The 141,886-nt window shown below is 40.8% G+C and overlaps 12 protein-coding genes across 26 annotated transcripts in view; 7 read left to right on the forward strand and 5 right to left on the reverse strand.

Moving 5' to 3' along the window:
- The first annotated feature begins 1,797 nt into the window (after positions 1–1,797).
- On the forward strand, positions 1,798–20,669 carry LOC117433963 (alpha-1,3-mannosyl-glycoprotein 2-beta-N-acetylglucosaminyltransferase). 2 transcript variants are annotated; one of them, XM_034056429.3, is made up of 3 exons: positions 1,798–2,154; positions 14,390–15,177; positions 16,510–20,669. In XM_034056429.3, the coding sequence occupies exons 2-3, from the start codon at positions 14,470–14,472 to the stop codon at positions 17,206–17,208; spliced, it is 1,407 nt and encodes a 468-aa protein (XP_033912320.2). In that variant the 5' UTR covers positions 1,798–2,154; positions 14,390–14,469; the 3' UTR covers positions 17,209–20,669. The 2 variants fall into 2 exon arrangements, with proteins under 2 accessions (XP_033912320.2, XP_033912321.2); XM_034056430.3 differs by lacking the exon at positions 1,798–2,154 and adding an exon at positions 9,511–10,090.
- Positions 20,670–23,590: 2,921 nt separating this feature from the next.
- LOC131696851 (valine--tRNA ligase, mitochondrial-like) lies at positions 23,591–44,895 on the reverse strand. Of its 6 annotated transcripts, none has more exons than XM_059010898.1 (31): positions 44,652–44,895; positions 43,881–43,980; positions 42,824–43,051; positions 42,217–42,298; positions 41,761–41,861; positions 41,276–41,397; positions 40,537–40,603; positions 39,862–39,959; positions 39,187–39,268; positions 38,422–38,541; positions 38,165–38,273; positions 34,958–35,046; positions 34,009–34,099; positions 32,961–33,088; positions 32,539–32,642; positions 31,627–31,708; positions 31,166–31,242; positions 30,420–30,507; positions 29,992–30,100; positions 29,679–29,749; positions 29,410–29,535; positions 29,117–29,221; positions 28,812–28,880; positions 27,719–27,797; positions 26,780–26,907; positions 26,116–26,268; positions 25,046–25,261; positions 24,717–24,828; positions 24,456–24,631; positions 24,141–24,290; positions 23,591–23,999 (listed from the first exon to the last, which is right to left on the reverse strand). In XM_059010898.1, the coding sequence occupies exons 3-31, from the start codon at positions 43,040–43,042 to the stop codon at positions 23,919–23,921; spliced, it is 3,234 nt and encodes a 1,077-aa protein (XP_058866881.1). In that variant the 5' UTR covers positions 43,043–43,051; positions 43,881–43,980; positions 44,652–44,895; the 3' UTR covers positions 23,591–23,918. The 6 variants fall into 6 exon arrangements, with proteins under 6 accessions (XP_058866881.1, XP_058866880.1, XP_058866877.1 ...); XM_059010897.1 differs by having other exon boundaries at positions 43,848–43,980; XM_059010894.1 differs by having other exon boundaries at positions 43,848–43,980; positions 44,647–44,895.
- A 615-nt stretch (positions 44,896–45,510) lies between these two features.
- On the forward strand, positions 45,511–52,613 carry LOC117433966 (gastrula zinc finger protein XlCGF8.2DB-like). Of its 7 annotated transcripts, none has more exons than XM_059010916.1 (3): positions 45,511–45,745; positions 46,203–46,540; positions 47,177–48,623. In XM_059010916.1, exons 2-3 carry the CDS (start codon positions 46,276–46,278, stop codon positions 48,244–48,246), a joined length of 1,335 nt encoding a protein of 444 aa, XP_058866899.1. In that variant the 5' UTR covers positions 45,511–45,745; positions 46,203–46,275; the 3' UTR covers positions 48,247–48,623. The 7 variants fall into 7 exon arrangements, with proteins under 7 accessions (XP_058866899.1, XP_058866900.1, XP_058866898.1 ...); XM_059010917.1 differs by having other exon boundaries at positions 46,238–46,540; XM_059010915.1 differs by having other exon boundaries at positions 45,512–45,750.
- A 4,529-nt stretch (positions 52,614–57,142) lies between these two features.
- On the forward strand, positions 57,143–61,363 carry LOC131709083 (zinc finger protein 501-like). Of its 2 annotated transcripts, none has more exons than XM_059010924.1 (2): positions 57,143–57,267; positions 58,575–61,363. In XM_059010924.1, exon 2 carries the CDS (start codon positions 58,620–58,622, stop codon positions 59,778–59,780), a length of 1,161 nt encoding a protein of 386 aa, XP_058866907.1. In that variant the 5' UTR covers positions 57,143–57,267; positions 58,575–58,619; the 3' UTR covers positions 59,781–61,363. The 2 variants fall into 2 exon arrangements, with proteins under 2 accessions (XP_058866907.1, XP_058866906.1); XM_059010923.1 differs by having other exon boundaries at positions 57,147–57,408.
- Positions 61,364–63,452: 2,089 nt separating this feature from the next.
- On the reverse strand, positions 63,453–65,971 carry LOC117964864 (carcinoembryonic antigen-related cell adhesion molecule 21-like). Its single transcript, XM_059010628.1, has 3 exons — positions 65,810–65,971; positions 65,299–65,628; positions 63,453–63,778 (listed from the first exon to the last, which is right to left on the reverse strand). Exons 1-3 carry the CDS (start codon positions 65,853–65,855, stop codon positions 63,453–63,455), a joined length of 702 nt encoding a protein of 233 aa, XP_058866611.1. The 5' UTR covers positions 65,856–65,971.
- A 1,448-nt stretch (positions 65,972–67,419) lies between these two features.
- LOC131709025 (carcinoembryonic antigen-related cell adhesion molecule 20-like) lies at positions 67,420–74,744 on the forward strand. The gene is made up of 10 exons (XM_059010629.1): positions 67,420–67,474; positions 67,911–68,078; positions 68,580–68,900; positions 71,384–71,665; positions 71,771–72,031; positions 72,874–72,985; positions 73,170–73,210; positions 73,481–73,548; positions 73,857–73,889; positions 73,987–74,744. Exons 1-10 carry the CDS (start codon positions 67,420–67,422, stop codon positions 74,032–74,034), a joined length of 1,389 nt encoding a protein of 462 aa, XP_058866612.1. The 3' UTR covers positions 74,035–74,744.
- A 584-nt stretch (positions 74,745–75,328) lies between these two features.
- LOC117433989 (E3 ubiquitin-protein ligase PPP1R11) lies at positions 75,329–79,349 on the reverse strand. Of its 2 annotated transcripts, none has more exons than XM_034056472.3 (3): positions 79,071–79,349; positions 77,686–77,794; positions 75,329–76,763 (listed from the first exon to the last, which is right to left on the reverse strand). In XM_034056472.3, exons 1-3 carry the CDS (start codon positions 79,149–79,151, stop codon positions 76,558–76,560), a joined length of 396 nt encoding a protein of 131 aa, XP_033912363.3. In that variant the 5' UTR covers positions 79,152–79,349; the 3' UTR covers positions 75,329–76,557. The 2 variants fall into 2 exon arrangements, with proteins under 2 accessions (XP_033912363.3, XP_058866920.1); XM_059010937.1 differs by lacking the exon at positions 79,071–79,349 and adding an exon at positions 78,486–78,659.
- Positions 79,350–80,631: 1,282 nt separating this feature from the next.
- Positions 80,632–83,496, reverse strand: LOC131709087 (DNA-directed RNA polymerase I subunit RPA12-like). Its single transcript, XM_059010938.1, has 5 exons — positions 83,325–83,496; positions 82,589–82,726; positions 82,342–82,442; positions 81,722–81,831; positions 80,632–81,458 (listed from the first exon to the last, which is right to left on the reverse strand). The coding sequence occupies exons 2-5, from the start codon at positions 82,713–82,715 to the stop codon at positions 81,434–81,436; spliced, it is 363 nt and encodes a 120-aa protein (XP_058866921.1). The 5' UTR covers positions 82,716–82,726; positions 83,325–83,496; the 3' UTR covers positions 80,632–81,433.
- A 580-nt stretch (positions 83,497–84,076) lies between these two features.
- LOC131709082 (spliceosome RNA helicase DDX39B) lies at positions 84,077–95,080 on the forward strand. The gene is made up of 11 exons (XM_059010921.1): positions 84,077–84,200; positions 85,321–85,543; positions 86,074–86,201; positions 87,039–87,131; positions 87,242–87,425; positions 87,993–88,111; positions 92,591–92,722; positions 93,322–93,431; positions 93,829–93,973; positions 94,234–94,381; positions 94,771–95,080. The coding sequence occupies exons 2-11, from the start codon at positions 85,333–85,335 to the stop codon at positions 94,785–94,787; spliced, it is 1,287 nt and encodes a 428-aa protein (XP_058866904.1). The 5' UTR covers positions 84,077–84,200; positions 85,321–85,332; the 3' UTR covers positions 94,788–95,080.
- A 9,903-nt stretch (positions 95,081–104,983) lies between these two features.
- On the reverse strand, positions 104,984–110,364 carry LOC131696768 (uncharacterized). Its single transcript, XM_059010925.1, has 2 exons — positions 108,804–110,364; positions 104,984–107,063 (listed from the first exon to the last, which is right to left on the reverse strand). Exons 1-2 carry the CDS (start codon positions 109,722–109,724, stop codon positions 106,863–106,865), a joined length of 1,122 nt encoding a protein of 373 aa, XP_058866908.1. The 5' UTR covers positions 109,725–110,364; the 3' UTR covers positions 104,984–106,862.
- Positions 110,365–127,264: 16,900 nt separating this feature from the next.
- LOC131709026 (uncharacterized) lies at positions 127,265–132,342 on the forward strand. The gene is made up of 10 exons (XM_059010630.1): positions 127,265–127,333; positions 127,506–127,880; positions 129,111–129,470; positions 129,738–129,863; positions 130,127–130,237; positions 130,476–130,649; positions 131,108–131,149; positions 131,261–131,302; positions 131,926–132,014; positions 132,190–132,342. The coding sequence occupies exons 1-10, from the start codon at positions 127,303–127,305 to the stop codon at positions 132,331–132,333; spliced, it is 1,494 nt and encodes a 497-aa protein (XP_058866613.1). The 5' UTR covers positions 127,265–127,302; the 3' UTR covers positions 132,334–132,342.
- A 9,173-nt stretch (positions 132,343–141,515) lies between these two features.
- Positions 141,516–141,886, forward strand: part of LOC117964994 (major histocompatibility complex class I-related gene protein-like) — a 3,777-nt gene continuing 3,406 nt past the window's right edge. The window contains exon 1 of the mRNA XM_059010927.1: positions 141,516–141,781. Within this exon, the coding sequence (XP_058866910.1) occupies positions 141,595–141,781 (187 nt within the window). The 5' untranslated portion in view covers positions 141,516–141,594. The remainder of the gene's footprint in view (positions 141,782–141,886) is intronic.

Here is a 141,886-nt window from a genome sequence, read left to right on the forward strand (position 1 = left end):
TGGTCTATAGCTACTTTAAAAAGCATTGGACATAAAACTTAGATTTTCCCATAGGACCAAGGCCAGATTGCCTTGCCAAATGTAATGCTAATGAAAATATCTGATGGCACGGATTAAATATATGTTTTGCCTCTGCTCTAACTGCCTGTATCTCTGATATTAAAAATTGGATGTCGCAAATTTTTTTACATCTTAATTGTGACAAGACTGAGGTAATGCTGTTAGGTACTCCCCACCAGCTAGGTAAAACCAATGCTTTAAATCTGTTGATGAAACCATGCTTGAGTTCAGATCTAAGATGAAAAATTTGAGTGTGATTTTCGATCCTGGGTTAACGTTTGAATCGCATGTGCTGAATACTGTCAAGGTTTCTTTTTTTCACCTGAGAAATATTGCCAGACTGTGTCCCATGCTTTCTCTACCTGCAGCTGAAAAACTGGTTCATGCTTTTGTTTTCTCCAGGATTGATTACTGTAACAGCCTGCTCGCTGGGGTGTCTAACAGCATCCTCACTAAAATTCAAATTGTACTCCTGTCTTGGAGGCCTTGCACTGGCATGCCTATCAGGTTTAGAATTGATTTTTGAATGCTGACATACAAGGCTCTTCATGGGCTAGCTCCGACTTATCTGTCAGGTCTTTTATCTTTTTACACTCCTACTCGCAACCTCCGCTCTGCTGATCTCAGACTGCTGTGTGTCCCGCCTGCTCACCTGCGCTCTATGGGCGACAGGGCCTTCTGTTGCTATGCCCCCAAATTATGGAACTCTATTCCACTAGAGATCAGGGACTCCGCTTCTCTGAGTGTTTTTAAAGCTAATTTAAAGACTTACTTTTTTAGAAAGGTGTTTTTTATGATTTTTATGATTTTATTTCCTTATGCTTTTTTTATGTATAATCTGTTTATTTATTGCTGTACTATTAATTGTGAAGCACTCTGAGATGATTGCTTTTAAGGGCGCTATACAAAATAAAGTTTATTATTATTATTATTATTATTATTATTATTATTATTATTATTATTATTATTATTATTATTATTATTATTATTTTAAATGAAAGACACCTTGGCAACTATTGTTAGAAAATGTGAAAGTAATAATGTGATAATATGTATATTACATTTTCAAGAAATGACAAACTAAATGTTCAAAATAATGTATTTGTATGATTTCCCCTAATATGTTGATAAATGTTCTCCAGTATGTTAACAAAATAACGAATAGTTTTCTAAAAGTGACTCCTTTTTTTGCTGTCTCTTTCATTTCATTAAAAAAGGGGAGAAATCCACTAGGTGGCACTGCTAACTTAAATTTCAGGGCACACGCCTGCATGTTTGACGAGCTGGTATTTTCCTGAAACTTGGCAACCATACTTAAACAGAGGGATGCTTTTAAGTAAATTAATCAACATGTTTATACCAGACCCATGAACAGAGATATCTCAGCAGCTGTTGCTATGAGTCCAAACCCATCTTAAAATCCTCCTGACAGATGTATGTAATGGTATGTTATTTAAAGATGCATATTCCCTATATTCTTATGATGGTTTTTTTTAATTGTATTAGGGAGGGCGAGAGAAACACTGCCAGGAAAAGGGGTGGGTCTTCCAACTTAAACAGTTGTTTCTTTCGCCCACCTTTAGAAAGGGTGATTACTGCGGTTATGCATCGTCTCTCTCGAATAGAAGGGTTAGGGTATTAACAAAATATCAATATTAACCAAAATATGCCCCCACCACGCCCTCCCTTTAATTTGATCTAGGTAAAACGTCGAGAGCGGTTGCTATGGAGCTTTGAATCACCCAGGAAGCGCCGCCTTGTGGTTGTCATGCAAAAGGGCGGGACTTCCGGAAGAGGAAATCCGGGAGTTGTGTCGGTTCAGGTTCCATCCAAGCTGTCTGGAGCGAAAAAAAAAACCCAAACAGGCGCCTTAATCTTTTCGGAGGAAAAAACCCGCAAAAAATGGGCGAAAGTAGCCCTAAAACTGGCCTTTTATGAGATAACCATGGACAAAAAATAGACAGCAGTAATACAAAGACTAAACTATGGAGTTTGGAACGAGGAAAAGATAAGATAGCAGAAAAACATTCAAGGAAGAGGGGAAAAAAATTCACTCCACGATTCCTTTAGACACTGGGAGAGGCGTCTTCACAGGTTGGAAAATAAACTATTTTTGTATGTTTAATTACCGGTTTGTAATGACCGTTAGTAGCTGCAGTTTTACATGGTTGCAATGGAATACATAGTCTAATAACTTTGTTTACAACAACCTGGTGCTCTGCTAATCGAAAAAAAAAAAAAAAAAACTGTATGAAGACAGTGTTGTTATATTAATTCATAGGTTGTCGAGGTGTTTAAAATGTGAAGCTCACTTACATTTTGTGTTGGAAAAAAATATTATTATAATAATCACGAAGTACTGTATGCAAAATATAACCGTACTGGTCTATATATTATTAATACAGAGCAGGAATATATTCTGATGAAGATGAACCCTATTCAAAACACGTTTGCATAGTACTACACTTAATAACGCCTTTTCTTTTAAATTGTGTAGTTGTAGTGTAGTGTAGTGTTTTATTTTTTATTTTTAATATATTAGTATACTTCCAATGCAAATTAAAATACTTAAACTTACTTATGTAGCTTTATAGTAGACTTGCTTTAATATAACACTTGTACAAATAAGCTTTTTGTAGCATTGACAGATAATGAAGTTCGACTCAGAAGTCTTAAAATACCAGATTGCTAGGGACACAAGGCGTGCTGTGACCGTTTTTATTATGTTTGTAATTTAGATACTAATGTAAGCTAAACACTAGCTGTCAAATTAGTGGACCCTTCAGTAGGACCACGTCGTTAGTCATCATTAGAGATCTGTACCCGATAACCAGACATGAAATACCCTTTCATTAAAACATCTTCAACAGGTTGTGCCAGTATGTTCAAGTAAATTACAGGAGCAGCAGCCACCAGCATGTAACTGGTCAACGCAACTTACACGGGCAGCAGTCTGGCAAGGAAATAACATCTGAGTTTTTGGAAGACATACATCAATCAATCAGTCAATGTTTATTTTATATAGCGCCTTTCATAGTGGACCACCATCACAAAGCACTTTACAAGATCGTGAGGAACAATGCATAATACATTAAATACAGGCATAATACATTAAATACAGGCATAATACATTTGATACAAGGCTGCATTTAATGAATTCATTTCTCATTCCGTTTATTAACCTTTCTTTATAACCACAGAGGCCTGCTGTTATGTTAGCAAATCGCTCAATAGATATGACTGTCTCTCTTTTTTACGATGTTCTGTATTCAATTCTGAGTGGAACTTATTGTAGTCACTGAATTAATGTGTGTGTTTTTTTTTTTTTTAATAGGGTTTTATCATCATGCTCTTCTGTTCTAGTTGCCTGCCATAGATAACCTGGTGTAGATCAGCCAGCTTGTCTTTATAGAGCCCCTGCTTTGTTACCTTTTGTATCTCTGGCAGTACACAATTGAATTCTCTAGAGCAGGGCTTCCCAACTCTGGTCCTGGGGAACCCATGTGTTTTGTTTTTCATTCCAACTGAGCTCTCAAATTACTTAACCCTTAATGTAACAAATCATTTGCTAATTAGACCTTTTTACTCTTAAAAAGTAACTTTTTAGCAGGTCTAAATTATTAGTTCAATTAAGGATTAAAGTAATTGAGCTCAGTTGGATTGAAAACCAGAAGACAAGTGGGGGTCCCCAGGATCAGGGTTGGGAATCCCTGCTCTAGATGGTGCTGGCACTTGCACTCATCAGAGATGCTTTCAGAATATGTTACATATGTCTGTGTCAGGCAACTAGAATTGAAGAGCAGCTCCTGAAATCCTAGTCCGAGCACTTCAACACAGACTTAGATAGAACAAACAGAATATTTGAGCTGTTGCAGTAAGATCTACTCTGAATGCAAACGTCATAAAGTAAAAAGGAAAGTGACATTTGAAGCAACATGCACTTTAAATTTACACTAAACTATAATTCTTTGATGACTGTTTACTAAATTCCAGTCAACCCCACTTACTATCACCCTTGGTATTGTCCCCCTCTACTTATTATCATCACATTGAAATGTCCTGGTCAGAAAGTAATGGGATTCAGTAGGGACAAGCTCACTTTGCTCTAAAGCATTGACATTTGACATAAAGTAGCATTTGGCATAAAGAACGCTGCAATGTGTAACTGCCATCAACACCATTTAAATTTTAATCAATGCAGTATCTTGCACTTTCAATTTCCAACGCAAGCATATTTGTCAAATCGGCGCTTATGCTTTTGCCAGGTTATAGGGGAACTCTTGATAAATAAGCTTCACTTATTGTTACCATTTTTGCTCGGTTCCTTTCTGATGTGAACAGGGTTTGACTAGCTTTCTGTACACTCATGTCAGAAAGCAAGCAAGCTGACCTTATTGACCGGTTTAGTTAAATACTACCAGCCTCCTCCTCTCATGAAACCTTCTAGCTACAACACATAGGCCTATAGCACTCAGTAAGCCTATACAAGTAGAATACAACAGGCATGGCAAAACTTGGCAAAACAGAAACTAAAAAAGGCCTATATTTAGGTATTTATGTTCAACTGATAGTATTTAACAGGAAACATCTGTGTGGATCTGATATGCATTGGGCTTGGGTTACAGATTGGGCTGTCTGATTACACCCTGCTGGGGATGAAGTCCTCTAGGCAGGGCTGGAGTGGAGGCGGTCGTATCTACGCTTGTCATGCTTCATAGATTTCTCCATATATCTGGGGAACCGCTAACCAGCTGTCATGAAACTTGGTATTCACATTATTTAGCAGAAGCTATTGAGAGGATCAGATTCTGGAGATACATCTGTCCATCTGTAAATTACTTCTCATATTGTTATGAAACTTGGTCATTCTTGTTCTTTGCATGTGGTTGCTATGTCATCAGTCATGCTGATGGCTCTCATTTTGAATGTATAGGCATGGCAGGAGGTGTACTGACGTGCTTGTTGTGAGAGGCATTTGAAGCATGCTACGTATAGTTCATCACACTCCTTGCACAAGTTGAATGAGGAAGTAGTTCACAGTGTGCAGCGTTGTAACCTGTGCATCAATAATTACACCCAACACTAACATTTCACTGTTTCACGTGTGACAATAGCTGAAAGGCTCCTGTTTGCAGATGGAAACATATAGACACCAGGCTTTACCCTGATCTGCTGCCTTGTTTATCTCGTTTCTGTGATCTGATCAGATCACAATCCAAGAAAGAAGACCTTTTGTCAAGGCCTGGCCCTGATACGTAGCTCAGTTTATCTTTCTGAGATCTGACCAATTGACAATCCCAGAAGAAATACTGACCAGGCTTGACCGTGCTGCTGCTTAGTTTATCTTGTTTGAGATCGGAGCAGGCAACATTCCAAGAATAGGACGTCATTTTACACATAGGGGCCCTGAATATAGGATTTTAAAATTAGGGTTAAATGTGACGTAATAAATCCCGGATACATTCATACTCCAGTAATCAGGATTTATACCTGCCAAAATTGCAGTTTTTTCACCTGTTTTTTTAATCATTTGCAGACTAATGGTTTCTTGTAAGATCTTTTTGTTTAAATTATAGTTAATATTTTTTTAAACTGATAGTTAAGCATATTGCATTGTAGATTTATTTTGAGTGATCTGACTGTGGCTCAGTGGCTGTACACAGTGCAGCTAGTTAACTAGAATCAAGGAGATTCCATTGCCATGACGGAGCTCAGTTCATACTGTCATGTTTTTCATATCTCATGGTAAGTAAATCATGTACAGGGAAGGTGGTGCTACAGGATTTCGGGTTTCAGTAATGCCTTTCATAGCCTCGTTCAATAAATATCCACTTGCATGTGAGTTTGTTTGGCTAACAGGACACAGCCGAGTGGAAAGGTCAAGTGTTATTTGCAGTGCCGATACTGAGCGAGCAAAGAGCAATCTGCCAACTGCACAAAGTACTGGCATCCATGCCTTTAAACTGTGCTCAGTAGTGGTACATTATGTGTAACTTTGTTTAAATACTGAAAAAAAAGACTTGCAGTAATATATGCAAGTTTCTAGTTTTACTATGTAAAGCTGGCATGTAAAATAATGCTTGTTTATTCAAATCAAATACTTGTGTATTTGGAAAACATTCTCTTTTTTGACTTGGCGTTTACACTACAGTTTTCATGGGGGAAGAAAAATGTAGTTGCCTTTCCCCATTAACATAATTTCTTTTGTTACAGATTTCCATTACATGAGAGTAGATGTTAAAACTTCATGCTGATTTGAACTCGGCCCTCGCCAAGATAAGCACCAACTAAGACGTAGCTTTACAGTAAACTAATGTGATCCATCTGCATCTCCATCCATTTGCGTTTCCTTCCATATGATGATGTAGATATGCTGGCTTCAGGGATCAGCTTATTGCCTCCCTGGCACATCAGCACACACAACGACTGTGTTGCTGGCTCCGGGGATCAACCACAGTGCGGTCTCTCCAGCGCATCAGCATGACAACCGTCTGGATTGAGCTAATTAGGTTACATCTCTGGGGTCTTCAAGTGGGCACCTTCCGTCCTCTGTGTTTCGTCGACTAGCCCACGACACCTCAAGAGGGCTTGATGGTGATTCTGGCGTCCCAGCATCACCCCCCTCTGTAACCCATTCAACTCAACCCAGCTTACTTACCCGTACATCAACATTTCTTTCTTTCTATTGTGCTTGAGATCCCCAACCAGAATCTTTCTGTCTCCAGTTGCTGCTCCTCTCTGCTGCTTCAGATAAGTTCTTCACTGTGCGAAGCAACTCTTGGCCACTGAATACGACGTCTCTGACATCTTTTGTTACAGGAAATAGAGCTCAGAACTAAGTATTGCAGTAAGAAACACTTGGATTGATTTCGAATATCATAAAGTAACAGTAAAATAGGATAGGGGAGCATATGTGTTTGTATTACTAACTAGAAATCACTTAGACCTACATCATTCAATAACTATTTTTGTGGTTTGACTACAACAAGTAGTTCCTTCTACAGCTTCAAGGAGAGCAGAAGCTTGTCTGCCTTATTTAAAGCTTCTTTCACCTGGTTTCCAGTTTGCCGAGCCAGTTTAGCAGTTTCCAAAATAAAAATCCGACCTTGCCTGCGAGTTCGTGTTGCTATTTCTGCATCTTGTCGTGAATCGGAGCAGGTTGATAGAATTTCCTTGACTGTCATTCAGGGTGCTTGGAAAATCACTGTCCTCGGACACTTTCCAAAGCTGCTACATTCACCAGGGAACAAAACCAAGGGGTCGCTGGACTACAGAGAGGTCCCCGGTGATTCCCTAGTGAAAGCACTGCTACCTGGAGTGCAGGGCGAGACTCACAGACGTGGTTTAAATCTCATTTACACTGAGTTGCCTGTCTTTTTTAAATCTCATTTACACTGAGTTGCCTGTCTTGGTTCACAAAGGGGTGTTTGTTTCCGTTTTAAGCGTTTAGTGTGAAACACATTTAACATATCGGGAGAAATGTTTTGGAACTTCTCAGAAAAGCCATCATAGGACGCCTTCCGTCACTTGGTTCTAATTTACTGCAACATGTGTTTGAGTACAAGACTGTGTATACAGCATTTTACTGTATGGAAGAGTCTGGAGATTGCTTAAAGGGATAAAGGGATCCTCAATATGGTGTTTGGAAGGTGTTTGTCCTTTCAGTTAATATTTCACACAATTGATGCAGAAGGGTAGGTGGATCAAATCCATCCTTTAACTTCATCCCAGACATGCTAATGGGATTGTGGTGGAAAAAGTCTCTGCCATGCTCCTCAAACCGTTTGCGCACAGTTCTGGCAAGGTGGATGGATGAAAACTTTTGGCCACAGCTGTGGGTGACATAAAGACATAAAACTTTAGATTTTCAGTTGAACCACAAACCTCACAAGCCACGTCAGCTTGTCTTTTCCACTCGGTCTCGCTTTGAGCAAATACTGTCAGCTTCAACTGAAAAGTTCTGAGTAACTGCAAGCACAAACCAAACATTGCACTAAGAGCTGAAGTTAAGTAAGGGGAAGCGTTTGACAGATTCACAATCTGAGGAAGTTTTGCTTGTCCTGATTTAAAAAAAAAAAAAAATCCACAAATTAGGTGGCTGTCTTGCATATTAATCTTTTTTTGTCTATTTTTGAGATTGTTTATATATGGATATCAAGATATTTAGTAAGCAAGTGAGTGTAATGTAAGGTTTAGAAACGCACACTAGTCCTGCACCCGGTCCTGGGTTTTACACATCCCCAGTTGTTCTATATTATTGAAATGACAAGAAGATGGGTATTTGAGTAATCGGGCCCCTGCTGAATCTGTTCTGCAATGATCACACAGCGTGACTAAGTCTCAAACCAGTCTTTAGTTCACTCGTGGGAAGTTCCTGCTGTTCTAGGGGAGGGACTGCATTTAACAGGGGCCTGATTCCTCAAATTCTGTCGTGCTGTCATTGGATTTGAAAGAAAGCAAGGTAGACCCCATTCACGCTTTCAATTTAAGGCGGCCCAGGGCCACCTTTTCTCATATGTGAACGCTCCAAAAAAGAAAAGGCAGCCCAGGGCTGGCTTAGATTTAGGCTGACGTTGCGATTTGGCCCAGGGCCTGCAATCTGGGACCAGGGCCGGGCTTTGCATATGTATGAACACAAAGCAGACTTAGTATGACATGACCAATTAGATTTTCTGTGATAACACGGAAAAAAACGCAGATTTTCTATGATGTTGGAGATTTTTTTGTTTTACATTTGGGGAGGGGCAAAAAAACATGCAAGGCTTTTTTTTGTTTGTATGTTTGCTAATAACCAAATCAATACCATATATAAACATTAACACAGGCAACTTTGCTTTTAAATTTACATAAACATACCTGTCTAATAAAACTGCTTCCGGTATTCAAGTTCAGTGTTGAATGAGGCTTCAGTTTACTTCAGTCAGTATCCAGAGCTGTTCAGAAATTTCAGTCACATATGTGAATGCGCAAAGGCGCCTTAAACCCTGAGGCGCACAGTAGTGTAAACGGGGTCATAGATTCTTAAATGAGATCCGATAAAAACAAGATTCACCAAATATGAAAAAGTTATTTCATGATTGTTGTATAATTAGTTAATAAAATAAACTTTTAAAATTCAAGGACACATGCTAGTCTGTTTGATTAGAGATTTAAAAAATGTTCAATTTTTTAGAGTTTCTTTTAATATTGCTGGTGGGTGTTGGGGGGGGGGGGGGCTGAGGAACCAGCTGGTTTAAAAAAAAAAAAATAACTACTGATCTGTCTACAGCAGGTTTTTTTTTTACTGCCTTTTTCTTTACAGTGTTTTTGCAAAGGTGAGCAAAACCAGATGGCAGGCGAGCAGTTAATTGTCAGTTGCAGGCACTCCCCCAATGCAAAACCTTTGAACTCATTTCCGCAGTGTAGTTTCCAGACTCGGTGTAGCGACACGTTTCCTAGAGTGTAAGAGACAGAGAGGACATGATCCTTTGTACTTGCTGTGTTTTTCACGGTGTTCTCGTTTTGTGTTTGAACAGTCCTGTTTGTGCCTTTGTAAAATTTCAACTTGAGAAGAGTCAAGGGGCGGAGAGGAAGGGGGAGAGAGAAACGATAAGCGAGTGAATCATTGTTTTATTTCATGTACTGAATTTGCCAATAGTTGCGAAACTTGTTATGCCAGTTTTTTTAAGTTTCTTGTTGGAGAATTGAATTGAAACAGGAGGAGAGGGGGTGAAAGAGGAGTAAAGAAAAGAGATGTTGAAGTAGGAAGAAAGAGTGAGAGGAGAAGAGTGGGAGAGTCTCTGTATTTGAGAGTGTTAGTTAAACAGGAGAGCTTCTCAGTCCACCAGCAAGCTAGTGAACTTAAGAGCAGTCAGAGTGCTTTCCCAGCTGTCTCGAGTTACAGGATGAAGCTATGAGTGGTTAGGATCTGGGAGGGAGGGACGGAGGGTGTATGTATGAGGTTAGGGTCAGTTTCACATTTCCTAGATCTACACAAATCGACACAGAGGAAAGACAAGCTGTCGCGAAAGATTTCCCTGCATAATTACAGGTACTGTACTCCACTTGTTGTATTAGATAGCTGAGATTGTATTGTTCTTTCTTTAGGTTAGGCTGTTTTATCAGATTCCTTAACATTCTTTCTTTATCTTTCGTTCTCTTTCTTTTCTCCATTCCTTTCTTTCTTTACTATAGGGTTACTGTCTATACACTGTTACATCTGGGTTTTTTAAAATTAAGATGACCAATTTTCGCTTGCTAGCCATGCAAAAATTTTATTTTTTGAACTAATGTGAACAAAAGTAGGCTATATCTTTCTTTTCTGAATATTTTTATTTTATTTTCAGTTGCATTTTAAATATGAAAGCAGTTTTTCTTTTTGTTTGCAATGAAATGTTAAGTACTGGGAAGTATTTCAAGGGAAACAAGGGGCTTTAAACAGACCCTGAGACACAATGTCATTCTTTCTCATAGAGAGTAAAGCTATGGTGTGTTTTATTCTGTGTTCTTGCAATGTGTTCAGATTGACAAAGGGGATTTCTGAGAAACAAGTGACATCATATAGAATTGTTTTTTCCCACTGGTTTGTGTAAGATACTGAACTGGCCACTTTTTTTTTCTGTGTGCTTAAGAGACAGAGCGAGAGAGCAAGCTTTTGATTTATGAGTTCTGTGTACAGTATTTTAAGTATTTCTTCAGATGGGCTATGTGTTTCACTGTAGTTTGGCCACATAGGAAGCAGCCAATTTCATTTAGTTAACTGTGTGTGGTTCTGTGGCTCTGTGTGTGTGTGTATGTGGCTGAGTGTCTATGTGTGGGGGTTATTGCTTGTCTACACTTGTGACCTACTGTGAAAACCTCAACTGACACCTTCACTCGTTTAGGTCATACTTTTGTGACTTTAAAAGTTTATAAAATCGTTTTTTTTTTTGTAAGTACAGTATGCTAGTCACACCCCAGCTTCTTTTTCAGGCAGTATGGGGTTAAGAGATTAGGTTACATAACTAAGTATTGAAAGCACATTTACCAGACACGTGTAAATGGGAGGAGCAGATAGCTTTTGTAAAGGCATTTGTGGAGAAATAACTAAATATATTAAAATTGTAGAAACTTTGCAGTAGCTTGGGTGTTTTTTTTAGGTCCAGATAATAATCGTTAGCCACCAAATTAGGGAATGTCCAACATGAATGGGCTTACATTGCAGATTAGGTATTATACTGGTATTCTCTGGTAGGGTGTTTGCTCTGACAATGATTTATTATTAGATCCAGTAGAGAAGTTCAGCTATTAAAGGCCCTGCTAATAAATTGAATGACAAGCGTTTTGTCAAAGTTTTTTTTTAGTGTCTTCAAGAAACCTGTTTTAAAAGTTTCTTTTAGCATTACTTTTACATTGGGTTCAGGTAAGATTTGTGCTAGTTCCCGGATCCAACTTGATGACAAAACGTTTGTCATTCATTTTGTATTTCTGAGCACAGCACTGTTGAGTAGGGGTGTAACAGTACACTAATGTCACTATACGATTTGTATCACAGTGTGCAAGTCACAATATTATATTGCAATATCTGATGGGCTTAATAAGCATAATAAAATCAAATGGTCATTTTAATGAAGGTAAAAATGAACACCATTTAATTGAAAAGGGAGAGTATATATTCATACCAACTATAAAACAGTTATTCTTCATTCAGGAACCATTTGGTGAACTACAACAGTCTGTACTTGAATCACAGTACAGATGACCCATGCGTGTATTATGATACAGTGTGTCATGTAATGTAAGTATTGCGATTCATCGATACACAATGAATCGTTGCTCTTGAGTTATTGGAATATAAAACATGCATTTGTAAATGCGTAAATCGGTGGATTTATCAAGATTACTGTTATCGATAACAGAAAATGTCCTTCACACACAGCACTGGCTTGTTTGTAGCTGCCGCTGGTTTATTATCAAATTTTTCTCCCATCTCTGCTGGGATTAATGCAATGGGAAGCTGTTGTTGCATCACTGGGCTGCATCTGCTGTAATCAGAACACAAACCCAATGCAATATACAACACTCCATATGGCAAAAAAAGTGAAATAAAAATTACACAACAGTTTTGCACACTCTGACCTGATTTTGTCCAAGGGTCGCTGCACAGTTCTCTGAGACCAATCCAGTGGCCTGGATGGAAAAAACATGCTCTGTAATAAATATTTTATTCCTATGGTGAGTAGCTACTGATAAAACTTTGGTAGGAAACCCAGTATTCATCAAACATTTACAGCCTGGATTTATCCAAACGCGTTTAATCAGCAGGTCTAAAATTCACTTTAATGTAGTAAACAGGCACCAATGACTTTTATATATCGCAGTAAGAAAATCTAAGAACCAAAGTTTGGGAACGAGAAGAGTCCAATTGGCCCATCAAGGCTCATCCCTTGTTAGCACACCATCCGTCAAATTTAGTTTGTTTGTTTTAATGTTTCTGGTGTTTTACATTCTACTCTTTCACATGGTAAGCTATCCCATGCATTTATAATGTGTGTAAAAAATAAAAATAAAAAAAGAATTCCTACCTTGTGTTCTGAACTATATTTGTGTCCTGAGCCATTCTAAAAAAAAAAAAAAAAAAAAAAAAAAAGCATAATACCACAGTAGTGACATCAAAAAGTGATCATTCCTCTAGAGGAAAATATACTTGAACTTTGACCCATTTGACTCCTCGAGACCATTACTTTCAATTCAAATACAAAATGTCTCGTTTTCAATCACTCGACAACACCCACAGTACAGAAATGTTCTAACGATCAACAAAATGAGAATACGTTAAAAAAAAAAAAAAAAAATGTAAAGCTGGTACATTCATATCTCGGAGAAACGGATAACGACATAGAACGTCTGTACAGCACTGAAACACTACATTTAAAAAAAAAAACAGAACTGTACATCTCAACCTTTAATATTTGCATCACAAGGGTATTATAAAAAAATAGATGGGCCTCTTCAGTGAGTTAGAGGAAAGCAATCCCATCTCGGGTTCCTGTGACAGTTTATAAATTTGGTCTCGTAATTTATCACGTCACAGAAACCCTCGATGAAATTATTTTTCTGTAACTCATTGAAGTCCATCTATTATTCTATATGTATGCCCTGCTGTTCTACCCTGTGCTAAATTTTGTGATAAACTAGAACAGAAGAGAACTCTGCAGTAAAAGGACATTGAATGGTGTTGTAGTTTTAAAGTAAGTGTCTGCTGAGGCCTGCGCTGTGCTAATTGGATTGATCTAGTTGTTGAATGCAAGGTCAGTTTGAGCTATGCAGGGTCACACAGCAGTCCCTGACTTTTGATAATGAAGTGCAGGCGTGTTCCTTGGCTAGAGAGATCAGCTAGCTGTGCGTCTAGTATGAGAGTATTTCTTTCAAGCATGTGTTTTAGATTAGTAGCAGGAGCAGCCTGCTTGTCTCTCAGCTCAAAATGTAATAATCACCCCTCGAGGGGTATTCCTAGCCGTGGGTGTGTTGTTGAGGTGCCTGTCTGTCTGTTCGTATGTCATGTTCAACACTTTTCCCCCTCTGAACACATTCTCAAATTAGTGCAGTTTGTACTAACAGCTTCTAAATGGGAACTGAAAATGCAGTGTAAATTGTAGAACACTGCATCTACAGCTTTAGTCGTGGTTTGGGGAGGAAATAGTAAAAGCGACATCACAAATGTTGGCAATTTTTTCATTTCCTGCTAGCAGAAACAGATAGTCAGAATCCTAATTGCTTGAGCACACAAACCGAACACACAAACTGTGGAAAGAATTGGTAAATATATGCGAAGGGCAAATACTTGCTTTCAAACAGAAACCAACGATTCATCTTCGAGAAATTGGTTTCGATCTCAGAGCTGCTTTGTCATGTCATACGTTCGTTGTGGTGGTGCTACAGATACAGTTACAGTCACAGTGGTCAGGGATGGCTTGGGGGTATAGTCACACAAGCTGTGGTTTATGTAGCCAACAGGCAATAAAGTGATGAAATAAAGTCTATGTGGTCAAATTGTATTTCTTACCTGAACATGCAGGGTACCTGCAGCACAGCAGTTGGAACATGCATATAGTTAAAGGCATTTTGTATGTTTTATTTGCAGTTGGAAATGGATCTGTTGTACAATTATTGAGATTACCAGGCCACAGTGAGACTTTCCCTTTAACTACGAGAAGCTATAGAGCTGTGTGTTCAGGCTTCGGCCCATTCAGCATAGCATAAATACATATTTTTGTGTTATCTGTTTCTCTTGGTTGAACATGACACTATCTGGAACTTAGGTAAAATACCAAATTCTTAGTCTTACTAAAAAAAATGTTTCCTCTTCCAGATTGATGGCAGTGGATTAAACCCCCACAGACTCTGACCCCTGACCCATCTCTCTCTCGCGCGTCTCTCTATTGGAGGAGAATGGTCCGCAGAGCCAGCCTCATTCTCTGCGGAGTCACGCTATTCATCGCCTGGAACGCCCTGCTCCTCCTCTTCCTGTGGTGGCGGCCTCCCATTGGCAGCCCTGGGACCGGGGGTGGGGCCGAGCCAGGAGAGGGCAGGGAATGGGGCGGGGACCTGACGCGAAACGTGGTGCAATTGGCCGAAGAAGTAGAGGCGGAGCTGGAGAAACAGAAACTGCTCTTGCAGCAGATTCAAAGCCACCGCGCTCTGTGGGAGAAGAAGAAAAACAACAATCAGATAAAGGAAAAACAACCTGTCGAAGTAAACAATGACGACGACGCTGGCGCGAGGGAACTGGAGAGCGAGGTATTGCAGAAAATCCCTGACGTGAAAGATATCGTCATTCCTGTGTTAGTGATCGCCTGCGACCGCCCCACAGTCCGCCGGAGCTTGGATAAGCTGCTGTACTACCGCCCTTCCAAGGAGCTCTTCCCCGTTATCGTGAGCCAGGACTGCGGGCACGAGGAGACGGCCAGGGTGATCGGCTCGTACGGGGACCAGGTGATGCACATCCGACAGCCTGACCTCAGCGATATCCGGGTCCGGGCCGACCACAGGAAGTTCCAGGGCTATTACAAGATCTCCCGGCATTACCGCTGGGCTCTGAATCAGGTCTTCCACACCTTCAAATACCAGGTGGCTGTCATTGTGGAGGATGACCTGGAGGTAATACATGAGTACAGTGTATGTGTTTGTGGTTTATGATAAGTGAATATATATATTAAAAAGTATCATCACGCTTAACAAGTTCATATATATATATATACATGAACTTGTTAAGCGTGTTGATACTTTTTAATCATACCATAGTACTACAGTGGCTGCCTTCTCACTGCTGAATCATATTCTGTACACGGCTGATTTATGATTACTGTCTGAAGTTACGACCCTGAACGTCTGTCTCCTGCATGTTCAATACCATCTTGTAAAAGTCTGGTCACATTCAGGCTAAACTCTAATTAAGGACATTTGCGCTAATCTTCTTTCTGTTTGTGGTGGCACATCCGGGGATAATCCAGGGTTTGGAGAGTCAGCGATGTGCTAAAGTGACCCAGCTCAGAATCCAGTGTCTGGTTTAAATTCTTAACTCATTAGATCAACAACGTTCTCACATGCTTCACTGACATTGCTCTGGTGCTTTCTCTCTTTCTCACTGGCGATTCAATTCAGCAGCACATGCTGACAAAGAGAGAGAGTATACAGTATCTTTCTTACTCTGAGGAAGGCATCCACAGAAACATTGGTGTGCTTCACTGATCCCGGTTAGGACAGCAGAGTATAGTACTGGTAAAATTGACCTACATAATCTTGAATTAACATAAGTGGAAATTATTAGGAAGCCCTGTACTTTGTAGTTGATATTTTTAGATTGTTTCCTAAATGTTCTCAGATATAGGTGTGAGCCTTTGTGTTTATGCAACAACAGTATAGCGTATGCTAATTTATCTCATATTCAATATTTATTCACATTACCATGCATGTATAAATGTTGCACACATGGAGGCCTCTATTGATTTTCTTCTTACAATTAATGATTCAAGTCTAGTGTAAAGAATAAACGGCTACATTTTCATAATTGATAAAGACCTAGGCAATGTAGGCTAGGTCAGCTAAAGTGTTTTTATATTAAGAGACTGATCCATGTGGTTATTTTAGCCAATAATGCAAAAAGGAAACTTTATCCACAGCAGCTGTCCACAAAAGGTCTGGTTCTTACTACTATACAGGTGTTTTGCCTGATCTAGCCCTTGTAACTTGTCTATGAACTAGAACGGCTTCTAAACACAGAGTATAGGTAAAAGTATCTATTAAAAAAAAACAAAAAAAACAGCATTTGGCTATTTTCAATAAGAACCACTCGGAATGATTGCTAACATCATAAAAGAAAAGGGGACAAAAATACAAACATACAATTTGAAGTTCCTGTTAAGTAGATATGTTGCTGTTTAAATCCCTGGTTGTAATTAAACATGTTTTATTTGCACCTTTCCCCCCCAGGTCGCCCCTGATTTCTTTGAGTATTTCCGCTCACTCTTCCCCCTTCTCCTGGAGGACAAAACCCTCTGGTGTGTGTCAGCCTGGAACGACAATGGCAGGGAGCAGATGATCGACCCCAAAGCCCCAGAGCTGCTCTACCGGACAGACTTCTTCCCCGGCCTGGGCTGGATGCTGCTCAAGGACCTCTGGGAGGAGCTGGAGCCCAAGTGGCCAGCCTCCTTCTGGGACGACTGGATAAGGCAGCCTGGGCAGCGCAGGGAGAGAGCGTGCGTGAGGCCTGAGATCTCCCGCACCATGACGTTCGGCCGCAAGGGAGTCAGCATGGGCCAGTTCTATGACCAGTACCTCCGCTTCATCAAACTCAACGACCAGTTTGTGCCTTTCACTCAGCGCGACCTGGCTTTCCTCAAGAAGGAGGCCTACGATCGGACGTTTGCAGAAAGCGTGTACACTGCCCCCGCAGTCCGGGTGGAGGAACTGCACGGAAACAAAGTGACGGTCCCAGGGCCGGTTAGAGTGCAGTATTCCAACAAGGATACTTTCAAAGCTTTCGCCAAAGCCCTGGGCGTCATGGATGATCTGAAATCTGGGGTGCCTCGAGCCGGCTATCGAGGCGTGGTCAGTTTCATGTTTAGGGGTCGGAGGGTGTTTTTGGCACCCCCACCTGGGTGGAAAGGGTACGACACCACCTGGAGTTAACCCCGCTTCCCTTTACAGATTGACACTTTTTAATCATACCGTAGTACCACAGTGGCTGCCACCAATGTTGAATGTTGAATATTGGATATTGTATATTGAATATTTCATCGTCTTACTTTCTTCATGGTGTAATGATAAGGATATACAGAAATGTCAACAAGTCAGGTCCGATTTAGCTTAAGGGAGCTTAATAAAATGTCCACGTTTTTCATTTTGTGAGTTTGATAACAATCCAACAGCAGATACGTTTTTGAACAGCAGGATCCCACTTCACAAGAAAATCAAGAATGCCTCAAGCAAGGAAACTTGTCTAACGTGATTCTGTACCAGTTTAAAAAAAAAAAAAACGAACGATGTCCGTCATCACCTTTTTTCTCTTTCTTTTGAAATACATATTTATACTTTTTGCAACGATTCCTTCATATAATATGGTGCGTATTTTTTAATGTTTTTAAATCAATTATTCACCTTTATTTATTGTTCCAATTTGACTAAATAAAAATGATTCTCTAAAATATTGTGAAAGCACCTTGATTAATCTCAAAATGCTTTTTACTGAATTTGGGAACTGTTGTGGTGTTTTACATTTTAATTTGAATATTTTAAAAGATCTCAGTTTGCGGGGTGTTTCACTGCCTGGTCTTTATACGATGTGATTGGTTCGATGGATTCTTCTTATATTCTGGTTAAATCGCGTTTGAAACAAAGTCTACTTTACAGACCATTGCAAAACCATTTCCTTGCCTTACATTTCTTTATTTTCACTTCCAACACTGTACAGCTCTGGCTAAAAGTTTTGCATTGCCTTGAATCTTAGGATTGAGATATCATTTAAAATAACTATATGAACATAATTTCGATATTTTATTTATCATGTAATCAAAGAAACTACAAAATGATAACGCAAGTGTCTACCGGAAGCCATAATAGTAGTATGATAGTATTTAATGTTAGATTTTGAAATGTTTCTCGGCAAGTGTATGGGGGAAAACTACAAAGCGGTATGTAATTGAATACGTTAACGTAACATTATTGAATAGGTTTCATTCAACTTTATGAAGCAAAATGTGTTAATTCTATAGGGTGATGCAAAACTGTCCATAGCTGTAGATTCAGTTCCTGTGCAGCAGGGGTTAGGATCCCACCTGCAGCAAAGTGAGTGAGGGTCCTAATACCTGCTGCACACCGTGAAAATAGTGTTGTGTCAGAAACAGATTGAGTGGACTACCATAGACAAAGTGAAAATCAATGCATGTAGGAAATGTGTTCATCTATAATAGAGGACCGAAAAGTTTCTTGGCATCACTTTTACATCGGGTCCCGAACACCACTGTAATAACACAGTCATCACAATCATAGCTGTGCACTTGCAATTACAACATGTTACATTACAAGATGAAATATGTTGGCAGTTGCTAGAGCACAAGGTTTGTGAATTTGCTATGTAATTACCATGTAATCACGCATGCAATTACTGTGTAGTAGTGTTACTGTTTTTTAAGCCTTTGCTATTACCCCTTTCATTTGTATTATAAACACTGTTTTCAAGTGCAATGTCTATGGTGAGCCTACTGAAATTGATCAAATTAGAACCTGTTTTAAATTTGAGTTGATTCCGTTATTACAAAACATTAAGTTCTTACATTTTAGGACCATGTTATAACCTATGAACTTACACACTTACTGCCACTTGAAATGACATTACTTGCCGCCACTATTAATGAATGAGTGACTGTAAATTGTAAGAGGATGCGATATTCAAGTCCACCATGTTATGGATTTTTTTTTCTAGGTATTTCAATTTTTTCTTCTTTATTATTATTCTTATTATTATTAAAATTATTATATATTTAAAAAAAAAAATCTGGGTGCATTTTATTTCTCTAATCCAAAGAGATGCTGAAGAGTAGAGTGACAATGGGTTTCCTTAGTCCTGCTTTGTGTAAAACGAGCCCTAGCCACAGTAGAGTGAGGCTGTGCCCAGCACACAGCAGGCAGTGCCAGTGCAAGACATTAGACCCCAATTGCTCTGTGCATAGTACAGCGGGCAATGCCAGTAACAGACACTAGATTAGAACTGTATCCACTGGGTTTCAGTCGTTATACTTTTTTAGCTCCAAGAATTGCCCTTTGTACAGGAAAACACACTGAGGCTCTGCCCAGCACACAACAGGCGATGCCAGCGTAACACACAAGATTAGACGTATTGCTTTAGTTCTACTGTGTTTACAGTACGATGCAGCGGGCAGATTAAGACTTACTCCATTGTCCTCCTGGACTGTGGTCTGCTGGTACTGTGTGTGTGTGTGTGTGTGTGTGTGATTGTTGAAGGCAGTCACGCTAGATTCCAATCATAAAGAGACAATATCAAAGCCAAAAAATATATCTGACTAATATCTAGAACACAGTTTTTTTTTTTTTTTTTTTTTTTTTTTATTATTCTAGAGCATGCAACGATGGTGGGGGAGATTGCCTTGCCTGTTTTGTAATTCTTTACATTTTATTTATATTCGTGGTGTTTTTTTAATGTCACTTGTTGGAGAAAAGACCCTTTAATTCTTACGGGTTTAATATCTTGTTCTACGCCATCATTAGCCTTCTCTTTTGTCTGGGCATTAACAGCCAGGCTTCCATCAAAAATTGCTTCTGGAAAAAAACCCCTTCAGAGCACAAGGATTTACAGAAGGGCTTCAGTGAAAAGTGCGACGCTTATATGCTTCCCCAGCTCACTTAAAATCCATCAAGCCTTTTCAGAAACAGTTATTAAGCATGGAAAATAATAAGCAGAAACAATGGAGAACATTGACATTATTAAACACAACTGAATATCGATCGCAGAAGGCAACGAGGCTAACAGAACCACTCCGGTATATCTTAACTACTGTGTATTGCCAACACTCCATAGATCTCTTGTATAAAAGACGCACGCATTATGGTAATACTGTTTTGTTTGGTTTTTCTTTTAACAAGGAAAGTATGTGGTTCTGGTAGTCTACCTCGTGTGGCTCCATATAGAGGACCAGGGCGATTTGATGATCAGTTATTGAACAGTGAATGTTCAGACGAGGCTTGCAAATGTCATGGCCAGCAGTAATCAACACAGTGTTGCTTCTGTACTTCTTTCATATAGGAAAATGTGAGACCTACTGTAGGTAATGATTCATATGAGGTAAGATTTACTGGAATTGTCAAAAGAATCCATTTCAGGGGTAATCAGAACCTCTCACTGGACTGTGTATGATATGATTGTTAAAGATGATAGGCCTTTTAATGCATTGAATCTTTACTGTAGAAATTAAAACTTTGCTGATTTAAAAACAAAAAATATATAATTAATTCATGAATTAATCAATTAAATACGGACCACAGTGTGGGTGTAAAGAAATTTGCCAAAACACCATTCCCAAAATGTATGTATGTAATGAATGAAAAAAAGGCAGAATAAATGACCTTTTTTCAAACATTATTTTAATAATTGGTGCTGGGAGAAGAGAGGAAGTATTGAAAAATCATGTGATATTGTGACCTTTCACCTCAGTTGGCTCCAGCTTCTGCACTACAGCACAAAGCAGGTGGAGCCAACAGTTGAGAAGTCTGAAGAACCAGGAACCTTATGAGACATACAGCTAAACATAATGTGCTTGCAAGACGTCAGCTTAAAAATCTTAAAGAAGAAGAGCAACAGAACCGTTTAGAATGGAATATTAAACATTCATGGGGTACGGTTGTTTTTCCATTATAGAAGATGGCTGAATTATTCACAAGCCCCCAAAGGGGGCTACTTACAGCCATCCTCGTGATCACATACCCATGGTGTAGCTTCTATTTTTATAGTTCATATTTCATTCTAAGTTAAGCAACTGAATTTGGAGGATAAGATCGCGCTCCGCAATGTGGAACAGTGTGATTAACCGTTCCGTCTTTGGATTTGAATACAGATGAGATATCGTGAAAAAAAAATCAAATATATTTACTCAGAAGCATGGAATATGAAATAAATTATTCTATGCTGGCTCTCTCAGCATTTGTTTTGTAGACTCTACGTAGTGGCCATTTTTAGCTGTATGTCCTCTAAGTTAAAGTTATTTATTTTCACACAGATGATAATAATAGTAAAATGACTGCATTACACTTCAGCACTGCCCAGGCCCAGTGCTGTGCGAATCAGAACCTCATCGATTTTTATGTTGGTGATTCTCTCTTTTTAGGCTTGCAATTGTGTAGACAGCACTATTTGTTTGTTTCTGTCTGTCTGTCCGTCTGTGTGCTGATTTGACCTGAACGGGGGTAGACTACTGTGTGTGTATGCAGGTGGGGAGGGGGTAAAGGGGTGGACATTTGAATGAATTTGATATTTTCTTGGCCAAAAAATTAAAAATCCAAAAAGAAAAAAAAAAAAATGAAGATGCAATTTGACCCTTATGTGAGTCTGGTTTGTTTATGTGTAGTTAGATTTTTTTTATTTTTTCTTTCAGCGAAAGTGTTTATTTTAATAAGCATTGGCGGTATCTAGTGGTCGTTTTCTTTTGTATTGCAGGTAAGTAGGTGTTCACTAGATGGCGCTGGCACGTTGCCTTTTTTGGTCTGTGTTACATGAGTCTGTGGCTGGCAGCTGGAATGAAAGAGCAGCTCCTGAAGGTAGACATATCAAAAAATCCCCAAAACACAGTTTGTTAGTAATTGTAATAAGAATCACTCAGACTTAACAGCAAACATCATATCACGTCATTACATTACTTATGTATAATGTATTAAATGTTCCTTTTTTGTCTGAAATAATAATTCGTAGTCCCCTGAAAGAGTTAACTTTTTGAGCGCAGGGCTGGAGTGACTGTGTGAAACACTGGTTTTAGAACAGGTGTTATTAATTAGTACCATCTCAGCTGTGCTTTATTTACCATTCTGTTATCGAGTAACAACCAAACAGCTGACCTCCATAGAAAACAGGAGAGATGTGTCCAGATGCAATTCATTCACAGAGTGTTGCTATATCTCTGTTACTTAAAAATAACAAAACAATGACATCCACTTGGATTTCTTACCTCCCAAACAACATGACTTTACCTAATTACTCCCTATCAACTTCAAACACAGCATATAGCATTATAGGCAACTGGAAAAAGGTCCATAGGAAAACAACACTATCATACATTTTAATACTGTCTTGGACAGCATAGAGTTAATAAAAGATGCTACAGTCAGCACTGTGCTATCCCGGATTGTTCTAAAATCACACTGAAGGGGAGGAGGGTCAGGAACACTTAACCAAACTCCCCACTCCTTTTCCTGTTTTCTTCCTCCCTCTGTTCTTCCACTTCCTGTGAGGATGTGAGCTCAAGTGACCTAGTAACCCATGGCAACCATAAACCCCACCTGACAGTTGACAAGACAGATTCACACAGCCACCAGTATCACGAGGAGGCAATAAGGAAATTCACCCTCCACACTACGTACATGGAAAAATCTAAGTGTGACATATCATTCTGACCACCTCAATAACTTGTACTAAAGAATGTCCAAACCAAGTTTCAATTTTGAATGTCATCCCAGGTTTTTAACTGCTACTGGTAAAGAGGCAACTCCACAAAAAAACTGATCAGTGTGTTTACAGAATGCATGCTAAAATCAGACTATTCACAGTGCTGTGTACACAGCTATTTTAAAAAAAAGAAATTAAGTTCCATGTTTTTGTTACTTAATCGAAATCCTTTACAAAACTAAAATGTTGCGCTTGGAATATACACAATATACAACACAGAACACAATGCACTCAGCTGTATGGCCATTAAACTTCCCTGAACCTTTTCATTGCCTTTCATTCACTTTTCCAGTACATCATGAGATTATCACAGTGCGACGGTTAAAAACACAGACGCAGGAATGTAGCTGCCTCGTACGAGAATCCTTTTTCAGTTTCAGAAAACACTGATTCTATTGCTCCAATACTGATTTAATATTATTGTTTAAATCTGCCATTGTGCTGCTTTGAGGTTGTCTGGAGAATCCTAGGTGCCAGGATTGAACAGCCTTCCTCGTTCCATTCAAATCATGTGAAAATGTGACCTTTCAACTCTGTCACCCCCACCTAAACATTAAAAATTACCAGAACTATGTATGTGAAACACAGATGTTGGCTTTAGAGTTTATACTGTAGTAGCTGTACAGTATTTATGCAGTCAATTCCATTTACCCATCAGCGCACCTGCCACCCCCAGAATGTAGTAAACATGAACCCATGAATCGTGTTTCATTGTGCACATGATACTGAACACTGCAGCTTTAAACGATACTGGAATACAAGTTAAAGTTGCCAGCTTCACTGTGGCACAGTTGGAGAGGTCGCGCTCTATTGAGCTTGGGAGAGAAAGGGTTGCTTTTCGTATTGAACACATTGTTTTGCTTTTATTGATTTATACAACCTAACATCCAGAATACGAGACGTTTTCTCAGTCATTATATGAAAACGGGACTTTGGGAAGCAAAGACATGTTAAAATCCTGTTCCTTAAAGTTTGGCTATCCAATACTTCCTCTGTGGGAATGACATGATGTTTTGTACAGGTTGGTTTTGCATTTCAGTTTGTAAGTGGCGCAGCCCCTTCTCAGTCTCTCTGAGTGCCTGGTACTGCAGCAGCCGCCCCTCTACAGACTCAGTGTATCCACTGTGTGGTAGAATGTGGTACTACACACTGTCTACTGATTCAGTGTCACTCAGTCTCGCTCAGGTAACATGCTCCTGAAGTTCTCGATCATCTGCTGGGTTCTCTCCAGCTCCGTCTTTGTGGAAGAGATCTGAAATTAATGGAGGACATAATACCGTGACTCAAAATAATACTCAACCACTGGTGGGGCATCGGCATTGTTAAAGACTGGTTTGCTGTCAGTACTGTCTACCTTTCAGCTGCGTGTTTAAAGCCATGGTTATATTCTCACCCTTTGTGTGTTTTCCTCCCGGATGTGCTGAGGCACTCTCTCCTCATACTGTTGAACCCAGGTCCTGGCCACAGCCTGGTCCAGCTGGGCCTGTAGCCTCTCCATGCGCCCACCCAGCTTAGCGAGCTCCTTCTGAAGATCAACCAGACCCTGAAACACACAGCAACAAGATCGAAACCCAATCAAATACTGCACGCCCTGACACAATCGAATACATACACACTGGTGAATTATCATTTAGCAGACGCTTTTATCCGACTTAATATTGAGCTATTACCATTTTTCTCGTGATTTCCAAGCCACTCTGTCTCATACCTGTATCTTCAGGTAGACCTGGCAGGAGTCATTGACAATGCCAACTGCACAGCCACTGGGAGCGCCCTCTAGAGTTGATAAAAGGAATAGCGCCCCCGACCGACACAGAGCCTGAACAGGAGTGCTGAAGGATTCTAATATTTCTCTGAAGCGCAGCTCACTGCACTGGATATACACTGAGAGACAGGGAGAGAGAGGTGGGAGTCAGTTAGTAATGTGTGGCACAGAGCCACTGTCTTTCTCACACTGTGTCACACTTACACTCTGGTCGGGCTTTGGTCAGCTGGTACTCTGCCCGCAGTGACCTCACTACTCTAACTACTTCCTGGACAAACAGGAAGTTGGCCTCTTCTTCAGGAGAGTTCCAGTGAGCCTAGGGGGGGAGGGAGGGAGAGAGAGAGAGAGAGGACATTATCAAATTCAAAATGCATGTTATTTTTTTCTCCTGAGTAAAATGATGCTGTTTTAATAAATATGTGCAAAATGTAATTGGCTTTTTAAGGTCCAGCGCTTTATTAGCACAGATTTACTCAAAGTTACCAAGCTTTGACACCAACCCCCAGACGCACATTCACAGTCTCAGCTCTTACCAGCTGGCTGGGCGCTGGGTACGGTGCCACGCTGATGCTGTGGTAGCTGGGTTCCTGTCCAGCTGGCTTCGGCAGTCTCTGCCACAGCTCCTCGGAGAGGTACGGCATGAAGGGAGCCAGCAGGGAGAGGGCCTGTCCCACACACAGGAGAAGCACCTGTCTGGCACTGTCTGCCTGCTCCGTGGAGCCTGTCTGCAACACCGGCTTCACACTCTCCTGCAAGACAACACACACACACGCACGCACACACACACACACACACACGCTGAGTCAACGCCAAGCTGCAGTGAACTGAATGCAAATCGAGTCTGTCTGTGTGCGTTCCAAATTCCATCCCCCCGTGTGTCTCCCTTACTTTTTTTGCATATGGAAAACCATTTATCCAGTTGTGATGAAACTGCTTTGCTTTCGCAGGTTATTGTGAGTATCAGATTGTGGGGGTGTATGGAGATGCCTCTGTCTAGACATCCGTCTATCTGTATGTTACATTTTTACATGCAGCTTAAGAAAATGAGAAGCTATTTCACATCCTGTAAATCAGTCATTTCAAAATATTTTACCACGATGCTAAATTTGCAATTAATATACAGCCTGTCTGTGAATTAGTCAAATTTGTGAAATATCAAATTGAAACATGAGGGAATTCTATAACTCTGTTACACACTGCGTTATTGTAAATACTCAAATTTAAAATAAAAACATCCATTTGTTTTTCATTCTAGACCTAGCTTTATTTTGTGTGGTTTTTATTGAAAAAGAGGAAAAAGGCTGACGAAGGGACTACTGTTAAGTTGCTGAGATTCATGGCCAATCGTGAATCGACATTGCAGTTTAAGGAATTTCAGGTGCCTCAGGTATTTTTTTCTAAAGCAGGCAACGTCAGCCGTACCAATATTGAGAATAAAGCACGGTCAGAACTCAATACGGTACGGCTGACGTCATGAATGAATTTGTGATGCGCTGTGGAATACAGTGGGCGCTCTGATTGGCTGAAAGATCCTCTGCAGTCTATAATAACACAGTTTATTAAATCACCCTGGGTATCTTCCAAAGGCCGCGTTGCTTCTTACCAGGTAGACATCACAGAAGCTGTGGAGCCAGAAGCTGTGAACGGCTACAGTGACTGCATGAAAGTCGTAGTGCTCAAACCCACGCTCACACTCCACAGCAGCGTGATACAGTCTGCTCAACACCCAGCGATCCATAGCACTGGCAGGGCTCACCTGAAACACACGTGACAAGGGCTGGCAACTCTTTCATCCTCATCCATTTTCATCATCTTTACACTCATTCTACCCCATTTGATTGTTGCCTCACACAGTTCTCAGTGCTCAGTGCTTGTAGCATTGTTGGGAGGGCTTGATCTGCAAAGATGCCTAAATAAACTACAGCAGCTTTATCACAGGCATCACATGTCACACTTCATTTGTATTTCTAAATCAGGGCAATGCCAAATCCAAGCTCTTTGGCCATGCAATGCATATGTACTGGGGAGCTTGTGGGAAGTCTGAAGAGCAGAGGGGCCCTTATAAAAGTTTACCACAGTATTTTTGCAGTTTTGCCATGGTTACACTGGGCATGTAGACCATATACCTTGGTTTGCCATGTTTAAGAAGCTTTACTATACCTCACTATTCTTTACAATGCTTACCCATGCTTTCACTATGTTTCATTCCACTTTGCTATGCTGCTCCTATGGTAAACTAAGGGGAGAGAGAGAGAGAGAGAGCTCACCTCCTGGAGGGGCAGTGGTTCGAACTGGTCTCCCAGTGCTCCCAGTGCGAACTTGACGGCATTCCAGATCTTATTGCAGAAGTGCCGAGCGGTCACAACCTGGCCAACGTCCAGATTGATGTCATCTCCTGCCGCAACAAATGAGTCACTGGAGCGCACAATCCAACTGATTCAGCAACTCGTACCACAGTGTTCCTGCTCCACTGCTGTACATACACAATCTGACAGCAGAGTTAGAACAAAGGGACCGGCCATATAGAGGATACGCCAGGAGCGGTCATGAAGTACTGTAGTTACTCAATGAACGAGGATAGCTGAATAAGCAACAGGTATAACGTATGGAAGTATTGTTAAACTTTCAAACAGACTACATCATTAACATATTCTCACCATGTAACCTTGTATTGCCATGTAACACCTGCAAGTCGCCTTGGATAAAGGCGTCTGGCAAATAAACTCTTAATAATTTCCTAATTGAATAGCAGCTAATTAAATTGACACTAAACAATACATTGAGTGAGAAAAAAATGTGTAGTCTCTTCAAAAAAGGCTTTGAATACTGAAAGCATGCATGTGCTAATTACTATAAGGAGTAAGGTTCGAAATAGGAAATCCAGGATTAATCAATCAGTGAATGTTATCTTGAGGCTGGCAAAATAAAAGCCATGGAGATCAATAAACCATGAATGGATTTTGCATCTGTACAAGTACAGGCATAGGGACATCTGCCCCCTTCTAGCCTCTAGTTTCTGACACTCGCAATAACTTGTGCTAAAAAATGTCCTTACCAAATTCCTCATAGCTAGATAAGCAGCTCTCTTTATATAATTTATATATACATGTAAGTGTGACCTACAGTCAGACAGACAAAGCCTGAAAGAGTTTCTAAGCAGGTTTCATCACAATGTGGTAAGTCATGGCTCTCTAGCTCTCTCTCACCTTGAGAGCGATAGGAACACAGTGCAAACCTCAAGGCGTCCGTCCCACACTCCGGAATCCCTCTGGGGAAATCACGCTTCTGCAAACCAGGAGAAGCAGAGGAAACAGAGACATCACATACTGGAGATAACAGATACTGGAGGTGCACAGCTATGGCCAACAGTTTTTCATCACCTTGAATTTTTAGGATTAAGACATAATAAAAAATTGTATAAACAAAATGTAGATATTTTATTTAACATCAGGTATTCAAAGAAAATGCAAATTGATCATCGCAAAAGTCTACCAGAAGCCATAATAGTTGTACACTTATTTCATGTTGGATTTCAAAATGTCACATTTTTCAATTTGTCAGTATTTCATTAAGGATATGGAAAACTACAAAGCGGTGTGGAATTCAATATGTTAACATAACATTATTCAGCGGGTTTCATTCAACTTTATGAAGCAAACGCAGCTAATTCTATAGGGTGATGCAACGCTTGTGGCTACAGATGCCGCGGGAAACCCAACTGGTTGGAGGCATTAAGTTAATAATATATTGGAATGGAGTAACCATTTCCAGTGTTTATTGGCTATACACAGATTATTATTTTTTGTATCGGGAGGGTGTTTTATTGTTTATCAGTTAAAACCAAAAATCAGAAGCCCTACTTACAAACCACTACAGCGCCACCTTGAGTGATTTTCAATGCCACCAAAAACCTGAGCTGGAATGACAGCCCCATATGTACAGTAGGGAGGGGGGACTTTATTTGCTATAATATGTTATAAATGATCTGATGAATTCTCACATTCATATCAAAAAGGTCTTTTCATTGCTGAAAAGTTTTCTTGAAGAGGACTAGCGCCTGCATTCTCCTTCCTTCTCAGAAATCACGATCATTTGAAACTGGCACGTCTTTTTGATCTGCTAATTTTGAAGGTTGCTTTGTAAAGCTGTTCGGAGGTCAGTGAAGGGGCTTGTGTTTATTACCTGCAGGAGGCACACGCAGGGCTTCACTAAATAATTCCTGCAGGTTTTTTTTATGTAATTAGTACTAAATGCTTCTGGCAACAGGTGAAAGGAGGTTCAGGTTATTCTTGGGCTCACCTGTCCCTCCAGTGCAATTGAAATCTCTCTGGGATCCAGGTTCCCTTCTTGTACTTTCTCATGCAACCGCTGGGAAAAAAAATAAAACACCTTCAAATCCAAGTCCAATATCTCTATTTTGCAGAAAATAAAAGGTTTTAATAGTAGAATATTGCTCTTATTATAGACAGAATAATGTACTGGTAATAGGTTGTAGTAGAAACACATATCTTTGGTATTAGGATGCTAGTGGTCCATGAAGAAAAGTCCTTTGCCGTGTCAAAGACGGGTGCGTAAAATTAGGGACCGTCTGCAAAGTATTGTACCTGCAGAGACACGCCCGAGATGACGTCTAAGGGGTCGATGACATTTCCCAGAGATTTGCTCATTTTCCTGCCGTGGGAGTCTCGGATCATTGAATGCAGAAATACCTGAAGAGAGGAAAAATAATCTGTTCAATTAAGTAAGGGATTCAGTTAAACACTAATGGATAATGGTTTCCAGTTTTCAGTTGAATTGGAAATAAAAAAGGTAAAAGGGTGACACAAATGTTTTATGGCTACACACACACACATGCTTAGACAGACAGGTTTCAACTTGGTAGAAGTAACTGGCTCACCTGGCTAAAAGGCAGTTGACCGGTCAATTCCTGTCCTAGCATCACCATACGCGCTACCCAAAAAAAGATGAGGTCACTTCCTGTCTCCAGCAGGCTGTTTGGGTAGAACTCATGCAGATCTGGGGTCTGGAAACAGGAAGTGATGTCAGTCTGGACTCAAGCATTGCATACACATTGAAAGTGTTCCAATCGATACAGGGCTGGTCCTAACAATGTAAATGAGGGTTCAAACACAAAATGGAAAATTTATTGACAGCTGCAGTCCCTACCTGTTCCGGCCAGCCCAGCATGGCGAATGGAAAGAGCCCAGAGGAGAACCAGGTGTCCAGAACATCAGTGTCTGAAACGAGACCTTGATTATAATGCAACAGACTCAACACAGGGTTAGATCAATGCTAGCGGGCTCGGACTCTCTCCTGCCTTTCACCCCTGGAGGCCTGGGTTCCAGTCAGCGGGGGCTAGGTACCGCAGACAGAGAGCCAGCTAATTCAATAGCTTCGTCTGCATTTCACCTCCGCAGGATTGGTTTCAATCTGGCTGGGTGGCATTGATGTCATTTCCAATTGGGGGAGGGGACTTTACCTTGTGTCACTGTGATTAGATTTTCAGGAATCCCAAATTTTTTAGCAGCAGACCTTTTGACCTCTTTCTGGTTCCGCCCACATACCCAGAGTGCATCACTGTCATCCTGCTTGAAAAGAAGGACCAGGGTGAAATGTTAAAACTGCAGACAGACAGACAGACAGTGAGACAGACAAGACAGTGCCACATAATCATGTTCAGTTTCACCACTTCAATAATCTTTGTTGTTCGTTTACTACATTCTTCCATTGTGTTTCATTTGAGCTTCATTAACACGAGTCATGACTCCACAGCAATGAGGGGCGCTGTGAAAATGCCAATGAAGCCAATAATTGGGTTTTAAAATATCAACAGGTGCAGCATGTTATGGCTTAACTCACCAATAAAACTGAATTCTAACAATGCAAAATGCAAAAAATACACCTTACCTCTTGTTTATCACATGACCCAGGGAAGGAAACGCGATAGGCTGGAATCTGGTGGCCCCACCACAGCTGTCGTGAGATGCACCAATCACTGGAGAGGGAATGATGCAAAGGCAGTTAGTGATTGGCTAAATTCCATTAAGGCCAAGGCAAGACAATTACAGAAGATTTCAAAGTGAGAGGAAACTTATCCGCCTTCCAACCTGCAGCTAAATCTGTCTTATAGACAAACTGGTAAGACAACAACATCTGCACAGAAGGCTCTGGAAGAATGTAATAAAGAAGCATTGATCCGGAAATCCTTGTTCAGTGTCAGATTACTGAGCGTGACTGTGTGACCTACAGCTTCTTTCCCTAATGACTTTGAGCCAGTAACAGGCTTTCACCCCAAAAACACTGCTAGGGTGAAATGACCTAGGAAGAAAAGCAATAAGAGACTTCCTGGCAGGCAACACAAGCAAACTGAGGACTTTCTGTAACCTGGTGTAGTAACAGATGTTACATGTTTGCTGTAACGTGTTTCTTTCAAAACTGCACATTTGAGGCTCATGTAGCGAATGCAGGAACAAAATGGGAATACAACCTCTAATTGTAAATGTTTAGCCCTAGTGTTTAAACGTTTACAGCTGGCCTCATATAACCTGATTGCAATGCTGCCTTAGTTAAGGCAATACAAGATTCATGCTAACTGGGGTGAAACACAGGCTGATAAACTCTCAGGTTTCCAGCATTCTTTCCAGTTCTGGTACCTGATGTTCGAGAGCCAATTTTTCCAGGTCTTCTTGTGGAAGCTGGGAATGATGTCCAGTTGGCCGTCATCCACCGCCTTTGGAACAGAGCACAAAACATTCCGGAATCCCAGAATTAGGACTTTCACAACCGTTTATATTATATTTAAATGTGTATGCCAACTGCACTGTTGCAATAACTGCAACAAGGCCATTCAAATTGAAAACCAGAGTTAAAAACTAGGCGATCTTGATTACTTTAATCCGATAAATCGATAATATCATTAACTGAAAGGTTTGACACCCTGAGTTGGGACCTTTGAACTCTGTGGGCTCTGTTTTGTGATAAGCAGGTTGATTAAAATCTCAATATTAGAGTAAAGATACAAAAAATCACTAAAATATCAGATAAGAGAAGGGTACAAATATCTTTGACTGGCATTTGTAGCTGTATATCCACCAAATAGATGTCTTTCTCTTACCTCCATTGCCCTGCGTGCCATCTGATCACAGCGCAGAAACCACTGGCTCTTTAGCAAGGGCTCCACAACATCCCCTGAGCGACTACACACAGAGACAGAGACACAGCCTGAGTGCTCAGAGCATTGCAGCTACTCCACGAATAAGGACCGCTGAATAACCCAGAAGCCCACATGTGAAATAATCAAACTGCATTTGTTTGATTAACAGAATACCTCATTAATGTTCATGTATTCTGTTGACAAAACAAATGGAACTTAGGGAAAAGACTGTGTGTTAAAACACATATCAAGCAGCTGCATTCAGAGAATTACTGTCCTTGGGTCTTCTTAGCAACTTTTATCAATGGGATTGGTCCATTCTTTGTTGGATTTGAATGAATGCGAGATTCCAAAATGAGATCTACTTCTATAGGACATTCTCACAAGATTTCAGCTATCCCATCAAGACCAAAACAAGACCCCAAATGGCCAGATAGAGGCAGCGTGTTTTTGTATCTTGCACACTGTTCAGATCTTTATATTTAACCTCTCAAAAGCATTGAAATAGTTCAAAGAAACATTTTTAGATTGCCTGCAGGCCAACATGCTTAAATCAACCTTCCCTCTCTTGCAACAGTCTTCCCTTACTGAAGAAATCCCTTAAGAAATCCATCAGTAAGAAATACCACAGAGAACACATGTGGTAATCCTTACATCCTTTAGAGTCAGAGTGTTGCAGGGGGGACAGCTTTACTTAGAGAGGAGACATGCTTGAGAGACATTATGAGGCCATCGGGCCATTTGAAACTTTTCAAAGTTTTTTTTTTTTCTAAACAAGAAGCGTGCATTATTTAATCTAACTGTGATATTTCACACCAATGCCACGTTGCTCTAGGACATGTGGATTCTGCCGTGTAGACTAGCTCTCGTTACCTGCACAGAGGTAGCAGCATGGCATGTTCCTGGGTGCTCCTGTACAGCCCTCTCTCCTTCAAGGCATCCAGGACTCTCTGCCTCGCCTCGAATCGCTTCACCCCCTGACTCGGAAAAAGAGAACACTTTTGGTTTGCTGTAACGGCTAAAGTTGGGTGCTTAAAACGCCACCTTCCCCTAAAAGAGCCTTTAAATGATAGGGAGGTGGGGTGTTTGTCTGCTTTTTCCATCAGTGTTGTATCCTTGGAGGTACACACAATGCAGTCCCACTACTATCCTTAAACCGAGGAAGGTATTGAAGACCTGACCACAGAACCCCACTTTCTGCAGGAGACTTCTTTAACTCTCATTACAGTCTGCAAGTTAAAAAATGAATAGATTTGCTTCTTTCTTTCGTTCTTGTCCGGTCTGCACGTTTGTACCTGCAGCCAGTCTCCACAGAGCTCCGTCATGGTGCCTTCTCCTCCAATCACAGAGAGGCGTGGGAGGGCGTGGCGCAGCGACACCTCGAAGTCCCGCGGGTCGTGGGCAGGGGTGCACTTCACAGCTCCTGGGGAGAATGTAGGATTGAGGAGAGAGAATACAAACTAACTGGCCTGTAAATAGGCCATTCCCCACATAAAGAATTCCTATGTGTTATGTTAAGGGCTTTCCTTGGAAGACAGCTGCATATCCCAGTGGCAAGTCATTTGATACAGACGATCCTGTACTGTCTAATATGGGGGAGTGGATTCTAATGACTTCTATTTTAGCAAAAACTTCCTCTGTTTTCTATTTATAATAGAAATAAAGAAAACATGTATAAAGTTATTGCAGAAATCCAGCATGAGGTTTCAAAAACATGGTTTCAAGTTAAGATGGTTTTCAAGTTAGGGCAGCAGTGTGGAGTAGTGGTTAGGACTCTGGACTCTTGACCGGAGGGTCATGGGTTCAATCCCAGGTGGGGGACACTGCTGCTGTACCCTTGAGCAAGGTACTTTACCTAGATTGCGCCAGTAAAAACCCAACTGTATAAATGGGTAACTGTATGTAAAAATAATGTGATATCTTGTAACCATTGTAAGTCGCCCTGGATAAGGGCGTCTGCTAAGAAATAAATAAACAATAATAATAAGATTTGGTACCGTTAATTTTGCTTCATAAAGTCGAATGAAACCTGCTGAATAATGTTACGCTAACAGATTGAATTACAAACCGCTTTGTAGTTTACTTAACGAATAACATTTGAAAAAACGTGACATTTCAAAATCTAACATGAAATACTGTTCTACTAGTATGTTTTCCAGTAGACTTTTGCGATATCATTTTGTAGTTTCTTTGATTACATGATGTTAAAGAAAATATGTAAATCATGTCGCAATCCTAAAATTCTAGGTGATGCAAAACTTTTGGCCATAGCTGATCGAGTGTTTAAAGGAGCAGATGCACTGCCCAGGGTGGGAGACGCTACAGTGAGATCAATCTGGTTACCTGTGCCCAGGTGGGGGTCCACCAGTGGGTCAGTGAGAATGGGAAGCAGTCTCCCAGTAAAGGGGTGATGGGCGTGACGGCCATGGAGATTCTGAAGAAGAAATCAAAAAACCTTACATAGAGATCACAGACACACAGGGAGCAGCCTTGATGGGGCTGAAGGGACTTGACATTTTTCAAACCCAAATAGCATATTTTGACCGAAATGACCATGCAGATCTTGTTTTCTTTGTTTTGTTGAGTGCAACTTGGATTCAGTATTCGAATCGATTTGTGCTGGCATATACACTGAGGATGGTGCGACAGGATAACTGTGCATCCTGCATTATGTAAGGAATTGGCAACTACTCATTTTGCGTTAAACATTCACATGCATTTGCAGAGGCTTGCTCTCAGACGCATGCATGAATGTGCATTGGTTTTGCTTGTCTCCATTGGCATGTTAATAATGTAAAGGGAAAATGGATTAAGTGGAGGGGGCTTTAAATGAACTGGGGTATATTTCAACAGAAAGATCCAGTCCGAGGGACTGCACAGAATGATGTGGATTGCACTTGAGCTGTCCGTGTGGGCACTTCTGTATATGAAAGAGATTACTTTCGCTGTTTTCAAAAGCATTTCCCAGAATAACCCCCTGAATGTAGCTCCGTACTATAGCTTCCATCGCTGGTACCAGACGGCGCTTAAAAGGGGCTTGTTCAGATCATAATGTTCTGCCGACAACAATAAGTGTGCCTGCAGCTGAGATTTTACTGAATTTACTGGCTTTCTGATCCCGATTACAGATGGTGAAAAAAACTCATCGAAGCAGATACATCAAAAGGATGACAGAGAACACACGGTTTTTAAACAGGTAAAAAGGAGGTGATGCAAATTATCCTTAAATATCACCTCAATTGTTATTGTTCCAAATACTGAGCTGTGCTCCAGCCTAGCTCATGTCACTTACAGTGTATCTGGGATCCTCTGGATGAACAATTATAGCAACGTCTCCTAGCATTGTCTCTGGGCGTGTGGTGGCCACACTGATCTCCCCCTCTGCAACACAGAAAGACACAAAAATGAACAGCCTCGTTTAAAACAACCCATTCATCTTCTTGAGTGCATCACTATATCATTTTGAGTGAATGGCCACCGTATTGTTTTTTGATCGACAGAATCGTGTTGTGACATTCTTAGAATGTTCTACTTGTCTGCTGCATTCCGTTCTAGTTCTAGTTCAAGTTCTAGTTCTTAAAAGTGGAATTAGCTAATGACATAATTCCATCCACCCTACCTGTTGGGGCTCTCATTTTCTATGTTGGCCTGTAGCAGGGCGAGTGCCCTGCACGTGTGTATTTAGTGTTGGTTATATAATTTGTATGTGGAATGGGTTTATTTTGTGTCATTTTGGGAGCTGATTTGTTTAATTGAATTATTGTTTACAGACGGGCGCTCGATTGAGACTTGCTGCCTGCTAGGCTTGGTTGAGGGGAAGGGCAGCAGGTGATTGGCTGGGCTGGACCTCAATCAGCAGGTGGGCGGGTCTTGATCGAGTGTCCGTCAGGTTAAAAACATCCGCGGGAGATGGCTCAGGGCTGCTGCAAGGCCTGCCGTTTTCACGGCACCTTTGATTTATAGTTTATGGTATTGTGTTTTATTTTGCACTTTTTGTACAGCTTGATGTACTAGTCCTCTGTGCGTTACCATCGCTGGTAACGTCACATGACCATCTTTATTTTACTTTCGTTTTGTGTTTGTTTATTTGTGAATGAAACCTGTGCGCCTCTGCCGGCGTTTTCAACACCACCACCTCTGTCTCTCTGTATGCTTGAACAGCGGCTACCCACACGCGTGACACGAGGAAGACCCTGTCACATATGGTGTCAGAAGTGGGATTCCGCTGCATCCTGCCGAAGCAAGGCTAGATGGCTACGGAGAGACAGGAGGAGCAAACCCCTGAAATTTTTTGGGGGGGACAAGGGCAGACCGCAGGTAACCCCGAGGGGCTGCTGAAGGAGATGGATGGAGCCGCTGTCCTTAATGGAGCCGAGAGATCCCGAACGCCAGAGAGGCCAAGGAGGGTCCGTCCCCGAGAGCTGCAGAAGGAGGAGTTCCGGTCCTGGAAGCTGGCGAGGGAGGAGCTGGAGAGACTGCCTGCCCGGGAAGCCAGCGGGAGGAACTGCCTGCCGAGCGTCAGCAAAGGAGGACCTGTCGTTCGTGGGAGATCGTCTCAGAAGGAGGCGGGGCAATCCTTCGAAGTGGAGCCCCGTGAAGGGACACTGGGTTTAGGGGGTAAGCGGGGTTGAATGGGCGCCCCCGCATAGAAGCCCAGGGGTGAGAATAAGTGTTGGTGAATAGTTATAAATGTTAGTTGATTATTGTTAAATGATTTATTGGATAAATGATAGTTAGTTATTGATAATGTGAGATGATTATTGTAGTGATGTTAGTAATGGTAATTATAGGAATGATAAATGAAGGTTAAATGATGATAGTTAAATAGTGATAATAATGATGATCAATTATAATGATAATAGTAAACTAGTGATGTGTATGGTGAAGGTAATAGTAATAAGGATTATGGTTAAATTGATAGTAATACTTGTGGTGATGGGAATATTGATAAGTGATTAATGATGGTAAATAATAGTGAATGATAGTGTAGCTATAATTGTGGGGATTTAACATTGGAGCCAGTTAGCTGTCTGGTGGTTGGTTGAGGCTGACTGGGCTCTAATGTTCCCTCCCACCCGCCCATATGTGTTAGAATAGGATTTAAAGAAAAAAAAAAAAAAAAAAAAAAAATTGGGGGGATGGGGAGTAGATATAAAAAGTTTTTTTTTTTTTTTGTTTTTGTTTAGACTGCGTGGGTTTTGTAAGATGTCGGTTAGTGTAAATTTGTAATGTGATGATCGTAATATTAAATAATGGTGTTGTCGGATGAACCCTTAGGGTTCATCCTAAGGAGGGAGGTATGTAGCAGGGCGAGTGCCCTGCACGTGTGTATTTAGTGTTGGTTATATAATTTGTATGTGGAATGGGTTTATTTTGTGTCATTTTGGGAGCTGATTTGTTTAATTGAATTATTGTTTACAGACGGGCGCTCGATTGAGACTTGCTGCCTGCTAGGCTTGGTTGAGGGGAAGGGCAGCAGGTGATTGGCTGGGCTGGACCTCAATCAGCAGGTGGGCGGGTCTTGATCGAGTGTCCGTCAGGTTAAAAACATCCGCGGGAGATGGCTCAGGGCTGCTGCAAGGCCTGCCGTTTTCACGGCACCTTTGATTTATAGTTTATGGTATTGTGTTTTATTTTGCACTTTTTGTACAGCTTGATGTACTAGTCCTCTGTGCGTTACCATCGCTGGTAACGTCACATGACCATCTTTATTTTACTTTCGTTTTGTGTTTGTTTATTTGTGAATAAAACCTGTGCGCCTCTGCCAGCGTTTTCAACACCACCACCTCTGTCTCTCTGTATGCTTGAACAGCGGCTACCCACACGCGTGACACGAGGAAGACCCTGTCACATGGCCTAACAAACATTTTCAAAAAAGGTTAAATATTAGTATAACTGTGATAGTCCAAACTCATACCAAGTTTCTCTTTAAAGTAGCTTCAATATATAAATAATAATTTGTTTGTACTGTCCCCTTACCTTGTTATGATGTTTGCAATCATCTGTAGTGGTTATCTTTGACATTACTCAAATGTTGTATTTTGTTACGTTTTTTAAGGTGCTTTGACTATAAGTTTGAGAGTTGCTCTTCAGTTTTAGTTGTCGGCCACAAGATAGATGTAACAAAGGATTTATCAGCATGTCTTTAAAAAAGTAAACGCCAGCGCCATCTAGTGATCTGCAACTTTGGAAACAAGTTTCCAACAGTTTTCCAATAGTTTTCCTGACAACATACTGCTGTGCACTAGATGGCACTGGTACCAACATGAAGGCATTACATCAATGCCAGGTAACTAGAATCAAATCTGAACTCCTGAACTCATTGTCTCAAACATATAAAAAAAATAAAAATTAAACAGAGTATTTGAGAACCACTCAGACAGATTGCATTATAAAAAGCAAAGATTTGTCAAAAAAATAAAAAAACTAATCAAATGTAAGTGAATCTTTGAATGGTGTTAGATATACAATGATGTATATCTCTATGCATTCTTATTACCTTCCCCTTCCAATGGATATGCGAAGGTGACCATCGTTCCAAAGGGGATTTTCTCCTGGTAGCCTGGGACAGACAGCAACGTCCGTCCAGTCAGCTGGACACTGTCCACCTGCGTGAGAGAAAGCGCTGACCATGAGGAACCAGAAACTAGCTTCCTAACATTACAGTTCTGCTTTTCCTTTCCCAAAAATACAAAAACCTCTCTTTGGTGTGAAGACCTTGATAAACAGGCTCTAGATTTGTACCAAGCCACTGACCTCGATATCAGAAATGGCTGAATTGAGGGCGCAGGACCAGTTGACCAATCGGTGACCGCGGTAGATAAGCCCCGCCTCCTGGAGACGCACAAAGGCTTCCGTCACCGCCGATGAGAATTTCTGGAGAAAAAATAATAATTAGCAACACAAATTCAGTATTGGCTATAGGGTTTACGGATCGCAATCAGCCAAACTAAGAGTTTGTTTAAATTAATTCTAAGCAATCCACTTTCTTTCCTCTGATAAGCTTTATTTAGGGTTATGACAGGTCCCCCTCTTTTGCTTCTCTTGTTTTATCCAAATGAATTAAGGTTAGGCCCACATTTAAAATACGCTGCAGACAAACTGTTGCATCCTGGTACCTTTGCTGTAGATCACATGGTCTAACTGCAGCAAGGCAATAGAGGGACCAAGAACTACAAGTTTTCATCTACACAACTTTTGCATAACCCAAATAGCACTTAAAGAGAAAGCAGCTTTAATTGTCATTTTAATAGCTTTTTTTCATTACTATGTTATGGTGTTAGCAATACTTCAGATTGGTTCTGGGTTCTTTTGCTGCAATATTGAGTTATTTGTACTGAAAATATTATTATTATTTAACTAAAATTTGCTTGAATGCAACTCTTAGCTCAGTTGACATGGTAAGCACAGCTTGAACCAAGTTACAACAACTTTGGGTCAGTCCCTTCAAACTTACAAACGTAAGCTGAAGCTGAAATAGCTAATTTTCTGATAATGAACATGAGTCTCAGCCCAGCTTACCCTGTCCATAGTAAAGCATGCTCGCTCCCAGTCCAGCGAAGCTCCCAGCTTCCTTAACTGGTGGTAGATCTCATCTCCTTTCCTTGAAAAGTGTGAACGCAATGCAAGTCCCATTATCAAATACAGCACTCCAAATAGGACTGGAGGGAGTCACTTTCAAGTTTCAATTTGACTAAACAGGCATTCGAGTATTTAAAGGGCCGGTACCTACAGCTATGGCCAAAGGTTTTGCCTCACCTAGAATTTTAGGATTGAGACATAAAAAAAAAAAATACACTAACATAATTTAGAGCTTTTATTTAACATTATGAAATCAAAGAAACTACAAAATGATACAGCAAAGCTGGAAGCCATAATAGTAGTACAGTATTTCATGCTACATTTTGAAATGTCACATTTTTTAATTTGTCAGTTAAGTATATGGAAAACTAAAAAGCGGTATGCAATTCCGTTAACTTAACATTTTTCAGCAGGTTTCATTCGACTTTATGAAGCTAAATTAGTTAATTCTATAGGGTGATGCAAAACTTTTGGCCATACCTGTACACAACACTAACTACTGTAGGCTATAGTACTGGTACCATATCTTAACTTGAACCCATATAAACGATCATGATGCCATTAAAAATATTTTAAGTTCAGTTTTAAAAGCCTGCATGTATTCTGCCGACTCACTGTTCCTTCCATCTCCAGACCTCGTGCTGAAATTCCTCCCTGCTCAGATCCTGTCTTCGAACCCTCTTCTCTCGATACAGCCTTTTCTCTACCACTGCCTGCGAGGGACAAACAAAGAGAGTCAGTAACATGCAGGTAATTACCAAAATGAGAAATGGTGACCCTCACGTTTTTCAACACCTACAAATACAATGAAACTTTAAAATGTTTTAAAGCAGTGACAAAAAAAACAATTTTCTTTCCTCTTAGTTTTATTACCATGTCCTTCCCTTTTATTGTGCTGAGAATATTTTAGTTCTTCCCTTTTTTTTTTGTTTACATCAGTTAATATGAAATATTTCTAATACAACACTATAAATGAACTGCTGTTTCCTAGTACCTTTGCTGTGACTTGGTCTGCTTGAGGCGAGACCACTGAGCTGAGTTTGAACTACAAAAATCGATGAACTGATGAGCTACCAGAAAACAGAAACGACTTCATATAAGCATAATAGTCTTTTTAACAAGTATAAAATACAAGCCAAGAACTAAACAATCTTCCATGGTATAATGTTGCTAGTGCAAATACAAAGGTAAGCACATGGATTTTCTATTGATTGTTTTACTGTGTTGTAATTAGCGATTACCCTTGAAGTGTAGTCTGTAGGTAGAACGGGGTGGATAATTGGGACTAACCTGTGTTGCAATACCTGCATGGTCGCATCCTGGCACCCACACCACCTTGCAGCCTTGCATACGTCGCCTGCATGACATTTGAATGTTATTTGAATTTAAAATGTTTCTTACATGTTTATGGTGTTTGCGATCACTCTGAGTGGATTTGTGTTCTGCTGCTTCAATGTTTTTATCATTGTTCTCTAAATCTGCATTTACTGCCCCACCTATAAATGTATAGTATAGACAGAGAGTCGGTGGGGCCCGCAGAGGTGGTCACATTGCTACAGGATTTGAATGGAACGAGGAAGGCTGTTCAGTCCCGTCACCTAGGATTCTCCAGACAAGCTCACAGCCTAGTGAATCCATAATCCAAAACCACTGAGAATGATCGAAAACCCCATAACATATTCTGAAATCTGATTATTATTATTATTATTATTATTATTATTATTATTATTAATTATTTCTTAGCAGACGTCCTTATCCAGGGTGACTTACAATTGTTACAAGATATCACATTATTTTTACATACAATTACCCATTTATACAGTTGGGTAAAGTACCTTGCTCAAGGGTACAGCAGCAGTGTCCCCCACCTGGGATTGAACCCATAACCCTCCGGTCAAGAGTCCAGAGCCCTAACCACTACTCCACACTGCTGCCCTGATAGCTGTTGCTGCTAATGACTTGATGTCATATAGCAGGTGGGTGCAAAAAGAAGCCAAAAACAAATGTCCCATAATGCCTCTGGACTCACCAGCGTGCCAGGGAATCCTCTATGGCGACTGTGAGGGCGTGGCCTAAGTGGAGCGATCCAGTCACATTGGGCGGAGGGATACACAGGGAATAAGTGCGTTCCACGGCATGAGGTATGCGGCTCTAGTTTCGGAAATAACAAAGAACGGATCAATTACTTTGAATGAACATTTTTTTTCAAATGATGTTAGTCCTTCTGAAATACGCTGGAGTCTCACAAAGCTAGCTACCCAGAAACGCATGATTTTCTTGCACATTGCTAGACTAGAGCTCTTTTGCAATGAGAAATGGCAAAATATATTGAAAAAAAATCTTCTTCCTTTATATTAATAAAGGCTTATCAATGCATAATTATATTACTATGCATAACAACACATTTATTTAGCTTCTTTCTTAATGAATGCCAAAGAGTTCTCAATGCATCGATTGCTGTCTGATAACCGATTAGGAAATCGGGTGCTGATCGCTCCTCTAAAAGTAACTCACGTGATATTCTGGCTGAAAGAAGCCTTGTTTCTCCCACCAAGCATACCAGCAGGCTTCGACATACTGTGGGCTGTAACCAGCAGGCAATGGCACTGACGTGTCTGCACAGAAATACACAGACAAAGTAAAACACTGAGAAAGGCAGCGTATTCTTTCACAGTGTACTTCAAAATGTATGATTCAGGTAGGGATTGCATTGTGTTAAATGATGGACGTTCTCATATCAGCTTTAAAAAAGTACCAAATAATAAACCTTTGCAAAAACTGGATCACAAGGTCTGCAGCACGCTAATCTTGGGGATAAGTGCATCAACTGGACTGTCATCACGGTCTGCTGCTTTCTAAGCTAAATGTGCTTATTGTGGAATGTGTATAAACCAGGCAGTCGTCAAAGTCTTCTGCTTTCTCATAAGGTTGGGTTCATGGAATAAAATGAACAGATTCAATGACTGTTACCTTTTTTCTCTCCAGGCTTGGTTGGGATGCTGTAAACTATCGTCTCTTTTTCTGTCCATTTCATCTGCCTCTCCTCACAAGCCTGCAAGTGCCCAAGGGATTTCTAGTCATTTCAGCAAATATATATATATCTAGATATTTCAGCAAAAAATGTCCTCTTTCAAGACACTTCTAAAAAGCTGCGCAGTGAGTTGCTTTGAAAAAATGTCTGCCCGTGGATGCGCAGCTGTAATTTCTATCCCCACTGCAAGGATGATTTTGTATATAGAGATTTAACTCAAAGTGGCCACAGTTTCAGAGGGGGCAGAATCTATAGCTGCGCGGCCCTAGTGATCATTTCTGAACCTTCCTTCAAAAATGTAACTTTGAGGAGTGGTTAAGAGGGAATGTTTTGGAACAGTCAGTCTGGTAAACAGGCACAAACAGAATTAGAGAATGATAAAGCACATGAAACAATATTACACATTAAACAGGTAATATTAAAAATGTAGATGTACACAGTATGACATTCAACCCTTAATTAGAAGACTTTAGCAGCTTGAAATGTCATTTTAATTACTTTTTTTAATGCTCATCAACGCTTCTGTCTTATTGTATCATGACTCACGGTTCCTCGTGCATTCTCTGCATGGATGGCTGCCAGCCTCTCTCTCTGCCTCCTCTCCTTCTCGCTCTTGTCTCTCAGCAGTCGGCTGGGGTTCGAATCCGGATGGGTGGGGCCAGCCTCTCTGCTGCTGTAGCTCCGCCCCAGCCAGCCTCCTCTAGTCCCTCCCCCACAACGCAGTCGGAGAGCCACTGAGCTGCCATATCTACACAAACAGGCCATCAACCAGGCCTGTAATACCAGCACAAACACACAGGTTTACATATACACATTGAACACTGAAGTTCAGGGCACAGTCTCCCTATTGGGTAAGCCATTTCAGAATGTACTGTTAATATAACACACACCACCTGGCCACTTTATTAAGACTACTCAATTAGATTTCACCCTGAAATAAAGAAGCACATTTGGTTTGTGATATGATGTGTGCCCTCTACAGCACCTTAAAGCTGTCCTAGTTTATTTGATCATCAGCGTGGATCAAGTCTGTCCAACAATGCTGCACTTGTATCCGGATATCTACTTTCAGGTCCTAATAAAGAGGTAAGGCAGTGTAAGGCACTACATTGTGTCTCTTTTGTAGAACAGATACAGATCTCCTGCAGTCAAGGCACAAGGACAACACAGGTGAAAATCAGAGACACCCGACACACAACGTTTTAAGTTATTATAAAATCACAAAAAGACTGTACTCAGGAATTACTATTAAACATATAAAAGTTACTTTAGAATTGTGCTGTACGGTCTTAGCACATCTGTACATAAGATAAACTGGAATTCTGAGTCCTTAACAGTGATTTCTTACACATCACTTATAATAGTGCAAACAGGTGCATTCACTCATGTACTTCAGAATGGAGGGTGCACTTACACACCACATAAGCACATTATTATTATTATTATTTATTTCTTAGCAGACGCCCTTATCCAGGGCGACTTACAATTGTTTCAAGATATCACATTATTTTTACATACAATTGCACATTTATAGAGTTGGGTTTTTACTGGAGCAATCTAGGTAAAGTACCTTGCTCAAGGGTACAGCAGCAGTATCCCCCACCTGGGATTGAACCCACAACCCTCCGGTCAAGAGTCCAGAGCCCTAACCACTACTCCACACTGCTGCACATTTGCTTGCGAGAGGGACTGTTAGAAAACAGCTGAAGAGAAAACTAAAAGTGAAAATCTGTATTTTAAATGTAATTTACTCACATTTTTCAAAAGTTGAAAATAATCACATTTTTGAGTTACACAATAAAAAAATGAACATGTTACAGACTCTACTTTAAAGTGCCTGATGTGTTGAATTCTAGTGTTTTTTTAATTAATTTATTTATTTTTGCTTTAAACCATATCAACTTCAATGTCCATTATAATTGATATATTTATTCAAAATTACTAAGGGCTTTTAGTTGCAATTTTTTGAATAGGTGGGTCTAATTCAGCTCGCAAATAAAACTATATCATAAAAAAATCGTGTTGTATTTCCTGAGCTGTGATACAGTCATGTATAAACTCGTACACAACTTTGTCTAGCAGTGAGTGTCTATTTAATTCAAGCTTGTGTCTCTACAGCTGAAACTACCATCGGCGGCGCATACAAACGATTAAAAGCAGACCTTGTTGATAAGGATAGTATACATTTTTTGGAAGGATTGTGAAAACTGTAGAAAATAATACAGTATGGAATTTAATGGAAATAATACGACTTAATAAAACAAAATATGAACAAACTTTGCTGTGTGTACGTTTTAAACATATACATTACAATACCCAAATAAAACAATACATTATTATAATATAATAATAAAAGTAAGTGTTCTTACTTCACCTTGTTGTTTTCTTTTCTCAATAATTCTCGTTTTTTAAATCATGTTCAGTTTTGACGGCGCTTATTAAACTGCCCTATTGTTCTAAGATCAGGAAACAGTACATATTCTGAATTGCATATTGCAGTGTGTCTCTTTTAATTGCATTTCAGTAAAAAATATACTCTCTGTCAGTGACACTCCTCCGCGCTGGGCGACACCATCTTGTTGGCCTTTCACCCCACCGTGCTCAGAGCCTTCCTCCTGGTTTCCATGACGACTGGTACACAAACTTTTCTATGAAACGCTTACATTGGCCCTAGTTTAAAAAACAAATACGTGCCGGTGTTTTGTGTTTAATATTGCATTAAGTGCAGCGTGTTTTAAACATAAAATAACAAACTGCATTCATGTATTTTTTTCGATTCAGCAGCCACTGTTCTACGAATATATGAAAGGGATAAATGTATTGTTGTTTCACTGTGTTATTTTTTTTTTTAATTGAGGCCTTTGGTCAGTCGAATATAAATATTTAAAGATGTTTGCGTCTGTTGAAGAAAGTAGTTTATTAAAATGTAAAAGTTACAAAACAAAAAGTTGGTCTGTTTTAATTCTAGTAGTATTTTAATTTGAGTGCATTTTGTGATGTTAATGAATGGGTCAATAAAAAACACCAGCAATAGTTATATACCTCTAATGGAAAGTGACATTTTTTTTAAGTTGAAATTAAACCAGGTTACTGGGACTAGAAAACTCAGAAATGTGTTTCTGTTAACGTCACGTTGGCTCTGGTAGCAAAATGCGACAGTTTCGTCCTTTTATACTCTCTCTCATTGTTCGCTTCTGATTGGTTTACAGGGATCAGACCGACGGGGAGTGCAGGCCAATGAACACTTACACCAGCCAGCGCCGACTCAACCCTCACCCATTGAGGAGCGAGAGTGGGCGGGCTTAATGAGGCGCATTGTGTGTTTTCAGCCTGGAGAAAAGAACAACAACGGAGAAACTGTGTTGTCTGGTTAAGAAATTATTTTATTAAATGCAACTAAAAACTGTTTATATCTCGCATGCTGCTCTGTGACTGAACAGATTCACTGACCGAGGCGCTACATAAGTAGTACGGTAATGTATTTACTGTTGTCTGTATGTAGTGTTGTTGTATCTGATAAATACAAACCTACAAGCACTGTACTGAATTCACGTTGAACTTTGTTAGTCAAAATACATAAACTAGAACCTAAAAAATGTTTATTATCGGTTTTACTTATTGATATGTATCTATTCGCTACTAACGCTAGAACACGACGTACTAATTCACTTTCGAAGCGACGAATATGACATTGAAATGTTTTTTATAACAGAAATCAAGCCTCCAAAATAGTTGTTAGTAGCTTTGCAATGTGTATTACATGAAACAACGACTTATATAGATTAATATTGACTTTAAATTGTGCTTATTTTCTTCCTACCTCGCTAAACCCCTCAAACTGCGCTGTTTATTACGTGTTATTAACTACCGGTCCCCCCAGTGTGGTGTAATGGCTGTAACATGGACTTCTTTCTTTCAAACTCAGGAAGCTTCAGTTGCTCACTGTTTTGTCCACTGCAGAGGCATCGACTCTCCTGTCTACAAAGCCAGATTTGAATATGCAACCTGCTCCTGTCAAAGAGGGGAGTCTAGGGTGGGGTTGTTTCCATACGTCTGTTGAAGAGAGCGAGGAGGTCTCTGATCATTACCCAGAGCCGGTCCACATTAAAGAGGAGGTCATTGACCCTGAACTGGAGCCTGGCCGGATTGCACAAGACGTGAGTGAGCTGGGAGCGATCCGCGTTGTAGAGGACACCACTGAACTGCAATCACCTTCAGAGATACACTGCAAGAGGAAAATGCCTGAAGCTCAAAGACTAACATGTAGGTATTAAAAATAAAGAAATAAATTATATATGTCTGTAGTTGCGATCTAGAGACATAGTAGACTAGCTTTTGGAAACTACATATGCTTTAATTTGCTTGCGTTATTTTTATTTTTTTTGTATTTATTTGACAGGGACAATATACAATTTTTTTTTACCTTTATGTCATAAGATGCATTGCACCCAGATTTAGCTATGAGCTCATTTTCATTGGCAGTCCCTGGACTTACTAATGTTGCTGGTGCTGATAAGACAGGAAAATTGATTGGTTATCACAGCATTAACTGAGGCCAGTTATAATGTTTGAGCTAACAAGAGGGGAGAAAATACATTGTAAAACCTTGGTCAGTACTCCGGTAAAGGGAACCAGTGAGAATATGGGGTAATAAAATGGATTTTAATGCTCAGATAGAGCGTAAGGAAGGCATCACAGGCAACATCAGTACCAATTAGGATGCTTAATTGGGCAGCCACACCTCATTGACATGCATCAGAAAGATCTAAATGTGTTCCTCTTTGCTTAGACACTTCACAACTGAAAGATAACGAATGTGAACCATTTTGCCTGTGATGCCTGACTCGTGGGTGCTGAAAGCTTACTCGGTCTTTTCTCCTCACACGCATGCTTTCAAAGTGACTGTGAACGAAGACGAAACTCATTCCAAACCCTGCCCTCACTGCAAGCTGCCTTTCACTGGAGACCTCAAAAAACACATCCGAGACACGCACCCGGGCCAACCCCCCCCGCGCCCCCACAGCTGTCCTGACTGCGGGAGAGCTTTCCGCTTCTCGGGGGACCTTAAAAAACACGGGCGAATCCACACAGGGGAGACGCCCTATCACTGCTCTGAATGCAGCAAGAGCTTCAGGTACTCCAACGCCCTCAAAAGACACCAGCGCATTCACTCAGGAGAAGCCCCTTACCGGTGCCCCGCATGTGGGGAGCGATTCAGACAACCGGGGGATCTTAAATCTCACCAGCGGATTCACACAGGAGAGAGGCCGTATCACTGCAGTGAATGCGATAAGAGTTTCAAACAGCCGGGACACCTTCAACAACACCGGAGACTTCACAGAGACGCGACCCCCTTTCGGTGCCCCGACTGTGGGAAGAGTTTTAAGCAGCCCGGCGCTTTGCAATCTCACCTGGTCGTTCACACAGGGGGAAAACCGTATCGCTGCTCTGAATGCGGGAAGAGTTTTCGAAGATCTGCGGCCCTGAAGTTCCACCAAAGACTTCACAAGGGAGATTCCATTCACACCTGCCCTGAGTGTGGGAAGAGTTTCAAGCAGGCGGAGTATTTAGTCAAGCACCGTCGAATCCACACTGCCGACACCTTGTATCAATGTCCTGAATGCCAGAGAGGCTTCGTTCGGCTGGATCACCTCAGAAGCCACCAGCGAATTCACACAGGAGAGACTCCGTATCACTGCGCGGATTGTGGCAAGAGTTTCAAGCAGTCTGGGGACCTGAAAAAACACTGTCGCGTTCACACAGGAGAGAAACCGTATCAGTGCAATGAATGTGGCAAGAGTTTCAAGCAGTCGGGGGCTCTGAAATTACACCGGCGGATTCATGAAGAAGAGGCCTCGTATATTTGTAGTCAATGCGGGAAATGTTTCAAGCAAGTGGAGTATCTTAAGAGACACTGGAGGCTTCATACTGCACCAAAAGACAGCCCTGGAGATGCAACAGGAAGTTAAGGAAGAGTGCTGAAAAAGATCTCCTGTCATGGTTTAATAAAACTTTAAAAATCAAGTTTTTTTATGTTAACATTTTAAATAGGTGCCAATTGGCAACCAATTTCCTATATGAATAGCAGGCAATTGAGAGCAATGTATTAAAAAAAACTAAAAAATGTGAGTCTTGTGTACTGTGTGTACACGGGCGCTGGAACTAGGGGTGCTGGGGGTGCGCTACCATGGTTTTGCATGGCTTCTATCATATACAGGGGTTACAGTTTTGTTCAATGGCTTTCAGCACTCCCACTATAAAAATGGTTCCAGCGCCACTGCAATAAAGAAAGTCACCGCCTGTCCAGCGAGTCAGAAAATACCAGTGCAGTTGGACCAGTGGCTCCCTAGATACATTGGAATTATAGACCCATTGTGATATAAATTACCTGTGTTTCCTTCGAAAGATAAGTGATTCTTTAGATATATATGTAAAACTCGAAATAGGACACAACTACTGTGGTGCGTGTCCTATTTAAGAAAGTGAGCGGTCTATTTCATAAACAGATTCAGTGCTTGAATGAAGGCCTTGTGGCTGTGTACTGTATGCTGGGCCTCAGGACTGGATATGTACATGCTGTGTGAGGAGAATTCAAATACATTTGCTGTACTGTGTAATATTTTGCTTCATGGTATTGTATGTGTGTCCAGATATGGCATGTTAAGATCATGCATTTTTAAGGTCAGGGTTTTGTCTTGCTGTTTGGGATGGATCTATAGTCTTCTCCATTACCTGTGTTGTCCAGCCAACCTCTTCACTGCCACACAAAGGTTATTATTATTATTTGTTTATTTAGCAGACGCCTTTATCCAAGGCGACTTACAGAGACTAGGGTGTGTGAACTATGCATCAGCTGCAGAGTCACTTACAATTACGTCTCACCCGAAAGACGGAGCACAGGGCAGGAAACAATGACTGCATCTGAACTCTCTAAAATCACAACATTTGATTAATTACAATAACAGTCACTTTGAGTGATTGTAGGTATCATAAAAAGGAACAGTACAAAAAAAATACTTAATGCCAAGGTGTTTTTTGCGATACCTTTCTCTTCTTCAGGTAAGAATTGGTACTGGAGGTAAATATACTGTCAATTCAGCCTCAAATTACAAACTCAGACGGTTGTCACCGTTACCTGCTACACGTGCAGTAGTCTGACATGCGCTAGATGGCGAGAATAATCTACTGTTACTGTAAAGACTTGAGATCGCCATTTTAAAACCAAGATTGATTGATACCGAGATGCAGAAGGGGCGGGTTTAAAAAACACACATTGTTCCGGAAGGAGAGAGAGGACAGCAGCTAAACAAAGTGGTGCTACACGTTTTGTTTCGAAATCTCCAAATGATGAGATTTAATGTTATTAAACTCAGTAGTGTATATACATTAGTGTAGGAAGCCTGGAGTGCAGGATACACGGAATACACAAAGGCTCTCTGCTGAAACGCGTATACAAGGAATCTTGCAGCGGTGCGAAGGTAATGCCGTGCATTAGCCATGTTTTATTATTGAGTATAAATCGTTAACATTCTGTCAATACATTTATATGACATACTGTTTACAGCAAAATGCTTTGTTGTAGTTTGAACTAGAATATAAATAGGTCGCTAATTTTTTTTGTTTTTGTTTACACAAACCAAACGAACTCTTATCAAAAAGGCGAATGCAGTCAGGTCCGCACTTTATTGTGAAGATTACATCGTCGCTTAGGGATATATATATATATATATATATATATATATATATATAATATATAAAATATTACTTTCCTGTTCATTTTATGTTGTTTGCAATTAGTTTGTTTTGCTTCTGATTGCAATGACAGTACTCAAATAGTTTTTTTTATTATTATTTTTTGCAATTACTCAAATATTGTGCTTTCTTTTATTTGATAGCAGATAAGACAAGTTTCACTTATTTGGAATGAGACGCACATATTTTTTTTATTAACTCTGCTGTCTCAATGTTAGCATTCTCGCTGCAGAATGAAAGGACATGATCGTGTATTGTAACGGCGTTTCACAAATCCGACTCCTGATTGCCTCAGATTATTGCCGGCGAAACAAAAATAAATTCACTTAATAAATCATGCAATCAAGCAGATGAAATGACATCTCTTTACATGAGGGTTAGTCTTCCACGAGTCCTGCACCCAGTCCAGGGTTTCACAACTCCCCTTGTTTCGGTGGGTTATTGAAATCAGCAGGTGCCAGGAGTTTGAACAGCCAGCCCCTCCTGCTAAATCTGCTCTGAACCGATCACACTTGAATAAGTCTCACCTGTGAGTCTGTAGGTTGACTGTTAGGAGTTGTTCATGAAGCTATGCTGGACTGGGTGCAGGGCTAGCATGAGTTTCTAACTCTACATATTATGAAAATATGTCACAAATTCATTGGAAGATTTGTGCAATGCAACAAATAAATTCAGCTTAAAGGGTACATGAGGGCCTTTTTATTTTATTGTGTTACATGTACCCATGTGTTGCTACAGCTGTTTATGTAAGATGTGTGTATTGTTTAAAAAAAAAAAATTGTTAACATTTTGCCCACTTTTTTAAACTTTTAAATTGCATTCCCTGCCTCAGGATGGCTTCCCTTGTACCGGCATGGACACATCAGAACTACATTTCCCATCATCCTCCTGCTCATGTACCCGCATGGACACCCCAGAACTACATTTCCCATCATCCTCCTGCTCGATGAGCAAGAGGATGGTGGGAAATGTAGTTCTGAGCGGTTCATGCGGGTACATGGGAAGCCATCTTGAGGCAGGGAATGCAATTTAAAAGTTTAAAAAAGTGGGCAAAATAAAAAAAAAATGCACACACCTTACGTAAACAGTTGCAGCAACACATGGGAACATGTAACACAATAAAATAAAAAGGTCCTTATGTACCCTTTTAATAACGCTCTTGTTTTCTGACAGGCGCTGTAAAGGTACAAAGGATGGAGCCTGACCAGATTGCTGAAGATGTCAGTGAGCGAGGATCTGCCCAGAGGGTAGAAAAGTGTGCAGAACTGGGATCTAACCACAGTACAGAGGACTCTGACAAGGGTGCAAAGGACACTGCTGAGCACAACGAACAGAAAAGCAACGACCAGCAAGCTGTCCGTTTTAAAGAAGAAGTCATTGACCAGGAACTGGAGCCTGCTAAAATAAAAGAGACAAAAAACACCAACAAAAAGGCATCCAAAGAAAGCCCCTCGAGCGACACCCTGTACATCTGCACTGAATGTGGGAAGAGTTTCAACCAGCTGCAGACCCTGAAAAGACACATCCGCACCCACGCTGCCCACACGTCCTATCAGTGCTCAGAGTGCGACCAGAGCTTCAGCCAGCTGGTGAAGTTCAATGCCCACATGCGCTCTCACACGGGAGAACTGCCCTATTACTGCGGAGACTGTGGGAAGGGGTTCAAAAACTTGGGGAACCTGAAATCCCACCAGCGCACGCACACGGGCGAGATGCCCTATCACTGCACGGAATGCGGGAAGAGGTTCAAAAACACAGGCAACCTGCGCTCCCACCTGCGAATCCACACCGGAGAGAAACCGTACCACTGCTCCGAGTGCGGCAAGAACTTCAAAAACCTGGGGAACTTTAAGACCCACCAGTACATTCACACAGGAGAGTCTCCTTTCCACTGCTCCGACTGCGGGAAGAGTTTCAAACACCTGGGCAATCTGAAAACGCACCAGCGCGTTCACACAGGAGAGAAGCCGTATCACTGCACGGAGTGCGACAGGAGCTTCAAGCAGTCCGGAGACCTCAAGGCTCACGTGCGCATTCACACGGGGGAGACCCCCTTCAGCTGCAGCGAGTGCGGGAAGAGTTTCAATCGGGTGGTGACCCTCAAAGCCCACCAGAGGATTCACACCGGAGAGAGGCCATATCTGTGCTCCGAATGTGGGAAGAGTTTCAAAGAGTCGGGGGCTCTGACCAAACACCAGCGCATTCACAGATGAGGTGTTCACTGTGTCGAATGTGGACGTTGCTGTGGCTCAAAATAAGTTTTGAACTGGCCTTTGCTGGTGGGCATTTGTTACCTGTGTTTCAAACTTGCTTACTACTGTGCAGCTATGGCCAAAAGTTTGGCATCACCCTATAGAATTAACTAACGTTGCTTCATAAAGTTGAATGAAACCTGCTGAATAATGTTACTTTAACAGATTGAATTACGTACAGCTTTGTAGTTTTCCATATACTTAGCAAAATTGAAAAATGTGACATCGAAATCTAACATGAAATACTGTACTACTATTATGGCTTCCGGTAGATTTTTGTGATTCTTTTTTGTTTCTTTGCTTACATTTTGTTAAATAAAATATATAAATTATGTTCATATAGGTTTTTTTTATTATTATTATTATTATTATTATTTAATTCTCTCTTAATCCTAAAATTCTAGATGATGCACACTGTTTGGCCATAGCTATACATGTTATCCCTGATTATAACTAGGGCTTGAATTTGTGAACATTTTCAGGAGTGCCCAAAATACCATGATAATTCACTCTGCTATTTAGGGATAACAAAATATTTTGTAAGTAAGCCAAGGGCCTGCCCACAAGCACCAGGAAGCAGCAGAATACTTATTCTGGGTCACTGTAGAACTGAAGTGAAAAATGACATGTGCCAATCCCGATGTGAACAGAATATATACTGTATAACAATTGCAGGAAGGTTTACCAAAAGTGACAAAACAAGAACTAGGTAACAAAATGCTTTTAAATCCTGATTGAAACTGTTGGCAGTGTCACACTAGACATAGTTGTATATGCAGATTGCTCAACAGATAATTGCACTCAGAACAAATGTACTAACTTCTTATTGAGAAATGTAAAGGTTGACCCTACAGTACAGATAGTAGAATGTCTTTGTAGATACTCTAGTACTACATCATTTTTCCAGTATTTCTAATTGGCACAATTTTACAATAGAAGACCACTGCATTAAAACAGTTGTCTAGTTCCCTTAAGAGGAAATGACCTTTGTGTCATCTGTTTTGTCAAAAGTCCCTTTATTAAAAGCATCTGAATTGTTTCATAATCATTTGAAACCGCAAGATCCTTTCTTCTGATAGGAAGTAGCTATAATCTCATTGTAATTTTTGACAGTTTTTAAAAAAACATGCTAAATAAATACACACAAAGGGGGTGATTTAAGGTAAAACGCAAGTAGACTAATGTTTCAGCTGGTGCCTTGTTCAGTGTGCAACTGCAGCTCGGATTTTAGATCATTTTTCATCACTGGTTAATTCCCCTGGATTGCATCAACCTCTTATCCTGGAGTTAAGTGGTTCCCTTGTATTGTAAAATCCTCTAAAAAAAATGTCCAATTAATCCCAAATCAACGCCTAAGCTTTCAATATCCACCTACTTGAGGTTTGTAGTTTCAGAACCTCGTTCTTGTGTTGCCTCCCGTGTAATCCACACTGCATGTGCAATGTGTAACTGGTTTTCAGACGTGTTTATGTATGTAGTGGAATAACAGATGTAGTACAGGTGTTTATAACATAGAAATATGGCCTTCGTGCAACTTCTACTGAGTTTAACTGGATATTCTTTGTTCGGGGTGCATACAGTTTTTAAAATATGTTTTTACATAGTGTCACGACCTCGAGAGGTGGCGGGAATCTCGGAGGACCCCGGTGATGGACAGGTGGTGAGGACGCTGATTGGGCGAGGGGAAAGGCTGCCAAGAGATCTCCTCCAACCGGATCTGAGAAACGAGTGGGGGCGGGCCAGCATATAAGAGTGGCGGGAATGCCGCGAGGAAGGGGGAGAGGGAGACGACAAGCGAACGGACGAGTAAGAATAGAGAGGAAGAGAGAGAACCACCACTATCCACGGTTAATACGGCCAGCCAAGTGATGGCCCTGACCGCTGTTGTGCCATTACCCCACTTGGGAACCTGATGGAAGGAAGGAAGAGGGGGCGAGCCACAGGAGCGACTGTGAGAAGGAGAAGGGAAGCCTAGTGATGAGCCGGAGGAGCTGCATCAAGAGACCAGTGTGTGTGTGTGTGTTCAACCCCTCCCCCCATACTTCTGCCTATCCTGTGCTCTTTCACCCCTCTGTCCTTTATTCTAAATATATACTGGCTGACCTCACCCGTTCATTACAATCACTGCCTCCGCCTGAGTGCATAAGGCCGGAACCCGAAAACGTTACAATATTTAAGATGTTGTTACCACCTCACAAGCCCAACTTTAAAATATGTGATAGAAGGTAGAGTATGCAAAAACGAAATGATCGGTGTATGTTAATCATTAAAGAATACAGAGCTTATAATGTGTGATTTCTTTTTTCCCTTAAAGTGATTGAAGCTAACAAAATAATTAAATAACTCTTACATGTTGTGTTCGTTATAAAAGTCTCCAATGTTCAGTTTTGGAAGGAACATGTTCTAGTAAACCTGATGACACGCAGTACTACACTTTGGAGAAATCTCTGTTTGCAAACCGTGCTTTCAGGTAGTGTTGCACTTCCTTGGTCACGTCTTTCCCCTGTGTTGAGGAGCTGCTCCTCAGTAATATAAAGACATGCTGGCTGATCTAGACTACAATGCGTATCTCTATGACAGGAAAAACAGAAGAGCAGCACAAGAAGTCTTACAGCTGGTTTCAATGATCCCGATTAGTACAAATCTGAGATTACCTTAACATGAGGGAGTCCAAGATATTAGTGCTAATATACAGCCAGGAGTTTAGCATCATCACCCTATAGGAGTAACTGATTTTGCTTCATAAAGGCGAATGAAAGGTTCAGGTTAAGGCAGGTTACTGGATGAAAGCAGCTGGTCGGTTGATGACAGGAAGGAACGCGGGTCTGTGTGACAGGGCATGCCGTGGCTCTGGTTCCTCCTCGCATGCATAAATAAACTGCAGCTACATGTTTTACACGACTCCCAAGAAATATCAGCCGACATTTCATTAAAGGAGCAATGCGACGGAACCAGAAGCCACACTGGGAACTATTGTATCCGACACCGTCAGAGAGAGAAGCAACCCTTTGAGCTCAGGAGAGCGAAACTAACAATAAACAGTAATCATCTGAGGACCTGGTGATTTATGCAAACAGTCACCATGCGGTGTGCCAGTGATTCAGTCACATCAAGAGGACTAAATCCTGCAAATCTGTACTTACTTAATCCTGATTGCATCGTACCAAACAGATGATCCCAGTAATTGGTTTAACTGATCGGAACAAATAATTAGACCGATAATGGGTGCTAACCTACAGCGATGGACGAACGTTTTGCATTACCCTGTAGAATTAACATTTCATATAGTGAAATGAAACCTGCTGAATAATGTTACTTTACTATATTAAATTATGTACCGCTTTGTAGTTTTCCATAACAAAAATGTGACATTTCGAAATCTAACTTGATACAATTATGGCTTCCGGTAGACTTTTGTGATATCATGTTGTAGTTTCTTTGATTACATGATGTTAAATAAAAGATCTACATTTTTTTTTTTTTTTTTTTTTTGTAAATACAGATGAGGACATCCTCATGAACAAACTACACCTAGCGACAAGAGTTATGACTTCCTTTTTGGGGAAACACAGATTTAGATGTTTCACATGAACATGCTAGAACTGGGAAAAGTCATTAACATTGCAAAAGATAAGGATCTCATGACCGGAATGATTACATTTATATGGACAGAGCAACACGGAATTCTGCTTGAAAAGTTCCAAATTCAGCTAGAAAGTAACACGTTGTTCTCAAACTCCAAATGCCCAAGGGTGCCGCTGCAGATGATATAGGGGGAAAAAGTGGACAGCCTGAGAGACTAAGGACCTTGGGGAGAGACAGGCCATCTGATTAGAATCAGTCCATTCAATGAGACGTTATCAAGCCAAACCATCAGTTAGAAATGGGACAGTAGCTACCTGCTAGGCTCCTAACCCTAAATCTACCCTCTGCCCCTAAACCTAATGTCTACAACAAACCTAATATCTACTCCTTAAACTAACTGTGTCACTATTTAAAGTAACTGTTACTATTATTTCAACACCGCATGTTTAGCGCCCTCTAGCGGCTACTACATCCGACGTCTATTAAAGCGCTTGATCCGGACCCACTCTACCTGTGTGAATCCACTTACAATCTCCCACTCGTGAGCAATTTAACACAAGGAAGGTAACCCCTGACAATGTTTAGTATAAACTTCTTCCATACATTGCAATTGTTATATACAGAATACTGCTAAGGGGAAACATTTGCGACCTCAGTTTGTTTTTGTTTCTGTTTTGACCAATCATATGATCGGGGACGGTTTTTCAAAACGGTGGTAATCGGATTTTCGCGTTTGATCTGGATTATATTGTGCAATTGGGTTTTTCAAAACATCAAAAAATGCGATGGGGATTACTGTGATCAGGATTTAGTTTTAGTAATCCGATCGCACTTTTAATCACAATTAAATGTTGCAATTGGGTTTTTCAGAATTTAAACAGGAGATCTGGATTATTTAACCGGCCCCTGGTGAAAATGCATTAACCAGTTTTTCCTCTCCTTGTGCTACGTCTTTGGGGTGAATGTTGTAAGTGTCTCTGCAGCTGATGCATAGTTCACACACCCTAGTCTCTGTAAATCGCCTTGGATAAAGGTATATGCTAAATAAATAAATAAATAATAATAAAGCTACTTGACCATTGCCCAACACAAAGTTATATATATATATATATATATATATATATATAGTTTACACAATTAAATACAAATCGTTTGATGATATATTTAAAGAACACAGTAATGAAAGTGCGTTTCTGAATATGCAGTTCAATACGCGATCGTGAATGTGTGTGTGTGTGTGTCCGATTGGTTTGACTGACGCCAATCTAGTCAAATCAACACCGTGATCCTTCCAGCCCGAACGGTATCCCTCAGCGAATGAGACACAGCGGGGGGCGGGTTTGCTCGGGTCACGTGGATATGCTGCATTGTTGCAAGTCAGAAGAAAGCGCATTAAATTATGTGAGATTACATACTGTGAATTCGGAATTGAGCTGTTTATCTAAGAAAATACAAAATAACTACCCAACACCTGGAAACAAAAGTTTTCCGCAGATTTACTGAGCACGCCTTAGCTCTGCTGCGGTTATATTAAGGCATAAGGTAAGCTGCATATATATAGTGTTTATAAAATAAAATACTTTGTAACCCGGTTTTGTACAAACGAAAATATTTGTGCCTAAAGCATCTGTTCATAATGTTGTAGTATCGATCAGAGAGTGCATATCTATTGTTAAACTTTATGGATAACATATATTTTTGGTTTTTTCGAAATCCGCTTTGCTTTTCTCTAGCAATTATCTGGAGCTAAATTATTTGTAATAAACTAAACGGTAACATTTCTTGTCAAAGTAAGAAGCACTATATTATTTAAAAAAAAAATTACAGCTCAAAATGTATGTGTTTATGTAGCGCTCACATTGACAACCTATATACCCATATAACAGTTTTTACCAAACATTTAAACCGGGGTACTTTATTACACGTATTAATAAAATACATGCACACTTTGTAACCCATTCCGGTCGTGTGGTACTGTGACCTTCACGTCTAGAAATACTAAAATAAACGGAGTAAATTCAGTGACAAACCTTTACACTGGAATCTGTTTCAATGGCCTACTCTGTGACCTTTCAGCTATAGTTGAAAGGTCATAGTGTCACGTGGTTTGAATTGAATGTTCAGTCCCAGCATTTAAGATTCTCCAGACAAGTTAAAGAAGACAGCTTTTTTAAAATAAATTAATTATAACTATTATTTCAATATTGGAGTAGAATTATTACACTATTAAATACAAAGGGACATGTTTTAAAGCAATTAAATTTGACACTACTTGCTTAGAACCTAATGCAATCCCACATACAGGCAGCAATGTGGAGTAGTGGTTAGGGCTCTGGACTCTTGACCAGAGGGTCGTGTGTTCAATCCCAGGTTTAGGGACACTGCTGCTGTACCCTTGAGCAAGGTACTTTACCTAGATTGCTCCAGTAAAAACCAAACTGTATAAATGGGTAATTGTATGTAAAAATAATCTGTAAAAAATAATGTAATTGTATGTAAAAATAATGTGATATCTTGTAACAATTGTAAGTTGCCCTGGATAAGGGTGTCTGCTAAGAAATTAATAATATAGTATAGCATTTCACATCAAAAATGTGTTTCTTACAAAACATTTGTGACTAATATAATGAGTAGCAGGTAAGATGTATAAATTTGTTAGCTATAATCAAGTAAAAAAGAGCAATTCACTAGTGTGTGTGTTTTTGTAGTGACCCAGGCCCTGAAGAGACACCAGCCCTCCAGTAATTGAGAAGATGGAGCCGGCCTGTCTCGCCATACTGCACCCTGACCAGGTTGCAGGGGATATCGGTGAACTGGGGCCTGTGAAGGTGATAGAGAAGCAAGCTGATGCAGGATCGAAATCTGACCCCATTGATGAAGACGATGAACCAGGATCTGTCTGCACTAAAGAACACAGCGATACGGAATCTGTCCACATCAAAAAAGAGGTCATTGACCCAGAACTGGAATCCAACAAAGACATAAAAAAACATGAAGAAACAAGTCTTTCAACAGACACCCTGTACATCTGCCCCGAATGTGGCAAGAGTTTCGCTCAGCTGCAGACTCTGAGAAGACACTTGCGTACCCACGTGTCGGAGACCTCTTTACAGTGCTCCCAATGTGGGAAGAAATTCAACCAGCTTTCCAAATTCAAAGCCCACCAGCGTTTTCACACCGGGAAGAGCCACGATTGCTCGGATTGTGGGAAGAGCTTCCGGCAGTTGGGAGACCTCAAATCCCACCAGCGCATCCACACTGGAGAGACGCCGTATCGCTGCCCGGAATGCGACAAGAGCTTCAAGAACTTAGGGAACCTCAAGGCGCATCGACGCATCCATTCCGGGGAAACGCCTTTCCCCTGTCCGGAATGCGGGAAGAGCTTCCGGCAGCTGCAGACTTTGAAAAGGCACGTGCGCATTCACACCGGTGAGACTCCGTATCACTGCTCCGACTGCGGGAAAAGCTTCAAGCAGTCCGGGGAGCTGAAAGCCCACCAGCGCAATCACACGGGAGACATGCCCTACCGCTGCTCCGACTGCGGGAAGAGTTTCAAACACCTGGGCAATCTGAAAACGCACCAGCGCGTTCACACAGGAGAGAAGCCGTATCGCTGCACGGAGTGCGACAGGAGCTTCAAGCAGTCCGGAGACCTCAAGGCTCACGTGCGCATTCACACGGGGGAGACCCCCTTCGGCTGCAGCGAGTGCGGGAAGAGTTTCAAGAGGGTGGTGACCCTCAAAGCCCACCAGAGGGTTCACACCGGAGAGAGGCCGTATCTGTGCTCCGAATGTGGGAAGAGTTTCAAAGAGTCCGGGGCTCTGACCAAACACCAGCGCATTCACACAGCCGCCCCCCCTCCATCGCTTCTCTACCTGAGAAGCGAATCAAGCAATCAGGAGACCACCAGCTGAATCAGGCCAGGGAAAGCCTTGGGTGAAGCACGTGAAGTTTGAAAAATGTTTTTATTTAACAAATGAACGTTTTCCAAAAACTACAAAGTAACCAGGTCTCTGAAGCGCTCACAAAATCCAGTTTGGTATCCTTGGCTCCCAGATCCCCAAGTTATAAATGGATTATTTAAAGAAAGTTTCATTCAGGTGGATTAAATAACGTTTAATGTTTTAGAATGCATTGTGAAGTTTAAAAACTCAGCAGTTCAAGGGCCATAATGCAATTCGAGTTTAAACAAAACAAAAAAAAATTATTCTACAAATCCCATCACGCCAACTGGTGTTTTATATCTGCTTTTTTGTGTTCCTGCTACCTGATCCTCATACCTGGCACAGGCACCCTTGTCAATTCATTCATTCTTAATATAAACCCCTCGCTCCTGTGCAGACAGAATTGCATTTCTACAAGGCAGTGGTGATACTTCAGGGATAAGTGGTTATTGAAACATCTTCCACGCATAACTCTCATTTATAAAAGTGTGCTGTTTATTTTGTATAGAATTGAACCCAATTTAACTCAAACCCACTTCCCCCCTGTTGAGAAATTAAGCTTTTTACAATAAAAGCTTTTTAAAGAAGGCAAATTGATACAAAATGCGCATCTGTTGTACAGGTTCTATATCTCTCTGAAAGGTTTAGCGATCCAATTTCAGTATTTATTTTCACAATAAAATGCTTTGACCTTGAGACAGTTTCGAAACATCTACAGGAGTAAAATAAATAAATACACTTCTGTGCTGCAAACAAGGTCAACGAAAGAACAGAGTCAAGCTGAGGCAACATGTTCTAAAGGGAGCTGCAGCAATTCAGGCTGTAGACTGTCATTACATTGCAAAAACCATAAACACATTCTTACATGATTCCAGTTTAATTCATTATTATTATTATTGTATTTAAATTTAAAACAGATACTATAGCAATACAATAATGAATGCATCGCAACTAGACTAGCCAGCAAGCTTAAACAGAAGAAAAAGATGAAGAACAAACACACTTCATTTTGAATTGCTATTAGAACAATGGGTCTCGCTGTCCTCAGATCAATGTGCCTCTCAAGTAATGATAATGAAGGGCATGCCCGCTGCTCCTCAGTGTAATCCAGTTACAGGCCCACCATGCCAGTTCTACATGCTGGATTAGATGCCATAAAATAGAAGCTAAAAGTAACGCTTTATTCTGTGTGGCAAAGTTACTTAATAAACAGATGACAGGTGTGCTCATATCCCAAATGCTATATGTTAGTATGTTTATTAAGATTTCTATTGGTAGTTTGCTGGTCCAACTTAATAAACCATTGTTTTACAGAATTGTAGAAGTTTTTGAATAATCATGCAATCCTGTAATTTTCATATGTTTGTGTTTCTCTGTTGCATGTGTATTGAATGTTTATTAACATGTAATTGAAAGTTAATAAAAGGGTAATGGCATGTTAATGAAATACTTGTGCCACGCAGAATAAAGCATTACCCAAAACCCTTTAGGTGACAAGTAGCAAAATATTTTTCTTTATACAGTAAAGTATTGGCAAGGCACATAATTGGTAATTATGTTTCCATCATTTTATTTCTTTTTCGTAATCTAGTACCTAACAAAAATAGAGCTTTTAAACCTGCATATTACATATAGTATAATATATATATATATATATATATATATATATATATATATATATATATATATATATATATATATGATATATAGATAGATAGATAGATAAATTACACACAAGTTTAAGTTTAGTCATAACAACAAAAATATATATATATAATTATGTCTCTGAAATATTGATTTTAAATGATTAACTAAACATGCACATGCTTTGAAATATTTTCAATAGCAGTCATGTTATACCAGTCATTTATTTAACAATGGTGTAATCAAAAGTCTTATTTGCAAGGGGGGCGGAAAATGCAGCCTGATGTAGATAGAAAGTTGAAAGCATTTATTGTATATATTGCTTTTAAGGTATTTCTGCTGCATTAACCGAGATACAACAGCTTGTTCACTGTGTGTGTGTTAGGGGTGTGGGGCTAAAGACTTGTTAATAATCCATGTAACCAGGCCATCGACCTGCACGGGACTGAATACTGCCTCCCCCTAATCTGAAACAGGAACTGTTCTTCAGCATATTTTTCCTGAACAAACAAACACAGTTCTTGAATTCACCCCCTTGTGAAGGTTAGGAGATAAGCTAATCAAAATCTGCCTTCTGTACTGTAGATTGTATGGAATGTTACTAAGGTTATATGATAAGCTTTGAGATCACAAACCACCTAATTTAAAAATTAACCCTTCACCCATTAGAAAGTAAATGATTGCTGATGTGGAGTTGGATGTGGGGGTGGGATTGGCAGACTTGCTAATGCAACACCCCCTCCCCTTACTCAAATTACAGGGAACATGAATTTGAGTTTTTAATTGAGAATGGTTTCTGTTTTAATTTTCTAAAGTGGTTTCCCCTTTATAAGGAGCAGCCCGAGGATTACATTGCAATCATGCTTCTGATGTCCTTGCAGCAGCTTTTAAAAAGTACAAAATAACAAAACAAACAACTTTGATGCCCACAGTTATCTTAGTTTTGTTGTTTAGTCATTTTTTAAAGCAGCTTAGTCCTCGTGCAAAGGGATTGGTGACGTCATTTATAATGACTTGCAAAGAGACTCCCAGGGAATGGATGAGATGTTGGATTGCTTATCCCTGGTACGCAGTAGGCTCTATCTGAATGATCTAAACTGCAGGGGTACAGGATTTAGATCTGCCGCAGTGCAAGTGAGTTGAATAGACCCCAGGATGCGCATGGGGTCCAGGTGGAAATGCTCATCTTCGGCAGGGGCTGGAGTTCACCTCTTCACACCTGGCCTGGCTCTACTACACTGCTGGTCTGTTCGTTCTCATCACTGTGGATTCAGTGTTTGTTTGTAATGGGGGAAGCTTCTGGTTTGCAGCGGACCGGTCTGGGACTTGGGCCTATTCACTAGTGGTCTCTTTGTTGTTTTGGGTCAGTGTATTGAATGTTGTGCGCCGCTATACAAAAAAAGAAAAATTAGTCTTCAGTGCAGCATGGCATGTTTATGCAGTATTCTCAGTATTAGTTTAAAATATGTAACCTATTGAAAAAGATTATAAAAATATATGTGAAGTACAGAAACCCAAGCCATGATGACAGTGCCCTCATGCAATGAAATGTTTGAAATATTAACACTATCAAAAACTGAAGACCAACCTTAAATCAATCATTGACCAACAAAACTCTTTAGGATTCCCAACACTAACTATAGAAAGTATTCCCCTACAAATCCAATAAACTCACCAGTCACAGTAAATTCCTTTACTGCAGAAGTGTTTCTTCCAGTCAATGAGTTCCAGGCTACACAGGTGTAACTTCCCCTATCAGCATTGCTTACAGAAGCTATCTTGTATTGCGAGCCCTGGGCAGTCTCTGTCTCATTGAAATACCAGGTATAATTACAAGGGGGCATAGACTGAGCTGAACATGTGAATGTTATGGATGAGCCTTCAGCTGCTGAGTCTGGTGCTGTAATAGATACCTGCTCTGGTCCATCTGCAATACACACAAGATACCTGTGAAGAGCCTTAAACATTCACACCCCAGTGGAGCAGGCAGAATGACTCTCAATTCAGCATGCACAGAGAAAAGAGAATCTTTGGATACTTACAATAGACCTCCAATCTGTATCTAGGGCTCGTCTCTTCACTTAAAGGGTTACTAGCTTTACACTGATATTCTCCATTATCAGACTGCAGCACTGGGTTGAAGGAGACTACACTGCTGTCCACAGACAATGTTATCCTGTCACTAGTGGACAAGGGCTGACCGTCCTTCAGCCAGAGCCTTGAGGAAACAGTCTGTGATCCAAGCACCTCGCAGGTCAGCTTTAGAGCCTGGTTTGCTATTGGCTGTGCAAGGCTGGGTTTCACATTTACATTAGCTATCGGCTCTGTAAATAGAAGGGACAGAGATAGGCACTCTAGCAATAAAATATGTTGCTTTGTACAGTAAAATGAAATGTTATGAGAATTCAGGGGTATACAGTATATTTAAGGAGGTTCATTAAAAAAATTACTCAAAGTAACAGAAAATAATTTCACAAAATCATACCCGATATGAATTGCCATAACTTTGTAGGTTTCAGATACACGTGAATCGTAAGAAAAAGTGGATCAAAGAAATGATGGTAGTTCATATTTGGTAAGATTTACTGGAATACATTTACTAGCTCTATGTCCTTTATGACTTGTTTATCTGAGGCCCATCTGTTCACAGTGCATTAGGCACTGCAGCCCACTGTTAGCTTTTTGTTTTATATTTATATTTATATATATATATATATATATATATATATATATATATATATATATATAAAACAATACATAGAATGCTCTTCAGAGAACACTGTGTGATTGAGCAGCATTGGCTACAGCTGAAGAGGTGTTTAATCAGGACCGCTGTGCCTCTCTAATGTGTTAGAAAGCAGATGAGCTCCAGAGAGTGATCACAGGGTAGGGTGGGAGTCCCATAGATCAGGGCAGGGGGTTACATCAATACCATCTAGCAGGAGATAAATGCTGAAGCACAGAACTGCAGAGCCAAGTCTTGATGTGTGAAACAACAGCACTCAAACTACACATGTAGCTCACTCCAAACAAGGACATGTAATTCAGGTTTGATTTTAGTATAGTTATAATTTGAATAAGCTTACCAAACTGAAGTAACTTACTCCACTTTTTCGTAACGCCGGTACCAAAATGCAATTTAGTAAGCACTCCTATTTGGTGGAAAAGCTATGTCTAGTATGTTTTGTTGTTAGCAAAAATGTACGAATGCAAGTAGAGATTACATAATACTAAAAAAAGGGCTTCCGAGACACAAGAAAGTGACCAAAAATCATAACCAGTCTGTCTATAGAAATACCAAACCTGGCAGAATAGTGATTTTCTGTGTATATTGGATGTTCATCACACAGTAAAAAATAAATAAATAAATAAGTGTCTTGATTCAAATAGACCTGAAACATATTGGGGGGGGGGGGGTTACATTTTAAAAAGATAGCCTCTATATTCAATGAAATTGTGATGCATTCAATACATGTGTATGTACAGCTCCACTAGCACCCAAAGAGGGCGATGGTGTGAGTAGAGTAACACAGCAGAGCCCCCTCTGTTCTGCATGCCCCTCAGATGTCCCAATACTTTGCTAAGGCAGATTTATAATCAAACCATCAGGTATCCCTCTACTTTATTATTTAGTAGATGCTTTTATGCAATACAGACTAGGGGATCCACTGCTGCTACTACAGGACCTGAAGGTCAGACCACAAGGAGGTTGTTACTTCCTCAAGGTCACACACTTCAAGTTACTGAGCTGGGATTGAACCTGGAACCTCCTGGTATCAAGCCCTTTTCTTTAATCACTTGACCAGCAAACCTTCTATTTAACTCATTTGGATAAATAACTTACCATAAACTTCCAAGGTAACTTTTCCATTGATGTGTTCTGCATTTCCTGATAGCTCGATAAGGCCCTGAAATGCATACACTCCAGCGTCGCTGAGGCACACAGATCTGAGCTCCACTGATCCCGTAGCTGTGTTCAGGGTGACTCTGTTCACATATTCAGGAGTTATGACTGGGTTGAATCCGACCCATGACACCACAAGGATATTTGCAGGGCTGAAAGACCATATCACTGCAGCTAGAACTCCAGGGGGTTTAATCTGCAGCTGTACGCTGTCTCCAACCTTGCTGATTACAGGGTCAGTGACAGGTTTTACTTCCAAAGCTAAACAACCTTAAAAAAAAAAAAATCTATAGATTTAAAAATCCTCACATGATGTTAAACTGTACAGGTGTGCTATTGCGCTTGAATGAATTTATTAACAGCTTGACCTTAGAATTCTGAAATGCTTAACAAATATATAAAACACTGTATTCTGTTTATATATATATATATATATATATTTTTTTTTTACCTGCACATAACGATATGATAATCCAGTTCATTAAGTGCGCTTCCATACTGAGATCTGCCTACCAGCGCTGCTGTGCTGTTTCAGTGCAGTGATCATCAGCACTTTCCTTCTCCAGGAACCAGAAGATAAGCTGATTCACTGGGGGAGGGAGCATGGCACATACATGCTGCAAACCAGGAAAACATTGTAATTATTCTAGTAACCTTTGACACTATCGGTAATGACATTTAAAGTTGCAGGCGATCCATTTGTTATTATGAGTCTGAGACTGTAAAGAGCCTGTATAGTGCACAATGTTCACCGATTTGCCACGTATCAAGATGTTGGTTTCCCAAAGGCATTGTAGCAGGACAGCCTGTGGCTCCAGATGTTACTGTCAGGAAGGGAGACTCAGAGAGGGAAGCTGCAGTGAAGCGCTAATGCACATGTTTATTCATCTCAAAGGGGAACAAAAGAACAATAAACAAACACATAGGTCACAAGGGTCAAAACAGATTTCAAACAAAAACACAACAAGGATGCAATACTTACCTAGATCAGGCTGGGCATTCCCCTTCACTCACCTATCCTCCTTATTACCACCAAACAAAGGGGTTTTCTTCCCTTTAAATGCATGCAGCCTTCCCCCAGCTGGCACTCAATGACCTAATTAGGGAATGGCCACATCCCACCTGTGATTGTTGGCAAGGATGGATTTAACCCCATCCCAGCCAAACTTACATTCACAAAAACCACGATTTACACATAGGGCTTACACCCTGCCACAGGCATAAACAACATGTTATTACATCATGTAATAAACATACATCAATATATGCAGTACAGCTTACATTAACACACTTAGTTGTTTATTTGTGGTTTTTAATATATTTCTTTTTATTTCATTGAAAAGACGTTTGCACTAGAGAAAAAACCAAGGCGTAAGTTTTATTTTATTATTGGGGTTCCTATCTCTATAGTCTTGATCATTAATACAGATCATATTGGACTAGCCAAACACTGCGCTGTATACTGACTGTATTATCTGCTACAGCCACAGTATCTACAATGTCAGTGTTATTTTTAAAGACAGACAGTTTCTTATCCCCCAGAATGCAATACTCTGAATAACTTCTGCTATAGAATGTCCTTACCAAGTTTCGTCAGAATTGGATTAGTGATTCGTTAGATACAGTATATGAAAAACAGTGGATAATACAGACAGCAATATTCAGAAAGATTCAACCATTCAAAATATCATTTTGAAAAATATGTATTTTGTATCTACCAGAAGATTTAGTTCTACATGAATAAAAAGTATTTTAATTGAAAATAAGACATTTATGAAGTAAGTGGAGGACTCTTGATTATTATTATTATTATTATTATTATTATTATTATTATTATTATTATTATTAATCATTTAGCAGACACTTATATCCAAAGTACAGATAAAATAATTATCACATTCACATGAAACGCACTGCCGCACATGCTCCATGGAAAATACGACATCAATAAATCATGTTAGACTCCAGTAAATCTGTTTATGAAATGTACAGAAACGGATTGATTTATAGGGAGCCTCTTATATGAAATGATACAAACAAGGAAGTCTCTTTCACACCGCAATGGAGAACTCACAAGCAGCACTTCTGATGTTGGCATTCCTGCTGTTTCTAAAAGGTAAACATGTTGCATCTTTAAACTGATGGGACACTTACACATCTAATGCCTTCAGCTAAACATAATATTTGTATACAGTACTATATTTTTAAGGCGTTACATGTGTAAGCATCTGCAAATATCCAGTTTCATTGATCAGGTAGTTTAACAGTTCATCTGAGTATTTACCAGTTGTTGTGATATTACATCTTCTACTGCTGCTAATAATGTTAAGGATAGTAATAACAGACATCACTTACAGTTTGACAGAATTACAATGCTGTTTTTTTTTTTTTAGGGTCGTCAACACTGGCAGTAAAACCTGTCACAGACCCTGTGATCGGTGAGGTTGGAGACACTGTAACACTGGAGATTAAACCCCCTGGGGCTCTAGCTGCAATATCTTGGGTTAGCCCTACAAGTATCACTGTGGTGTCGCTTACCGGTTCCACCCCAGTCATAGGCCCTGGATATGAGAACAGAGTCACCCTGGACACATCTACAGGATCAGTGGAGCTCAGATCTGTGAACCACAAAGACGCTGGCATGTATGTTTTTGATGGCATTACCATTGTATCAGGAATCAGAGAATCATTCAAGGGAAACATTACCTTGAACGTCAGTGGTAAGTTATTTATCCGAATTTGCCTTCCAAATAGAAATATACCTGATGGTTCATTTATAAATCTTAGCAAAGTATTGAGACAGCAGTTGGACGAAAATGTCTTTGTATCAGGAAACAGAAACATTCAAGGGAAAGTTGACCTTGTATGTTTATGGCTAGTCAATTAAGAACAAATATCGCCTGTTTTCTTTGCAACGTGTGGGTCAGGGGAGGCACACTAACATGCTGTGCCTGCTCACTCTTCAAAAGAGGTCTAGTGTAAACTGTGATGGTCTGTCCTTGGAGGGAGGGGATCCAACTTTTGAAGAAATCTATAAAAATATGGAATACATAGTGTCATGTGACCTGGTATTGGGCTTGGTTATTGTTTGATGGGTATTTAACTGTATGCTGTGTTTTCAATGTGTTTAAAATGTATTTGACTATTTAGTCTAATATGTATAATAAAAATAGCACTTTTGTTTCTTCTTTTTTTGTTGGTTTTGTTTTTACGATATTCAGCTCTGGTATTAAAACCTGTCACAGACCCTGTGATCAGCAAGGATGGGGACAATGTAACTCTGGAGATTCGACCCCCTGGAGCTCTAACTGCAATGACATGGACTTTCAGTCCTACGGGTATCACTGTGGTGTCATGGTCCAGATCAGCCCCAGTCATAGGCACTGGATATGTTAACAGAGTCACCCTGAACACAACTACAGGATCACTGGGGCTCAGCTCTGTGAATGGCAGTGACTCTGGGGTGTATCTGTTTCGGGGCAAAACCGCTGTATCAGGAAATCCAGAAGACATCGATGGAAATGTCACCTTGGAAGTGTACGGTAAGTCAATGAAGAATGCATCAATTAACAATGTGTGGGTGGGGGAGGCAGACCAGTATACTCTACCGCCTCACTCATCAAAAGAGAGTTGATTGGCTCACTGCTGTCTTATTTTGTGGATCAACCAAGAATGATTCGCAATACAACACGGTTAATATTTTACTGAACATCAAAATCAGCATGCAATACAAAAAAGGCCCTTTATGTGCATAATGTTTCAGAGACAACAGCGTGTGCTGTCTTCATTCCTCTCGTCCAACAAAAGATTTCTGCACAATCCTTTCTATACCTATCCTGTGGTGACATCATTCTTTTAAAATTCTCTCTTTCGTAACTGTTTTCCTGTGCAGCTCGGTAGCCTCTCGGTTCTTCTAATAAACACGCTCACAATTCATTTATTTGACACACACACCCTGCTAATAAAATATATTACTACACGAGATTACAACAGAAGAGTACAAGACAGCCTTTATGTATCATACCCAGATAAGCAATGTGTCCCTATCAGTAATTGTCCGCAAGCTTGCCTTGTAAACAAGTAGCAGTGTGGAGTAGTGGTTAGGACTCTGGACTCTTGACTGGAGGGTTGTTGGTTCAATCCCAGGTGGGGGACACTGCTGTTGTACCCTTGAGCAAGGTACTTTACCTAGATTGCTCCAGTAAAAGCCCAAGTGTATAAATGGGTAATTGTATGTAAAAATAATATGATATCTTGTAACCATTGTAAGTTGCCCTGGATAACATTAAAAAAAACACACTCTTTCTCTTAACAGAAGGAACAACATTATAAGTATATGATTTGGGGTATTGCTGGTAGTTTCATTGCACTGCTAAGTTTGGAGAAACAGCACAACGCGGTCACATGCTGAGGAACAAACTTTTCCTCACTACCCCCTAGTATATATTAGTACTTTTCATGTCAGATTTGCATTTAAAAATCATGGATTGAATGAGACGTTCCAGAGGCATAGTTCTATAAAACCTTTTGTCCTCTGAAGTTATAAGAACACACTCATCAAGGGTGATTTGGTCATGCATCTGAAGCCACATGTGTCCTAGTTAAGGCCTGATGACCTCATAAAGACCAATATAACGAATAGGGCTGTTTTCTGCCTACGCCTGAACTGAATGAAACCTATCTAGTATCATGAGGCTTGTTTCAAAAAGAAAAGCAGCTTCAGTGAAGGAGGCGAACACTACTGAGAGCTGTGGAGATAGTTCACTAGCCAGGATGCAGATAAGATAAAAAGGAAGGCTTGAAAATTCATTGTGTCACAGCTATGAGATTATTATTGTGCACAAAAGCATGTATTTCTAGTAAGAGTTAAACTCAGTTAAGTTCTGGATGTAGTGTGTGGGATACACCGCTATTCCGCTACTTTGATGGGGAAACTACCTTCTGATATAGCTTCAGGTGTGGTTTTAAATTTCCATCATAAGGGTGAGTCACAGTGACAGATTATGTATATGCATTAAACACAGCATTCTTGCCAATGTCTCTGTACTCTGTGTACTGTGAGAAGGTGCTGTGGCTTTGGTAATAGAACATAAGAACATAAGAACATAAGAACGTTTACAAACGAGAGGAGGCCATTCGGCCCATCTTGCTTGTTTGGTTGTTAGTAGCTTATTGATCCCAGAATCTCATCAAGATTCTTGAAGGATTCCAGGGTGTCAGCTTCAACAACATTACTGGGGAGTTGGTTCCAGACCCTCACAATTCTCTGTGTAAAAAAGTGCCTCCTATTTTCTCTTCTGAATGCCCCTTTATCTGATCTCAATTTGTGACCCCTGGTCCTTGTTTCTTTTTTCAGGTCGAAAAAGTCCCCTGGGTCGACATTGTCTTTACCTTTTAGAATTTTGAATGCTTGAATCAGATCACCACGTAGTCTTCTTTGTTCAAGACTGAACAGATTAAATTCTTTTAGCCTGTCTGCATACGACATGCCTTTTAAACCCGGGATAATTCTGGTTGCTCTTCTTTGCACTCTTTCTAGAGCAGCAATATCCTTTTTGTAACGAGGTGACCAGAACTGATGAGACTCTCATGCACGACAAAGAGCTTCAGGGATTAGTCGCTATTTCTGTTTGAATGGGATCTCATTGTGTTCAACAGTGTTGTAATATGAATGTTCATTTTAGATGGACCAGAATCCCTGACTCTGTTTATCAGCCCCCAAAAGCTGATCTATAGCGCAGGATCAGACCTTGCTCTGTCCTGCTCTGCACAGTCCAGCCCACCTGCTCACTACCAATGGTTCTTCAATGGAGCCCCTCTTAACAAACTGGGCTCACAGCTCAATGTGGCTCACACTTCTTTCTTAGTTATTTAGATCTAAGATGTGAGACTTTTTTTTATGGAAACGTTCATGCAACTCAACTGGTGTACTTGTAAAATACTATACAGTGTTATTTTTTTTCACCCTTCTATTAATGGGTTAAAGGCTATACCAATGGCATAACCTGAATCCTTCTATTCACAGAGCCGATAACTAATGTAAAAGTGGAACCCAATCCTGCCCAGCCAATAGCAAACCAGACTCTAAAGTTGGCCTGCCAGGTGCTTGGATCACAGATTGTTTCCTCAAGGTTCTGGCTGAAGGACGGTCAGCCCTTGGTCCCTACTGACAGAATAACAGTGTCTGTGAACAGCAGTGTAGTCTCCTTAAACAAAGTCCTGCAGTCTGATAATGGAGAATATCAGTGTAAAGCTAATGGCCCTGTAAATGAAGTGACGAGCGCTGTGTACAAATTGGAGGTCAATTGTAAGTATCCAGAGAGCCTCTTTTCTCTGTGCAAGCTGAATTCAGACTCATTCTGCCTGCTCCACTGGGATGGGAGTGTTCACAGGTATCTTGTGTGTTTTGCAGATGGACCAGAACAGGCATCTCTTACAGGACCAGACAAAGCCGCTCTCAATTCATCTGTAACGTTCACATGTTCGGCTCAGTCTGTCCCCGCTTGTATTTACATCTGGTATGTAAATGGGATACAGACTGCCCAGGGCTCCCAATACCAGATAGATGCTGTTAGCAATGTTGATACAGGGAGCTACATGTGCATGGCCTGGAACTCAGTGACAAGACGGACCAGCATCGCAGAGAAAAAACTTGTGTTGTTTAGTGTGACTGGTGAGTCGTTGTGGTTTTTATATTTACATTTATATAAATCATTGAAAGAAATTACTGGCATTCAACCGTGTGGCTGCTTTTTGGTAGCAACCCACTGACACCTCTTTGAGACTGGACATTCAGGATAGTCGCAGCCTTTTCAACGATATCAAATCATTACTTGTAGGCTTAGTGGTCCAGTGGTTAAAGAAAAGGGCTTGATACCAGGAGGTTCAAATCCCGGCTCAGTCACTGACTCATTGTGTGTGACCCTGAGCAAGTCACTTTGTGCTCCGTTCTTTGGATGAGACCTAAAACAAACAAGGTCCTATTGGAAGTGACTACAGCAGCAGTTGGGATGCATGGTGCACCCCTAGTCTTTGTAAGTTGCTTTGGATAAAAGTGTCTGCTAAACGACTAATTAATAATTATAATTAATTCATTGGTCCTCAGTTGGCCCACAGTTTTCTCCATTCTAGCCACATTCTCACATGGAAATGTAAGCATTTTAAACAAGGCTCAAAATTAACCCTTTCCTGGTTCCCATTAATATACACACCATCAATCTACACACCTTTATACCAAATATAAAGTGAATAATTATCAAAATACACTGTTACTGCTACAGCTGGTGGAATTATGAATCGTTTACAGTGTAGAAAATGGGAATTAAAACAAGTATCGTTACAAAATAAGTTATTAACACAAAATAAATAGTATTTACAAGGGAGGGGGTTTGTAAATAAATTCAGACGTGCTGTTACAGTGTCTCAGTGTAAATAACCACAGCACTCACTGGACACACTGTAATCCCCAACGCTTAGCTCTGAGATGTTTGTTTGACAGTTTACTCCTCTATCTAGGTAAAGAAGGGCCCATCTTGTCTGCAGGAGAGATCACTGGAGTTGTCATCGGCACACTTGCAGGGGTCACTGGCATTGCTCTTGGGGTGTATTTCAGTGTAAAGCTATGCAGGTGAGTGTACTGTGTGGATTACTGTTGTATGTATTGTTTTGCACCCAGCATGTGGGCTGTGCAATTGACAATTGCTTTTCTCAACCCCTAATGTTATATAAATGTTTCCTTTATTAATAGCATTGCAAGGACTGTGCAAAAAAAATAAAATAAAATAAACACTGCTGTTTTACATTTTACTCAGGAAGAATCCAGATGATCCCAAACTTGGTCCAGCTGAAAGAAGTGAGTATGCCTGATTACAGGAGGCTGTGTGGTCCAGTGGTTAAAGAAAAGGGCTTGTAACCAGGAGGTCCCCGGTTCAAATCCCACCTCAACCACTGACTCATTGTGTGACCCTGAGCAAGTCACTTAACCTCCTTGTGCTCCGTCTTTCGGGTGAGATGTAGGTGTAAGTGACTCTGCAGCTGATGCATAGTTCACACACCCTAGTCTCTGTAAGTCTGCTAAATAAATAATAATGATAATAATGATAATGATGATCTCCTATGACAGGTTTAGATGCTGTCACTTGGCCGAATGCATCAGAAACATATGAGAACATCGCTACTGACCAGACAGCAGTAAGTAACCAGAGGGATACTGTATAGGAACCTGTGTGCACGTGTGTTTATGAAGTTGTTAGGGCTTTTGAAATTGAGTGTGTGTGTGTTGATCGGTATTCATTAACAGCTCATTACAGTAGCAACAGAGCAGCCTTTGTCATTTGAAATGTACTCTGCCCTTCCCTGGGGATTTATTCAGTGCTTCTGCAAAGGCAGGTATTGATAATAACAGGGAAACAATATACAGAAATCACAAGAGATGCATAATCTGGATAAGAGAACCTGCTTTGAAAGTAACTGAAATCCTGGATTCTTATTTTTTTCAGAGCAAAGCAAAAAAACAGGACCACGCATACACAGTAAGAACCCTTTACTGTCATAAAATCACACTGCTGTTAGATTTCATGACCTATCATGACTCTCAACCAATAACTGCGCTCCTCTCTCCCTGTACAGGACTTACAGTCTCCTGATCAGTCCACATACAGCACCTTGAACGAGTAGGGGGAATTCTATATGCCTGAACCCACCTTGTATCAACCCTGACAAGTTAGGAACTGAATCATAATACTTAAGATACATAACTATTGTACTAATGGGCTGAAGTGTAAGCCAGTGGACTTTCTGTCCAACAGACTTTGTTTCAGGAAACATCACAGCAGCCATACAGCCTATAAAGAGAACTTATTTTTCATTTTTTAGTTAAATATTTCTACTGCTTCTGCTTCCTGCATCTAATGACTGTTTCTGTTGTATGTATAAACACACACGCACACACACACACACACTGCACTCACCGAGGGTCCCCTTTCAGATCAAAAGGTTGAATCAAGATGTCTTAGAAGCTACTGCTGCCGGAGAACTGCAAAAACAATAGGCTTCTCTGAAATATCCTTCTGTGACAGAAGAGAGTGAACAAGGGGCACTGGCTTGAATGCTTTATTATTGGATCATTTTATGATTAAATCTGGTGATTTTAAAACCATTATGCTGATCCCACACATGGCTGCACAAACTACAAGATTCTGTGTACGAACGAGCAACGTGACACATGGGAGGAAGTGAGCTCCAGTATATGACTGATAAGATAGACTGACATTGAGAGGATAGGGAGCAGGTTTGGTTATATTTGCCATTTACATTAAAAGCTGTTCTTTTGAATATTAAAATGATCTATAAAAGTATTTATAAGATTTTTTTTTAACATGCGTTGTAAAAACTCTGCAAATGTTGTCTTAAAATGCAATAAAATTGTAATAGTATTATATTGATCTTGTCCAGAAACAAGGGTCACTCTTCTATCACATTGAAATGCTGAACAGCCACAGCTGAGATAAAATGATATCGCAAAAGTCTACAGGAAGCCATAATAGTAATAACAGTATTTCAGGTTTTAAAATGCCACCTTTTTCCATTTTTTTGGTCCAGTTTTGTTAAGTATATGGAAAACTACAAACTGGTATGTAATTCAATATGTTAACGTAACATTATTCAGCAGGTTTCATTTGACTTTATGCAAAAGATCCCAGCTTGACAGTTGTTTTGAGGTCTATCAGCTGCTAGGAACCAGATGAGCAGAGATGAGCCAAATGCCCTCCTCTCTTTCCTAAATTCTCTTATGTTCTTACACAGCTCAAGCACCATTCCTTGTGGAATACACACCACCACATAATTAGAGGGTTTTCAGGTCAGGACTGAGATGCTCTCCCTCTGTTTGCTTACAGAAACAGCAGCCCCTTCCACTTTCATCAGCACTACATTCAAAAGTTTTGAAATAAAATACACAAGCACAAGGATACATGGATCTGATCAATTTATTATTACAGAAAAATGCATTAAAAAAGTATAATTATAATCTCATACCCAGGTCTCATACATTCTGTATTACATTGCAGGCTCATTCATGTATTTGATTATTTGTTCATATATATATATTTTACATTCCTGTTTTGGATGCTATTATACTGAATGCGATTAAACAGTAAACCAGTCTCCTCGTTCATTTACTTTGAAGTGGAGGAGAAAATAAATATTCTGCAATCAAGTGAATTGCTTGCATACATTTTGAAATAGAAATGTGGAGCGGGTGCAAAAACTGAAAATGGGGTGCTAGTGTCAAACTTGGGGTTCAGCGACGTGTTCCCCACAGGTTTAATGTTAAAAACCGCAATGTGGGGAGGAGGGTGGGGCTCAGTCTCATCGCGCAGTAGGGTAGAAATGCTTAATTGTGTATCATATACACCATGCAGTTAATTGCATTGTATCTCCTACTGTGATGGGTGTCCACAAAGCACTGAACACAGAGCGACTTGAAATGGTTTTTGAGTCATGAATTAACTGGATGTGTGCAGACCCTACGCTCAGAGCTTTTCAAGTAGTCCAACACACTTGTGACGCCTTACACTGGTGCTCCACAAACCTGTGCCCACAAGATTATGTGTTCTGTGTCAGTGATGAGCACAAACACAATTTAAAGGACTGCAATACTGATGTATTGGCACGGGGAATTACAGTCATTACAATCTACTTCTGACTCTGGGCTCTCAGCTTCTGCTAACCTGATCTCTGTTTATTTTGCTTGCATTTTTGGAATAATAAGCACTTTTGAGAAATATACAAATGCGAACCACTGCCTTAGACCACTTATGCAGACTCATTCTTCCCCACGTCACTGTTAAATTGTGCAACTATGCCCCCCACTGCTAAACTGCTACCATTTATTTGCACTTGTGTAAGTGAACACTCAATAGACCGAAAAGTAATAGGAAACTGATTTGGGAGACAAGAGTATGACAGACTAACCAACAAGCCCTGATCATTTCGTTATTCTGTGAAACTGTCTTGACTTTGGTATGGAAGGACCTCTTCTCTCTCTCTCTCTCTCTCTCAGTGGTTTTGGGAGTGTGACCCCACTCTCTCCTATCTCTGTGTGTGGACTTCTCTCCTCTCTGTCCAAACCCTGCCCCTCCTCCTCTTCCTCTCTCTCAGTGAGTGCACTGCCCCCTCCTCCTCCTCCTCTCCCCTCTCTCAGTGAGAGTGCTGCCCGTGGCTGTGCTCGCCCCCCTGGCTTGGCGCTGGCTCTGGTTGCGGTGTGGGCGTTGGTGTTTTCTGCATGTTGCCGTGTTTGTCGCGGTGCCCCCGGACACAGTGGGCGTTGCCGCAGCCATCCTCCTCATCCTCGCTCTCCGTGGAGCTCTCCCCAAACTCGCGACGCTTTTCATAGATACAACAGCCTAAGAGAGATAGGGGGAACCGAGTGTGAGAGACACAGACACTTGAAACTAGTATCCACCAACAGTAAGGCTCACACTTAATTAATAAGAAACTTGTGTGAAGAATTAGAAGTTATATTGGAACAATGATGGGTTGGAAGTTAAGATATTGGTTCTTGATGTCTTTTCCTGTTTTGAGTGTGCTCACTTCACCTGCAATGAGAATGCTTTCCAACACATTCTCAACAGTGAGACCTGAATGAAACTGCTTGCAGAGGGAGGGAAGGGCAATCATTGGAACAGCACAGTCCTCATCCAGGTTTGTGGCAGTGGAAGCACAGCTTATGGCAGGGGTGGCCATAAGTCCTGGTTTTTGTTCCAGCCCTGTTCTAAACTGTTTAATGGAACCAACTAAACTTCCATCCAGACTCTAAAGTAGTTAATGATCTCATTGTATCTGTTAAACCTGGAGTGGAATGGCTCTTCAGGGCCCTGATTGGCCACCCCTGGCTTAAGGGGTTAATCAATGCAAGACCGCTTTTGAAACTTTACAAGGCTTTTATTATTAAAAACTGTGAATATATAGGAGGTGCCTGCCCCTCCACCAGTCATGCTGCATTCATTAATCTATCCCAATGACTTGATATTTGTTTTCAAAACAGGGAACCTCCATTGTCGCCTATCAGCTCTTTTCACCTGCTGAATCTAAACAACAGATGTTGCCAAATGACTGAACCCTGCAGGCAAAGGCCTTTGACCAGCAGGGGTCGCTGAAGGGCAATAGGATGAACTTGGCAATCTTCAATGTGGCAGTCCGTGTGGGTTCACCAGCAAAGATCAGAAACCTTGTGTCTAGGGAATCTGAACTAGTGAGCTCCTGCTAGCTAGTCTGCACTCACGCACACCATCAGCCTAACGGAAAGGGACATCAGGGGTCACTCACATTTGGATGACCGTCGGCCCAGATGCTCGTTGTCCACCGTGTCGCTTGACCACTCCACCTTCTTGTCTGTTTTCCGTTTTCTCAACTTGATGGTCAGACTGCGGCTCTCCTGGGATGAAAGCAAAAAAAAAAGACATAAAATTAGAGCTGTCTGAACCATAGCAATGAAAGTAGATCACCATTGCCTTCATCAACCAGACGTATGCCAAGCAAGTTTGGCCAGGTTCTTTCACACATGCCCAGACTGATGCTACCAATAGGTGTTCTATATTGCTTCTATTGGATTTGTCAGCAGCATTTGATACTGTAGATCACTGTATCTTGTTACAGCGATTGGAACAGGAAGCTTGTATTTCTGGTACTGCCTTAAATTGGTTTCGGTCCAATCTTACTGGTTGTAGACAATATGTCTGAGCTGAGGGCTGTTCCTCTCAAATCGTTGGTTTGACTTCTGGAGTACCCCAAGGTTCTATTCTGGATCCCATTGTTTTTTATTTATATATGTTACCTCTTGGAAGACTACAAAACAGGGGCCTTAGCTTCCATATGTATGTGGACGACATCCAACCCCATGTATCGGAGGTTATGTGTGTTGGATCTCATAAAAAGTTGCTCTCTCTCTATTAAATGTGACCTTGGGAAATTGCTGCTTTACTGTTAGCCCCGTCATTAAAGACCTGGGAGTTTTGTTCGATTCTGAATTACGTTTTGATGCACATATCAAATTTATTTGTAAATCATTTTTTTTTCCGTCTTAGAAATATTGCACGCGTCCGCTCTTAATTAGAACCAGCGCAGACCTTGATCCATGCCTTCATTGCTTCTAGGCTTGATTACTGCAACGCCCTTCTGGCTGGACTTCCAAACTGTGCTATGTCCAGGCTTCAACTAGTCCAAAATCCAGCAGCTAGAGTGTTGATTCGTGTAAAGCGCCCGGAGACGCTCCCCGTGTCTGTGGGGCGCTGGATTAAATGTGAATTTGATTGATTGATTGGTTGATTGATTGATGCTCTCAAAAACCTGTGATAAATAATGTCCAATCAGAAGAACCGCGTTCGATAGGCCTGCACATGTAAAAATATGAACTGTGACATATTTATACATTGAATGAGTTGGACAGGCATCTTTTAATATTCCAAAATGTCTGATCCTTGCACTAACTTGTGCTAAGAATGTCAATTTCAACACAATTCGCGAGGATATGCTCCAATGTTTAATTATTTGTAATACTAATTAGGCGTGTCCCTGTATGTGTAGCACGTCCAGGTCGCGCTATATTGTGCCGATTTAATAATGCAGATATTTTAAACGCATAAACCACATGATATAAAACACGGCAACAGTATCGACACAGTAACGCGTATGTACATTAGTGATGGACTCACTGCTTGCTGTTGCGGCTGAGTGTCTTGCTGCACGGTCTCTGTGATCATTTCTGAAGAACCTCCCGCTGCCTCCGCCATCATCGCAAAAAACAGCAGTATTTTATCCAGAGAGATCAATAAATAAATCACGGGTGCGTCTAATTTATTGTTTCATGTAACGTGATGTGACTCTGACGTTGTGAATGTATAACAGGTAATATAACGTTGTTGATATTTTCTGCAGGAGAAACAAAGTCCGCCACTCCCACTTGGTCCGTCACTTATTTCCGGTCTGTAGCTGTCCCTACAACCCTGCGGTAGTTTGGTTCCGGATTTTTCACAATAACATATCTTCCAACATTTGAGAGATGGAAACAAGTATGCTTGTGTGGCATTAAGTGTGATAGGATGCGACCTGCTTCCACGGGAGTCTAGCGATATCCCACTCTCAGAGAATCTTTGAAATGTCGACTTTAAAATATGCGATTTCCTCCAACTTACATTTTGACACAACAAAACTCTGTTTATGTTTCATTATGTCTCACAAAACCTCACTAACAAATCCCACCGCGTCCTGTTTTCAATTTTAAGAACTTATATCTCTTACCCAAGTGCAAAAATACTACAGAAGGAATATACATTTCTGTACCTGCATGATATACTGTATACACATTTGTATATTATTATTATTATTATTATTAACTGGACAACTGGACCTCACCTTCTCCAGGGCCTGCTGCCCCTCCACCCTCTCTGTCACCCCCCTGGACCTCTCTGATCACTATTTCATCTCTTTTTCTCTGTCTCTCCCCCCTCTCCCTGCTCCTCCTACCCCCACTGTCACCTCTCGCCATAACCTCCGCTCTCTCTCCCCCTCTGTCCTTGCCTCCACTGCTCTCTCTCACCTCCCTCCTATCGACTCCTCATTGAAGAGAGAAGACATGACAGATCCCATAATGTATCTGTATTTTCCATTTCATGCATGGTTTCCTATAGGTTACCTATCTTGGGTGTCGCACAATGCGCTCGGACCCCTTTCCCTTTTTTTAACACACACACACACACACACACACACACACACACACACACACACACACACACACACACACACACACACACACACACACTCTAGCTCCTTAATCTGTAGAGTTGGCATGTAAATGTCACTTAGTATAACCTGAGGACAGGTACATCATTTGTAATATAAGCATATATATTGTTTTCTGTAACAGACTGTCATTTAGCTATAGTTAAATAACTGAACTTTATTTTAGTATGTAGATATATGCATTGGTATAGACTTTTTTTTATAAGTTCGATGATGTACAAATCAAAGAAAAGCCTAAAACAACTTTTGAAACATATTCTAAATCATTAAGCATTCCATGAACTGACAATCTGTAGACTTAAAAAAACAAACATGAATTAATGGGGATTTTTCCTCAGAGATCGTTATGGATCTACTTGAGTGAGGAAGACACTGACCAGCTAAACTGCTTTAAAATAAATACATTTCATTTAAATTAGTATTATTACAATCATGTGTTCCCTTAGGGATCAGGGGTAAATGAGATGGGTTAAGATTATGAAATCTAGAAGCTTCAATGCTTGGCACCAGCACCACCATTTTAATGTACAGCTTCCAAAACACATTCACAACATGAGAGGCCCTGGCTGTTACACATGGCTGTGAAACCTCATGCATTAACCTGGGTGTTTCAGTCTCGAGGAATGAGGTTTGGGCTGGATCCAGCTCTTTGTTTTCTGTGTCTAAAGTCCCCCAGTAGTTAGCTGGGAAACACCAAGAAATGTCAAAAGACATAGGAAGGGAAAACTAGCAGTTACTTTCAGACAGTGCCTGTAGAACACTGGCTGACGTTGTCATAGCTACTGGCTGATGGGCAGAAAACAGATCCAATCAATCGTGGGCAATTTGTTGCTTGTTGTCCTATAAGAAGAGCCAAAGACAAAGAAAAAATAAAGAAAACAGAAAACCTGTTCCGCCAACTAAAAACTTTATATACAATTCAAATCAGAAGGGGTGATCTGACAACACTGCATGTTGTGTAACATTAGAATCGAACGCTTTGAAAATATAAGCCATAGTTTCTTACCTGTTTAATATCTTATCACGCGTGTACATGTTTTGCATCATTTTCTACTGCTGTTTCTGTTTAGATGAACACCGGGTTTACAAATAAATGACAAATTTCCCATGTGCAAGATCATGGGATGCACCTACAAAACACAGAGGATGCATGCTGGGTCTCTGACAGTACATTTGATTCCCAGATCAGTCTGCTAAAAACACAGGATTACATTTCAGAACTGATCAGTTGTTTAGTGAACAATACAAAGCATGTTGAAAAACAGAAAAATGACGATCAGGAATCTTCTTTTTCTTGATATCTGAAAACGAATGAAGAAAAATTACATTAATTTAGAAGTATAATATATAGTATGGCCAAAAGTTTTGCATCACCTAGAATTTTTTAAAAAAAGCAAACAAATATGAACATAATTTAGATCTTTCATTGAACATCATGTAAATCAAATAGACTTTTCCCTGAAAAACAGAAGCACTACTTTGTGCAGGCTTAACAGGCAAATGAAGGAAGCACCTGCCAGCCGAGCGCTCGCTATTGCCTGTGTGGTGTAGGTGTGTTCATTACCTGCAGTGAGTACAGGTGTAGAAGACAGTCTGTCCCTCATCAGCGGATCTCATCTGTCTCGTGTGATACACCATGCCTTCATGACCACAGCGAGAGCACTTCCGATCAATCTGCACAGAACACACACAAGCTTTTAAAATGCATTTCTTACCTCTTATTATCACTAACAGCATTGCTAGCGGGCCCCTCGCTAATCCTGTGGTTCTTGATTATTTTCCATTGGTTGGGGATTGTTTACAGAATGTTCACAGCGCTGCTACTTCCTGGGCGGTACCCCCTATCACTTCCTGTGCTGCGGGTCAATTCAGTGGTCTGCAGTCGCTCCCGCTGTTTCGAGAGGAACATTGACTCTAGACTCTGTTTAAAGTCTCAGAGAGCTCTCTCTGGACATCAATGTTGGCTGGTTTCACACACCCAGATTAGCATTAATCCTGAACATTAGATCGTCCAGGATTTGTGCTAATCAAGGGATGAGAAACCAGCTGTGCACGTTTAAAACAAACATTGAATTCCTGGTTGAGGACCACGGTTAGAAACCCCTGTGCTACCTAACTGAACCTATATCCAGCCTTACTTCTGTGGAGAAGCCTGGAAATGATTGGCTAAAGAGGCTGACTCACCACAGGGCCCTTTTCTACCTCTTCCTCTGTCTCCATGGCAGCAGAGGAAGACTCCAGGCTGTTAAACACCACTGAGGACTTGATAACATGAACCTCAAACTCTGAAACAGAAAGGGGGGCAGGTTATAATATCAAGCAGGCATGCTACAGTGACCCAGTGTGTGAAATATACACATTCATATGGTCAGTTTTTTTTCTTCTTAACAGACATATCTTATGCTAAGCAGATTTGCATGCAGGTACTCACCGTGCACGTCAATGGCGAATGCACACCGCTGACACGTCACTTTGTCCTCCAGTCCCGGGAGCGGCAGGACGGACCCGCACTCCGGGCAGAAATCCGCGTCTCCATGGAAACAAGAAGTCGTGTCCATCCTCCCCGTCGCTGCAGCCGAGACAGCATCGTCAATACCAGAGCGAGTACAGCAAGATGAACAATTACAGACCTAAATCAATACCACTCATTCCCCATTCTCCAGCTCAAAGTGTGCAGTTTTGAGTTTTATTACAGTGAGCCGTCGCAAAGCAGTTCGATCCATTCCTGGTTTTACTAGGGGACTTTAATTAAACACACCTGAGCTTGTTACCTATACACCAGATATCACGATTTAAAAAAATGAAAATACACTTTTTGCAACAACATTTGAGAAAATGGAAGTGCACCACTCGTGGAAGAGTTAGGGTGTTATTATTTAGATGTAGCTGCTTGAAGCAGAAATTACAATGCATTTACCAAGTAATGTAAAAATCACAAAGTCAGGGATAATATTGCTATTTAGTAATGTGCGATAAGAATATTGATTTTAAAACCGTGCTGAGTGAGTTACACAGAAACAAAAAAAAAAAATAAGGTTTTAATCACTGCTACTACGGTGGTATAATGATATGATCCGTCTGTCACTAGATATTCTCATACCGCTTAGATATTAATAATAACAACACATTAATATATTACAAATACACAACAGTAAGATCTAACGCACCCAACAATACTGCAGCTTAGCTGGTCTTTACCGACGCCTCTTCTTGTATATAATGTTAAAACACAGTTTCTTCTAACTTGATTAAGTCAATCTAACAACATACACATGGGCATCATGAAGTTTGGAAATAGAATGGGAGCGTCACGTTTTCCAAAGCTCCGGAGAAAACTGTTTATATGCTACCAGAACTCCACCTGCTGCACTGGCGTACTAATTACAGCTTAAAAAAATTCCTCAAAACAGTCGCTTTTTATTTATTATTATTATTTATTTCTTAGCAGACGCCCTCATCCAGGGCGACTTACAATTGTTACAAGATAACACATTATTTTTACATACAATTACCCATTTATACAGTTGTTTTTTTTTTTACTGGAGCAATCTAGGTAAAGTACCTTGCTCAAGGGTACAGCAGCAGTGTCCCCCACCTGGGATTGAACCCACAACCCTCTGGTCAAGAGTCCAAAGCCCTAACCACTACTCCACACTGCTGCCCTTTTATTTATAAAGGGTTACTAAGGGAAGCTACATCCCCTCGCAAAGTGAGAAAATAATTTATATTAAGTGGTGGATAAAAATACATTTGATGTTTTTGCTGATAAATACATTGCGCACTTATTGAAAATAAACATTTGAATGACTACACAGCACAGGAACCAAGGTAATATATGTGAATCTGTGAATGTTTAACTTACTGGACGGGGCTAAAGTGGTTTATTTATTAGGCATGTTTTGATCAGGCAGCTGGTTAGCCGTCTTTCTGCAGAGCCGGGTCCTAAGCTGTGGCTCGCGCTCGCCTTGACGTTGTGAAAAAAAAAAACAGAAAAGCCGCCGAGCGACGCAACAGACGAAGCGAAGATTTATTCGAGAGTAAAGGTAATTTTATTGTAGTATTGCTGTGATAGCACCGCCCCGAATTTAAGAATTAATACCCCGTCCTTTCCCCTTTTGGTCCGCTAATTGTAATTGCGCCTATTTAAAGGCTTTTAATGAAATTAAAAGACTGCCCTCTGCTGTGGTTGTATGAGTAAGCGAGATAGACGATGTTCTCGCTCCATTTAATACGACATTATAACACAACTATCTCTGAGAATCTTTGCCATCCTTCATGTCAGTTGTACAGGAAACCTCTTAAAATAAACCAGCACATATTCTTAATCGAACGAGTTGTGTATTTCGAGTTTTTATTTGTGTTCATTTTATAAGCTTATTTGTTTAATGGAGGTATGGCGTCATTAATAAAGGACGTGCTGCAACGAAATAGTGACGTGTTTTTTTTTGGTTGGTATAAGTATAGTTTAATATAAAATAAGGAAATATATAATTGCAGCTTTTTTGCATTATAAATTGAGTTTTTGGGTGACGTACTGCACCTATGAATGGAATAAGGGTGTTGTAAAAATACTAGTATTTACCGATGCATTTGCTGCTAGTAGGATTTTTGCTGATTTAGCGCAGTAGAAAACACATTCCTAATACAGCTACCAATTTCTCCTTTTCTAAACATAAGGCAAATAAAATATAAATATTTAGATTTCTGATGTTAAACTACCAGCAGTACATTTTTGTAGTGATAATAACCAACAACAAGCCTGCTTTTGAATGATACGTTAAAAGACAAATTAGATAGTATGTATTCATACCACAATGAAACTCACTTCACAAACCATTTGGTGAACTACAATGAGCCACATTGTGCCTGAAAATACAAAAAATGCAACCTCTGTTACCATGTGATATGTCACGATTTGTTGATACACTCCTAATATTTGTATGGCCGTGGATGGACTCCTATTGCAGAGCAGTTTGATCTATTCCTGTTTTAACTATGAGTTTAATACGACACACCTGAGCTCGTTACCTATACACTGGCTAAACAAGCTTGTAGTAAAAGCTGGAAGGGGTGAAACTGCTGTGCAACAGGAGTCTGGTTTCTATCACTCCTGTTTGATTTTGGATTAGGATCCTGATTGTGCCCCTCGCACTCTTTCTTCAGCACTAGGTCAGGATGGCTGAGAACGATGTTGACAATGAGCTGCTGGATTATGAAGATGACGAGGTGGAGAACGCTGGGAGCGGGGACGCTGTGGACCTGCCTGCCAAGAAGGACGTAAAGGGCTCCTATGTGTCCATCCACAGCTCTGGCTTCAGGGACTTCCTTCTCAAACCAGAGCTGCTCAGAGCCATTGTGGACTGCGGCTTCGAGCACCCCTCCGAGGGTGAGACAGGGAACAATAATGGAGGAATAATCAATGACTGTTATAGAGAATTAGTCTTGATTATTTATTGTATTAAAAAGTTCACATTGAGATTTGTGTTATCAGTGGTAATCGTGTTTCTGACAGTCATCCAAGGCAAAACAGATTTGTCGATACACTTCTAATTATTGTCTGGCCAGGGATGGACTCCCATTGCGTAGCAGTTTGATCCATTCCTGGTTTTACGAAGTGTAATAAGACACACCTGAGCTTGTTGCCTATTCCCTGGGGCCAATCAACACATACTATAACCTGGAATGGGTGAAAAGCTGTTACACAGTAGGAGGCTTATTTCCATCCTTGCAGTGGTATGGCTTTTTGAAAAGATTTAAGATAATCGTGACCATTTTTAGCAAAAAAAATCCTACCTGATCTCCTTCACTTTATGCAGTCCATGTCAAACATATCCCGCTGGCTGTCGTATGTATGTGTGTGTGTGCTTGCGTGTCTCGTGTCACTGACTGCCACTCTTCCGTCTTCTTTCTCTGCAGTACAACACGAGTGTATCCCGCAGGCTATCCTGGGTATGGATGTGCTGTGCCAGGCCAAGTCTGGAATGGGGAAGACGGCTGTGTTTGTGCTGGCCACCCTGCAGCAGCTCGAACCCGTCACCGGGCAGGTACGCAGCCGATACTGACAGACAGAGTCTCCTTACTACACACTCCAGTACAGACAGACAGACAGAGCCTTCTTCCCACTGATACAGCCTGAGACGCACACTCTCACACAGACCTTGACTGCAATGATGTATAGATTCTAAACTCCAGAAGGGCAGGGCATGTACACAAACATGAACACCAGGGATAAAGCAAACTCTTTGGACTCCCGTGCAAATAGTAAGAACAGTTTAGTTCAGAGTGGCTAGAAAGCTTTAAGCTTGTGTGCCTGCAACTAAAAAAAAATTCTTAGATGATTAACAAACTGGGTGAGCTAAGTCTGGTTTCTGATGAAGCAGTGAACAGGAAAATAAACCCTAGAATAATGGAGAATATTTTCAGGCCCCCTGGTCATCATAACTAATTTACTATCATTTTGCACATTAGTTACATTGGGCAGCAGTGTGGAGTAGTGGTTAGGGCTCTGGACTCTTGACCGGAGGGTCATGGGTTCAATCCCCGGTGGGGACACTGCTGCTGTACCCTTGAGCAAGGTACTTTACCTAGATTGCTCCAGTAAAAACCCAACTGTATAAATGGGTAATTGTATGTAAAAATAATGTGATATCTTGTAAGTCGCCCTGGATAAGGGCGTCTGCTAAGAAATAAATTATTATTTTTTTTTTATTTTTATTTTTTTAATTTTATTTTATTCCAATTTCCAAATACATTAGGACTTGTCAATCACAAGGCTGTAGCCTTTCCTCGTTGCTGCTCCTGACTTGGTTTGAATGTAGTATTCATTGAATCCCCATGCAGCTTGTGTTGAACTAACTCCATTGTGTGTCTCTGTTCTGCAGGTGTCTGTGCTGGTGATGTGTCACACAAGAGAGCTGGCATTCCAGATCAGCAAGGAGTACGAGCGATTCTCAAAGTACATGCCCACTGTCAAGGTAATTCAATTTCACATCCTCAGCCACGGCCACCCTGTTCAGTTCCAGTTGTGTTGAAAGCCAGTTCAGTTGAGTTTGTGTCTTAAGCATTGCTGTTTTTTCCCTTCTAGGTGGCTGTGTTCTTTGGCGGCCTGTCTATCAAGAAGGACGAGGAGGTGCTGAAGAAGAACTGCCCCCACGTTGTGGTGGGGACTCCGGGAAGGATCCTAGCGCTGGCGCGCAACAAGAGCCTCAACCTGAAACACATCAAACACTTCATCCTGGATGAGTGTGATAAGATGCTGGAACAACTGGGTGAGGAGACACTGAGACTCGCAGACACACACTGAAAATTGCACACCCACAGAGAGGCTTATATTCAACGCTATGTGATGAAGTCCTGTAATGGAAAAAAGCATGTCACGTTTTGGCCCTATATACTGGAACATCATAACTCAACAGAGAACATAAATTGGAATTGAAATGCAAAAGCGAAGTATATTTATGATTTAGAAAATTATGAAAGCATGTTCCTTTACACATTGTCTAGTCACTTAAAGTAAGACAAGGTTATACAAGCATGAGACTGTTTGTAATTCTTTCTGGGTGCCGTTTTGGATCAATTGCTTGCTAAACACAATGACTAATTTAACTGCAAACCAAGGTACAGTACTGTCAGTTTAATCTAAAATGGTAGCGAACTAAAATATTTAGAACATTTAGGGAGAAGTTCCTAACCTCTTCTTTCCACAAACCGTGTGTTCAGTAAACCTCAACACTAGTAGAGTTAAAAGGAAAATCTGGGAGTGGGGAGACTACATTACCCAGAAATCCCAGGTCACGCACTAACTCCCCCCCTCTCTTTCTCCTCTCCACCTTCAGACATGCGCCGTGATGTCCAGGAGATTTTCCGCATGACCCCCCACGAGAAGCAAGTGATGATGTTCAGCGCCACCCTGAGCAAGGAGATCCGACCCGTGTGTCGCAAGTTTATGCAAGATGTAAATACCCTTCTAGCTTCTTTACTCAGAACGGGAGCCCCTGCTGCTTCCTGCCCTGATCCCCTCCCGGCGCCCAGTCTGCCTGCCTGAGGAAGACACAGCCCTGGGGTCCCAAAGAGAGAGAGAGAGAGAGAGAGAGAGAGCGGCACCAGATCTCCCATCACTGCCAATGCAACTGGGCTTTACAACATCCGTATAGCCCAATCTTTAAAACACCACTGCATCAGTATGCCAAGTCCTTTTAAAACCCACCCGCGATGGTGCACCCAGTCCTTTAAAATAACTGCAGCAGCTGGCCTATACAATATCAGTATAAGCACAGTCTTTAAAATACCACTGTAACTGGGCTATACAACATCAGTATGGCCCTATTTTTAATATACCATTGAGTCAGTACTCCCAGTCCTTTAAAATAACACTAACTGGCCTATGCAACATCAGCATAAGCACAGTCCTTAAAATACCACTGCAACTGGGCTAAACAGCATCTATACGACTCATTCTTAAACACTGCTACCGCCCCAGACAGCATCAATACCGCCCACCCTCTTAAAACAAAACCTCAAGGCTATGCCAAATCAATACGCCCGGCCGTTAAAACCCCAATCAGTACGCTCTGACAATCCTCAAAAACACTGTTGCTACAACATACTGAATCAGTAATGACGATTTCAAACAGACCCTGCTCTGTTTGACATCAGTACATGCAGTTCCTAAAAGACCACTGCATCTGGGACATACCCAGTCCTTACAAACACCACTGCATCAAAAACGACTGATCCCATTAACACCACATGACCAGTACCTTGAAAACCAGTGAGCAGTCTCCACTGCCACTGACTCATTAAAATCTTAATTAAGGTGTGTGGCAACAAAACCACCAGCTTTCTGACAGAGACGGAAAGCAAATATTCCAGTTGTCAACGCTATTACTGCAGAGCTCCAAGTCTTAATCTGCTGAGTACCAGTGTCCTCTCTCAAGTTCAGACACTTCTTGATTTATTAGGGGAACTCCTTGTCAAGTAGACAGACCAAGAAATATATTTTAGACGTTCAGTTCTGTGGGGAACTTTGACTGTGCTTTCACTGCATGTACAAAATAAATAGAAATCAGAGAAAAAAGTATAAACACGCTTTCCATCCCATCCATCTATAGAAATGATGGGGAACTCTAGTACCCCCACATTCTAATTGTTTAACAAGGGTGAGAACCCGTCATTGTTCTCAAGTATAAGCAAGTGCATGTTTAAGTTTAGTTTACTACAACTACTAAACTTTTACACCCAACGTCAGTGCATATTTGCTTGCTTTGTTGTTAACAGTAGATTTCATGGGGAGCAGGAAAGCCCTGGATCCCTTGAGATCTGTATCTCATTTCCAAGGAGGGCCTGCAAAACAACACATATGTATGCAGTCTCAATCCCTTACAAACTAACCTACAAAAAAAAAAAAAATACCACTTTGTAAAATGGTGGTAATATGGGCCAAAAGCTGTAACAATGAGGGCTACAGCGTTCAAGGTCAACCTTTTATTTATCATCTGAATTCAAATTAAATTAGATTCCTCTCTTGTCCGTTAGGCTTTCTTTCTCCCACCTTTCAGAATACAGCTAAACTGCAATAGCACATTGCAATACACATTCATATCTAGAGAATTCTGGACTGTGATTTTTCTCTCCAACTTGAAATTAACAAACCTGATATAATTATACCCTGATTAGCATTGGCTAAAATGTTTCTACTTGCCTGGTACCTTTAAACTCAGAACTGGTCAGGATGGTTGTATCAATCGTTTTCTGCAGTGGTGTTTAAGAAACACAATCACCTCCATGCAAACAAACACATAATCGGATGTTCGTAATTTAATGCATCACAAAACCCAACCACAAGAGCTACAGATGATTTGTCTGAATTAAAACAAAAAAAAACTAACTTCTCCAAAGAATTTGTGATCGCTCTGGTCCGAGTTTAGCGTCTGAAGCGCGGGTTTAAACGGCAAGACTGCGCGGGGAAGATGGTGCTTTACTGTCAGGGAGGGATAAGATGCGGAAGATTTTATTTTTCGGGAAAGGAAAAGAGAAAAAAATAACAGGAACTGCGTGCAAAATAGGATGGATCCAACTGAATTTCAGTCTGCTGCTGTACTGCTGGGTTCGCCATTACCACCATAGTGGAAGCATTTTTTTTATTTTATTTTTATTTCAGTTTTATTTTTTCTCCTCCCCCTCACCCACCTGTCATTTATCCTGCAGCGATGTTGCAGTTTTTTTTTTTATTAGTTATTTTTTCGACATGTAAAGAAGGAAGACACTCAGATCAGCTTTAAAAAAATAATAATAAAGCAATGCAATGCAACAAAGACAGGAGGGTAAGTCAAAAACCTTATATATTAAAAAAAAAAAATTAAGTAACATGTAGGATTATAATTTGATTAAATCACAACTTTTTGTCCTCTCAGTTCCATTTCACATTATTCTACGCACTTGAAACACTTTAGTGTTAGAAATAAAATAAAACCCTGCACATGATCCGCCCATTTCCAGATCCAAAATATAAATGCAGATAAAACTCCCCATAAGGGGCTGCACACACAGAGTAGCCTCCTGCTTTCAACCTCAGTGGTGAGAAAAAGGAAACTGCAGCTCCTTCATGCAGTGCCTGTGACCAGCGCCATCCAGTGGTGGAACTGAAGAACAGCAGCAGGAGAGGCTCCGGGAACCACAGCACCAGAGACCGGGAGTGGCAGATAGATTGGCAGTGTGGGGGTGCCAGCTGCTGACAGACTGACCTCTACAGGATCATTTATCCTTTTTTAATTTAAACAATATGCAGAGCGGTTTGAGCCAGTCCAGGTTTTACATTCTGTGGTCTTAATAAGATCCTCATTGCGGCGCACTTTGAGACAGTCCAGGCTGAGAGCTGAGAGCCTAAAGCTTTCCATTTTAAACCTCAGGCCGTTTTTAAAATGAATCGTAGTACGTGATTAAATTTTTGACAGAGCAGTGTTCGTACAAGCAAAAAGAATCACTTATTTTAAATGATATAGTTACACACGATAAGAGGTATTCCAATTTTAGTGTCTGCTTTATTGTAATACCTGGAAGAGCTCAAGCTGCTATGCACAGGTAGAAAGAGTGAGTATATATTGCATCCTCAGAAGACTGCTGTTTATCCAAGTAGACAAAACATTTCAGCTTGCACTGATGAAGGCCAAGTCAAAACACTTATCTGCTTTGACTAGTTTCATCTTATCATTTGCTTTACATACATGCTTTAGCTTAAAGTTTAACTACATGTTAATGAATTAGCCAAGCAGGCCCTAATTTAAACACATTGAAAAGAGGAATTTTCAGTGAGGAATAAAACAATTCGAATGTTATGAAACTATTAAAAATCCATTGTCTGAGTAACAGTTATGTAACTATTAGTCCTTCATGCAGTTAAGATGTATCATGGTAGTTTTCTATCATTATGTGTTAGATAATTTGGTTTTGTTTATGCACGAGCTTTACAAACTGCATGTACTGAATGCATCATAATGAATCTGACCCAGTGTTTAAAAACAGTACTGAACAGTAATGCTGATTCAAAGTTGAATTCTATTGACTGCTCCACTCGCCTTTTTTGGAGGGAAAAGGTGCAGACCTTTCTCAAGAACTAAATCTGACTCAGCTGATCTCTATTTTATGTGATTCAACTGTGGAAGCAACTTGCTGTAGGCAGCAGTATGTTTCAAGATATGTACCCCCAAATTCTCATCACATTTCAGTTTTATGTTGTTTTTATAAATCCTTACTTTTATTCCTTAGAAATGTTGCCTGTTTCAGTTTCATACAGCGTAATGTTTTCTAGTATCACTCCCACCACTATCCCACCAGACAAGTGATTCATTGAATTTAATAAACATTCTTCTAGGCACAGGGACATATTTATTAAAATGTGCCTCTGTAATGTATATATTTGTAACTCCAAAATTTCAAATGATTGGTTTTTAAACTGCAGAATCATGTTCTTTTTCCTTGATTTTTATTTATTCAACCATTTGACCAGCCGACAAGGACGCACCCTTCAGGAAGTGGGGTTCTGTATTTTAGAAACTACTTTTTTTTTTTTGCAAATTTTAAAGTTACAAATCAAAGATTAGGGTCTGCTTTAACAAGGGATACGAAGAAAACAAAAGATGACAAACTTGATTTAAAAGCTGAAAAGCTTAGGAGTGCACTGCAATTCTGAGGGTGTCTGTCTGAGGGTTTGATTGAGAGTGATAGGGGACAGTGCCCCACGTTTATTGCAAGACAGGAAGATGGGGTTGCAGTTTAACACGGCTTCTCCTCTTCCTGTCCCTTAGCCCTTTGAGATGCGTGTGTGTCAGGAGGGGTTGAGGGAGGACAGTGTAGATCCTGTATGTTGTGCAGTGGGAGGGGGGTGTTGCAGTCTAACCCTGCCTTTCCTCTCTCCCTGTCACCCCTCCCTCCCCAGCCCATGGAGATCTTTGTGGATGATGAGACGAAACTGACCCTGCACGGGCTGCAGCAGTACTATGTGAAGCTGAAAGACAACGAGAAGAACCGCAAGCTTTTCGACCTGCTGGACGTGCTCGAGTTCAACCAGGTGAGGGGACAAAGCTCTGGGCTGGCTCTGGAGCTGCACCCACACGTGCTCTGGCTTATCTGATGCATGTGGACACTGGCACAAAGAACCACATGCTTAATTAATGGCTAACTGGTTTAAAATGTTTACCCCCCTTACTGTTGTATTGTGTTTGTTATCATTCTGAATGGTTTGGGTTATGTTGCTCCAATCTTGAGTTAACATATTTTTCTAGATCTGCCTTTACCTGGTTTTGAACTTGCTTGAAGCTGGTCTGGAAAAGTGCCGTGACTGAACAGCCTTCCTCATGCTATTTAAGTAATGTGACAGTATGACATTTCCACTATGCCAGCCCCATCTGCCTACTCTTGTCTTAAAGGTAGAGTAAATGGTCTGGCACAGTTGAAAACTCAGAATAACTACAAACACTGTAATACAGTAAGGGAAATTAAAAAACATCAATTCAAATGACAAATGAAGCTACTTATTCTAAGTATGAAATACAAAATGCAATAGAACTGTGGCAAACATGTCTGAAGAGATTCTCCCTAAACACAATGCTGTATCTGCTCAAGAGGGTGTTCCAGTACTGTATATCTGACTGTGTGTGTTGTTCCCAGGTGGTGATCTTTGTGAAGTCTGTGCAGAGGTGTGTGGCGCTGGCCCAGCTGTTAGTGGAGCAGAACTTCCCTGCCATCGCCATCCACAGAGGCATGCCCCAGGAGGAGAGGTGAGTGCTTACCGGGTCAGAACAGCCCCCACCAGGCAGGAGTAACATACAGAGTCTGTCTTATATAGGCCTTTACCCTGTAATGTTAAAACATATATTGTGAACATGGAAAATATCTTTTTAAAGAAATCTGTGTTAAAAAAGAATCTGTCAAAGCATAGTCCCATGTTTTCACCACAACCATGCGCATCTTTTTGAGATGATATTTTTGAAGTACCAAGCAAAATCCCTATTTTTGGAGCCCAGTGTATTTTACATTGACTTTAGCAGCAGCTGTCATTATTGTTGTGGCGATCCATGCCCACTCTGGAGTTTAAAACAGTAAATCTACACTTCATGGGAGGCGATGCAGAGTCCCTACAAACACTACAAACTCATGTGTGTGTCTCTCTCGCAGGCTTGCCCGCTACCAGCAGTTCAAGGATTTCCAGCGCAGGATCCTGGTGGCCACAAACCTGTTTGGTCGAGGCATGGACATTGAGAGGGTCAACATCGCCTTCAACTACGACATGCCCGAGGACTCCGACACCTACCTCCACCGGGTATGAGCCAGGCTCGCTGTAATTATTTACAATGTTCAGAATGTATTCATTTCTACTTATCCTATCGAATTACAGGAAATAAATCACCCTGGGCAATAAGGGTCACACTGTCTCAATATCTAAAAGGACCGCATTTCTGCTGGTGATTTCAGACTTTATTGCCCACATGGAGATCCCAAGTTACACAGATCTAGCGGAGGCTAAGTGTAGTGAAGTGAGTTGTGTAGATCCTGATTCCTGCCCCTCCCTCTCACACACAGGTGGCGAGGGCAGGTCGGTTCGGTACCAAGGGCCTGGCCATCACCTTCGTGTCAGACGAGAACGATGCCAAGGTGCTGAACGACGTGCAGGACCGGTTTGAAGTGAACATCAGCGAGCTTCCTGACGAGATCGACATCTCCTCCTACAGTGAGTACCTCCTTCCTCTTCCACACGTCATTGCAATTCAATTCAGCAAGTCCATTATAAATCACGTACTGGTGAGGCTCGCTCCAAACTACACAAAGAGGACATCTCTTATACTAGGAGACACCGACATAACATACTTAATTTTAATTCAACACACATCATTTTATCACAACTTCTGTATCGTTCACTTCCACTCACTTCACTTCAATATAGTGCAGTGTTTTTAAAAGCAACAGCTGAAACATTTACCTGCTGCATTGTTCTTTTGTTTTTCTGAATTCCTTGGATTCAATTTGATTCAGTAACTTTCAGCTCAGTGTACCCCAGTCCGCTTAAAATAATCCACTTCCTTTCACTTTCATTTCACTGAATCCCTTCTCTTTCCTCAGTTGAACAGACGCGATAAACCAGCCTCCAGACTCTGATTACATCCAGAACACGGAGAAGGTGCAGGAGAAGAAAGGAAGACCATTTTGTATATAATTAAAATGCTTGTTTGTTATGATATTTCAGACCTTTTTGTTTTAAAAGGAAAAAGAAAGTTTTTTGTTGCTTTTTATTTTTCCTTGTTTTAATTTTGTTTTTCCAGATTATGTTGGGTGTGTTTGTGCATGAGTGGTCTCTAGAAGACCCCTTTTTTCTAATAATGTCCTGTGATCAAATAAACGTCATGTATGTTTATTAACATGGGAATTCAAATCTTTGGTTGTCTTTTTTTGGGGGTGGGGGAGCAGAAAATATTATTATTTTTATTATTTATTTCTTCGCAGACGCCCTTATCCAGGGCGACTTACAATTTACAAGATATCCCATTATTTTTGACATACAATTACATAATTTTTTTACACATTATTTTACAAACAATTACCCATTTATACAGTTGGGTTTTTACTGGAGCAATCTAGGTAAAGTACCTTGCTCAAGGGTACATCAGCAGTGTCCCCCACCTGGGACTGAACCCACGACCCTCCAGTCAAGAGTCCAGAGCCCTAACCACTACTCCACACTGCTGCAGAAATCCACTAGTTGGGGTATATTATTGAAATTACCAGGTGCTTGATTAATCAGGCCCCTAGTAAATAATTAATTGCACTTATCACAGCATGAATAAAGTCACAACTGATGTTATATAGGAGTTCTACCAGCTATAGGGCAGGAACAATGGATTTAACATCAAACTCCTGGCTCCTGGTCATTTGAAACAATATTGTGTTTCTAGTGTGAGTTTTAGGAGGCAGTGTGGTCCAGTGGTTAAAGTCCAGGGCTTGTAACCAGAAGGTCACCGGTTTAAATCCCACCTCTGCCCACTGACTGACTGACTCACTGTGCGACCCTGAGCAAGTCACCTCACCTCCCCGCGTCCCGTCCTGCGTATGAGATGTTAAATCAATGTCCTATTGTGAGTGACTCTGCATATAATGCACAGTTCACAGCCTACCTCTGGAAAATGCTTTGTGATGGTGGTCCACCATGAAAATATGGTGAAGGATACATCTTTCAGGAACATCTTAATTGTATATGGAAAAAAAAAAATGTTATCTATAATCTCTTGTTATAAAATCTTCTTGGCATCTTGTAGATTAACTCAGAATGGGTCAAATTTGTAAAAAGGAGTTGATTGTTTCGTAGTTGTGTGACGTACTTGGGCTGGTCGTTCGGTATAGAACATTACCATTTCATCAGGGAAACGAAGGAAACTTCTCATACATGTATAGACTGGAATATCATTTACAGTATATGAGTGCTTGTGTTTTATTGTCTGAGCTCTTGGTGTACAAGCAGCCAGCAGATACAATTAGTTAAAGGTTTACTTTAAATAACATAAAACATAATATTATACAGAACACATTTTGATATAGAAGGACAGATCTTTTATTCACACCAACACCAGTTGCCAGGGGTGTGCAATTTTTGAAAAAAACCTTGTCCGAGGGACAAAATGCTACAAAAATCTACTTGTACCCTCCATGTCGTACAAAACACAAAAAAGTAGACTATAACTTGCAGGATTGATTGATTTATTTATAAAATAACTTTGTGATTGCAGTACTTGGGATTCATTCAAATATAAAAATAGCTTCTGCCTTCTAGCAACAGAACCAACATAGGAAAAATAATTGTCCAATACTTGTCCAACCGACAAAGTATAACGGCAAATCTTGTTATCCAGGGTGCAGGGCGATACAAATTGCACACCCGAGTTGCCCGCAGTACTACAGGATAACCTGTTGGTCGGTGTGATGTTTAGTGGCCATGCCGGCAATAGAAAATGTCAAATTCATGGATTTTTCCAAACTCAGGTTAAACAGAACACAGTAACAAACCACAATATGAAAAATTGATAACCCACATTTCCATTTTCTTTAAATAATCATTGCTTCCTATTACCAATCACTATTTTCACCACTTATTTATTTATTTATTTATTTTAATTTTTACAAAAATATTTTTCAATAGTAATATTAGGCAAAACAACTTGGATCTGAAATTGAGCGTGTTTTTTCCAGGACAAATTACAGAACCGCAGGAATTTAGATCCCTTAAATAGGAAGATCTCCTCTGTGAATTCCCTGGTGATTCTTCAGCACATTGGAGTGCCTGAAACTCTTCCCTCATGCACTACAGTGATAAGGAGTCTTTCCTGTGTGAATTCGCTGGTGCGTTTTCAGAGAACTCGAGTGTCTGAAACTCTTCCCGCAGTCAGCACAGTGATACGCTTTCTCTCCTGTGTGAATGTGCTGGTGGGACTTCAGGTCTCCTGTCTGCCTGAACCTCTTCCCGCAGTCAGCAGTTAAAACTGGTTAAAACATTTCCCACATTCGGTGCAGAGGTACGGTTTCTCTCCTGTGTGAGTTCTCTGGTGTGTTTTGAGGGCCTTGGCGTACCTGAACCGCAGCCCACATTCAGCGCAGTGGTACAGAGTCTCTCCACTGTGAATTCGGCTGTGTTCTTTCAGGGTCCCAGATTCTCTTCCCACATTCGGTGCAGAGGTACAGTTTCTCTCCTGTGTGAGTTCTCTAGTGTGTTTTGAGGGACTTGGCGTACCTGAACCGCAGCCCACATTCAACGCAGTGGTACAGAGTCTCTCTGCTGTCAATTCGGCTGTGTTCTATCAGGGTCCCAGATTGTCTGAAACTCTTCCCACATTCGGTGCAGCGGTATGGTTTCTCTCTGGTGTGAATTCGCTGGTGCACTTTCAGGTTTGCTAGCTGGCTGAAAACTCTCCCGCACTCAGTGCAGTGGTACGGGCTCTCTCCTTTGTGAACTCGCTGGTGTCTGCGAAAGACCTGGAGTTGCATGAAACTCTTCTCACACTCAGTGCAGGGGTACAGAGTGGAAGTCGGTTGTCCCCGTTTGCTGCTGGGAATGTCTCCTGTCTGTACAGATGTCCCCTCTGAACAGATCTTCTCCAACAGCCTTTTCAAGTTGTAAAAAGGGGCAAAATACAAGTTCCATTTGCTCAGTATTCTTATTTGCATGTTTTGTGTGCTGGTCCCACAGAGTCTGTTCACTAAAGCACCTGATGAATAAGCGCACTGTTAAAAAAAAAAAAAAAAAAAAAAAAAAAAAAACTAGTTTGCATGCAGTCTGCCTGCTACACCAGGAACATAATCAGGAGGTTTTTGCATTTATGAGAAGAGGCTGACCAACACACAAAGGCTGCTTCTGATATAGATGTAATTCAACACATTTGAATTGTACATTTCATACCATGTTACTTTCATACACAGATTCAGAGAGGCATGGGTTTGAATCAGCTCAAGTCACAGTGGTCTCAATTACATAGCCTCCAGACAAACAGTGGATATTAGTGTCGTCCTATTCACCACACAGGGCCAGTACTTTGTGTTCAGGTCAGCATTAGGGGTGTCTCTAGGACTCTGCCTTTGCTTGTGGAAGGGAGCAGTTCAGTCTCCAGGACTCAAGCCTGCCCTGGACTGGAAGGAGCTCTGCTAACTATTTGTTATTGATGTTGTTTCTTCTGCCAATGCAAAAAAATGCAATAGGTACTAGGTTAGTCTTATCCTTGACAGTACTACCGGTAAGTTAATCCACTTAAACAGGATCATCACGAATCTGATTTGGTATGATGCTGCAATCGAGATCTTGTTTAGTCTGATTTATCAGATGATCTATCTGCTAAATCAGCTGCAATTGACCCAGTTGTGTTTGGAACAAAAATAAATAAATACATAAGTAATGATAGTGGTGTTTGAAATGAGTGCACGTTGAGCCCAAACATTATTCAATATAAAATCTTAAACCAGGGAATAGCTTTACAATGAGTGACATTAGTCCACATTGAGTAACATTGTTTCCAGAGAGTTTCAGAGAGGATGGAAGCGTGGGTGTCTGTCTGCAGCTTCCCTTTAGGACATGTATACTAACTGGAAAACCAACAAGGGCTGCTTCCTGGCGAAGCAAAGAAGGGTAAAAACAAAGCAACTGTAAGTTTTCTCCTCTTCCAGTACAACACCAAAGACACGTTTGGCTCATTCCTTCCTCTAACATGAAATACTGTACTATTATTAGGGCTTCCGGTAGACATTTGCGATATCATTTTGCAGTTTCTCAGATTACTTGATGGTTAAATAACATATCTAAATTATGTTCATATAGTTTTTAAAATGATGTCTCAATTCTTAAAATTCTAGGCGATGCAATGGTTTGTAAAATATGAAAAAGATCTGTATTAAACACAACGTAATTTGGTGTAAATGAACTCCGATCACCCCGCCATGTGATCCGGTGATCCGGGTGGATGCGGGTGACTGAAGCTCCTGTGGCAGTGGAGCGGAGTGCAGTGAAAGGGCTTGTCTCCGGTGTGCAGCTGCTGATGTGTTTTCAGGTTCCCCCGCTGCTTGAAGCCCTTCCCACACTCGGTGCAGTGATAGGGCCTCTCTCTGGTGTGAATCCGCCGGTGGCTCTTCAGGTCTCCCAGCTGCCGGAACTACTTCCCGCACTCGGGGCAGTGGTAGGGCCTTTCCCCCGTGTGAATGCGCTGGTGCGTTTTCAGGTTGATCAAGTGTTTGAAGCTGTTCCCGCATTGCACGCAGCGGTACGGTTTCTCACCGGTGTGAATGCGCTGGCGGGCTTTCAGTTGGCCCAGGAGGGTGAAATTCTTCCCGCAGACGGTGCAGTGATAGGGTTTCTCTCCGGTGTGAGTGCGCTGGTGCTGTTCCAGGTGTCCCAGGCGACTGAACCCCCTCCTGCACACAGTGCAGTTGTGCCGTGTCTCCTCCGGGGGGAGCTCATCCTGGTGTCTACTCTTTAAGTGCTTCTCCAGATAGTGTTTTCCCGTGAAGGAGAACTCGCAGTGAGGGCAGGGGTAGGAGTGAAATTCCTGGTCTGTAACTGTAAGATAAAGAGCAGTCATTTCTGATCCGAACACAGTGAATTTCCTGCGTGACGTGGGAAGGTTGCTCCTTTATTTTACTCGCAAAAATACCGTCATAAAATCACTCCCTGTTTAGAACTGGTACTGGTGTTTGTCATCACCATGAAGCCACACGTTTGGCCACTTTCAGTTTCTAAGCTGTTTCTGAGCAGCTGTGCTGTGATCGAGTGGGGCGGAGATACTGGGACCCGAACTCAACAATAGCGTCAGGGATGACTGACGCCTGTTTCACCTGCAGTGATTGTGCTTAGCTTGGATATCTCCACCCTGGTCAGCTGCTCGTCAGAAGCAAAGAATACATTGAAAATGATCGCATTAAGTAGCAAAGCCTCTGCAACCAAGTTTCACCATCGACAAGTGTCACAACGTTTGAATAAATGAGTCTAAAAGTGACTCTAAAAGGGAAGTGGTTTAGTACAGTAGTTTGTACCATATTCCAGAACTCTACGTCAGCTAGATAAGTCACAGCGTGAATATATTGTAGTGTTTCACGCAGTAGGCAGAACAGAAGGAGACAACACACTGCTTCCAGATTCAAAGCTTCATTTAAGATCTCTCTCAGCACCCTACAGAATCCCACTGCTCTAGCTGCTTGCCCTGGAACAACACAATGACCATGCAATGCCCCCTTTTATAACTTAACTCTGCACCTTTATGCTAATCGGGTGCCGGAGCGAACAGCTATCCCATTGGTCCCCAGCCACACACTAGGACCAATGAGCACACACAACCAACAGCCAATGGCAGGGGCCAGAGCACACCATGCGTACAGGATAGCTCGCACAGCCACAGGGACAGAGCGAACCCACAACTACAGGTAATACAGACTGGGGTGGGGGGGGAGGAGACACACAATACAGCGGTATTAACAGCACACAGACAGTGGAACAAGAGGGAATACAGTACGCAAACATAATACACCGATCGCTACAATATTCATGCCAGCCCTGTATATTTATTTTAAACTAAGAGTCCAATGATTTCACCCCACGTTTCCCTCCCTTGCAATAGCTGAAGCGAAGTTCAGGGAGTGTCTTCCAATCCCCCTGCCTAGCCGATCGCCTTTTTTTACACCCAGGAGCTCCACATGTCCTTCCTTGGTAACAAATCAACTGGAGCATCGCTACCAACGTACCGCCCCACTACTGAACTCATGAAAAGGAGGACAAAACCTCAGGAAAAAAAGTACAACTGAATAAAATGTTGATGTTCATGAAAAAAATAAACGCTATACTTTTATTTGGGATCAATCCTCCAGTTTGGCTTACCTGTGTTTTCCGTACAGGTTATCCTTTGAGTGTCATATTCCAGTTCAGTGGTGTACTCTATAACGGAAATAAAGTACCTATAAATTAAACACCCACCACAGAACCTCTCTCTCTCTCTCTCTCTCTCTCTCTCTCTCTCTCTCTCTCTCTCTCTCTCTCTCTCTCTCTCTCTCTCTCTATATATATATAAATTAACGACATTGTTATTGTTGTTATTAAATATCATAACATATGACACTGTAAATATTATGTACGGTTTCTCTCCGGTGTGAATTCGCTGGTGCACTTTCAGGTTTGCTAGCTGGCTGAAAACTCTCCCGCACTCAGTGCAGTGGTACGGGCTCAATCCTTTGTGAACTCGCTGGTGTCTGCAAAAGGTCTGGAGTTGCATGAAACTCTTCTCACACTCAGTGCAGGGGTACAGAGTGGAAGTCGGTTGTCCCCGTTTGCTGCTGGGAATGTCTCCTGTCTGTACAGATGTCCCCTCTGAACAGATCTTCTCCAACAGCCTTTTCAAGTTGTAAAAAAGGGGCAAAATACAAATTGCATTTCCTCTGTATTCTTATTTGCATGTTTTGTGTGCTGGTCCCACAAAGTCTGCTCACTAAAGCACCTTATGAATAAGCACACTGTTTAAAAAAAAAAAAAAAAAAAAAAAAAAAAACTAGTTTGCATGCAGTCTGCCTGCTACACCAGGAACATAATCAGGAGGTTTTTGCATTATGAGAAGAGGCTGACCTACACACAAAGGCTGCTTCAGATATAGATGTAATTCAACACATTTGAATTGTACATTTCATACCATGTTACTTTCATACACAGATTCAGAGAGGCATGGGTTTGAATCAGCTCAAGTCACAGTGGTCTCAATTACATAGCCTCCAGACAGACAGTGGATATTAGTGTCGTCCTATTCACCACACAGGGCCAGTACTTTGTGTTCAGGTCAGCATTAGGGGTGTCTCTAGGACTCTGCCTTTGCTTGTGGAAGGGAGCAGTTCAGTCTCCAGGACTCAAGCCTGCCCTGGACTGGAAGGAGCTCTGCTAACTATTTGTTATTGATTTAGTTTCTTCTGCCAATGTACCTACAGCTATGGTTAAAAGATTTGCATCACCCTATAGAATGAACTAACTTCATAAAGTCGAATGAAACCTGCTGAATAATGTTAAGTTATCATATTGAATTACATACCGCTTTGTAGTTTTCCATATACTTAACAAAAAAATTGTGACATTTCTAAATCTAAAATGAAATACTTTCCTGTTATAGGCTTCCAGTAGACTTGCGATATCATTTTGTAGTTTTTTATTATTATTATGATATTAAAGATCTAAATTATGTTCTCATTATATATATATATATATATATATATATAAGATAATATATATATATATATATATATATATATATATATATATATATATATATATATATATATAAGATAAATATATAAAGGGATCCCTGTACAAAAAGAAAGCCATTTTTATGACATCAAACATATTTAAGTAAAAATGAACGGCTTTTTGTGCACATTTCAAACTGGCAGATCATACTTGCATTTAACTTGCCGACACTTCTGCACAGGCACAGCAACGTCGTTGTTCTACCAGATACAGGTTATGTAAGCACAGTAAATTACCAGAAGGCTGCAGCAATGCTCCGATCAGCCACATTCACTAAATCATCCATTTACAGTCTGTCTTCTGCAGTTACGTTAACACACTGCGAAACCCAGAAATATATTTTGTTGTTGATCTCTCTTTCAGGTGGACAATGTGCCTCGTTAAAGCCACCCACTCCTGTCTGTCCCTGGCGAAGCTTCTGTTTGCCCTGGAAGACGTATGAGTCGATGTATGGGGCAACTGAAGCCATTCCAGCTCCTACAGAATCAACTGGCTACAATGGCTAACGCAGCGACGTAGTTTCTTCATACTCAGGACTGGAACAACGATGTTGAGAAACTCATCTTAAACGTAGATCTTCTTCACGGGTCAATTGCAACGAACTGAAAGCGGCGTACTAACTGGGGATGAGCCAAGTTAAATACCAATTGCAACGAACTTGGAGGCAGAAGTTAGTCACCAGCTGCGTACTAAAAAAGGTCTCAATCGCAACGAGCCCAAAAATAACCGCTGCTGCCCTAGAGGATACTAAGTACGGGACTAACTTAGTCTAACTCTTGCTATGGACTAAGAATTTTAGTATCGTACTGTAGCGATCTGTGTATTGTTTGCGTAATGTATTCCCTCTTGTTTCTACTGTCTGTGATGTTAATGCCACTGTACTGTGTTCCTCTCCCCCCATCTGTATTACCTGTAGTTGCGAGCTATCCTGCACGCATGGTGCGCCCTGGTCCCTGTCATTGGCTGTTGTTTGTGTGTGCCCATTGGTCCTGGTGTACGGCTGAGGACCAATGGGATAGCTGTTCGCTCTGGCACTCGATTAACATAAAGGGGCGGGGCTAGGGTATAAAACGGGGCGTTGCCGGCTGATTGTGGTTTGGTCGAGAGTAAGTGGATAGGGTAGTGTGTTCAGTATGGTGCTGAAAAAGCCTAAATAAAGCCTTGAACCTGGAAGCAGCGTGTTGTCTCCTTCTTTTCTGTTTACTGCGTGAAACGCTACAGTACTAAATGGATTAGTGAAAGACATGTGAAAGTCCCAGAATGTACTGGCAAACTTTTCATTCCCTTTAATTTGATGGGACTCCACACTGGTGGTTCTTAGGGGTGAGCAGGGATATTGAGGAGTAGGGACACGGTGGGTAGAATGTGAGTTAAGTGTTATTTTACGTAGTAGGACCTGGGGTCACATTGAAAAATAAAATAAACAGTGCTCTTCTCAGGGTGAAGTTATCTATGATTCTTCTTCGGAATACCACCCTTCCCTGTTTTGTACTTGTTGTGGTCCAATGAGAACGGTGTCGAAACAGCCCGTATGTGTTGAGTGTCAAAAACCAGCTTTGCTAGTTTATGTCATGGCATTGCACTTGGCTGAGTATTTTACAGGCAGTCCGTGTGCCCTGATAGGGAGTATTTTACCATGCATATATATCTTAAATAAAATTTTAAAAATAGATATTACGTGCACACATATAAATATATGTTAGAGACGAATTCATATGTATGTGTAACTGTCGGCCTATTTGTAACATTGTAAAAATGATTATTAGCTCATAATATCATAAAATACATACATTACTGGTACTAATATTTCAAATGTTCTGATTCAGAGCCACCCCGCCTTGCGCCGTGTCTGGCTCCCTGTAAAAGGATGAAGCGGTTCTGATAATGAATGAAAGAATGATTCAGAGCCCCCTTCAGTTCCTGTTTGGTAACAACAACAATGCTTGATCCTTAGTACTGTACTAAATCTGGGGATCAGCTAGTCTCCAACTTTGTTCCGTTTGTTTTTTCGATTCAATTGGTACTAACTAAGTACGCAGCTGGGGATGATCCCGAGATAGTACCGTACTAGCCAGTACGCAACTTAGTACGCAGCTCTGTACTAACTCTGCAAGTTCGTTGCAATTGACCCATTATGACTCCAGTGGTTATTTTTTTTAACCTAACTGGCCACATGAGAATGCAATAGATAAATAAAATGACCACATTACTCTGATCGTTACAACCTTAGAGGAGAGTCCCTGCCGAGCTTACCTGTACATCCATTTCACACGTTCTATGTATTACTGTTTCTTCTGTTAGAACTCCTTCTAATCATTTACACCCTGCAGGGATAATAAATGACGTGCTCAGAATTAGTATGTGTTTTTCATTGCTCACAGTAGTATTGAACAGAAGTTCCACTGCAGATCATAGGATTGTATAATGCATATATTACTGCACAACATACATAGTATCTAGACACAATATTCCAACACCTAGATTTGACAAACATATTTATGAAGCTCTTATTTGACAAACTGAAGAGAGAGGAATTTTTCAAAAAACAAAAGTTTATTCGTTTCAAAGCTTCTCATGAAAGACTGGCATACACCAGACCGGGGGTGTGGGGGGTGAGGGGGTTCTGCTCTGGCAGGCCCTCAACATCCTGCTTTATCTGAGCACTGTTTAGGGTTCTTAAAAGTACAGACAGGACTTCCCGTTGTCAAAATACAAGCTTAAAAAAAAAAAAAAAGTCCTGTTCACATGTATACCTAAGAGTTCCTTTTGGAATTACATAACTTAAAATTTTGCATTCTTTAGATCGACAAAAGAATCAGTACGATAAGGGTTAAACATAAGCACTGAATTGGCTTAAGACATAACAAAAAAAATCATTTTTTGTAAAATGACAACTAATACTTTAGGCAGGCACACAGGACCCTATTGCCAACACTCTAGTTTATTGAATGTTTGGTCACGGACATGTTATTAGTCCTTGTAAACTAATTATATTAGGCTTGGAGTTCATGAAAACTACTTAAGAGCTCATTAGAAGCTCAAGTTTCAAGCAGCATTTACTGCAAGAGAATATTTACAAACACTATTCAAAAACAGTCCTATGGTGGGTTTTTTTTTTCCAAATAGAAGCCACTGGGTCCCTTTGCTTTCTCTGCAGCACATTACAAATGAAATGATTCTACACAGACCAGCTGATCATTACAAATGAATGGTACTACACAGACCAGTTGATCTTTCTACTGAGATGAACCAGTTAACAATATCCCCCACAACTTTTTTTTCAACATAGTGCACAAACAAAACCAAAAAGATAATCATGGCTTGAAATGGAAACCCTAATAAAATGAGTTTCAAAATAAATACATTTTAGTTTCCAAAGAATACAATTGGGTGATCTCGATTCCTTTGTACCCTCTGTGCTGTGAATACTGTTTGTGTAGCACAGTCCAGGAGGTGCAATGGCAGTAACACAGATTCCTTCTGCTACAAGGATTATTACACAACCACAGTTATTTAAAGTCACTTTAAGCAATGCAAGATAAAATAAAACACATGCACTCTGCTACATGATCGAGCGAATCACGTTTCGTCAGGCAATTCACAGTCATTTTATACTTTGGCACTTTGCTACGGTAATGCTGCGTTATTTAACATGGGTGTAAAGGCTCCTTTTAAATACGTGTGGATCGCTGTGTTCTTAACAGCACAGCAGTTTCAGCTATTGCAGGTTTTACTGCGATTATCTAAGCTCGTCCTTTGCAATGCAATTGCAGTCTCTATTAAGAGTAAGCAGATACTGTCTCCTTACCTTGTGTGATGTCTGCAATCCTTCTCATTGGTTCTTATTACAATTACTCAAGTATTGTGCACAGCAGAGTACTGCCACTAAACTAAAGGAAATAGAGTTCCAAAGTAGAAGACCATGTGATGGCCCAGGCTCTTAATTCTATAAAAAGACTTTGGCTGATGAAGCCTGGGTTACATCTATGGCAGGCAACCAGAACTGCAGAGCAGCTCCGGGGTTCAGGTAAAAGCACCTGAACACGGACAAAAAACAAACAAACTGTACTTGAGTAACTGCAAATTACAAACATCATAAAAATGTGGCAGAAAATTGGATTTGTAGCTACTCTTTTAAACCAGACCAAACATAAAACGTAGAATGTTTCCTCCAGTTCCAGGTTTTAATACCAGCTTGATTAGCCATAGTGCATAGCTAACAAGATCAGGTATGTCTCATTAAAAACTCAAGAGTAAAACCAGGACTGGATCAAACTGCTACGCAATGGGAGGCTTATTTCAATCCCTGGAATGGCTCAAACTGATCTGTAAGGTATTTATTAAGCTGACAGAATGTGAAGCATCAGTCTTGTGACGCCACGCAGACAGCCTGGGTGGTTGTGGCTGCTGTTCAGTCCTGTACTGAAGCCTGCAGGCGTTCTCTCTGTGTCCTCAGAGCTTCTATCCTGGGTTCCAGCTCACGCCTGGCCTCTTCACTCTGCGCGGGGTCTGTGCGTCTCAGCAGAGCCTCGAACTGCCTCTCCGCCTGCTCAACTTCAGCGTTGACCCTGGCCATTCCATCGGAGAAACCACCGCCCTCCCACTGACCGCTCTGAAAAAAGACCTTCCCATTTAAAAGCAGTGCCTTCTACAGTCCACTCACAACCATGTTCAGTATTATTGAGTAAAGCCAACTAGTTTCAAGGTAAAACTAAGTTTAGGTCAGTTTTTTTTTTTTTCAGCATTGAGTTGCACCTCAAAATGCAAGGCTGGTAATAAGACTCCTGTTGCACAGCAGTTTCATCCATTCCAGGTTTTACTACAAAAATGTCTAACCACAGTCTACCTGTAACAGACTCAGGGGTGTCTTATTAAACTACTAGTTAAACCAGGAATGGATCAAACTGCTATGCAAGGGGAGTCTCATTTCCATCCCTGAAAAATATTCAGTTTCTGAAGTGAATTATTATTATTATTATTATTATTATTATTATTATTATTATTATTATTATTATTTATTTCTTAGCAGACACCCTTATCCAGGGCGACTTACAATTGTCACAAGATATCACATTATTTTTTACATACAATTACCCATTTATACAGTTGGGTTTTTACTGGAGCAATCTAGGTAAAGTACCTTGCTCAAGGGTACAGCAGCAGTGTCCCCCACCTGGGACTGAACCCACGACCCTCCGGTCAAGAGTCCAGAGCCCTAACCACTACTCCACACTGCTGAATTAAAACATCTGTGCTGCTGTACAATATATCGTGGGTGTGGCCTTTAGCAGGTCGGTCTACAGGAACAGTACTGTACACTAAAGGGGCTCCAGGCAGTGGTTTGCAGTAGTAGGGCAGCAGTGTGGAGTAGTGGTTAGGGCTCTGGACTCTTGACCGGAGGTTCGTGGGTTCAATCCCCGGTGGGGACACTGCTGCTGTACCCTTGAGCAAGGTACTTTACCTAGATTGCTCCAGTAAAAACCCAACTGTATAAATGGGTAATTGTATGTAAAAATAATGTGATATCTTGTAACAATTGTAAGTCGCCCTGGATAAGGGCGTCTGCTAAGAAATAAATAATAATAATAATAATAATAATAATAATAATAATAGTTATCAGTAAGGGTGGAATACGAAGCTACTACTAGCATAGCAGTTTGAGCCATTCCAAGTTTTATAATGAGCAGACACAACTGCCTGGAGCTTGCAATCTACACACTGGCGAAAAGTTCAAAGAACAAAAAAAAAAGACGCTGCAGAATCTTAACGTGCGGCACTACTAACTAATAAAATACCAACACTGTACAATATAAATCTGTTGTAGGAGGCTAACCCATCTATTTTATTAAGTCACCCTGCACTGTGCAGCAACACTGCTATGTGTATTCTTTACGCATTACATTTAGATACCAAACGCAATTCTTTTTTTTTTGTTTGTTTTGGGTAAAACAACCAGTACGCAGCTTACTTGGAGCGACGTTTAGTGTTCTTGACTCAAGGTGAGCAAACTACTGCACTCACCTGCACGCCAAGGGCATATTAAGCTCCTTTTCCCACGACGTAAAAACTACACTTTTTTGTTTTAAAAAAAAAAAAAAAAAAAACGTTTTGTGCACAATACAGTAATTTTAAATTGCTTATGTATTTCTCGAGTTTCAATGCGGTTAGGCCAATTTGCCCTTGAGTAAAGTTCAAAATCTGGCGTACTTTTTTTTTTTTTTTTTTTTTTTTTTTTTTTAAGGACGGCCAAATCAGAACACCTCACAACGTATGTTGAACACATTTCTTATACCGTGCAGTTAATAATAATAATAATAATAATAATAATAATAATAATAATAATAATACTTACGGTTTCTTGTATCATTTCTTTTACTCTCGTTGCCCGTTCAGCAACTGTATCCAACTCCTTTCTTAGGTGACCATTACAAATCGCAGACTTCATGGATATATCGACATTATCACTATCAGCAGCCCCGACCCCGCTGGAGGTCAGCGGCTTACTGCTGGATAGCTCCCCGGGTTTGTGGCTCTGAAAAACGGTACCAAAAGTCATTTGGAAAGCTGAAGACAAGGCGTCGGTGCAACAAAAGCAGGCTCGACTAAAACTACTCCATCCCGACGGCCAACACAATACAGCGGCTCTATGTGAGCACTTTGACGGCAATAGATACACGCTGATGCGAAGGATTGCATGTGTTGCCGCACTGTCATCATTACACGAGTACAAATCCACGTTTCTAGTATTGATTTTAGAGGCGTTGCTCCAAGCGGTCCATCTGTCCTCCTGTGTCGGATTGCTTGGCAGCCTCTTCCCCTTGTTTGTTCGAGAACCCAAAACTGATTGAAAATAACCACACAGTTTCCACATGGGGCACCGCTCTGTCTCTCCAGCTAAACCCGCTTTCTGACCGGCTGCGAGTCCACCCGCAGTCCAAAGTCCAGACCCCCGGGTTGGTGAAACGTGTAGGTTGAAACTAGAAGTCTGACCTGGACGCTGTTGTTGTTTCCGAGGACCGGTTTCCCATTTTAGCACGCATAGCAAGCCGATTTTAAATGAATTGTGTTGCTTTGTGTTCAAACCAAACGGAATCCATTTCCAAGTATCCGCCCAGCCGCGTCCAGTGTCCGTCGCAGCTGCTTTTACCTCCGGGGCAGACCCGTACTTTAGTCCGCTGCTGGAGGAGGTCTTCTTAGCTTGTTTTCTTCCAAATATATTACCCCGGTACCGGATAACGGCAGCCCTGGCAGACGAAGACGGCACAGATGCCATGACTGTGTGTCCAACCCCCCTGCAAAATTAAGTTTGCATAGACAAATTTAAAACATTATATTTGGCCTAAGTTCTGTAAATGCCATGCCTCCGACTGCTGAACGTGCTCCGTGCTTTTTAATTTAGGGGCGCAACATTAGGAAATGGACTCCGCCTTACTACTGCCATTGGTAGAAATAAACGCTAGACTACCCCGCGAAATCACCTCGACTTCAGGGAGGACTCGCCTGTCACGTGTTATCGTTATTTTCGTACCAAGATGATGTAAGCGATACTGTACATTTGGCTAAAGAAGGGACATGCGCTACCCTCGTGATTACGCGAGTGGACTGCTTTTCCCAAAGTTAATGCGGAGAACTAGAAAGAAAAACGTTTGCCTGCAGTATGATACACTCCACATGGATCTCTGTAGTTCCAAAAAACAAAAAATGAGGATAATAAAATATTTATTTGGCGTCTAACTGGCCCTACCCGGATTCTCCAAACGTTTTAAATAGTCGTAACTTGGACGATACACTCAGTTACCTCATGCATAAGTTATAAATGGTCCTGCGTATGCGCCATCCATGGCTCATGTTGCTGAATGCACTCAATGGCCTTAGAGAAGAGGTGGGACCGTCTGCCGTGTGCTTACCATTGGTGGAAAGAAATGTTACTCAGCCCTGTAGAATCACCTTTTAAAATGAACCCACTGAACTACCCAGCCCCCCAGACTGGAACCCAGACCTGCAGAGAAAGGTGCAAGGCTAGTCTGATGCATTAACATTAACCCACTGAGCTAATGACCCTCTTAGATTGGAACCCTGTATTGTGAGGCAAATTTGTCATGAAGATAATTAAATACTTGATTTAAATTAAAGTCAATGAATTGTTATTCATTATGGTAGCACTGTGTCTGTTTGTTAACAGTGAGCGGATGACTTGCATGGTGAAATGCAGGGAGAGGTTCTTCACTCTGAGTCAGTAATCTCAGTGGAATGGGGTTCAAGTTGTTTAGAGGCATTTTAAATACAGAATGACTTCTTAAAAGTATATCAATATATTATAACAAACTTTTCAAACAATTATTTAGTTTAAAACCTTTAAAAAAAAGAGCAGCATAATAAAAGGTCAAGTGAAAGTTCTCATTTCCTTGTTGCCATGCTTACAAAATTAAAAAGCAGAGCCTGCTTTCATTAGATTTGCATTAAACCTGCAGGTGCTGCTTACCAGCGTGTGAGAGAGAGACAGAGACAGAGAGAGAGAGAGAGAGAGAGAGGGAGGGAGGGAGGGAGAGAGAGAGAGAAAGAGAGAGATGAACAACAGAAGCAGACCGGCTGGGGATTGTGTTACCCACTTCACCCCACTAGACTGGGTTAGTGTGGGGGTCTGGGCACCACAACGGGGTTCATGCATGAGTCCAGCCTTTCACCTTTCTCCGAGGCCTGGGTTCCTGTGTTCATTGCGTTGTGATCACGTACAGACCTCATGTGTGACTCATGAGGGACCACATAGACTATTCAAATGAGACTGACGTGTCTTGATTACGCCTACGGAATGCAGTTCTGTCCAATCGGGTTCTTACTTAGACAGCTGCAATAGGTTCCATTTGAGTTTTGTAAATAACACTTAACAATAATCTCAGTTTCACCAATATTGATGAAAAGAAAGCATTTAGATGTATAAAAATGTATTTTACCTGAAATTATTCCACAGTTTAGATGGAATTTTTAAAGCTGCGTTGAATTGCACTTTCATTGAAAAAAAATGTTACAAGACAGGTTTTAAGTGTCATTAAATTACCCCGGGTTGTATAGAGATGAAAGGCTTGTTTTTGTAAAATAAATGCTGTTCATCTTATTAGCATAAGTGTCGCTGACGTCACTGAGACGGACAGAGACATTTTCACTAAAAAAGTGATACCCCGTGTTTTACCCCCTAGCTCAACACAGGGGTGTAGCTAGGAATAGAAATTTGGGTGGGCCCCAACTTCGGGTGGACGGGCAAGTACCAAAGGTCTGACGTCACAGGAAAGCAATTAAAACTCTGAATACATCAAATATCTCCCCGGGGTTTGAGCAGCGCAACGTAGCCAAGACTGAAAATGTATGGTGCCGAGTGAAGCAAGGCGAACATGTTTTGCAGTTTATAACAGTAGTGGCACGTATACACTACACATACAAAGCACATATGCATGCAACCTACAGAAATAAACACACTGTGCACAGTAACTGCAAAAACCGTTTCATTTGACAAAGTGCAAACAGAAAGTACAAAATTGTGAAAACAAAGTCATTACTTACAAAAATAACATAAAAGGTTTTTTTTCACATTACCCTACTGCATAGCACGACTTCAAAAATGAAAAACTATAATAAAACAAACACTTCAAAACAAAATATTGTGTAACCAGCTGTAAACTGGTTATAAGTAGGCCTACATACACAATTGTAAAATCGAAATAAAATGAAATGAAGGTACTTGCATTACTGGCGCGTTTGTTGATTTGTCGGTTCGTTTACTTTTTACAAAATTTGTCAGGCCATTGCTAATGCGTAAGACACAAATATAGCTACGGTTACTGCAAAGTTGGCTAAATATTCTGCATTATATTTCTTAGCATACACCCTTATCCAGGGCGACTTATAATCGTTAAAACATATTACATTTTTTACCTATTTATACAGTTGTGTTTTTACTTGCTCGGGTGTGCAACAGCGGTGCCCCCCACCTGGGATTGAACCCACGACTTTCCAGTCAGGAGTCCAGAGCCCTAACCACTACTCCACACTGTTGCCCTCTGTAGGTACTCAGATAGCTAATTGCAAATGTAAAAAATAACTAAACAGCAGCTGCACAAGCTGGTTGCTTGCATGCCGAAAGAAACGTTCCTGTACGTATGCTGGCGAGTAATTTCAATACTATAGTATCGAAGACGTAAGATCTCATATCGCAGCCATCCAATCACCAATCTTTTTTTTTCATAACCACGACAACGGTGCTGAGGTGGGTGGGACGGATATATTTTTTGAACCACAAGGATAAGCTAGACTCGCCGCAGCGGATTACAGTCTGATACGGTTTGGTATGAAATGTTTTTAATTGTCAATCGCTCCATAACTGGGTGGGCCCATGAGCAAAATGGGTGGGGCCAGGCCCTTCAGGCCCAAGCGTGGCGCCGCCCCTGGCTCAACAATCCCTGGGGCAACAAACTTGAGAGGGCTCGGTAGATGTCCAATGATCGGCTAAAGAAAACAGCCTAAAATGCACTAATTACAATCAAATCCGATGCAATAATAGTGCTTTTGTTCCATATATTTTTTTCGAACCTCTACATAGAGATCAGAAGGCTTTACTGGCCGCTCTTACCTCGAGTACCTTAGTACTATATTCTGTGTAATCTAAGAATAATTAAACAATATAACAAATTTAGTGTGTTGTCATTTCTGATACGAGACATCTGATATCTGATGCAGACATTTCAGATGACTGTATCACATCACTATCAGGGTTACAATGTATATAATACATTAGTAAATTAATGTTCAATGCAAGTATATCGGAAAAGGGTTTTCTTATGAGGGTTGTAATAACGTCTGTCTCAATCTTAGCACAGTATTGATTTGCATGCTGGGTTGGGTGTGACAGTGTGATCTCGTTAATGTGCAGGTGTTAATACAGCAGCACCTTCATATCCAGCGAGCAGGACACAGAGACAGACAGCAGCTACTCCACTCTCTAGCAGGTAAGCACACATCTAAATTATGACACTTTAATCCGGATAGTTGTTGTGAACGATGGTGGATTGAAGACAAGTCCTCGTTATGTCTCCGCAGAGCAGGGATAACACAAGCAGAGGCAATGGAAGCTTTTTAAATTATGTGTTAGTTTTTTTTTGTTTTTTTTTTAAGAAATAAGATTTTCTAATGGTTTCGGAAGCATGTCAGTCTGGAAACTCATTTCCTTTCATACAAAATGATACATGTACAAAAACGAAAGTTACGTTGAAAAATGAAAATAAAATTATATATATATATATATATATATATATATATATATATAATCATGCTCACCACCTAATGTTTAACCATTTGTAAAATTCAAATAAATAAAATGAAATACATACAAAAATACTCGCAGCTCTCAGTCTCAACATGTAAATTAATAGTGTGCAAACGATTTAGACATCCTTTATTCCCAATACAGTTTATTTGCTAAAGGTTAATTACAGTATATTTACTAAAGTACTACAGCATAAACTTATTTCTTAGTCTGCTAAGAAATAAATAATAATAATAATAATAATAATATTAAACAAATCTGCTTATTCGTATACGCACAACTACATTCCTCTTCAATCACTAAGAATAAGATCAAGTACATTCTCATCAGGAAACAGATTACAATTCATTGTTTAAATGAATACAAAGTAAATAAGAAATGCATAATTTTAAAGTGAATAAAGAAAATAATCGCCCTGTCACACACACACACACACACACACACACACACACACACACACACACACACACACACACACACACACACACACACACCCATCTCGCACTCACGAGCCTCCTGTAATCAAATCAGGGAGCTGTTTTTCAATTTTGTAATCATGGCAACAGGAAAATGAGAACTTTCAGTTGACCTTTTTTAACTGGTCATTTATTTTCCTTTTAATGTTAATGTAAGATAAACTTTATGAAATGTTAATTTACTATATATATATATATATATATATATATATATATATATATATATATATATATATATATATGATCTTCTATTTAAAAAAAAACAAAAAAAAAACTGAATGGCTTTCTTCTGCAGATCTAGAAGCCGAAACGTCTTATATCAGTTATTGGAAACGAATACACAAATCCTGATGTCACTGAACAGTTCGGTGTTGTTTATTAATCTTAGCATGTACATTCACCGTGGATGTGTTTAAACCTTCAATGAATCTCTCACTAGAGTTATCCAGGCAGGGGGCAAATTCCAGGCATTATTGCAGAGGCAGTATTTTTAACATTAAGTAGATAGATTACGTTTACAGTTAGCCATGCTTACAATGTAAACTTAGAGCACGGCACACAATCAGCAAGAAGTGAACATATTTAATGACTGGTGAAATACAATTCAAAGCTGCTGCATTTCAAACCTTTCCACTAAACACACATTACACTTTAAAACTGCAGTGTCCAGCGCAAACCCACATCATGAAAAAACACATGTGCAGGTGAAATACGCTCAAATAGAAGTAGCTACATTAAAAAAAAATATATATATAAACACGTGACATTTTCGGTCCATTAAAATAAAGGGCTTTACATAATCTCTGCAAGCATGACATTGCAGTGTCCAGTGTGAAAACAAAACCCGAAACATACATTAACAATACAAGACAACCCTAACCCTAACCCTAACCCTAACCCTCACCCTAACCCTCAATCATTCAATGCACAGAGCAACCACTTCTAGTTTTCTCTATCACGTCAGCAGCAACATTTCCTCCCATGCGTTATTTGCGTATATTAAAACACGGAAATTAACAACAGTGTCTACCTGCAAGACTGACGACACACGCCTCACACCCCAAGCCTGACACCCCAAGCCTGGTACCCTCATAACTCCGCCTCTACAGTGACGCAATTTCCAAGTCCTCGCATTGATGCTCTGATCCCACCCATGTGAAGTCGTTTTTTTGTTTGTTTGTTTGTTTACGGAACCTGCTTTTCTCTGTATTGTGAATATCGTAACATGTAATATGCGCATTTTATTGATGTTTTTCAAATAATAAATACATCGGCATTGCGTTCTAAATAAACCATTTAATCATCATTACATTTATAAAGGCTTCCATATAATATATACAAAAGTAGTAATCGTTAATTATTTGCGGTATGTAATGTATGTAAAAAAAGAAGACAATGTGCAAGTATTGTTGAGAATGGTATTTTAAAAACATTGCTTGATACTCTCTGATTAATATACTGCGCTCCGCTTCTGTGGAAACTGTTCAATTATCCGTTTGTTTCTAGTGCAACAATACTGTTAAAACGGAACCCTATAAAAATGTGCCACTGGATTTTGGAACAAGGTACGATGGTATCTGTGAAAGTACAATTGTATTGTATAATATATGTATCAATGTGGCAGAATGAGGGTACTGGCCTGTGTATATGTGTGTTTTGTAGTGGTGGTGGGTAATTAAAGGGTTAATTCACTAGCACTTTAAAAACATGTGAGAATGTGGTGGAGGGTTTAATTGATTAAGTGGGTGTAAATTGCTGCACAGGTGTGCCTCCGACTGCTGAACGTGCTCCTTGCTTTTTAATTTAGGGGCGCAACATTAGGAAATGGACTCCGCCTTACTACTGCCATTGGTAGAAATAAACGCTAGACTACCCCGCGAAATCACCATGACTTCAGGGAGGACTCGCCTGTCACGTGTTATCGTTATTTTCGTACCAAGATGATGTAAGCGATACTGTACATTTGGCTAAAGAAGGGACATGCGCTACCCTCGTGATTACGCGAGTGGACTGCTTTTCCCAAAGATAATGCTGAGAACTAGAAAGAAAAACGCTTGCCTGCAGTATGATACACTCCACATGGAAATCTGTAGTTCCAAAAAAAAAATGAGGATAATAAAATATTTATCTGGCGTCTAACTGGCCCTACCCGGATTCTCAAAACGTTTTAAATAGTCGTAACTTGGACGATACACTCAGTTACCTCATGCATAAGTTATAAATGGTCCTGCGTATGCGCCATTCATGGCTCATGTTGCTGAATGCACTCAATGGCCTTAGAGAAGAGGCGGGACCGTCTGCCGTGTGCTTACCATTGGTGGAAAGAAATGTTACACAGCCCTGTAGAATCACCTTTTAAAATGAACCCACTGAACCACCCAGCCCCCCAGACTGGAACCCAGACCTGCAAAGGTGCAAGGCTAGTCTGATGCATTAACATTAACCCACTGAGCTAATGACCCTCTTAGATTGGAACCCTGTATTGTGAGGCAAATTTGTCATGAAGATAATAAAATACTTGATTTAAATTAAAGTCAATGAATTGTTATTCATTATGGTAGCACTGTGTCTGTTTGTTAACAGTGAGCGGATGACTTGCATGGTGAAATGCAGGGAGAGGTTCTTCACTCTGAGTCAGTCATCTCAGTGGAATGGGGTTCAAGTTGTTTAGAGGCATTTTAAATACAGAATGACTTCTTAAAAGTATATCAATATATTATAACAAACTTTTCAAACAATTATTTAGTTTAAAACCTTTAAAAAAAAAGAGCAGCATAATAAAAGGTCAAGTGAAAGTTCTCATTTCCTTGTTGCCATGCTTACAAAATTAAAAAGCAGAGCCTGCTTTCATTAGATTTGCATTACACCTGCAGGTGCTGCTTACCAGCGTGTGAGAGAGAGAGACAGAGACAGAGACAGAGACAGAGACAGAGAGAGAGAGAGAGAGGGAGGGAGGGAGGGAGGGAGGGAGAGAGAGAGAGAAAGAGAGAGATGAACAACAGAAGCAGACCGGCTGGGGATTGTGTTACCCACACTACCCCACTAGACTGGGTTAGTGTGGGGGTCTGGGCACCACAACGGGTTCATGCATGAGTCCAGCCTTTCACCTTTCTCCGAGGCCTGGGTTCCTGTGTTCATTGCGTTGTGATCACCTACAGACCCCATGTGTGACTCATGAGGGACCACATAGACTATTCAAATGAGACTGACGTGTCTTGATTACGCCTACGGAATGCAGTTCTGTCCAATCGGGTTCTTACTTAGACAGCTGCAATAGGTTCCATTTGAGTTTTGTAAATAACACTTAACAATAATCTCAGTTTCACCAATATTGATGAAAAGAAAGCATTTAGATGTATAAAAATGTATTTTACCTGAAATTATTCCACAGTTTAGATGGAATTTTTAAAGCTGTGTTGAATTGCACTTTCATTGAAAAAAAATGTTACAAGACAGGTTTTAAGTGTCATTAAATTACCCCGGGTTGTATAGAGATGAAAGGATTGTTTTTGTAAAATAAATGCTGTTCATCTTATTAGCATAAGTGTCGCTGACGTCACTGAGACGGACAGAGACATTTTCACTAAAAAAGTGATACCCCGTGTTTTACCCCCTAGCTCAACACAGGGGTGTAGCTAGGAATAGAAATTTGGGTGGGCCCCAACTTCGGGTGGACGGGCAAGTTCCAAAGGTCTGACGTCACAGGAAAGCAATTAAAACTCTGAATACATCAAATATCTCCCCGGGGTTTGAGCAGCGCAACGTAGCCAAGACTGAAAATGTATGGTGCCGAGTGAAGCAAGGCGAACATGTTTTGCAAAAACCGTTTCATTTGGCAAAGTGCAAACAGAAACTAACAAAATTGTGAAAACAAAGTCATTACTTACAAAAATAACATAAAAGGTTTTTTTCACATTACCCTACTGCTTACATACAATTACCCACTTATACAGTTGTGTTTTCACTTGCTCAGGTGTACAACAGCCGTGCCCCCCACCTGGGATTGAACCCACGACTTTCCAGTCAGGAGTCCAGAGCCCTAACCACTACTCCACACTGTTGCCCTCTGTAGATACTTAGATAGCTAATTGCAAATGTAAAAAATAACTAAACAGCAGCTGCACAAGCTGGTTGCTTGCATGCCGAAAGAAACGTTCCTGTACGTATGCTGCCGAGTCCCGACCCGCTGTGATTTCAATACTATAGTATCGAAGACGTAAGATCTCATATCGCAGCCATCCTATCACCAATCTTTTTTTTTCATAACCATGACAACGGTGCTGAGGTGGGTGGGACGGATATATTTTTTGAACCACAAGGATGAGCTAGACTCGCCGCAGGGGATTACAGTCTGATACGGTTTGGTATGAAATGTTTTTAATTGTCAATCCCTCCATAACTGGGTGGGCCCATGAGCAAAATGGGTGGGGCCAGGCCCTTCAGGCCCAAGCGTGGCGCCGCCCCTGGCTCAACAATCCCTGGGGCAACAAACTTGAGAGGGCTCGGTAGATGTCCAATGTCCAGCTAAAGAAAGCCCCCCGGCCACCCCCCGCCCCACGCACACTGGGGGTTGTACGCCCCTCGCCGGCCGAATGGCGAGCGTTTTCCTAAAGGGTTTTTTGGCAAATTTTATAATGGGATTTCCCATAGACTGATTAAAGAAGCATTTATTTAAAGTAACATACACCCCAAAATAGTTTTTTTTAAAGGATTGCACTGAAATTTGGTGTGCAAACGTGTTTTTTCGTGCCCTAGAGATGAATTTGATGGGTGGTGGGGCTTTATTTGACGCTGCGACTCTGCAACCCCGAGAGATACAGCCTAAAATGCACTAATTACAATCAAATCCGATGCAATAATAGTGCTTTTGTTCCATATATTTTTTTCGAACCTCTCTACATAGAGATCAGAAGGCTTTACTGGCCGCTCTTACCTCGAGTACCTTAGTACTATATTCTGTGTAATCTAAGAATAATTAAACAATATAGCAATTTTAGTGTGTTGTCATTTCTGATCCGAGACATCTGATATCTGATGCAGACATTTCAGATGACTGTATCACATCAGTATCAGGGTTACAATGTATATAATACATTAGTAAATTAATGTTCAATGCAAGTATATCGGAAATGGATTTTCTTATGAGGGTTGTAATAACGTCTGTCTCAATCTTAGCACAGTATTGATTTGCATGCTGGGTTGGGTGTGACAGTGCGATCTCGTTAATGTGCAGGTGTTAATACAGCAGCACCTTCATATCCAGCGAGCAGGACACAGAGACAGACAGCAGCTACTCCACTCTCTAGCAGGTAAGCACACATCTAAATTATGACACTTTAATCCGGATAGTTGTTGTGAACGATGGTGGATTGGAGATAAGTCCTCGTTATGTCTCCGCAGAGCAGGGATAACACAAGCAGAGGCAGTGGAAGCTTTTTAAATTATGTGTTAGTTTTTTTTTTTTTTTTTTTTTTTTTAAGAAATAAGATTTTCTAAGGGTTTCGGAAGCATGTCAGTCTGGAAACTCATTTCCTTTCATAAAAAATAATGCATGTAGAAAAACGAAAGTGACGTTGAAAAATGAAAATAAAATTATATATATATATATATATATATAATCATGCTCACCACCTAATGTTTAACCATTTGTAAAATTCAAATAAATAAAATGAAATACATACAAAAATACTCGCAGCTCTAAGTCTCAACATGTAAATTAATAGTGTGCAAACGATTTAGACATCCTTTATTCCCAATATAGTTTATTTGCTAAAGGTTAATTACAGTATATTTACTAAAGTACTACAGCATAAACTTATTTCTTAGTCTGCTAAGAAATAAATAATAATAATAATAATAATAATAATAATAATAATAATAATAATAATAATAATAATATTAAACAAATCTGCTTATCCGTATACGCACAAATACATTCCTCTTCAATCACTAAGAATAAGATCAAGTACATTCTCATCAGGAAACAGGTTACAATTCATTGTTTAAATGAATACAAAGTAAATAAGAAATACATATTTTTAAAGTGAATAAAGAAAATAATCGCCCTGTCACACACACACACACACACACACACACACACACACACACACACACACACCCATCTCGCACTCACGAGCCTCCTGTAATCAAATCAGGGAGCTGTTTTTCAATTTTGTAATCATGGCAACAGGAAAATGAGAACTTTCAGTTGACCTTTTTTAACTGGTCATACAATGTAAACTTAGAGCACAGCACACAATCAGCAAGAAGTGAACATATTTAATGACTGGTGAAATACAATTCAAAGCTGCTGCATTTCAAACCTTTCCACTAAACACACATTACACTTTAAAACTGCAGTGTCCAGCGCAAACCCACATCATGAAAAAACACATGTGCAGGTGAAATACGCTCAAATAAAAGTAGCTACATTTATAAAATATATATATATATATATATATATATATATATATATATATATATATATATATATATATATATAACACGTGACATTTTCGGTCCATTAAAATAAAGGGCTTTACATAATCTCTGCAAGCATGACATTGCAGTGTCCAGTGTGAAAACACAACACGAAACACACATTAACAATACAAGACAAGACAACCCTAACCCTAACCCTAACCCTCACCCTCAATCATTCAATGCACAGAGCAACCACTTCTAGTTTTCTCTATCACGTCAGCAGCGACATTTCCTCCCATGCGTTATTTGCGTATATTAAAACACGGAAATTAACAACAGTGTCTACCTGCAAGACGGACGACACACGCCTCACACCCCAAGCCTGACACCCCAAGCCTGGTACCCTTATAACTCCGCCTCTACAGTGACGCAATTTCCAAGTCCTCGCATTGATGCTCTGATCCCACCCATGTGAAGTCGTTTTTTTTTTTTGTTTGTTTGTTTGTTTGTTTACGGAACCTGCTTTTCTCTGTATTGTCAATGTCGTAACATGTAATATGCGCATTTTATTGATGTTTTTCAAATAATAAATACATCGGCATTGCGTTCTAAATAAACAATGTAATCATCATTACATTTATAAAGGCTGTATTAATTAATGCGCTTACGTTTCCATATAATATATACAAAAGTAGTAATCGTTAATTATTTGCGGTATGTAATGTATGTAAAAAAAAAAGAAGACAATGTGCAAGTATTGTTGAGAATGGTATTTTAAAAATATTGCTTGATACTCTCTGATTAATATACTGCCCTCCGCTTCTTTGGAAACTGTTCAATTATCCGTTTGTTTCTAGTGCAACAATACTGTTAAAACGGAACCCTATAAAAATGTACCACTGGATTTTGGAACAAGGTACGATGGTATCTGTGAAAGTACAATTGTATTGTATAATATATGTATCAGTGTGGCAGAATGAGGGTACTGGCCTGTGTATATGTGTGTTTTGTAGTGGTGGTGGGTAATTAAAGGGTTAATTCACTAGCACTTTAAAAACATGTGAGAATGTGGTGGAGGGTTTAATTGATTAAGTGGGTGTAAATTGCTGCACAGGTGTGTGTATATAAGGGAGCACTGAGAGCACAGGTTTAGTTGGTGTTAGGATTCTGGAGAGGGTAGATCTCTGATCCTGTGTGTGCGAGATCTGTGTTTGTTTAAACTGTTTATTTTGTTTGTTTTATTTAATAAATACGTGCCGTAGCGCTTTTCCCTGCACATCCTGACTCTGAGTCTCCTTACCCCGGTCAGCCTGTCACATTTGGTGTCAGAGAAGTGGGATAGCGCCTCTGGAGACTTGGAGCAGGAGTGCAGGATTTTTTTGTTTTGTTTAAAAAAAAAAAAAAAAAAAAAAAGGAAGAGAAGATGAGGTGGAAGAAGGCCCGGGAAGCGAGGGACAGGGAGGAGGAGGAGTACATCAGGGCCAGGTACCCGAGGAGCTGTAGGTCACCACTGTTGTGCCCCCTCTGTAACCAGCAACATCAGTTTGCCGCCTGTCCCTTCCGGTACTATGAGGAGCCCGAACATCCACGGCCCGAGTGGGAGGAGCCTGAACGTCCACGGCCCGAGTGGGAGGAGCCTGAACGTCCACAGCCTGAGTGGGAGGAGCCCGAATGTCCACAGCCCGAGAGGGAGGAGTCGGTGCGTCCACGGCCCGAGAGGGAGGAGTCGGTGCGTCCACGGCCCGAGAGGGAGGAGTCAGTGCCACCTCCACCAGCAGGGGAAGATTACCTGCTGTCTCTTCCTCCATCGCCGCCACCAGCAGAGGGAGCATGCCTGCTGGTTCACCTGCTGCTGCCGTCCCGAGAGCTAGAGGGGGAGGAGCAATTGCTGCCGTCCCAAGAGCCAGAAGGGGAGGAGCCATTACTGCCGTCTCCAGGGCCAGAAGGGGAGGAGTTACAGGCTCAACCCCCTGAATTTTTCTGGGGGGGAGAAGGGCAGGATGCTGGTGTCCCCCAGCAGCCTCTATTTATGCTGCTGAAGGGAGCACGACGCACAGCAGCCCAGCCGCCACGACAGAGGGAGCCAGCACCGCCACAGCCTCCCTCTGAGTGGCCAGCATCAGCCCCATCACCACTGCCGAAGGAGTCGGCAGCCTTTCCGCCACCTCCACTGCCAGGAGCAGAGCAACAGGAGCTGCCTCTGTCTCCGACACCACCACCGCTAGGAGCAGAGCAGCAGGAGCTGCCTCTGTCTCCACCACTGCCAGGGGCAGAGCAGCAGGAGCTGCCTCTGTCTCCACCACCGCCAGGGGCAGAGCAGCAGGAGCTGCCTCTGTCTCCACCACCGCCAGGAGCAGAGCAGCAGGAGCTGTTCCCGCCTCCTCCACCAGAGGGAGACGAGCTGCTGTTCCCGCCTCCTCCACCAGAGGGAGACGAGCTGCTGTTCCCGCCTCCTCCACCAGAGGGAGACGAGCTGCTGTTCCCGCCTCCGCCACCAGAGGGAGACGAGCTGCTGTTCCCGCTTCCGCCATCAGAGGAGCTGGAGCGGGCTCTTCCTCCTGTTGCCAACAGGGAAGAGGAACTCTGGCCGCTGCCACCCTGGCCGGAGGTTCCTGCACTGTTGGCCACTCCCGAGGTTGCCGTGCTGTCTGCTGCTCCACCTGAGGTTGCCGTGCTGTCTGCTACTCCACCGGAGGGTCCAGTGCCAGTGGTTCCGGAGGGTCCAGTGCCAGTGGTTCCGGAGGGTCCAGTGCCAGTGGTTCAGGAGGATCCAGCGTCAGCGCCAGTTATTCCAGTGCCAGCGGAGGGACCCAATCCAGTGCCTATGCTGCTAGGGGCGGCCAACCTGCCTGGGCCAACTGACGGGTATCCAGGAGGGACCCGAGAAGGGACAATAAAGACATTGGGTTTATGGGGTAGTCACGGGGGTTAAACGGGCACCCCCTTACAAAAGCCCCATGGAGGTGAAGGAGTGCTGGGGAGTGTTGGGGCCAGCGAACTCCAGACGGCAGGGTGCACAAGGGGGGAGGACTGGCCCTGCCCGTCTGGTGTTTGACAGGGGTCGACTGGTCCCCAACATTTCCTCCCACCCTCCCTCCCAAATCTGGTGGAATGGGGGGGGAGGTGGCCCGTTGAGGGCCTGTATGTGCTACGCACATAAGGGGGGAGGAATGTGGCAGAATGAGGGTACTGGCCTGTGTATATGTGTGTTTTGTAGTGGTGGTGGGTAATTAAAGGGTTAATTCACTAGCACTTTAAAAACATGTGAGAATGTGGTGGAGGGTTTAATTGATTAAGTGGGTGTAAATTGCTGCACAGGTGTGTGTATATAAGGGAGCACTGAGAGCACAGGTTTAGTTGGTGTTAGGATTCTGGAGAGGGTAGATCTCTGATCCTGTGTGTGCGAGAGCTGTTTTTGTTTAAACTGTTTATTTTGTTTGTTTTATTTAATAAATACGTGCCGTAGCGCTTTTCCCTGCACATCCTGACTCTGAGTCTCCTTACCCCGGTCAGCCTGTCACAATCCTACACCATCAATGTACAATTCCCTGTGTTACAATAATGCAGTACAACCATAATAATAATAGTATAGCTACACTATAGAACCGTGGTACATTTTTATAGGGGTATAGATTCACACAATCTACATTTACTTAATCGTATTAAAGTAAGAATGATGTGTGTCATTCTCATCTTATTTACAATGTAAAATTGACATGCTTACATGTCTGTATAGGTTAGCCTAGGTATACACAATAAAATATAGGAAGCTGAAGTTCAGGTCATCACTCATATTATTTGCATCCCAGTTTTTGTTCTGTCCTTTAAGCTCATATGCCAATTGATTTATCAAAGTTGAATGATGATCACTTTGTTTAAGTCCCTTTGGTCATATCATGTTGACCTGCTTTTTGTCTGTGAGTATCCCACAAGGATCATCCCTTCTACAAATGCATGTAACCTGGCCCAACATGGATTTGTGTGTCACATATGCCAATGGAGTTTGTATGTCATAGCTAAATATCCCTGTGCCATGTATTTACATATCCTGAATGAAACACAGACTGAAATTAGAATTTCAAAGTAGATGTAAAATAAAAATACAGGCCTACATAAACCATTAACAGTTATATATATACTTCCGGTCAAAAGTTTTAGAACACCTCCATTTTTCCAGTTTTTATTGAAATTTATGCAGTTTAATGTCTCAATGTACTCTGAAATTAAAGCATAGAACAAATAAACAATTGGAGATAAAAAAGAAATCATGGAATCGTTTTGTTTAACAAAATTTAATCTAAATTTTTGACTCATCAAAGTAGCCACCTTTTGCAGATATAACAGCCGAACACACTCGTGGCATTCTTTCTACAATGGAAATCAAATATTGTTCGGAAAGTTCTTCCCAACACTGTTGCAGAAGTTCCCACAAATGTGTTGCACTTGTAGGTTGCTTTGCTTTCACCCTTCTGTCCAGTTCATCCCAAACCAGCTCGATGGGGTTTAAGTCTGGAGACTGTGCTGGCCATTCCATGATTTGAAGCCTACCGTCTTGTTCTTTTCTTCTAAGGTAGTTCTGACATAGCCTGGAGGTATGTTTTGGGTCATTATCTTGCTGTAGGATGAACCCCTGACCAACTAGGCGTATACCAGAGGGTATTGCATGGCGCTGCAAAATGCTGTGGTAGCAGTTTTGGTTCAGGGTGCCACTCACTCTGTGCAAGTCGTCAACTCTGGATCCAGCAAAAGAGCCCCAGACCATCACGCTTCCTCCTCCATGTTTGACAGTTGGTGTCACACACCGAGGAACCATCTTTTCGCCTACTCGACGGCGTACAAAAACCCTGCGTGATGAACCGAAGATTTCAAATTTTGATTCATTGGTCCATAAGACCTTCTTCCAGTCTTCACTTCCAGTAGTCCACTGGCAGTGCTTCATGGCCCAGGCAAGCCTCTTTTTCTTATTTTGCCATCTTATCAATGGCTTTCTTACTGCCACTCGACCTGTCAAACCTGCAGCTCGAAGTCTTCTCTTCACAGTTGAATCTGAGACTTGCTTACTTCGACCAGTGTTAAGCTGTGCTTGAAGCTGTTGTCCTGTGAGCCGCCTATCACGCAAGCTGTTGACTCTCAGAAACTTGTCTTCTGATTCTGTTGTGGCTTTGGGTCTGCCAGACCTCTTCCTGTCAGAGTTTCCTCCAGTTTCCAAGTGCCTTTTGATGGTGTAGGAAACTGTACTCACTGACACCTTGGCTTTCTTTGCAATTTCTCTAAAGGAAAGACCTACACTTTTAAGGGTTACAATGGTCTGTCTGTCTTCCTTTGTTAATTGCCTTTTTCTCGCCATTATGAGACCAATATACAATACTGTCCAAATAATGCTTAAGAGGGTGTAGTAACACAGTCTGTTCCAACACTGCTTTTATACAGACAGAGACTTTGTAAGTAATCAACAAAAGTTGGGACACCTGTAGGAATTGTTAGCATCAACTTTCAAGGCTTAATTTACTTCATTGCTGCAGAACAGCTGTAAGTTGTTAACCCATTACTTGTTCCCTGAAAAAGGCCTTTTTGTATAACTCTGAAATGTACATTATTTTTCAGTTTTTGGTAACATAAATTTTTTTTTTAACCTCTGGCAGTTTACCGCTTACCTTTGTACCATTTCAGGTTATTCACTGGACTTGAACTGCTTAAATTTCAATAAAAACTGGAAAAATGGGGGTGTTCTAAAACTTTTGACCGGTAGTGTGTGTGTGTGTATATATATATATATATATATATATATATATATATATATATATATATATATATATATATATATATATATATAATTATGGTCACAACCCAATGTTTGTAATCTGTCAAGTGTTATTTAATCTGTAGTATTTTGTATTTAATTATATCCTGATGTAACTATCACTGGCACTGTTATCTGCTCCGTTATTGAATCGTATTTTGTCATACTTGTACTTTCTAGAACCAAAGTCATTGTATTTATCTTGCTCTTAATTGTATTATTACTTGTACCGTGATTCCTGAAATGTATTTTTGTTTACGACTGTAGGTCGCCCTGGATAAGGGCGTCTGCTAAGAAATAAATAATAATAATAATAATAATAATAATAATAATACAAAAACCATGTACAGTAAATGCAAGTCTAATGTAGTAATGGTACAAAGGTATATACTACTCTTTTCATATTCTTAATTATGTTAACAAAAAAAAGGGGGAACCAATCTAAATACCAACGAGCTCCTGAAACCAATGAACAAGCCACGGAGTTGAATCTAGTGATTATGAATGCATTTCTAGCTTTCTATCAGAATCCAGCTGGCATTATCTGAGCCTGTAGAATCCCAGTAACGAGCTCCTGATACAGAGAAAAAAGATTCAAACTCAATATTGGAGCAACAGAACTCAGAACCAGTCAAACATCATAAAAAGATCATGGAAGGTGAAAATTAAATGCCATGCGATGCTCTTGCCCTGTAAAATACACACTGAGGTGCGCTACACTGAAGGGCATGACATCATGGCTTATTCTTACTGACATCATCGTTGCTGGTAATTTGTTTTTTGTTTGTTTCTAGAAAACACCCCCCGGAGTGACAGGGCATTTCTGAGCATCGCAACGATGTGCAGACTGACAGTCTTCATTGTGGCTGGTAAGTTCCAGTCTACCATACAGTCCATTCTGTGAGGTGGGGACGCATATCCTGAGGTGGGTAGCCAGAACCCGGGTCGGGACCTGGGTGGGAGTGCCAGTGTGAAATGGGGTTTGGTTACATATTCTTACACGAACACTGCACTAGTCTCTTATTACTACTGTCGTTGTAGTCTGTGCATTGATGGTGGGTCTCTCAGTCTGCTGCCCCCCAAGAAGATACCACGTCAGCAGAGATACAAAGACCTGGGACCAAGCTCGTCAATACTGTCAAAGTAATTTCATTGATCTGGTTAGTGTTCCCAGTGAAGAGGAAATGCTGGCAGTCAAGGCACTGATTTCCCGGCTCTCAGATTACACGTTTTGGTTGGGTCTGCGCAGAAACACAGTCAGCTCGCCTTGGGAATGGTCAACCGGTGTGGCCTTTCAATACAGCAAATGGCTGAGTTGGGAACCAGATGCTAATGGAGATTGTGGAGTCATGATTCCCACCGGAGAGTGGGGAGCTGAACCTTGTGGTAACCCTCAGTGCTTCGTCTGTATGGCAGGTAAGGAGAATCGCTTTCTGAGAAGAGTTCATACGGATGTTTACAATCAATCGATTGATCTGCATGTTGCATCATCTCTGTTATTTTAAAGCTTGGGGAAACTGTCAGAATATTTTTGGGTGCCACAGTATTGTGTACTATTATTATTACAACTCCTACTAATAATATACAATACAAAGAAATACTGTCCCCTACAGCACTGTATGTGGGGAGGGGCGTTTGCTGTAAATGACAACATGGTGCAACTTGTCCAGCCCTCTGTTGCTATTTCATTAGCACCTCTCCTTTCTTTGAATTGGAAACTGCCTGTGTGTGATTTGTCCCCAGGCAGCAGCTTCACTTTCCACTAAAGTGTTGATATAATATTGCAGAAGTGCAACGCCATTAGAATGTAGGAAAGGACATGGAGGTACCAAAATAATTGCAGTAAATCTCATCTAATATGAATTATTATCATTTTGTAGGTCTCAATTTTCTTTTATTAAAGATATAAAGATGTATTTGACTTTTTCTATTGGTAAGCTGCTAATTAACTAAATTTACCAATCGCTCCTTCCATTTTACAAGAGGTGAGACTGAAAACACGCGAGTCAGTGGAGAAGCAGTGACTGGTTCCGGAGTTTTTACAGGAACTCAAACAGTGTGTTCCCTCCTGAGACCTCTTGAAGCAGAACGCAGGGACAGCTTTGAAATATCTGAAACAAGGGATCAGTACATTTACTTCAGTAACAGCTTTGAAAAAAAAATCCATTAAAAAAAATCCAATACAACTTTACCATAATGTGTGCTTCTTTTATATAGGGGCAGCAGTGTGGAGTAGTGGTTAGGGCTCTGGACTCTTGACCGGAGGGTCGTGGGTTCAATCCCAGGTGGGGGACACTGCTGCTGTACCCTTGAGCAAGGTACTTTACCTAGATTGCTCCAGTAAAAGCCCAACTGTATAAATGGTTAATTGTATGTAAAAAAGAATGTGATGTATGTATAATGTGATATCTTGTAACAATTGTAAGTCACCCTGGATAAGGGCGTCGGCTAAGAAATAAATAATAATAGGAAACTGTGAGAAATAATGGGAATATTTAGAGGACATATTTTGCTAGCTCGATGTTCTTCAACATTTGAGACATTGTTATTATAACAAGTCTGTGACAAATAAAATATTGGGCATAGTAAAATGGACATCTACCACTAACCCTTGTGTCCACTGTACACTGTTGTGTTTCTCTGCAGGACCTTCTGCGCTGTGCGGTCAGAGGGAGTACTTCCTGGTTGACACAGTGAAGAATGCGGATGAAGCCAGAGAACACTGCAGATCTCTGTACACAGACCTGGTGAGCATCACAAGCCAAGACGTGCTCCTGGATATCGAACAGCTGATGAACAAAGACACTTCCAATATCGACTACTGGATAGGACTGAGGAGGGACGGTGGGTCTTGGGGCTGGGGAAATGGGGAAACCTTCAGCTACAGCAACTGGGGAGAGACATGGAGCACTTCAGACTGTGTGACGCTCAAGACCTCTCATTGGAATTTTGGGGCATGGCAGGTGAACAACTGCAATGACAACAACAAGTTCATCTGTTACAAAGGCAAGTCACTTCTGAGTTATAGAGACGCTTTATATAAGTGTGGGTGTGTGTCTCCATTGTTGTTTCTTCTCATTGCTGGCAGCTTCTGAAGAGGCTTATGTTCTGGATCAAGGCTAGGAGTCATATTAGTCATATGCTAGTGATTCATTACAGTATTTTGTGTGATCGACATGTAATCAGAAAACAGTTAGAGACCCAAAAGCAGTGCGCATCACAGTGCAGCAATTATGAGATTGGTTGATTCTTTCTATGTGATCCTTTCCACAGATCTACAGAACCCCACCACTGTTCAGTCTGGCTCTAAGAGCTCTCCAACCACCCGGCCAGCCTCTTCTCAAATACAATCCAAGCAGCCTTCCACGATGGGCAGCACCTCTCCTCCAGCAGCAGCGGGTGGGTGCAGAGTGATGGGGCTGGTGTATGGCCAGGGATGTATAGAGATAAAAACTCTGTGAGATATAATGGAACAAGACCATGTAACGCCTCGTAGGTCAAGAGTAGGATCTTAAAATCAACTCCATATCTTACTGGAATAGAATGTAAAGAGGTAAAACCCGGGGTGATGGGATCATATTCACACTCCCTGAACAGGTATTAGGACCCCACATCCTGTCAATAGTAATTACCAGGTTGTTTCTATGTGATCCTTTCCACAGATCCACATGACACCACCATTGTTCAGTTTGACTCTTCCCAAACAGAAGATGGAGAACAACAATCCCAGCATCCTTCCACGATGGCCAGCCCCTCTCCTCCTGCAGCAGCGGGTGGGTACAGAGTCAAATGGCTGGTGTACGGTCAGGGATATATGGAAAAAATAACTTATATAATGCAGCAAAACCATGTAATGCCTCATAGGTTGAGTAGGATCTTAAAATCAATTCCATATCTTACTGGAATAGAATGTAAAGAGGTAAAACCTGGAGTGATAGGCTCATATTCACACTCCCTGAACATCCTGTCAGTAGTAACTACCATTTTGTTTCTATGTGATCCTTTCCACAGATCCACAGGACACCACCACTGTTCAGTCTGACTCTCAGAGCTCTCCAACCACCCGGCCAGCCGCTTCCCAAACACCAGATGGAGGAGAACAATCCCAGCAGCCTTCCACGATGGACGGCACCTCTCCTCAAGCCAGCTCCCCTGGGCACTCTGGAACTTCACCTGCAGCAGAAGGTGGGTATACTCTGGCCTTAGAAAAGAATGTGCTACTCCAGTAAACAAATGCTTCTAAAAAGACTCCTCTAGACTGGGAGTGAGGAGGGGAAGTCGTAGAGCTGTGCCGTGCACTGAAGCCCATCACTTAAGCATTGTGCACTGATATGAGTCTTTTCAGAAGCAGTTTTGTTAGAATATTTCGTTCATAGTTGGTTAACTAGGCAAATTCTTTAAAATGAGACTCTGCTTGTATGACAAAAGTTGGTAAGGAATTTCAAAGGCTAGGGGTGAGGTAAGTAAATGATAACATTAATTATTCAATATTGCACATTGTGTCAAGAATATTAAACAAAGAGTAGACAAGACATTTTCAGTATGGTTCAGATTCCAAATCAGTACTCTGAACAAATCACTGAACTGAGCAGCTTGTTTGGATCAGCAGCTGTATTCATTATTTGTATTTATTTTTCTTACAGATCCTAAACCCTCAAGCCCACCTTCTACACCGGTCTCTAAAGGTATGGAGTGGAGTCAGTTCAATGTAATTCACAACTCGTAACATTGGCTTTGTTATAAATGATTTAATTATTTTATTTTACTTATTTATTGATTTCATTATTTCCTTACAGATCCAAACCCCTCCGACCCTCCTTCCACTCCAGTCTCTAAAGGTATGGAGTGCAATCTGTCGAGTGTAATTCACAACCCTAATCAGGACAGTGGCTTTGTTATAAATGACTTAATTGTTTAATTTTACTTATTTATTTATTTTCATTATTTCCTTACAGATCCAAGCCCCTCAGACCCTCCTTCCACTCCAAGATCTAAAGGTATGGAGTGAAATCAGATCAGTGTGATTCAAAGCCCACCTCATGTTTCGTGTGAACCACTACACCTATTTAAGCCATGTAAGGTTTGTGTTCAGCAACAATAATGGGAAAGCTGAAGGATAACTCAGGCTATCTAAACTACTCATTGTAAATGTGTCAATGCATTGAAAACCACAAATGGGAATGTCAATGAGGCCTAAACTAGCATGCAGGCATTCAAATGGTGCCTAATGTGCAACACTTCTATACTTCAGAAAATTGCCCTAACACTAGACAGTCATTTAAACATCTTAAATGACATCTTTAAAAATCTACCCCTGTGCCTGCTTCTTGTGTTATTGGTAACAGCCCCCCATCTGAGCCTTGCACTGAACGCACACACTGTGCTGCACATTGAGGGGGTCCTCTTGTTTTATATTGTGTTTATATAATGTGTGTGTGAACTCTTCTGTTTGTCTGCACAGATAACATGGCAATCGGAAGGGTCAAACTTACTGCACCAAAAGGAATGAATCTTGAAGACCCCAAAGTGAGCGAAGCCATTTTAGAGCAGGTGGGTGACATTCCCTTTCAGAAATATAAAACCGAGACCATTTCATGTAGACTGTACTTTGTGACAAATTATTTATCTCATAGTTTATTTATTTGACGTTGTTCTCTCATTTCCCAGCTAGATAGACAGACAGAACTTGTGTTCATTGATACCAGTATGTGTCTTGCTGTTTCAGATTCGGGAGCACCTCTCCCAGACGTTTCCGATGGACGGCATGAAGATGCGCTGGAGAAAACAAGATGGAGAGATTTTCCACAAGGATGTGGGAGAGGAGGAGGAGGAAGATGAGGAAGATGAAGAAAAGTGCTCTGATCTGTGAGATACCAGGGTTTTGGGCTGTATTGCCAATATATAAACAAATCAATATTCTATTCTATTCAATTAGTGGATGGATTAAGGTAAATAGATTCAGTGGGATTAAGGTTTAATTTAGGCTTTTGAGTATGCATTTTAATTGTATGTTAGCAACTACAACTAGATTTTAAATAAGGTGTATTGAGGAAACAGCACTGATTTATATTGTGGAGATGGGTGTATTTCCAAGTGATAATTCCAATATATACACAACATTTGTTATTTGTAATATGATTTATAATAAGGTTTTTTGGTTTTATTTGAATTTATTGTAGGGTTAATCAATTGGTGCAACACTGATTTATATTAAGGTGATGGGTCTAATTTTAATTTATAATAAGTACAATATATTACGTTAGTTACTAGTGCAACTTTGATTTATAATAAGGATTTATGATAAAGATTTTTCACATTCTAAAAAATGTAGGGATAAAAAATATACGCAGAGTGATTACAAGTAGGTCAGTTTGCAAAGACAAGATCGGAAAAATGGACGACTTGCATGTTACTGTACAATCCCATAGGGGGCGCAATAAAAAATACTACGGGAGAGGGTGGAGACAAAAATGAATAATGGAATTATTAAAGCTGCACTTTAAGAACACCAGGTTTAATTGCTTATCAGATACTGGCAGATAAAGACCATTCTTATTTGCACTTGACTCTAAAATGAAAGGAGTTTGACAGCTCTTGATCTGAGCCACAAATCTGCACAAGTTATGAGCAGGAGCTGCAAGGGAGTCTGGGTAAGCATGACTAGTTCTTTGTTCCTACCATGTCCTTAATCACTACCTGGATGAATGGCCCTCCAGGACTGGAGCTGCCTATCGCAATGGAAGCAATCCTGCAGCATAGTTTAAGAGTGGTGGCGCCCCCTGTGGGCTTTATAATCAGCCTGTATTTAAAAAGAAACACCAGAATGTAGAGTGAAAGGACAGCAGTGTTTAGATCCACTGCTGTTTATTAACCCAATGTTGCATGACAGTAAACTGATAAACAAATTAGCTATATTAGTCAAAAGAAAACCCAGCTAAATGAACTGGGGATATTTTTTTCATACACACTGGACAAAAGCTTGAAATGATAATGCATTGAAGGAGAGTCATGCAGCATCATTAAACGTTTAAAGTGAAAATAATCCAACAAGCACAATTTATTATAAACACTTGTTCTGTTCACAAACACACAGTCAGGTGCACCTGATTCAATGTGCAGTCTGCTGGACGCAATGCAACATGGGGTTAAATCATTAAGGCTATGGTTAAGGGTTTGTCTGCTGTTTATTAATATTAATATGTAATGAGTAGTGATATAGATTTTCTCATTATTCATATTCTGTACTTCTGACTGTATTTTTTGCAATATTATTTCAATAAAGTTTTCATTTCAATATCTGGCTTCTTTATTGACCATTTCATTGACACAAGATAAGATTATACTCTGAAAAAAAAGTTCTCTATCAATTTATCACTTTCTATATACAGTTTATCACGAGACATAGTAACAAGACAAAGTGACGGGCAAAACAGGGATTTCAGCATCCCAACTGGTGGTGGCGCTGTGTTCACTAACTCTGTGACCTCACCAAGATGGAACAGACCTTAAGTCTATGGTTGGCTTGTAGTGGCCATCTTGGTGGAGTCAAAACTTCCCCTCATAGAGTCAGCCATTATCTGATACACCTGCCAACTAGTGATAGGCGTGTCACTGATTCTAGGGGTGGAGCTCGGCGCAGATAAGGGGAATGTGCAGGTAAGAGAGTTAGTACTGCAGAAGCAATGGCATTGTTATTTGCGATACATAAAGTGTTGGAAATAAAAACAGACAGAGTAGTTCTGTTTACTGATTCTTTGAGTTCACTGAATGCTACTGAGACAGGGAGTGGAGTTAGAAAATATTTTATATTTTATATTTTAATAGCATTAAATGAATGTGCAATCAAAGATATAGAGATTATATTAGCATGGATACCAAGGCATTCTGGGGTGTTAGGCAATGAACAGGTGGATTTTATGGCAAAAAATGGGTTATTGAGAAAGGAAGTGGCACTCCCTCTATGCCAGGCAGAAATAATTGCAATAACTAAACAACCAATCCTGGAATTATGGCAAAACCAATGGGAACACATTCCTAAGGGAAGGTTTTATTATGATGTACATCCAAAGGTTAGATTAGGGAGTGAAACATCTAGAGGGGAATTGAACAGGGTGTAAGAAACTATAATGAAGAGATTGAGAATTGGACATACGGCATTGAGTCAGCATCTTTTTAGAATAGGGAAACACGTAGATGGATTATGTGGCGATTGTCAAAGGTTGGAAACTGTAACTGAACAACATTATATTTTGGAATGTAGTAAATTCAAACAACAAAGAGAACTGCATTAATAAATCAATACCTGGGTAACACCTGGGTAAATGAGGGACACCAAGTATATTGAAAGCAAGGGCTTCCACACAGGTGTGGCTCATGCGTTAATTAAGCAAATAACATCCCAGCATGCTTAGGGTCATGTATAAAAATGCTGGACAGGCCTGGTTGCCTATAATTATGGCTAGCATGGCTACAAGAGGAAATCTCAGTGACTTTGAAAGAGAGGTGATTGTTGGGGTGCGCTTGGCAGGAGCTTCAGTGACCAAGACAGCTCAACTTGCTGATGTTTCACGAGCAACGGTGTCTAAGGTGATGTCGGCATGGAACTCCGAGGGAAAGACATCATCAGCAAAGGGCAACAGAGGGCGGAAGTGCATACTCCAGGATCATGATGTCCGTGTCTTAATTCGAAGTGCAGGACAAAACAGACGAGCAACTGCAGCTCAATTGACTGCAAATTTTAACCTGGGGCGCGAGCAGCCAGTTTCTTCAAAAACGGTCCGCGAAAACTCCACAGAGCGGGATACCATAGTGGCCCAATGCCCTATTAAGTGACTTTACATTGGTGTTTTGTCCACTACCTGTACTGTTCCAAAAACATTTGGAAAATTACAGATTGATAGAAATTCCAGGTTTTAATACGAGCACGATTAGCCCCAGTCTATAGGTGACAAGCTCTGGTGTGTCAGCTTCAACTAAAACCAGTAGATCAAACTGCTCTGCAATGGGAAGCTTACTTGCATCCCTGATGTCAGTTTCACTGTCCATCCATTCTGTGTTGCTGTGTGTCACACGACCAGTTGAATAAGATAACGTTCTTAAATTTGCAAGCTGACATAGGTTGAGTTTAAGCAAAATGATTCTAAAGCCAGGACTTAACCAAGTGTATCTCCCCAAGATTCAGGGCTCTAGAGGTTTTGTGTTCTGTCACTGTCCTGTTGCCCTCTCAGTTTCAGCACCACTCACTTTGGTCACACAACTGCTTTGCTCTCTCTCTCTCTCTCTCTCTCTCTCTCTCTCTCTCTCTCTCTCTCTCTCTCTCTCTCTCTCTCTCTCTCTCTCTCTCTCTCTCTCTCTCTCTCTCTCTCTCTCTCTCTCTCTCTCTCTCTCTCTCTCTCTCTCTCTCTCTCTCTCTCTCTCTCTCTCTCTCTCCTCCTCTCTCTCTCTCTCTCTCTCTGTCTCTGTAACTGACTGTCAAGGAAAAGAGAGCGGTTATAGAGCCTTTAGCAATGCAGCCCCTTGTATTTGCAGTACCTCTAGGAGTGTGATCACACCCGTAGAAATGTGTTCCCTTTCAACAGTTTCAGATTTCAGTTTGCATTGTTTTAAAAGACTTGCACGTTTTTCTTTGGTGCTTTGGTGCAGGTTGGAACACATTTCTGCTCTCAGTACATGTGTGCACTGCTCCACAGGCGACATAATGCAAAATGTGGCAAAAAATGCATCCAAAGTAAAAAATGTATATCTTGTTATTTATGTTATAACTCTTAGTAGTACTGGACCCTAACCCTAACCCTAACCCTAACCCTAACCCTAACCCTATGTTATAACTCTTAGTAGTACTTGTTTGAACTGATGGCCATGTTAATACAACCAGATACTGGCTATCTTTTGGTGTAAAAACAAAACCAGTAGGTTCTCCCAGTAGTACTGAGAGAATTAAATTGTCATGTGAAGTCGGGTTGGGGCAGGTTGTCACACAGTTTTTGGGGTTGGTTGTCACATGTCAATCCTATAGGAAGAAGTCTTATATATTATTTTCTTTCTACTTTTTTTTTACACCAACATGTGGGATATGTCACCATATAATGCTTATTTAAGTTATTTACTGTTTGTTCTCCGGTTCTGTGGAGGCTGTGGTATTATTTTGTAGCAACATTTCAAATATATATATAGGTCTATATTTTTTATGTAAAAATACATCATTTTCTGTCATTGTACACAGTAGAAACTTTGTTATTTTATAAAAAACAAGAAAATGTTGCATTATTGTCTACTGTAAAACCAAGAACATACTTTTTGACAACCAATTTGTACGTGAAGAGTTATTCTTCAATATAACGAGGCACAGAACCTCTCAGAATGTCACCAGATTGAGGAAAATAATAAAAAGTAAAAAGTGTGACAACCAACCCCGGTCTCCCCTACTATACAACTTTAAATAACGCACCAACTTATGAACACTTAAACTATATTATACTTTCATTTATGAAAGTGATAGAAAGTGGGGGGAAATCAGTTACATATTTGTTCGTTTTAATGAAACTGGAAAATTTCAGAATGCTCATAAAATTGCTAATCGCATAAGAAACTCTTGGCTGTAGTACATGGGATTTCAAAGGGGAATTAATTCAACATTTTCAAATATTAAAAATTCATATTTAAATAGTTACAATTGAAAAAAAAGATTTATAATTCAACTGAAAATATTAGCAAACGATATTTGAAATCCTAATGTTACTGAAATTACTAATGTTTTAAAACAATGTCGGCCTATTCATATTTGAAATTAATTTATTAGCTAACAGATATAAATACAACTGTAAAATTCCCTTTCGGCACTTCGTATGTGTAATCAATCACCCGGATATTGTGCAGGTAACCCATTCTGATTCAGTTGCCAGTTTGATCTGCACCTTGCATTCAGTTTGTCTGCCAACTGCGCTTTGTTTGTCCTTGGTAACTACAACAGAACAGCACGTGATATCCGCTACAGAAACAAAAATAGTAACTAGGGGAATTTGCAGAGGTTCAAGCACGAGAATATATATATTGAATTTTCAGGCGACTTTAGATTAAGTATCATATTTGCTTGCTGTGCATCATCTTTTTTGACAAATGAAAACAAAACTGTCTACAAAAATATTATAAGGACTTATTTATTATACCACTTCAAATGATAAAGGAACTTTGTCCTCAATGAACACCTTAGATATTTTGCGTTATAGTTTTACTTTTACAATATTAACAACATAACTGCATACCATTTGTAAATGTTTAATCTGACCGGAGTTGCTTATTTGCTCTTACTGCTTTAGGAGAGTGTCAATAGCACGCAGTATAGGGTACACAATGATTAAAAGTCACGCCTCGCAATTTTACCTTTGTTTACAAGTCTTGTAAGAGCAAATACTTCATTGGTTGTCGAAGACGAGCAACATTTAAAAGATTTAGAGCCTACTGAAAATACATATTTTTAAATCACATACCGAGATAACGACGTCTGTCGTTGGTTTTATTTTTTTATTTTTTTGTGCCAGCAGAAATGGCTGATGTTTTGGCTGTGCTACTAGTTTTTTTCCTGGTTCAGGGTGCTTCAACCGGTAAGTTTTAAGTTTTCTTCATACGTTGAAATATTTAGGGAGGCAACAATGCGCAAAAACGACATTCTAAAAGGTATAGACAATGTCCACCCAGGGGACTTTTTCAACCTGAAAAAAGAAACAAGGACCAGGGGTCACAAATGGAGATTAGATAAAGGGGCATTCAGAACAGAAAATAGGAGGCACTTTTTTACACAGAGAATTGTGAGGGTCTGGAACCAACTCCCCAGTAATGTTGTTGAAGCTGACACCCTGGGATCCTTCAAGAAGCTGCTTGATGAGATTCTGGGATCAATAAGCTACTAACAACCAAACGAGTAGGATGGGCTGAATGGCCTCCTCTCGTTAGTAAACATTCTTATGTTCTTAAGATCTTAAAACAATCCTTTAAAATGTGACCGGCTAGTCTGCCCCCAAATTGATTAATCGATTTCAATAGTCAAAATAACAGAATTACAGAAACAAAACCGGGTTTCGTAGCATTTTGAAAACTACCTTTATTTTTGAGATGTAGATACGTTTCTCGAACATTATACTCTATTCATCATGTCGGTGTTCATTTTAAACGTTTTCAAATTTTTTGATTATATGGTAAGTGAAAAACGACATTCGGAAAGCATTTCCTGTCACATTTTCATTATGTTGTAGGCTATGTATAAATTAAGTATGTTTCACATGTGGACCGCTTTAAAGGCAACCTGATTTAAATGAAAGCTACCTCACTAGTTTGTTTATTTATGTATTGGTTGTGTGTGTTTTCATATACTGTCAATCACGTTTGATGGCAGTCGTTGTTTATTAGGGTTGTGGGCAGTTTATATTAACTATGACGTCACATATTTAGTATTCAGATAATCTCACGCGTCGCAGTTTTAAGAAAGATGTGCTTGGTCAGGTTTAAAACTGAGGCCCGCGCAGACCTTCAGAGTTCTTTGCGTGTTTGTCTCAGGAGCTGCTGATCAATTGCACCTGCCGTGCGTACCGCAGGAGCAGGGTTGCCAGATTTCTGATAGATGGGGGAGAGAGAGATTACTTTCCTTTCTGCTATTAGGCCTACTTTTCCAACACAGTAAGTAAAGCAGCAGGCTCAGAGGTCGGTGTTTTATTCCACAATGCACATTATTATTTATTACAAAACATCTGAAAACATGGTAACGAAGGTAGCCTATACATATGTGCTAAAAGATCATTCTATTCCAAAGATCTCTTGATTGTTTAATACATGACTTATCTAATTCCATTTATTCTAATTGGAGTTCCCTGGGGGACAAAGCTTTCATATTATACTTTGCACAGGGGGTAAAACAAAAGGGCTGCTGTCTACACTCTATACTCACTTAAGAGCCTTGTATAACCCATTGGTGATTGATGCTATTTGGAATAGGGACCTACCTTCTGCAAATGCAGACATTTGCTGGGATACTGTCTGGGATAATCTATGCTGTGCTTCTGAAAACCCTAATCACCAGCTGATCCATTTTAATTTTATTCATAGAATAAAATCCTCGGAGAAGATTCCAAATGATACCCTGTTGTGTGCACTTTGTCCCCAGGGAGCCATGGGCCCTTTTTTTCACATGTTTTGGGAATGTCCGGATGTGGCTGTATTTTGGGATCGGGTTTGCTCGACTTTATCCACGATACTCAGGAAAGTCATTCCTTGTTCTCCTTTGGTCGTGCTGCTAAACGATGACTTTTCACGTGATCTGTCACTACAACAAAAGTGGATTTGGCTGGCCGGTCTTACTGCTGTAAAAAAATTTTTAGCGCTGCGATGGCAGCCTCTGCATTCCCTTCCCTGGTGCCAGTGGTCCCTTACATTCCTGGAACACAGAGAGGTTTTATTTTTCCTCTGAGGAGGCAAGTCTCCGTTATAAACTCCTATCTGCTATTAAGCACAGTACTAGCAGTAGCAGATCACATGATTTGAGAACAGGTATTAATTGGAGGAGCCCAGAGATTTTTTTTTTTTTTTTACTCAGAGGCGGCATGCTTCTGTTGTATACTCATCTGCTTTTAAACAGTACTAGCAGATGACATAGTCTGATCCCTGGTTTTAATTGGTGGAGCCTCTCACACCTTCCCACCCCCTGCTGAAGCAATGCTGTAGCGTTTCTATGCACGATTATTGAGTTAATTATTGAATAATGGAAATTGCATCAATCGGATGGTGACAAAAAATAAACTGTCACTGCTCGATTGCATGGAAAACCCCTTGACAGCAAGTTAAATGCGAATTGCATATTGTTGAAATGCGTGGATGATGGGAGTTGTAGTTTTTGCATTTCTGTTGTTTGGAAACACCTTTCAGCATGTTCCAGATAAACTACTATTCCCAGAACACAAAAGCGAGCTATATTTTCAGTTTCATATTATGATACCACTTTCTTTCTCTGGAAACAAATCTAGTTTTTGGTGTTGTTTTTTTTTGCTGTTAGTGTGGAGTAGTGGTTAGGGCTCTGGACTCTTTGTAGGTTTGATCCCAGGTGGGGGACACTGCTGCTGTACCCTTGAGCAAGGTACTTTACCTAGACTGCTCCAGTAAAAACCCAACTGTATTAATGGGTAATTGTATGTAAAAATAATGTGCTATCTTGTAACAATTGTAAGTCGCCCTGGATAAGGGCGTCTGCTAAGAAATAAATAATAATAATAATAATAATAAAGTCATATTTATATTATTGTAGCCCTTCCCCAGCAGTATTTGTTTTTTTCTTCCCTGCGCAGGTAAACTCATTCACTTTTGGCTAGTGGAGAACTGTTGGCTTGTAGAGAAAATGCGTTTAACACCCAAATTGGGGTAAAACCTGTTTAGCCTGCACTTGTAGATCAACCCCTCCTGATGCACTATCCTTGCACTATTGCACTACTACAATGTTTTTGTAGATATAACTTGTTGTAATCCTAACTTGCTGCATCCTATTGTATTTTAGTAATATTGTTTGCACTTACTGTAAACTACACTGTATTTAAATATTAATCTTACCTTGTAACCTTGATAAATTAATTACATAATAATAATAATAATAATAATAATAATAATAATAATAATAATAATAATAATATGAAACGTGTTGTCAGTGTGATTACAATAATATGATTCTACAGCTGCTGGGGGCTTAAGGGTTTTTTTTTTGTCCACCTATTGCATTTATCTCTACCTTTACCCTAACGTAAAAAAAAAAGGATGGGATGGGGGAGGAGAGTCACAGCCCATATTCCACATCACAGACCCCAATCCGGGCCACTTCGGGGGGTGGTCTAACGACTCGAGGTGGTCCGCCCTCCACCTCCACTGATTTAATGAGTTGTTTAAAGAACGTTTTCTGTAGGCTGTATCTGGTTTGTGTGCATGAAACTCTTCTTGACTGTAAAAGAAACCATCAACAGACTTGAGATTATATTGATACAGCTTTAAGCGTTCAACAGTTTATTGTTGTTTCCGTCCTCTTTCAGGAACAAACACCCTGACATACAGTTTCACTAAGATCTCTGGAGATACATGGCTTCCAGACTTTGTTATAGTAGAGATGGTGAACGATGTGCAACTTGTGAGTTTCGACAGCAATATCATGAAGCTGAAATCCCACCAGGACTGGACAGAGAAGGCTGCTAGTCATGAAGAGTGGGAGGCACATACTTCACGTGCTTTCCATGAACAGAATTTCTTAACAGAGAGGCTGGGAACTGTGATGAATAAATTTAACCATTCGGGAGGTGAGTATAGAGACACACGCTATCCCTATTGCTGACTGAAATACACTGGTAACAATATTTCAAAGCCTTTGCCAGAGAACCACAAACACACATCCTAGTAGAGCT

This window comes from Acipenser ruthenus, chromosome 41 (assembly GCF_902713425.1).
Source record: "Acipenser ruthenus chromosome 41, fAciRut3.2 maternal haplotype, whole genome shotgun sequence".
Classification (NCBI taxonomy): Eukaryota; Metazoa; Chordata; class Actinopteri; order Acipenseriformes; family Acipenseridae; genus Acipenser; species Acipenser ruthenus.

Coding starts and splice junctions, on each gene's coding strand:
- LOC117433963 (XM_034056429.3), top strand. CDS start 14,470: ATGGTCCGCAGAGCCAGCCTCATTCTCTGCGGAGTCACGCTATTCATC. Junction 15,178..16,509: donor TTGTGGAGGATGACCTGGAG/GTAATACATGAG, acceptor TTTCCCCCCCAG/GTCGCCCCTGATTTCTTTGA.
- LOC131709026 (XM_059010630.1), top strand. CDS start 127,303: ATGTGCAGACTGACAGTCTTCATTGTGGCTG. Junction 127,334..127,505: donor GACAGTCTTCATTGTGGCTG/GTAAGTTCCAGT, acceptor CTGTCGTTGTAG/TCTGTGCATTGATGGTGGGT. Junction 127,881..129,110: donor GTGCTTCGTCTGTATGGCAG/GTAAGGAGAATC, acceptor GTTTCTCTGCAG/GACCTTCTGCGCTGTGCGGT.
- LOC131709025 (XM_059010629.1), top strand. CDS start 67,420: ATGGAGAACTCACAAGCAGCACTTCTGATGTTGGCATTCCTGCTGTTT. Junction 68,079..68,579: donor CATTACCTTGAACGTCAGTG/GTAAGTTATTTA, acceptor TACGATATTCAG/CTCTGGTATTAAAACCTGTC. Junction 71,666..71,770: donor GTACAAATTGGAGGTCAATT/GTAAGTATCCAG, acceptor TGTGTTTTGCAG/ATGGACCAGAACAGGCATCT.
- LOC117433966 (XM_059010916.1), top strand. CDS start 46,276: ATGCAACCTGCTCCTGTCAAAGAGGGGAGTCTAGGGTGGGGTTGTTTC. Junction 46,541..47,176: donor TGAAGCTCAAAGACTAACAT/GTAGGTATTAAA, acceptor ATGCTTTCAAAG/TGACTGTGAACGAAGACGAA.
- LOC131709087 (XM_059010938.1), bottom strand. CDS start 82,715: ATGGACACGACTTCTTGTTTCCATGGAGACGCGGATTTCTGCCCGGAG. Junction 81,832..82,341: donor AGGTAGAAAAGGGCCCTGTG/GTGAGTCAGCCT, acceptor TGTTCTGTGCAG/ATTGATCGGAAGTGCTCTCG. Junction 81,459..81,721: donor TACACCTGTACTCACTGCAG/GTAATGAACACA, acceptor ATTCGTTTTCAG/ATATCAAGAAAAAGAAGATT.
- LOC117964864 (XM_059010628.1), bottom strand. CDS start 65,855: ATGGAAGCGCACTTAATGAACTGGATTATCATATCGTTATGTGCAG. Junction 65,629..65,809: donor TATCATATCGTTATGTGCAG/GTAAAAAAAAAA, acceptor TTTTTTTTTAAG/GTTGTTTAGCTTTGGAAGTA. Junction 63,779..65,298: donor AGTTACCTTGGAAGTTTATG/GTAAGTTATTTA, acceptor TTCTATTTACAG/AGCCGATAGCTAATGTAAAT.
- LOC131696768 (XM_059010925.1), bottom strand. CDS start 109,724: ATGGCATCTGTGCCGTCTTCGTCTGCCAGGGCTGCCGTTATCCGGTAC. Junction 107,064..108,803: donor AAGAAATGATACAAGAAACC/GTAAGTATTATT, acceptor GTCTTTTTTCAG/AGCGGTCAGTGGGAGGGCGG.
- LOC131696851 (XM_059010896.1), bottom strand. CDS start 43,042: ATGGCCTGTTTGTGTAGATATGGCAGCTCAGTGGCTCTCCGACTGCGT. Junction 29,222..29,409: donor GTCAACTGCCTTTTAGCCAG/GTGAGCCAGTTA, acceptor TCCTCTCTTCAG/GTATTTCTGCATTCAATGAT. Junction 25,262..26,115: donor GCTTCTGTGATGTCTACCTG/GTAAGAAGCAAC, acceptor GTTGTCTTGCAG/GAGAGTGTGAAGCCGGTGTT.
- LOC131709083 (XM_059010924.1), top strand. CDS start 58,620: ATGGAGCCGGCCTGTCTCGCCATACTGCACCCTGACCAGGTTGCAGGG.
- LOC117433989 (XM_034056472.3), bottom strand. CDS start 79,151: ATGATGGCGGAGGCAGCGGGAGGTTCTTCAGAAATGATCACAGAGACC. Junction 77,795..79,070: donor CTCAGCCGCAACAGCAAGCA/GTGAGTCCATCA, acceptor CTTTCATCCCAG/GAGAGCCGCAGTCTGACCAT. Junction 76,764..77,685: donor GGGCCGACGGTCATCCAAAT/GTGAGTGACCCC, acceptor TATCTCTCTTAG/GCTGTTGTATCTATGAAAAG.
- LOC131709082 (XM_059010921.1), top strand. CDS start 85,333: ATGGCTGAGAACGATGTTGACAATGAGCTGCTGGATTATGAAGATGAC. Junction 85,544..86,073: donor CTTCGAGCACCCCTCCGAGG/GTGAGACAGGGA, acceptor CTTTCTCTGCAG/TACAACACGAGTGTATCCCG. Junction 93,432..93,828: donor GGCATGCCCCAGGAGGAGAG/GTGAGTGCTTAC, acceptor TCTCTCTCGCAG/GCTTGCCCGCTACCAGCAGT.